Below are 144,179 nucleotides of genomic sequence, written 5' to 3' on the forward strand. Positions count from 1 at the left end.
AGTTATTAATACAGAAGGTAGGTTTTTCTATGTGATTTTTCTCTTTATATAATCAACATTTTTAAACATATGGACACATTAATATTTCTTTCAAAACCAGTAATGTTTCATAAACACTATCTGTGTAGGATAGAGACAAAACAATCTTTTAGAAAACTCTTTGGAAGATTTGGAATTTCTATTTGTTCATTAGCTTTGTTTAATAGGAACCCTGATGGCACAATAGTTTCTGTATGTGCTGTCACACACACACATATACACCACAGCTGTGGTGTTAGGAGCCCTTATTAAGGCTTCAAAGCCAGAATTAGTATTCCCCTGCAATTCCCTTTGCCAATATTAGCACCCCTCCCCATGAGTTCAACAGGCTTCTCAAGAAAAGCCAGCACCAGTACACAGCACAAAGGCAAGGGAAGTCCACGAGGACTGAAAAGCAAGTTCCAGAATTCAAAAGTTCAAGGTGTTCTGACCTAGGCTTCCTGATATAATAAAAAGCACATAATTAGTCCCCAAACCCCCTTTTTTTATTTTAATGGCTGTGAATTCCTTTCATTCACAGCATGTGCTGAATCACCAAGTTTATAAATAGTCCAATAGAAGTCTGCCACAGTCCTTCGGATAAGGCTGGTAAACACCCACCTTTATCTTTTTTGACATGCTGCCAAAGACCTAATTGGCAATTATCTTGGCAAGGCCACACAGAAACACAAAATCAAAAACAGTGCTTCAAAGTACAAACCACACCATCCACAACGTTGCTTCCTGCAAAGGCCCACGTGCCCTTGCTCTTCCTTTATGTCTTATGGGAGGGGCCAATCATCTCCAAGCCTTACTCCCGAGTCGTCCTTTTGTTTTAGCTGTTCTTGCCTTCTGGCAGCTCTGCGGATGCGTGCACTAGGAACAGGCTCCCCCTGTTCCTCTGCCTCTCTGATGTCTGACTCTAGAGGCTCCGGAGTCTGCACATATCTCCCAGATGGCCGTGGCCCCATCTCTGCCTTTGATGCAGAGCCCTCGTCCAAGCCTTCCCCAGACTCCAGGACTGGCCCATGTTCCTCCCCATCCTCCTCATTGTCCGACTCTGCTGCCAGCTCCGCAGGCTGCTGGCGGACCACAACACAAGGTACAGAATCTAGTTTGAGTGCCAAGGCAAGAATCATGAAGGCTGAAGAAACAAGGAAACAGACACATTATTTCCAGTGTTGTTTCACTCCACTCGCTGAGCTAAATAGCTGTTTCCCAATACAGTCCATCAAGAGGAGTGAGGCTGCCGCCTTGCAGGTAGCCTGGCTGACTTTCATTGTGCCTGCCTCCTCTCAGTCCTATGTGATCTCAGATTGGGAGGAAGAGGCAGTTATTATCCATCTCTGATAATCAGCTGCAGCTGATGCCCTCTCCATCTGAAGCCTCTGGGCTTCCCAGCTACAGCTGTGCCTCTTCTGTCCCTAGCTCAGCTGGCCGCTCATTCAGTCACTCCACTGTGCTCCTCTCCTCCTGACTCATAGCCGCTGGCAATCTCTGAGTATTCCTCCACATACCCCTGAGTCTGGCTCTTTATGGTTCGAACTATTGTCTGGGGAAGTCATCACAGGTTAGTATGCAGTATTGCAGGAAAACTCTGCCCACAGCCTGGAGTTTGATCCTGATGGGTCTCAAGGTTGACTCAGGCTTCCTTCTTTCCAAGATTGGTAAAATGACAATGCTGATTGTTGGGGGTAATATGCTGCATCGTAAACTACCTAGAGAAAAGACGAAGATAATGACCAAAAATATGTTAAAAAAACAAAAAGAAGAACTGAGGGAGATTTCAAAGATGCAGGTCACAAATAAGGTAAAATACTTGGTGATTCAACTAACAGCAAGATGTAGTTCTCTTAAAGAAAAAGTAAACTACCTAGAGAGTGCTATAAAGCACTATGAGATGGTATATAAGTCTAAGTGCTATTGCCAATAGCACAGTATATACTAAGAAACAGATAAGAATAGAGAAATCAATGAATCTTGATTTCATAAAAAAAATGGCTTAGTGACACAATAGCATACCTTCCCATGTAGGAAAGTAGTAAGAAATGCTATGTAGGAGGCAACATGCTGACCACTAGACTGTGGAAGAAATTTTGGTATCTACTTTTTAGAAGTAATCGGAGGCAATGAGAAAATAGGTTTGGAAACCATAGGCAGTTTTTCAAGATATAATCTCACCTCTGAAACCACTGTAGCAGCAAATCAGTGCTAGATTTTCAAAAGGCTGTACTTTTGTGAGCATTTCTTGTATCAAAATTTAATATCTCCTGGTCAATGGCCTATAACAATGGACAGTGCAATTTCCTCAGTTATGAAGATGTCATAAAGTCTGATTGTCCTGTCAGAAATCATGATGCTAGATGTATCAGAAGGGGCTTCAAACAACACATATATCATTTCTGTGTGTGCCCATCCTATCAGTGTTTAAATTACTAAAAGCCAAAGGGTTATATCTTCCTTATTTTTGTGATAATTTTAGATGTTCCTCAAATGAGGAACATGACTTATAGGTCTTATGAAAATCATCTCACATTACTCCCCAAATCAAAGCAACAATTATTAGGGGTAGGTCATTGCCCTGAATTTGGTTTATGAATAAGAGAATCACTTGAATTTTGTTTTCTTCAAATTTAATAGATTTTTCTCTTTTTTAAACACTTGTACTCGGGAAAATCTAAAATACATTTTTTAAAATACAATTTATCACCAATTTATTGGTGATATTTTACTAGATATTTACTAGATATTTTACTTATTTTACTAGATGCAAGCATATAGCTTATAGAAGAGTTACTTGATTGGATATGTCAATCCATCAACAAAATGTTGCATTATTGCAATAATGCAACATTTTTGTTGATGGATTGACATATCCAATCAAGTAACTCTTCTATAAGCTATATGCTTGCATCTAGTAAAATAAGTCAACTTGATATAGTATAAGTACAGTAAACAGAAAAAAGTACACAAAGATAAACAAAGTACACAACTAATAAAATACAGAACACCTACATATTCTATATATATTTCCTCCTCTGAATCTCCTCTACCAGATCAGGGAATTTTTGTGAAGTTTCCCCCACAAATAACGTTGAGATGTAATTAGGAGTAATTTAATTGTATATAGGAAAGGGGGGTGACAATTTTCTGTAGAAGACAAGGTATTTTAGAAATATCTCACATTTTTGGTGCTGGGCAAACTGGTAGTTAAATTATGCGAATCCCACCTCTGATATGTATGTGTATGTATGTATGTATGTATGTATGTATGTATCAGGGGTAAAATCCAGCAGATTCTAACAGGTTCTGGAGAACCGGTAGTGGAAATTTTGAGTAGTTCGGAAAACCGGCAGTGGAAAGTTTGAGTAGTTTGGAGAACTGGCAAATACCACCTCTGGCTGGCCCCAGAGTGGGGTGGGAATGGAGATTTTGCAGTATCCTTCCCCTGGAGTGGGGTGGGAATGGAGATTTTGCAGTATACTTCCCCTGCCATGCCCACCAAGCCACACCAAGCTCACCAAGCCACGCCCACAGAACCGGTAGTAAAAAAATTTGAATTTCACCACTGGTATGTATGTATATGTATATATATTTCTATATTGTAATTATATGTTACCTTTTGTCATAAAATCTTTATTGTTTAAAAGCATAATTAAAGTAAGAGATTGTAGTATTGTATAGTATGGAGAGTAGTTTTAAGTGCAAGAAATCTAAAGATCAGTTTTTGGCACTGTTAAGTAAAACAATTGAGATATAAGGTTGGTAAGAGTACTGGGAATTACCTTTGTAGAATCCAAACACATTTTATGCAGCTAGACTTCTCTAGGTTCCCCGGGGAAGGAGGATGAGTATTCAATTAATCTTCAGTGTGTATGTGACCTAATTGAAGGAAGACCACCTTCAATGACCTCATGTCACTTGTTCCATTCTCTGAGTGACAAACAAGCGGTAGTAGTGCTTTGATTCCAGAAAGAGGCCTAAGAACGAAAGAAGGCCTATTCATCATTGAAGATTATATAACTGTGAATTCTCATGCATGAATGGCTTAGCAGAAAACAGACACAGGTTTTTCATTAGCATTTGCTTTGTTTCTCACATTCCTGAAATAAAGCCCAACAGATGTGACTGTATTTGTAGAACAGGCAGCACACACATTAGAGGGAAAAGTCAAGGCTATTTAATTGAAACATATGGGATAACAGCAGTGACACTTGGCAGGTATCTGGCACAGTTTGATGGTTTTCTTTTGGCTTTCAGGATCCTTATCAGAGTAATTTTCCAATATGAACAGCATAGCAAGCCAACACAATCGGGCCAATTGATCCAGTCTCCTTGATTTGAAACCTGATGTTCTTGAATATTTTAAATTCTTCCAAATTCTTCTTGATATCAGAAGATCATGCAAACAGTAACTATCATTCCACTGCGCAAATGATAAATATGGTGGTCCAGACAATAGAAATAGACGGGGAGGGCCTTCTCTGTGGGAGCCCCAGCCCTGTGGAATGAACTGCCCCCGGAAATACGTAAGATCTCCGACCTCCGGGTGTTTCGCTGCGCACTGAAGACCCTGTTGTTCCGCCAGGCTGGCCTATCAACATAATTTTAAATTGGGGTATTTTAAATTTCTGGGATTTTAAATTGAACCAAATCTATTTAATCATTTTAATTTTTAACTGCTGTTTTGTCTTGTGTTTTTAAATAGGCTGTACACCGCCCTGAGTCCTTCGGGAGAAGGGCGGTATAGAAATAAAATTATTATTATTATTATTATTATTATTATTATTATTATTATTATTATTATTATTATTATTATTATTATTATTAATAATAATAATAATAATAATAATAATAATAATAATAATAATACCTTAAAGAATAGACTACTAAGATTTCCAATAAAATGAGGACATCCAAAATTATATGGGGAATGTAAATAATTTATTTGCAAACATCAACTATCCTATTCAAGTATTAAAGTAGAATAAAGCTTCCACCCTTTTATCTGCCTTAACCCACTATCTTATGCAAACCAAGGTAAAAGCCCTTGAAAAGATTAGAACTAGTAAGCCAAGCTGTAAAACCATTTGAGTAGACTGATGCTACAAAGAAAACTCTGGATAATCAGTTTGGTGGTAACAGAAAAAGAAAAGGGAAACAAACAATAAAAGCAAACTTTTCTTTCAACAAAATCTAAAGCTGTTTTAAAATTAATATTTAAATGTATAATAGAATTGCACTTTATTGAGGAATTCCTTCAGGGGAATGATGTAATTTTTTTCTTCATCAGAACTAAATAAACTGATCTAATTCTGCAAGGCCTACAGGAAGGTGCCTTATTTCAGATTGCTTCTTTATCCAACTAGGATGCATCTTTGTATTGGCAGTCCAGGCTCTTCTTTTAGTGTTTTGGCTAAAAACTTAATCTGGATGTTTTTGCATGCAAAACAGCTGCTTTGGTATCGCATAATGATTCTATTGAACCCAACTCATTTTCTATCCAAAACAAACAAACATTAGGAAAATAAAATTCTAAACTAAATATATATTTGGTCTCATCCAATGTGTTCTTAGGATACTTTTCATCTTCTGGTTTGATCTAATGATTTAAATGAGCTTGGAGTCTAGTAAACGACAAGTGAAATTAATACTAAACTTTTCCTTCCTTAGAGAAACTTCTTTTATGGAAATGTTGACACAGAGATGTTTGCATATTTATATATTGTGAGAAAAAGCAATCGTATTAAGAACCAAAGCAAATGAAGATAGTTGAAATAAAGTATTTGTTTTGCATATACAAATGAATTGATCGTTGACTTCCTCAACCGCCCCAAATAAAGGCAGATTACAGGTTACATACTTTTTGTTTGCTACATAGAAAAGATTAAGAAAACATTGTAAATCATACTATGACCTTTATTGCTGGAATGCCTCTGATAATACCATTTGGGGTGACCTTACCAGGGCACCTCTGCATTCTATTAAACAGGATACTATTTTGTTTGTAGATACCATCATTATCAACAATGCCATTTATTGTGCTCATGTACTCCCTTCTTTCACATCATTAGGAAAGACAACAATCTGCTTTTCATTATCTATGTCCTTGCTAAGGTCACATTTCTAGCTGCCTGCCTTTGCTTACAAATGCACATGTTTACCCATTCCTTTCTTCATGTCCCCATTACTAAATTTCCACACTATCTAAATGCCCCACTCTTAAAAACAGCTGGAAGAAAAAGGTGGTGATTCGGTTGAAATAAAAAATAATTAAGTATAGCAAATATAATCATATTTGTTAAGGAACAGCTTTTCTAACCAAGATGTTCTCAATAGCTTAGGATCTCACATGTTTGGCTTGATTCAGTTCCACTGCTTTAGGAAGGTTATTCTGTCTTCATCTTATCATATTAATATAATCAACCTCAACTTCAGTTGCTGGTACATTAAGATTGATCACATACTATTTTTAACCCACCTCTAGCAATATCATATAAAATTGATTTTGTTACAAGAAAAAAGAATATTCCATAATATAAAGGTGAAGATATATTTAATCCTCCAGTAAGATCCAACCCAGAAAGCCTGTCACCATCAAACATAACTCTACTTTGTAGCCAATCTTTCCAAAGTTACATCACTTTTCCAGGTTTTGATATAAATTGATCTTCAAACTGGGATTTGAGGGTGAGGATTTACCCTATTTTTCAGAGTATAAGATGCTCCGGACTATAATACGCACCTACCTTTTTGGGTGAGGAAAACAAGAAAAGGAAATCTGCCTCTGCCTCCTAGCAATTTTGCCTCCTTGCAGCAAACAGCAAATAGCCTGCTTTACTTTCATTTTCGTTTTCAGCATAGCTTGATTAGCACAAGAAAAAAAAAATCTGCTCGCAGCAATTTACCACCTTGCAGCAAGCAGCAGAGGCCCGCGCAGTGATAGGTAATGGCAATCCCTGCAGCCTGGAAGAGCTGAGAGTCAGGAGGCCAATTCAACGGACAATCAACCTGTGCTAATTAGGCTGTGCTGAAGCTGAAATGGGATGCTTCTTCTTGCTGCTTGCTGCAAGGAGGTAAATTGCTGGAGGCAGAGGCCGAAGGGTGGGGGCCAGTGGGTGGGCAGGGTTACATTCGGTGTATACGACGCACCCAAACTTTCACCCCCTTTTAGGGGGGAAAAAGATATGTCTTATACTCCGAAAAATACGGTATCTGTATTTTATTTCTAAATATAGAAAAATCTTAGGGATTAGAAGTTGGCCCTACCCAGCTCTGTCTGCTCTTATTAAAGCATTTTGCAAAACAAAACAAAAATATTTGTTTTGGTTTTGTTTAAGTTCAGCCTTTCCTAACCTGGCGACTTTGAGATGTTTGAACTTGAACTCCCACAGTTCTTAGCAATGATCATCTTGGGTAAGGAATCCTGGATGTGGAAGTCCACACATCACACATTTATTCAGGTTGGAAAAATTGATCAAGTGTACTATGGCATTAAATCTTTATTTTTTTTTTAAAGAGAAGTTATGTTTACAGAATTGTTAGGCAGGCTGCTTAGTGGGGCATGGTATTCTCTTGGCTTTAATATTTGAAGCTGTACATGTTTAAATCCTAGTTCTCCAAGGCATTGCCTGCTTTATCACAAGTTTGTTTAATTCTTGCAAAATGGAAAGATTACTTTGGCATATTCCCGTTAGAAAAGGGTTCTGTTCTAACTCCTGGGCCTTGGAGTACTCATCATGTGATTATTCCTGTTAAATCCCATGTCTGCACTAATTGTTCAGATAAACATTAACAGGAGAAAAATGTTTTGGCACACAGTATATAATATCAGTGAATATTCTAGCTTTCACAGAAGCCGATACTCATACTATCACATATGTAAAGATTTCTTTCTGGCTTTCATTGCCAACTGAGAAAGAAGCTTAATGTGGTGAGATCTTAATGAGGTTGCGATATGGAATGTAATCCCATGTGACTGAACCTTTTTTCTCAGTTTATAGAAAAATTGAATTTTTTATACATGGCTGTAATATTATTTTAAATATATATATTTTAAAAAATATTGTAATAATTCTGGATTTTTATAGTTAATATTTTATGTCTGGCGAGTAAATAATGATTCACTCATAATGAATATTGTTGCTCGATCTGACATGCAGTACCTTAGAGCAGGAGTGTCAAATTCACAATTACACGTAGTCACGTGACATTTCCCCTCTTCGCTAAACTGGGCGTGGCCAGCACGTGATGCATCCAGCCTTTGGGCTGCAAGTTTGACATCCCTGCTTCAGAGTCTTCTTAGTAGAAATAAGCAGAACAAGGCAAGCCATTTTGATTTCCTTAGATTGTTACCTTAAGGGCAGAATTACCGTATTAAGATTTAAAAAGACACCTGCAAGGTATTCCAAGGCCAGGTTTTAGAGGTAGGTGGACAACTTTTTGTCCAATTTTAAACCATGTGTGCAAGAGGTACGTTCTGATCTCTAATACAAGCTTTCTCTCCATTGACTGCAGTGAGTTGCTCATGAGATAGAGAAGAGATTGCCAGAATGTTTGGTGGTGAGCAGTTCAAAATATATTCAACAGATATCCTCCTTCTTGTTGGCTTTGGCTTGACCCATTGCTGGCTTTAGCTCTGCATACTATTTGCCTCCCAAAGAATTATCCTAAGGGATAACTCAGGTAAACAATTGTCCTTTCCTGGTATATGGACTAGAGCAAAAGCTCTATAAAATGGGTTGACTTATTTTGATTCATGAATAGTCTATTCTTTATGGTATCAGGCAAAAGAAGTTAAAGGATTAGGATTTTGCCACATACAATAATTCAAAGTTATATTTACATTGATATGATCTTTCAGAGCAAATACCAAAACAACTACTTATTTAACTTTTAGCACTATTAACCTAGATTAAACCACTTATAGCAAATAGCTTGATTCACCTTCCCACAATTGTATCTCTCTTAAAATCTTGTCATGCCTGGTCCCTTATTCCAGGTAAATTAAAAAGTCTTTTCCTCTGTTCCATTTTTAACTGACTTCAAGAATATTTATTGCTTAGGGGTGACCATTAATTTTGCACTGTGGAGCTGGGTGTTCCATTACTTTTGTACCATTTAGTTTTGCTGTAGTCTGCAGGCCCAAGATTAATAAACATATATTCTGTTCGGTCTTCAGTCTGATTCTTCTTTCTAAAGCAATGACCTTGATGTATTAGTCAAAGCTCCAGTTTAAATCCCTTTCTCAAAATGGAGATCAGAGCATCCCTCTATGTATTTGTGGTATATAATTTCTCCCTTGAGCAATGTAGGCCATGCATGTGGAAGGAGAGTACAACATTCACTACTGTCCAATATAGAGAACCAATTGGAAACAGGAGACCCAAGGCAAATATTAACCATGGCACCAATTTCTGCTTGAACTCCACAAGGATAAGGCAGTACAAATGTCAAGAATGGGGACAAATCAGTATACAGGGAAGAAGTCCAGAAGGTATCCACATTGTTAGATCGACATAACACACATGGTGTTCAAAAAACAACCTACATTATAAGTTATAGAGGGCTTTTTGGATGAGCTGCTTTTGGATTCTCCTTCAGAGGCTATAGCTGGATCACCTATAAATACAAGAGAGACGGCTTTGGATCTCGATTTGACGTCTTATCAAGTTAAAAACCAGCATGTAATTCAATCAGCTGATATACAAGTCCTAGAAAGACAACCAGGGTGGAGATCTAAACCACAACAAGAAAAGAAGAAGCAGGTTCTACAAAACTAAAAAATTTTTAAACTACAATTCTTTTTTAGCCAACAGATTAATACCAGTTATTTAAGAGACGATTAAATATAATAAGCGGGATTTATAGAAGGCTGATACATGAAAATATAGCTGAGGCAAATTACAGACTTATACTATTTTGAGAAGAATAACAGATCTCTGCAGTGCTGGTGTTTTTGGGATGTGGAAGATGGCCTGTGATTGAGTGGATTGGAACTATTTTGGACTCTCTGAAAAATGGATTACGTATATGTTGAGCTATAAGGCAAGAGAACTATGGAATTGGGGCATGCAGATGATCTGGCTGTTACCCTAACATGGTTGTTGGAATTAATAATCTAGACAAAAGACATTACAGAAGATACCATATGGAATATAAATATAAAATCACTCGGGGGGGGGGTTATATACAGAAATACTTATTAATGATGGGGGCAGATGGTAATTGAAGATACTGAATATACTGTTGGAAGCAGGACTTGATGTTACCCTAACATGCTCGATGGAATTAACAATCTAGTTGAAAGACATTACAGAAGATACTATATGGAATACAAATTTAAAGTCATTCGAGGGTTTTATTTATATATAGAAATATCTTTTAGTGATACGGGCAGAAGAATAAAGATATTAAATATATTATGTATGGTAGACCTGTAGGAAAGTGGGTGAAACAAAATTGATATGGTACAAGGTGATAGGTAACGTTACTGATTGCTTAGTTTAGGAAAAGGGATGTTATGTTTATATATTAATATACTTAAAAGATTTGAATTAAGAGATATATGTATGGGGGTGGAGGAAATGGGTAGATTATGAGTAGAATAAATGCCAAATTAGGATCTATCATATAGTTTTATAGCCGAATGCTGTTTTGAAATATATAGTATACGGGGGACATAATAATAATGTTAGAAAGAAATGTTTAGCACATAGGGGGTGGTGTAAAAGGGTGGTAAAGTATTATACAATGTGATATTAATTTGGATTTCATCTTGCAGAAGCCATGGGGGGAGGGGAGGGGGAGGGGGGGTTAGGGAGGGGGGGGGAAAGGGGGAAAAATTTGTATTTGAAAAACTTTTTCAATTAAAAAAAAAAACCTACATCTAAATACTAGCAAGACAAAGGAGATGGTGCTGGATTTCCAGAAGCACAGAGAGGAACCTGCCCCACTATATATCAAGAGGGGGCCGTGTGGAGAGGTGTCCTCTTTTAAATTCTTGGGAGTGTTCATTAGTCAAGCTCTCACCTGGAAAAACAACACGTCCCTGGTGGTTAGTAAGGCTCAACAGAGACTTCATTTCCTTAGAGTCCTGTGGAAAAATCAGGAGGAACAATAGCTGATGACTTCTTTCTATCGGTCCATGATAGAAAGTGTCCTCACATACTGTATGACAGTATGGTACATTGGTTTAACAGCTGCGGACAGGAAGGCACTACAGAGAGTAATCAATTCAGCACAAGAAACCATTGGTTGCCCTCTAACACCACAGGATAATATCGCCAGGTCTCGCTGTTTCAGCACAGTAAGGAAGATACTTAGGGATGATTCACACCCTGGCCAGTGTCTCTTTTCACTTTTACCATCGGGCAGAGGAATAGCCAGCCAGACAAACAGGTTTAAAAACAGTTTCTACCTATGGGCTGTCAGACTCCTAAACACAATCACAATCACTCCACATACATATGGAAACATATGACTAGTTTTTTCTCCCAATTACTTGTATAAGGATTATTCTCTATACTATTCATGTTGTCTTGTATTTTCTGTTATGGATTGCACCAGTAGAGGCTAAACCAATTTCGTTGTATACATGATATACAATGACAATAAAGGCTACGTTGATGATGCCATTTACTTGACTTTTTATGCAGTAAAAAGATATTGAAGACTTAAGGTTTCCTCAGGTGTTCTTAATAACAACACATGAAGAAGGTAGAGACAGGTACATCTGCTCCAAGTTTACTCTCTTAATCCCATCTCTTGATCCAAAGAGGAAAGATTTATAGTGGCGGTTGCAGCTGTATTAGTTGGAGGTAGATATAATACTATACAGAGTTGGAAACTTGATTGTATAGAATGCTGTAAATCTAAGCTACTGTATAGGTTTTTAAATTATGATAAGTAATAGTCCCCCTTTATTTTGCATTGGGTAGACCTCAGCTTTAGTTTGATAGCACTTGTCATATATTTGAAAGGTAGTAACTTTAGAAGAAGGTCAACACTTGTTCCTGTTCTATAGCATAGTGCACATAAACATCGATTTAGGTTACAAGAAGACATATTCTGGTTGCTAGGGAAAGAAATTTCTAAAGTAAAAGCATTTTCAGAGTGGAATTACTTATTTAGAGAAGTTGTTGTTCTCCCTTTTACTGGATACGCTGAAATAAAATTTAGATTGCATCCCTCTAGGATGCTTTAATTTGGAATCTTGCAGTGGCAGTAACTTGGGCTTGATGTCTAAACTGCAAAGCTATTTAGAGCTTTGTTTTCCTAAGGGAAAAAAATGAAAAGGGATGCTCAGAAGTTGACAATAGGTATTTGAATATACTCCATATTTTCCAATATTTTTTTGCCCCTGAGCCTGGTTTTCTTCTTGCAAATGTTTCCTTACCAAACTAGATAAGGTTAGTAGGATTTTATACTTGCTTTTATGTGTCAGTTGTCCTGCTTGTTTTAAACATGATTGTTGTAAATTGTATTCCTTTCTCTGATAGGCCTACCTGGCTTGGTTGGCTGCACTGTTCCATCTTAGATTGTTTTTCTCCATTATATTGGTCCTTGTCATTTATGTATTAATTGTTGGATGTGTGATAAGGGAAGATGTTTGTGCTTCTTTCTTAGTTCTGTCTTTGCTTTTGTAGACTAGATTTATCTCTGTGTTTGTTAATGAATAATGTCTCAGAATGTTAGACTTCTAGAAATGCTGTAATGTTTTGGGGTTTCATTTGATCTAATGTCAATTGAATCTGTGGTGAAATTTATCTTGCCTTCTGATAGCCAATTGGTGTTCTTAATCTTTTGCCTGTTTATCCTTCATTATGGCTTTTCCAACCGTTGCTTTATAAGTTGTAAATGCCATTAAACATTTATTCTACACAGGCGGAGGTCAGTTAGTACCTGTTGCCTTAAAACTTTTCAAGCCAAAACATTGGCACAAATTCTATATGGAACACAAACAGGAATCTTCGCAAAGAAAGATCTGCTAGAAATCATACAAACAAAATTCCTGTGAGCCATTTTAGCTGCTCCCAAAGGAACATCCAATTCAAATACCCAGTTAAGGATTGAGACAGGTATGCCTCAAATTCAGGTAAGAACTTGGAAGCTGATGATTATCTATTGGCTAAAAATGCATTTCTTTCCAGAGGCACTGACCCCATTAATGTTGACTGATAATTTCCCCTCCCCCTGGAAACAGGCGATAGATCACAAGCGGGGCTCTTATGGGCTCTCCCCAATATTCTTTATATCCCTAGGCTTTGACTAAGCTAAGCAAGTAGTTACTAACAGAATAAAAGACATGGAGTTTCACTTAGAACCAAATAGGATGCCTCTCCACAGTAGGAACAGAATTAAACAGGGTGTGTGGGAACCAGCAAGATTAAGAATATCACCGCCGCTGCACCAACCCCCCTCCTCCCCCCCAACAATATTTGCTCTATAAGACACACAGACATTTCCACCCACTTTTTTGGGGGGGAAAGTGCGTCTTATAGTGCAAAAAATACGATAACTTTGACTAAGCTGATTTCTGATTGTAATAGGTTAGATCAATGAAGGCATACCTTTCATATCAAAAATTCAGAAAATGTCTAACTTGGCTTTGCTGGTTTGTTATCAATCCATAACAAAGACTTGTTTTGGATAGTGAGATGGGCAGCAAATACATTTGATAAATAAATACTTACACATACCATTATCACAAGCTTTTTTAACTGTGTGAGAGCAGAGACTATGTGAGAGCAGAGCCATCTTGTACAATTTCCAGAGGGTCCAGAAGCCATGTGAGGGCACATCATATTCTTGAGCTGCCTCTGAATTCCCTGTGCTTTTTGGAGGCTGTAGAGGCTGAATGTAGTGTGTTCTTATATGGCTTCTGAATTGTTTGGAAGTCATGAGAAGGTCCTACTTTCTTGTGGCCTCTAGAGCTGTGATGGCGAACCTATGGCATGCGTGCCACAGAAGGCATGTGGAGCCATGTCGCTTGGCACACCAGCTCAGCTCTGGCGCGCATGCGCATGCCGGCCAACTGATTTTCGGGCCTTCTGGGCCCACCAGAATTAGGGAAACAGGCTGTTTCCTGCCTCCAGAGAGCCTGTGGGGGTGGGAGGTGGGGAAGGCCCATTTTTCTTTCTAACCTGGCTCCAGATCCTCTCTACGCATCTGGGGAGGGTGAAAACAGCCTTTCCCACTCCCTCGGAGGCCCGAAATGGCCCGTTTCCCAACTTCTGGTTGCACAGGAAGTGACATTTTTTCCTGTCCCACCCTCCAGAGACTCCTAGAGAGGATTTGGAGCCAGGTGAGAAAAAAAAAATGGGCCTACCGGGCCATTGCATGCCAGGAGCGGGTGGGGGGGGTGTCACAGGGACATGTGCGGGGCGGGGTGCATAGAATTATGGGTGTGCACACACACATGTGCGTGAACCTTCCCCGCCCCCTCTCCTGGCATGTGATGGCAAAAAGGTTAGCCATCACTGCTCTAGAGTCTCAGAAAATTGTCTGACAACTTCTTGTGCAGCCTCTGAGGTCCCAGAAGATCATGCAAGAATATTTTTTCAGCCTCTAGGGAGCAGGGTTGTCTTGTGCAATTTCCAAAGGGTACGGGTTCGCACGAGAGTACACTGCATTTTAGTGTGGCCTCTAGGCATGTCACCAAAAATGACACAGCATGTCATAGATTTGCTACCATTGGATTAGAGCATGATTAACTTAATCAGATTTATGCTCTTCATTTGTTTACCTCTTAATTGCTGAAATATTCTTATAATATTCTTATAAGGTAGATAGAAACTTACAATGGGCCAAAATATACTTCCAAAATAAATAAAAATAGTTGTAGTAAGTTGTTCTTATTAATGTGACTGTATAAAGAATAAACAAAGTTGCACAATATGCATTTTCATTCCTTCTAAGGAAGTACCATATGCAGTCATATAGGATTATAAAAGAAAGTTTGATTCTTTGAAGACACAAAGATTGCTCCACTTTATCAGCCAAGATTGAGAAGTACCAAAGAATAATACAGGTGAACAAATACATCTTATCTATTCTTTTTGGTTTTAGTACATACTCACAATCCTATTTCTAAACTCTGGAAATGGTCCTCACCAACATTAAAAGTATTGTAAGGAGAGTAATCTCTAATTTAATTTGAAATAGATGGCAATGAACCTATGGAACTTCTCGGACAAAGATCTCCACTAGCCCAGAATAATTTGATTCTCCAAGGATGGTAACCACTGTCGGTTAGATAAATGTGATGTATTAACTGTCTGCATGATACTGTCTGTTCCAGAGTGGTTAATGTTTCCTCTTTGGAAGACATCCCCTTTTTGCAAGGGTTAGGACAAGTTTATTTCTTTTTAGCTCTTTATGTGACTGCCTGGAATGTAATCATGCTGTGAATGTTTCAGATCTGTTTGATGCTCCCATTGTATCAAATAGCTATACATTATTCTTCTTTATCTTCTGGCAGGCAAGAGCATCTATCTGTATTTGAAAGCATTTCCCCCAAAACAACAGCTGAATCATGTCAGTCCTAGGCAGAAAACTGCCTTTTAGTGACTTGATATTATCACTGTCAAAACAGTCACTCAAAATCATACAAACTTGTACAATTAAGGCATTTTAGTGAAGCCTGAACTCAAGGCTTTTTTTATTCTTTCAAGCCATTTTTTATTCTTTCAAGCGTCCCCTAAAAACGCTTATGATTACTTTCATTGGCATGTTTCTAACTGTGTTCATTAGATGGCAAGATTGTTCCTATCCAAGAAACGACAATGTAATAGGAAATGTAAGACAAACTTTGTAGTATATGTGTATATGTGACTTTGTGTGTGTGTATACACAGAGAAACATACTGTATATAGTTCAGTAGCTTTGCAAATGCATCTTCCCAGATTGAGTGGCAGTGACTGGATTAAGAAACTCATTTCTGCAAGTCACTGAAAATTGAAATCCAAATTTCCCAGTTCGAGCTCCATCCTCTACTGACAAATCCGAGTGACTTTGTATCAAATGGTAACGCAAAATCAAGTTTATAACTAATTTACAAAGCCAAGTGCAATTTTTTCTGAGATAGGATGATATTCACTCACAGTTGTTAAAGAACTACAACAGTATTGAACTATTAACTAGTTAAGCTACAGCAAACAAAGGTCTGCATCTGTAGCATTTCATACTTTTGTCAGAGATTAAAAGTAAACTTTGCAAAACCTGTGTAGGGAGTCTAATAACAAGTGGAAAAAGTATTCTAAATGTGACTTGTACTGAATAACAAAATCTCCAAATACCTGTCTGTTTACTGAATGCCTGCTTTACATTCAAGCAGGTAATATTCAAGTAGATTTGACTGCAGTAATTGGTGCTGAGCATTTTCTTCTAGTTGGCATTTTTCAGCGTGTGCCATGTTTTACCTGTCAGTTATTTAGAATCACACACTCCAAACTATTATTAGTTAAATATGTTTTTTGCCAGTCAGACTTTGAAAATAATATTAAAGAAAGGACTCAAAGCCATATACTAGCTCAGTCATCATAACTGACAGCAGAAAAATGGTTTGGAGATCATGGTAGTTGACATTATAATGGATTTCTAGTCCCCCATCCCATCTCTATTTGTGAAAAAAACTTATACTGTAGACATGTAGACTCAAGGTGAATCAGTGTTAAATGCAGGACTTACATATGTTGTGAAAGAACAAAATTGGGAAAAGAAATCATGTGTCACCAAAGCAGCTTTTTACTCTTTTATAAAATTGTAACAGTTTAATTTATACATTGAAAAGCATAAGAGTCCATTATGCCTAAGAGAGCTATTCAGTTCTATTCAATTTATTTTATTTTGATTCTTTTCCAGATACAGAATGATAAGAATCACGTTACCTGTTAGAATATACGTACATTTAAACATATATCCCTCAGATATAAGGCTTTTCTCTAGAACTATAATGACTTGGAACCACAAAAGCTTTCACTGCCTTAAAATTCAGTAGAATCTTCTGAATCTTTTTGCAATTATGAGATTTTGGAGCTTTTTTGGGGGATATGTGTTTAAATGCATGTATATTCTAACATATAAAGTGGTTATTTTTTTATACATATGATAGTACATCTGATTTCTGCACATAAAATTGTACGGACATTCAAGAATCCTTTATTTAAATCAAGCTAAATATGGAAAGATTGTATTATGCTAGTTTTCTTCTTATTTCAGTTCATTCAGGATAATTTTCTGATTTGCACAACATTTCTTACAAATAAAGAGAAAATCCTGCTTGCTATAACATTAAAAGTGGAGAGAGGCATAGGGCACCAAGACTTACCTTTATACAAGGTGTGCATATTCATGGTAAGGAAAGGAGCAAATGATGATTTATGCATGATGACATCATTTTACAAATGCTGTAGATTATATTCTTATATATTCTGATGTAATTACATAATAGCAATATTTGTACGATGATATCATTTAAATGCCAGTTGGCATCTAATTGGTATCATGATGCATGAAATCTCCTTGCTTGTGTTCACAGATTTCAGAAGAGAAATATTCATAAGATTTTATTGTGGTCTGCTAGCAACCCACGGAGCTAGCAGCGGAGTCGGTCAGAGAGGAGCTGGGGAGGTACATGGGCCAGTCCCGGAGTCTGGGAAAGGCCCAGATGAGGGCTCTGCATCAGCGGCAGAGATGGGGCCAGGGCCATCTGGGAGTGATGTGCGGACTCCGGAGCCTCCAAAGTCAGACAGCAGAGAGGCAGAGGAACAGGAGGAGCCTGTTCCTAGTGCACTCATGTGCAGAGCTGCCAGAAGGCAATAGCAGCTAAAGCAAAAAGGATGACTTGGGAGTAAGGCCAGGAGATGATTGGCCCCTCCCATAAGGCTTAAAAGAGCAGCAAAGACTCTTGGGCTCTTTGTAGGAAAGCAATGTTGCTAAATCTGTTTTCCAGTCGGCATCTCTTGTTTCTGAACTTCATGGGACTTTGCCAAGAAAGGCCTTTGGCAGGGTGCCAAAGAAGATAAAGGTTTGTGATAAGCCCGAAGGAATTTTTCTGAAGGACTTGTTTTTGGAATTAATTTGGACTAAGCTGGGAATGAAGTAATTATCAGCTGTTATAATAAAATAGTTTTGTTTGAGACTAATTGTGTCCTGTAATGACTAAGTGAGCCTAGGTCACAACAGATTTATTAATATTTAATAATATATTAAAATGTGTTCCAGATAGTAATCAAAATATGTGTCATAAACATGAGTACAACACACATCAAATGCTGCCCTTTCAAAGAAACTTAAGAAACAATGGACTAAGTAGTTAGCTGTTGCAAGAAGATTGCACAAACTGATGACAAACAATGACACGACAAAGGAACAACAATGGTGCATTGGAATATCTGCAAGAAGTACCATTCGTCTGCAACAAAGAACTGGTGGGACCACAAAATAGTCAAAATAATAGAAAATGAAGAAGCTAAAATATTCTTGATGACAGGCCAATCAATCTAAGTAATAATACATGTTTATATAATTTCATTTTTTTTCATTTATTAGATTTCTATACCGCCCTACTCCCGAAGGACTCAGGGCGGTGCACAGCCAAACAATAAAAACACATACAATACAAAATTTAAAAAATAGAATAAAATCAAATTAAATAATTTTGGCCCCGACAAATTTAAAACCCCAAACTTTTAAAACCAATTTAAAATTGAATATATAAATACTAAAAGATGTTTAAAATTTTAAAAATCTTTTATAAAAGAGGGGGGAAATTAGGCCAGGCCGGCCTGGTGAAATAGTAAGGTCTTTAAGGCGCGGCGGAAGGTAATAATAATGATAAACCATTAAATAGAGAAAGTAATAGAAAATGAAGCTAAATTGCACTGGAACTTTAGAATTCAAACAGACTGGCATTTGTCACATACCACTCCAGCAGTGGTGAGATTCAAGTAATTTAACAACCGGTTCTCTGCCCTAATGATTTCTTCCAACAACCAGTTTGCCAAGCTGCTCAGAAAGTTAACAACTGGTTCTCCCGAAGTGGTGCGAACTGGCTGAATCCCATTACTGCACTCCAGACTTAACAAGTGTAGCTGACTCTGATTGCTTGGCCAATAGTCTTGAGTCCTGTAGCCCATTTGTTACCGATGTCTAAGAACTCCAACATCAAGCATGAACCTTGTTGACTTGGGTGATGACTGATTTGGTAACCCTATATCTATGTCATGGTAGTGCCTTATTGAGAGTTTATTATTATTATTTATTGCTAGATATAAACATTCATTGGTGAGCTTCATAACGGCAATATCGTATATGCAGCTAAACTACTTATTTCCATTTTCAGCAGATGTGCATAGCCATTTCTATTTCTTTACATAAAAAAGGAGAAAGATTATCTCAATAGAGTCACTTTTTCATGGAATAGAGGAGGAATATAAATATTCAAATGAAAAAATAAATAAATAAATAAATTTCCCATTAGGCTTGTCATGCATATTCAAGCATCTTCAAGATAAATGACTGAATTGGATGTTAGAAGAAAGTAATCTAATGGAAGAGCAAAACAAATTCAAAGAAAGAGGTTAATCTTGAAGAGAAGTACATTTCCATTTTGGGTGGGGCAATTTTAATGTTGCCTTTATTGATTTAAAGGCAACTTCACGTCCAATCCCTGCAAAAAGGCTCAAGGGAAAATAGCATGCTTTCCTCTGATAATTGACATATCCTCGATTTGATTATAGAAGTAATTAATAATTCATGAAAATAATTCAGTGGAGGTACGTTGCAGCACTCAGAATGTCCTTCTTTCTCTACAATTCTTATTGAATGGGTTGGGGGCAAGGATGCATTTGGCACTTATGCTTTTCAGTTTCTATATCACTTTCTTGTGCTAGCTTTGTTAGAATTGCCATTTCAATGCCAATTCTTATGCTTTCCAAAAGACCAGTCTCGTTTCTTTAGTACAGGGGTCAGCAACCTGCGGCTCTAGAGCCGCATGTGGCACTTTCACCCCTCTGCTGCGGCTCCCTGACACTCAAAATATGTGTCACAAACGCCAATGTGCAACACCCACTGGCACGATTTACTGAGCTTTTCAATCCCCAGTAGGCCAACCATGGATAAATTCAAGAAAAGAAAAGTTTCAGAAGAAAACAGAACATTTAATTCAACTGCATATGCTAGTTTTGTGGCTGCTCAAGAAATAGTCAGGCACGGGAAGGGTTTTGTGGCTCCTGGTGTTTTCTTTTCTGTGGGAAACGGGTCCAAATGGTTCTTTGAGTGTTTAAGGTTGCAGACCCCTGCTTTAGTATGAGAATGATACAGTTATTTTCTGTGTATCTTAAATGGACTTGAGATAGTATCTATGGGAACACGTTCTCTACCGTTGAGAGAGAAAGTCTAGTCAGTAGTCATGACAAAACAAAAGATGATGCGTTCTCCAGAAGTCATTTGATTTACTGCCACTTCTAGAAAAGTAATGGTATCTACATTGATTAGTTCAAAGTATTCAAATATGAGGATGTGTTTCTGCAAGATTTGGCTAATTGGAATAAGCATTTAAGAGTTATCTGCACCCAGGCTCACGGCAACACAATACAATACTTGTTATGCAAATCAAAATGGAAATAATCACATTTGAGCTGCAACAAATCTTTATGAAGCAAAGGTAATGAGCTTTCTTGTTTATTATGCCCAGATTGGTAATTAATTACCATAATTTGAGTCATCTCAAAACTATACACCCTACATTTTTAAGGACTTTAAGGATTTAGAATATTCCTGTGATTTCCCCAATTCCTTGCTAAGATTAGAATCAGTTTTATTTACATGTGGCCTTGCTGCTTAGAATTTTGGCTTAAATGATTTTTTTTGCAAGCTCTTTAACCTCCTTGATCGTCTTCAGTTGACTTCAAGACAACTTCATCTGAGCTAAAACTGTGAGGTTTTTTTATTTACCTCTACAGAAAGATTTAAGTGTCCTATTTTTACTAGAAGCCCTTTTCAGCTACAGTACTTCTCCCTTGCTAATATGTCCAGTTTATAAGAAAGCCATTGTTTTCACTGAATTTCATGTTTTGTCATATTCACTGCTGGAAGGGACATTTAAAATTATTTACTGGCAAGAGTTATTTTTCAGATACCTCTTCACTATCCCTTTTATGCCACCTCGCAAATAGCCATAAACACTTTATTATTTAACTTTCATGGAATTTCAGAAGAGAAAATGATTGATACCATATTTCTCTGAAAATAAGCCCTCCCCTGAAAATAAATCCTTCCCCTGAAAATAAGCCCCTGAAAATAAGACCTCCTCAAAAATATTTAAATACATGCGCAACTGGTCCCCGCCATTTCCTCTGGTTAGGGAGACAGAGCTGGAAATCAGGTAAGACAGCAAGAGGAGCCCCATCTTGCTCCATGCACCCCAAAATAATAATTATTTCAGGGTTCAAAAAAATATAAGACAGGGTCTTATTTTCGGGGAAGCACGGTACTAATTTCTAGATTTCAGCACTACAGATATTTGATTTAATCTGAAATGTAGTAACACTACTAAAGAAGTGTGTTACTTCAGAGATCTGACCTATGTTTTCAGTCTGTGTTTAATTTTCTAACACCTCTGTTGGCTAAATCTCTGAAAACACAATTGAACTTTCTAAGGTTTTTTTCATGGATAAATGAAGAAAACAGTGATCCTGAAACAGAAAGTGATCACATAGAATAGACATATACAAAGAAAAGTTAAATTAAAAATTAAAAAATTAGAGTCCTAGCCACCTGCAATCCATATATTTTTCCTATCGAGAAAAGATTTGCTGAAATTTGCTAAATAGGGTAATGAATACATGTTAATAAAATATTGGACAAATTGGTGAAAGATAGTCACCAATGGTGAGTTATTCCTGGAACATTACTTATTGCTTTAGTGTGCATCCAATCTTATATTTAGTTTAATCTAAAAAAAGGCACACAGCTCTGCTTTCATCATCCTAGCGATGTCAAACTGTACCCAGAAGAATAATGCTACTTATTTTCTGGTTTCTAAAAGAAGAATGTGAAAGATGCTTCAGATGGTAGTTTCTTCTTATTCATCACCAACCACAACAAGAATATTTTACACAAATAAGCAGTCGGTGTGTGTATTTTAGATAACTACATCTTTTAAATATTGAAGGTAAACATATTTCCCAAATCAAATTATATTTGCTTAATCTTTCTTTGGAATAGATGTTAAAGAAATCACCGAAGCAAGATAAGCTGTTCGTCAAAAGGTCACATATCTTTGGAATAGTCTCACTGCTATGCTTCTGGGCAAAGTACAACCTCATTTATCTGAATGACCTGAAACATGTCAGAAGGATAAATGGGGATACTATTTCTATGAGTTTCATTTAGTCAGTCTGAATGTCTATAACAAAGAGATTTGAATAATCCAGCTGTGATAAGGGGAGACTACATAACGTATGACTTCTCACACTTCAAAGGTTTCTAATTTTTGGACTTCCAGTTTCGTTACTTTAGACTTTTCTGCATGGTGAGATTAAAAAGAAGAAAAAAAACCCCATTATGGTCCTTCAAATACTTGAAGGAAAAACTCTTTGGAGCTAAGAGTTTCACTAAAGATATGGGGAATTAATAGCACACACAGAAATATTCAACTTGGATTCATACAGCCTGCTAAACCATGTACACTGCAACATTGCAACACTGCAACACAAACTGCTCTGTACTTGTAAGAGACATCATGATCTGAATTAAAAAAAATGTGTGGGGTTTGCATTGTGATTATCATTATACATGTTTCATAATTTTGGCACCATTGTCCCTTATGTATTGAAAGATAGATGGAACAAATCATGTTCTCGTTGATGAATATTAAATATATCATGATGCTCATAGCACTTATTACAACTTAATGTATTCACCCTAGTTTAAGGCTGGTTTAATCATAGTTTTTACTCCATTCTACTTTTGAACTTCTTCTGCATACCTTACTTTTAGGTAACATCTTGATCTGATTAAATATTCTATGGAACTTAATAGTGTCCAAAAGTTTTGGGTGATAACTAAATTAATTATCTAACTTTTGCTTCTTAAAAATACCGTGTTTCCCCGAAAAGAAGACCCTGTCTTATATTTTTTTGCACCGCAAAATCAGAGCTTGGCCTTATTTTCAAGGAGGTCTTATTATTTTGGGGCGTGTGGAGCAAGATGGGGCTCCTCTTGCCATCTTGCCTGATTTCCAGCTCTGTCTCCCTAACTCTAACCCATGGAAATGGCAGGGAAAGGCTGCGCATGTGCTTAAATATTTTCGGGGAGGACTTATTTTTGGGGAGGGCTTATTTTTAGGGATACAGGATATGATATTTAGAATTGGCCAAATTCAAAATATACAAATATTAGATATAAAGAAAAAATGGATTTCAAATCAGTTTTGACCCTTGGTGTCTATTTCACCAATTTTTGGAATTGGTTTGCCATTCTCTCCTTCCTAGTACTGAGAGTGAGATCCCTTGGCTGAGTTTTGTGCCTAAGACAGAATTAAAATTCAGGTCTTCCAGTTTTTAATCCAGTGCCTTTAACCACTACATTAAACTGGATCTTCAGAAATATTGTAATATATTACAATTAACAAGTTGTATGGTAAAATAGATTTTTTTCTTTTTTTTAATTAAACATATCACTTATTGCTGAGAAAGCTAAAAATAATTTATCCATCCTGTTATAAAGATCTGGGCTATAAAAAGCAAGGCATTGCAGTAAGGAAAATATATCCCAAAGTAATTTGAATTCAGACAATTCACCTCTTCATCACAAAACAGATTTCTAACTAGCCATAATGATTTATCACTCCATACAAGCAAAAGCCTTTTAGGTCGGCTGCAAACTGCTGCAGCTAGGAAATATGCTGGCATAAAATTGGAGATAAATACATGTAGCAGTTTACGAGTATTATAAAGGTCATTTTGCTTGTTTTGAATATCACACTTATTACAGAAGAAGACATCCTTAACTGATAAAATACTAAACCATATTTTCTTATTCTGTATGCAAACTCCTCATTGTATATGCATAGTCCTTAAGTTATAGTGGCAGTTGCATTGAAATTTCTATCATCAAGGATGTGGTTGTAAAACAGAATTTCATGTGATTCTATCACTTAGTGATATCAATCATGGTTGCTGTTGTAACCTCAAGACCATGTGGGCTGTTAAGTGGGAAGAGGCAAGAGCCCAAGCAAGGCATGCAAATGATGCATAGGTGCAATGGGGGTGGGTAGAGCTGCCTATGATAGATCCTAAGGAGCACATATGGGCTAGCAGGGGCTGTGGGTGGAGGCCACAGAGGGGTACTACAGAGTGCGAGGGGGCTGGTATAGATCTCAGGTGAGCAGGAAGTTTCTATGGGTGGGTGGATGTAAGCAAATAGGTAAAGGGATACTATTGAATACAAGATTCTTTGGTAGATCCTTGGGAGAAAAAATGGAGGAAGCAACTTATAGAAACAACTTGAGACCTTCCCTAATTTGTTCCCCATTGCTTGTGTTAAACTGGCAGGATATGTCACAAATGGTAATCCTGTGACCATGAAATGCTGCAACAGTTATAAGTGAAAACCAGTTGCCAATCATGATCATGTGCAGGGGTTCAGAAGGATAGTTGAAATGTTGAAGACTTATTATAACCACCACACTTTCAGCACTGTCATAATTTCAAAAATTCACGGAATAACTGGTCATAACTCAAGGATGTGTAGGTGAGCAAATAAATATTGATTGCTGAATGAGACAGACAATTAATACTTTATATTTCAAAAACATTTGTTTTTGTTCTAAATAATTTATGTTTATTATGGAAACAAGTCAGAGTATTAAAAATACTAATTTGCATAACCAACAATAGAATGTGTAGCATATGGTCAACAGAACAATCCATATTGCATTTATTGTATTTATAACATTTTAGCATTTATATATTTTCGAGCAATCATAGATGAGACTTTTTGCAGTTATATTTTCATTCTATAAAGATATGCAAATTAGTTTCATACTATGAATACCATATAAATGTGCAATGTTTAAAAATTAATCCATATAAAAGCTATATATAATCCAGATAATGAATATATTCTTATATTCTAACAAATGCCTTCTATATTCTTAAGGAATGCTCACATAATTTAAAATAATATATAGATAAAAAAATATTAGAATCCATTTTACAAGAGTATATTGTTGTTGTATAAATGGAAATATATGCAGCACATGTCTGCCGGTTGTCAACTATCAGCATTGATTAGTTCTGTCAAACTTGAGCTTTGATTTATAATGATAAGGGGATCATTCAAACAACCAAATAATAAACAACTTTTATTAATATTCATATATTAGAACACTCTTTGGGTATTTAGAGAATATTAACCTTAATATACTATCAAAGTTGTGAGATTTAAACACCCCCAAAAATTTATACTCACTAATTCGATAGATAACTCTGATGTACAAACAAAGAGAATTTATTGGAATGCGTTTGCAAAGGCAGGCCTCCATGTCTCTTCCCAATTTGGACTGAGATCGTGAAGCATGCTTTTCAAAGTTTCAAACAATACTTTTATACCTTTCCCCCCAGTATACATCATACCTTCTTTCCCCCAGTTGCTGCCTGTTTACATCCTGCGTACCTGTCCAGCATGATTCCTTTTGGTTATGGCTTCTTTTATTTACTGATTTCCAGTTTCCTGTGTTTTGCAGTGATGTCTTTTGCTAATTTACTACAGGATGAATCTTATTTCTCTCAGCCTTTGTGGGTGAGCTTTCTTGAACATTTTGGTCAAGTTGGCACATAATAATTAACCTTTTTCCATTTGTGGTTTTTCCTTTACCTTGTTACTGAGGCTTTGCAATAGAGACTTTACAATTTCTTTTATGCAATTAATACATTCTATAAAAGAGTAACTTTTTATCTTTTTTTACAAAGTTATTGCCTTTTGAGGTAAGCAATCAAATGTTTGAGGTAAGCAATCAAAAGTATGCAGAGTTGAAAAACAAGTAATAAGTACTAAGCTAAACAAATTAGAGATCTGATAGACTAGCTTAAATTATGATAAAACTGATTTCCAGTTTATGTATAGAGTGAAATAATTTCTTCCATTTTTCCAATTGTAATACCTTGAACTTTGATAATTTCAGATACATATTTTTTATTGGATTATTCAGTTTGTCTAATATTTCCTGAATCAGTTGGGTTTTCAGACATAGTGTGGAATAACACTAGGAAGAAGAGGAGTTGGCTTTTCAGCCAACAACAGGATATTATCAATACCTACATTCTTAATCCATGTACCTCCAATGTGTCTACGATTCCTTACACATTTATCCATAAATACACCATTAAAAATACCACATCTTCTTGCATTACTCCTTCTTCAGTGTTGAACCATTTTCTATATATCTTCTTTATTCTTACATAAGATTTATATTTAAATGTTTCACAGCAATCATTCTCTAATACGCTTTTGCCCCATTCCTAATTTTCTCATTTTGACAAGCATTCTCCTTCATACTTCCCAGAAGTAGCTTCCATATCCTCCTGGAACACTCTGTAACACAATTATTTTCAGTCTGTTCTAATCAACTTCTTCTTTCCTTATATTAATTCTGCATTCATTGTGTTGGGAGACTAATGCGTTCTGCATAATCAGGCTTGTACTTTCTCTTTCTGTGTTCATTCTAGTGTCACTCTTTTTCTTCTTCGTGATACTGCCCTTTAGAATATTCCAGTAACATTTTATCAATTACAACGTCTTTCAGTCTTAAATCAAAGTCTACCAGATTAATTTTGCATTTGAATTTCTATTCATTTCTTTACTACAAATGGATTTATGCTTCAATCGAGTCTTCAAGACCTTCTCCCCCATCTTTTCTAAACAGATATTTATTACACAACCCCAACAAACAATGCTTCAAAAAGAAGCAATACAGTTTGATACAATGAGATTATCTATCAAACCAAGGGAATTTAGTATACTTAAAGTTGGAAATAGCTACAAATGCCAATTAAGTTGATGACTTAATTATTTCAATATCAGAAACCACTGAGCATGATGAGCATTGAAAATCATTGTATTTGTACCAAACCATTTACGATGATATGTCTGCAAGCAAAGGCAAGAAATTTGTCCTCATGGGCGCTTTGCCACACATCTATGTGTCATTCTGTTGTTTATTGTTATTATTATTTCAAGCATCACTGAAATTCACTGAGACAGAGCAACAGTAATCCTTTGAAGTCTTCTCAATAAAAGTTGGGAACCTTTGTTATGGTCACAGCAGCAGCCATGAAAAAAACAGTATAAAGCTTGTATACAGAGATGAGCCATTTCACATTTTGTTATTGCTTTTCTAAATTTTGTTGCTTCAAAATTACAATATAGCATTCATATACTCCATTATTGTTAAATGTTTTATTTCAAGAAACCCAATTACATTTTATTGGAGTAAATCATTGAAGAGATAGATAATGATTATATGATACCTTCAGTATCAGAAAGTCTTTTTCTAAATATTAACTACTTTGTGTCAAAAGGAATATATATTGTTTATGTGCCCTTTTGTAGAGCTGTCTGTCTGTTGGAAATCAAAGTTGGACTGAATAAGGCATTAGTTTGATCCTTAGAAAGCATCTACTCTTACTCATTGATCAGTGGAATAACCTTGATTTCTTTAGGACCGTCTTTCAAGCAAAACCACTACTGGTTGGATTCATATATCAACAGAAACCTCTTAGTACTTGGAATGAATTGGTCTCAAAGCTATTAACAAAGTACTGAATGACTGATTAACCTAGCACTTGATCAATACAGAACAATATAGTTAAATCACTTGAGCTAGGGCTGAGCAAATCTTTCGAGAAGACTTCACTCCACTGGATTTTGAGCACAAATCACTTTCTGTCACTAATGTAGCTTCTATGAATGCATAGAAACTGTTCTTCGTAATAGAGATGTAATGTCCTAGTCTCAACATCATAGAATGGTGGAGCAAAAGGCCTTTTACCACACCATGGCAGAGCAATGCACTTCTGCGAGAGGAAGTGCCTCATTGTGGTGTATTGCTCAAGATATGCTAGAAATTACATCTATGATGTAATGCTTCAACTTTCTGACACTGAAAAGAATATCTTCTCTTTCTTAAACTGTCAATATGCCATTTGAGTTCAAGTTGCCATTCCCAGAAATGGACTTTGATGGATACAAAAAAGTATATGCAGTGCAATGCTTAGGGGACACCCAGGATAAATCTATTATAGGTACCTCTACCTATGAACATACATTTAACAACTGAGGGTGTTGAAAAAAAGAGATTTACAACCCAGTCCTTACTCTTATAACTGTCCCTTTGATAATGTGATCAGAGCTTGGTTGCTTGGTTACTAGTATGTATTTACGATAGTCGCAGCAACCTGGGATCATGTAATTACCAACTGAGACTTTTCTAGGGGTCTTCCAACAAGCAAACTCAATAAAGGAAGCTGGATTTGCTTAAGGATCATGACAAAAATGGTTGTAAAATCAAGCACAACTCACTTACTGACCACATCACTTAGCAATGGAAGCTCTGGTCCCAACAGTGGTCGTAAGTAAAGCACTACCTGTATTACGTTTCTTACCTAAAATACAGGTCACTTGTGGAAATTGATGACAGTAAAAGGAAGCTGTTTTAGACAGGCCATGAGGAGAATGAAAATAACAATTACTTCCACAAAAGTCTCTCCTCTTCCAAAAATGAAAAACAATCAGTTTCTTTTCAAATTCACCTCCTTCAATCTTTATAATTATCTGTTCATTTAAAAGAGGTGGGGACGCAAATGAGTATAGGACTAAACCTGAGCATGGTTAGATCTAGCATAGCTCATTACCAAGGATTGCTTTATGGGTGGGCTTTTGTTTTATCATTATAAAATGAGCATAATATCATAAATCTAGAAAACAGATACTTTGCTTTGTTGAATAGTATCCTCCTTCTAGCCAATGTAGCAGTAGCTCATTAATATAACACTGGACTTTTCATTCTCCAATTGTGGAATAAATATAACTAAACTTTCAATAAAAATTATACAAAAGTAATAAAATGCCAAAATTGGTAATGAAATACCTTTGTTGTTCTTTTGTTATTTCTTCCTATAATCTCAGCGTGGGATATAATTTTTTACAACTTTGAAAATGTATTTCAAAAAGTACATTTCATCTAACGTGGTATTGATTTCTTTTTTAAAAAAAGTATTAATGTTACTGCTACCTTGTACTGCATTTAGAAAACCTGAAAAGAAAGCAGCTGTCCAATTTGTTATCTAGAAATACTCAACCCCTATATGTATGTCTAAAACTGAAAACTGACCTTTGGTATTTATTGCAATTATTTGCACTCCATCATAGTACAATATGTTTTTTAGGAGCAATTTACAATAAAAGCCAATAACCCAGATTGCAAACTTAGAACAGGGCACATTGTAGTAATAGGCATGGAGAAAATCTATCTGCGTTAGTAAGACTCAACTATGATTTGATGTCACACAATCATTCTATACAGCAATGACCCTGGGAAGAGTTAATCTATCCTATGTGATGGTTTTACTTGCTTTCCTCTCTTTTTCTTCAATGATTGGTTAGTAAAAACTTTATGAACAGAGAAGGAAGAATCTACCAATTCTTGTAGCCTGTCTTAGACCGTAAATCTTCAGGGATTTGTAGATAACCTAGTCTAATGCATTCTTTTCAGTACTCCAGTATCTTCAATCTGAAGTGTTGCCTATTCTCTAGTCTCATATCCAGTATTTTTTTTTAAACGAAAATTGATGATGTCAAAGATGAGCATGATATATTTATTTCAAATGTTGCTGTCAGCCCTGTCCCTACAATGATATTCATATCAGATGAAAACAAAAAACAAGCAAAACTCAGAGACTCTTAGAAAATAAAAAAAAGGCAAAAGTCACCTGAAAGTCATTTGCTTGTTAGGGAAATAAATTGAAAGCCAAGGACCTAAATTGGATAGTTCATTTTTTCTCTCTTTTTAAAGATGCCATTAATGTCTCTATGTATATATTTCATCCTTCCAAAGATTTACTAAGCAATAATGTTGCTTCATCAATTTTGCAATAAATATAATCATCTTGCTCTCCTTTGACCTGTGAGAATATTGATATGACTAGCGAAAAGGGCATCAAATGAAAGCAATTTAGATTATTATCTAAGTAAGGTAGTCTAATCACTTTCCCTCCTCCATTAATACTGATTACTTCATTGTCTATTAACAAAATAATATGTATCTCTTATTCCTGTAATTTTATTCCTCTCACAAAAAAAGCAACAATATAAAGTACCACAATGTATATTTTTGGATAATTAAAAAGGATCACCACTATTACCAAGTAGGCAGAGGAATGTGCTGGCTTTAAGACTTCAGGAGAATGGGGATGGCGTTTTTCTTAGGTTTTTCCATTCTGTTGGTTCTTAAGATTTTCGGGCTTGTGTGAAGATTAGGAGTTAAAGAGGAAAAATGTGTATCTTAAACTTTACAGATTTATTTCATTAGATTTTGGAGTATAGTCATCAGTCCAGATAAACTACTTGTGGACTCTGGACCTACTTCTTCAAGGGAAGTGTGACCATAAAGAGACAAACTTAGAACTAACCAGAATCCAGTCATGTCAATTATCAATAAGCAGATATCCCACCCTCCAGCTTGTTTTGCCTTATCCTTTTCCACACAAATTTTGGGGCAAAGACTTCCTGTCAACCCTGGCCACATCCTGATATGGCAATAAAAAACTGTGTTTCATCAACCTATTGATAGTACTTCACTTGAAATTGACAGATGACTTCCCTGATATGAAGTATGTATCCTTTTGGCATTTTCTTTGTATAATTATAAGAGCTGTAAATATGAAGATCTGTAAAGTTTATAAATCATAACCTACTGTAGGATTATGTTTCTATTTGGCTTAATCTTTAGGTGAAATTCTCACATCATATTTGAGCATAATAAATTGCATAATAATCCAGAAACAGGATGATATGAACATTGTTTCAATACTTCTTTTTTAATTTGAAGGAGAGAGAGAGGGGGAGGGAGGAAGGAAGGAAGGAAGGAAGGAAGGAAGGAAGGAAGAAAGAAAGAAAGAAAGAAAGAAAGAAAGAAAGAAAGAAAGAAAGAATTATCTAGAAAGCTGGGTGAAAATTTGAGAAGTTTTAGTCCAACACAACATATTGCAATTCTGCTAACGTTATGAAAAAGGCTAATAGTCTAATTTAATTTCTTCTTGGCCTGCTATTTTTTTAAAATGTAGGAATATATTTCTTAAAGGAATATTTGTTTAAAATATGAAGTTTAAATGAGTCTTATTTTTATTGGGACATGGTATTTTTTTCTCAGACATAGGTTTTTCATAGGTGTTTCATTCCCATCACTTTTTGAAAGAAGAAACCTAAGCTTTCGTAAAAAGGCTTATTTTACATTCTTTGATGTTTTTTCACTGTGTTCAGCTTTTGACATAGCCCCCTTGTGTAAGATACTATAAAAAGGAGACAATCCACCAAATATTCCTCACAAAAAATTCCCTCTCTAGGATATTAAGAATATATATTAATGCTGAATCTTATAATTCCAGTTTATTAAAAATAATTATGAATTTCACAATATAATGGCAGCAATATTGCATTCAGCCACCAAACAAGAAGTTGTGAATGGAAGTGACATACTGTTAGTGGCATTGTGAATCTATGGCAGCAACTATTAAACTGAAAATCAGAAGCAAAGTGACTGACAATAGAATCTATTAGACTAGAAGCAGGACCCCTAGGGGAAGGGATGGGATCACTTTTTTCTAAGAATATTTACAGTTCAGGAAGACAAAGGGTATAAGAAGAGAAAGCTTTATTGTAGAATGCCGACAGGGAATCTTGAGGTGCAAAGAAGCCTTTTAAATGACTAATTTCTATGTTTCTTTGAACTCTTTCATTATAGAATTTTTCAGTTCTTAATGCTACTGCCTAATATGAAAGCTAAGAGAAGGCTTTATACAAATCCTGCTTCCAAAGCCACTATTTGATTTTAAAGAAGTGGTTTTAAAGGTATGCATCATTGCATACAAAAAGTAAGATGGTATTATTTTAAGATGAAAAAATCCTGAGATTCTCTTTATAGAGAGTTTTAAAACATTCCAAATCATCGCACAGAATATCAATTTATCCCTGCCTACACAGAGACACAGTGACTCAGTGGCTTAAAAGTCGCAGGAGAAGGTCTGTAATCCAGCAGTTTGAGTCCTAACATTGCATGATGGAGTGTTTTCCTGTCCCTTGCTTCAGCTCCTGCCAATTTAGCAGTTGGAAAGTATGTGAATGCAAGTAGATAAATAGGTACCACTTTCATAGGAAAGTAACATCACTCCATGTTTCAACACACATTCTGCACTGCAGCGTGATGTCATGCTGGCCACATAACTATAGAAACTTCGCCAGACAGTGTTGGCACAATGGCCTAGAAATGGACACACACACACAAATTCATAATTAAAATCTTTTGAAAGCTTCAAATCTCATAATATTTTGTAGTCTTGTGCATGATTTAAAAAAATGAGATCATAGCAATTTTGAAAGATTTATTAGTCTTTCAATATTGCATCCATATTATCATCTAGTGTATTCATCATGGTGCAAGATTATATGATTGTATGTCCTTATATTTTCAGTTATTAGGTTTTTTTCCTCCATCACCAAACCTCCAAATGTGGGAGAATCTGAAAGTATACTATTATTTTATAAAATGTTTGATATTTTTAATATGCGATATTATTGCATTTTTGAAAACATGATGGCTATTACTGATACATGAGAATTTAGTTGCTATAGAAGGTTAGCAATACACATTGGTTGCTTGGTTAAAGACTAGTCAGAAGTCTAGCTATAAAAAAGCAGGAGCCTAGTCAATCCCTGCTCAGTTATCCATAGTCTGTGTATCAGATCACTTGCCTCTGAAAATACCAGCCAAAGTTGCCAGAGAAACATCAGGAAATATGTGGTCTAGACCATTAAAACCTGAAGCTCAACTCTACCCAACAAGTATCAACCATTAAAGCTTTCACCAGTATTACTAGACCAATTCTTGAATACAGCTCATCTGTTGTGGCCCGCCAGCGGCCTGCGCGGATTGTTGCTGATCCTGACGACGAGGAGGCTGGTGTGGTGTCGCGCCAGCAGCATGTGCAGCCCACGCTCGAGTCGGACAGCAAGGAGGCTGAAGAAGATGTGGTGCCAGAGGCAGGGATTCAGCCAGGACCTTCAGAACCTCCAGATGCTCCTTTAAGTGAAGAGAATAAGGTGGAGGAGCCTCTTAATGCATGAGCACGCAGAGCTGCCAAAAGGCAGGAGTGGTTCCTCAGGAGGAGGTCTCCTCGAGAGTAAGGCTTGGGGCTAATTGGCCACTCCCTTAGCCTATTTAAGTTTGCACACAGCTTGTAAAAAACTGCAGGAAACAATGCACGTTCGTTCGCTGATCATTGAGTTTGGATTTTCTTTGCAAACTTTGCTTCTGGGCTTTCTGCCAACTCTTGTAAGACTCTATCTTATCTGTGGAATTTTGGGCAGGTTGTTAAGAACGTTTTATTAACAGCCTGCATTTGCAAAAGACTGCATTTTGAAGTAAACTGAGCTTTGTTCGGAGTTTGTATGTGCTGCGTTCTTTGGGCTCTGTAGCTGGGGCAGAACATCATCTGTCTGGAACCTGCACTGCATATCGGACATTAATACAATTGAGTATGTCCAGAAATATTTCACAAGAAGAGTCCTCCACTCCTCTGCTCGTAACAAAATACCCTATACCACCAGACTTGAAATTCTGGGTTTAGAAAATTTAGAACTACGCCGCCTTCAGTATGACCTAAGCATAGCTCATAAAATCATCTGCTACAATGTCCTACCTGTCAATGACTATTTCAGCTTCAATCACAACAATACACGAGCACACAATAGCTACAAACTTAAAGTGAACCACTCCAAACTTGATTGCAGAAAATATGATTTCAGTAACAGAGTTGTTAATGCCTGGAATGCACTACCAGACTCTGTGGTGTCATCTCAAAACTCCCAAAACTTTAACCTAAAACTGCTACTGTTGACCTCACCCATTCCTAAGAGGTCTGTAAGGGGTGTGCATAAGAGCACCAGCGTGTCTATCGTCCCTGTCCTAATGTTCCCTTTAATTGTATTCATTTTATGTATTCAATTCATGCTTATACTTATATATATTATCTAATATGTACTCGACAAAATAAAATAAATAAAATAAAAAATAAATAAGTATAAGTTACTGCATACATTTGTACAAATAATCCAATAACCAAAATGAGTTCTTCTGAATAAATAGATATAAAGAAACTTATGTGTGCTAACAGATCTACTTTTGAGAATGCTGTTCAAAAATACGAGTGTTAATTCATGGGTAGCTAGACAAAGGAAACTACCAAGAGATGTTGTGATTTACTTTGTCACCAGAAGGATTAGAAATGAGATTTTACAAGCTGCCTATAAAAATAAGTTGCAAGTGGCAGGACAAGAAGTTGCAATATTTAAAGAAATACCACCCAAAATGCTGAAATCCAAGAAAGAGTATTCTTTTCTGGCAGATGAGCTGACGAATCGACAGATACAATACAGATGGGAAGTCCCAGTTGGATTATCAGTGGACTATGCAGGAGAGCGATATCGTCTCAATACAATATGCAAAGCAAGAGATTTTTATAGTAACATACTAAAGGCTGGACAACCACCAGTGCCAGGAGTTAAAAAAGTAAGAAGGCGACAGAGGGAAGGAAAGAGGACCTGCAGAAGCAATTGGAAGGCGGAGCTATGAGTATGCAGGAGGAGGTACTGCAACTTTCAAGTGCTGTCCAAGCATGGGATATAGTTGAAAAACAAGAAGAAGGCAAAGATCAAAGACAAACCAGAGCAGCTACTAAACGTAAAGTTGAAGAGTTAAAAAAGTTACAAGAGCAGGCTTTATCACAAGAAGTGAATACTGGTGCAGAAGCTGTGGGAGGAGCGAGACCCGAAAGAAAATTCCAAGAGGGTTATCAAGCGGTTCTCGCCAAGCTTCGAGAGTCTGAGGATGGCTTCTAGGTTTTTAACCAGGAATGTTAATGGTTTAAACTCACCACAAAAAAGGAAGAAAATATTTCACCACTTGAGACAATTTAAAAATGAAATAATATGCCTGCAGGAAACACATATAAGGACAACTGATCAAAAATATTTAATAAATACAAAATTGGGAACACATTTTGTTGCATCAGCCCCGGAAAAAAAAGAATGGAATAGTGATCTACTTGAAAAGAGATTTGATGGCTAAATTAGTTGAGGCAGATCAACAAGGAAGATTCCTGGCAATTGAGATAATGATAGAAGGAAAGAAAACACTCTTATTGGGGATATATGCTCCTAACCAACAACAAGAGAAATTTTATAAGTTGATACATACAAAATTACTACATTGGGATTATAATTCATGTATATTGATGGGAGATTGGAATGGAGTGATAGACCCTAGTATTGATAAGAAAAGAATAGTACAATCTACCAAATTGCGATCCAGACTGCCTAAGACTTTTTTTGATATGATGGAGGATATGGAATTAAGAGACATTTGGCGTGAATGGAACTATAGAGAACAAGATTTTACATTTTTTTCAGATAGACATCAATCCTTTTCAAGAATTGATTTTATATTAACTACAAATGATTTTTTTTCCAGGGTAAAGAAGATAAAGATTTGTCCCAGAATTTTAACTGATCATAGTCCAGTTTGGATGGAACTGGAGTGTGGGGAAAGATCTAGGAGATCTTGGCGGTTAAATGAAAACCTTTTCAGATATGAGAAAAATGTAATAGAATGTAAAAAACTAATGAAGGATTTTTTTGTTTTTAATATGAACAAGGGAACATCTATGGATATGGTACGGGATGCTAGTAAAGCATATATGAGAAGAGTTTTGATAAATATTAATAATGCATATAGGCGTAGACAAGTGGAAAAAAGGAGGGAATTAGAAGAAGAGATCAAGAAAAAAGAAAGGGTGTTAATTGATAACCCAGGGGATAAGAAAATCAAAGAAGAGATCAGTCTATTACGTGGGCAATTTAATATGATGCTCTCAGACCAAGTGGCAACCAATCTACAATATGCTAAACATAATACTTTTTGTAATGCAAATAAACCAGGTAGATGGTTGGCATACATGCTGAGGAAAAAACAAAAATCTCGTACCATAGAGAAAATAGAGTATAAAGGTAAAGAGGTCTATCACCAAAATATAATTAAAAAGGCATTTTTAGAATTTTATGCAAGACTGTATACTGCAGACAAAATACAAGGTGCAGAGATAGAGACATATCTGGATAGACAGAATATTCCTATAGTTACAGAGGAACAAAGAGAATGGTTAAACCAATTAATAACAGAGGAGGCGATCCTCTCAGCAATTAAACAGTTAAAAACTGGTAAGGCTCCTGGCACGGATGGATTAACAGCTGTGTATTATAAATATTTACAATTGGAGATGGTTGTACCTCTTAAAGAATTATTTAATAGAATTCAGCTGGGTGAAGGGGTACCACCTTCATGGAAAACAGCTTTTATTTCGTTAATTCCAAAAGAAGATCAAGATTTGACACATCCCAAAAATTATAGACCCATATCTTTATTGAATACAGATTATAAAATATTTGCTAAGATATTGGCAAATAGGTTAATGCTAGTAATGCAAAAAATGATTCATGCTGACCAAACTGATTTCATGCAAGGTAGAGAAATGAAAAATAATGTAAGACAAATTGTTGACATATTGGAATATTTGGAAAGGAATAACCAAATTTATTTATTTATTTATTTATTTTATTGAATTTCTATACCGCCCTACTCCCGAAGGACTCAGGGCGGTGCACAGCCATGAGATAAAACACATAAATATACAAAATTTAAGATCAAGTAAAATGAATTAAATAAATTTGGCTGAAATTAATACTGATTAAAAACCCATAATTTTAAAATACATTTAAAAATTTAAAATTTACAGTTTAAAGGGAGAAGAATTAGGCGAGGCCGGCTTGATGAAATAAAAGCGTCTTCAACTCGCGGCGGAAGGTGCGCAGATCCGGAATCCTCCGTATCTCTGGGGGGAGCTCATTCCAGATCGTCGGGGCCCCCACAGAGAAGGCTCTCCCCCTGGGGGCCGACAGCCGACATTGTTTGGCCGACGGCACCTGGAGGAGCCCCTCTCTGTGGGAGCGTACTGGTCGGTGGGAGGCTGTTGATGGTAGTAGGCGGTCCCGTAAGTAACCAGGTCCTAAGCCATGGAGCGCTTTAAAGGTGGTAACCAACACCTTGAAGCGCACCCGGAAGACCACCGGGAGCCAGTGCAGCTCGCGCAGGAGAGGTGTTACATGGGAGCTCCATGTTGCTCCCATAACCACCCGCGCGGCCGCACTCTGCGCCAGTTGGAGCCTCCGGGTGCACCTCAAGGGGAGCCCCATGTAGAGAGCGTTACAATAGTCCAGACGAGAGGTGACGAGGGCATGAGTGACTGTGCGTAACGAGTCCCGATCTAGAAAGGGACGCAACTGGCGAATCAGGCGGACCTGATGAAAAATCCTCCGGTCACGGCCGTCAGGTGTTCTTCTAAAGACAGCCGTGAATCCAGGAGGACGCCCAAGTTGCGAGCCCTTTCCGTGGGGGCCAGTGATTCGCCCCCAATAGCCAGCGATGGCGTCAGCTGACTATATCGGGACGTCGGAAACCACAGCCACTCGGTCCCTGCGGTGCTTATATTTTTGGATGCGGAAAAAGCTTTTGATCGATTAGATTGGCAATTTTTATTGAGAGTGGTTAATAGGATGCAATTTGGGAATTGCTTTATGCAGTCCATAAAAGCAATATATCAGGAACAGACAGCTCAGATAATTATTAATGGCAGTTTGACAGAAACTTTTAAAATTGAAAAAGGTACGAGGCAGGGATGTCCCTTATCGCCATTATTATTTATATTAACTTTGGAATTGTTGTTAAACAAAATACGTAATATAGATGAGATAAAGGGAATCAAAGTTAGAGACTATGAATATAAGATACGGGCATTTGCAGATGATTTGGTTATGACCTTAACTTATCCAGTGGAATGAGCAAAGGTTTTGATGGATATAATAAAACAGTATGGTCAAGTATCTGGGTTTAAGATAAACATTGGAAAAACAAAGATGATAGTTAAAAATATGACAGCAAATCAAAAAGAGGAGTTACAAAGGGTAACGGGATGTGAAATAGTTAAAAAAGTTAAGTACTTAGGAGTTTATATTGCATCTTCTAATGGTAAATTGTATAAGTATAATTATGAACTGATATGGCATAAAATACAAGCTGAAATGGATAAATGGAAAAAATTACAACTGTCCTTGTTGGGTAGAATAGCAGTTATAAAAATGAATGTTTTACCTAGGTTTTTATTCCTCTTTCAAATGATACCAATACTAAAAAAGGATGCCAACCTGGAAGAATGGCAGAAAGGTATTAATAAGTTCGTATGGCAAGGTAAGAAACCAAGGATAAAACTGAAAATAATGCAGGACATACGAGAAAGAGGAGGATTGAAAATGCCAAATTTAAAATTGTACTATGAAGCAGCTGTTCTATCAGCAATTAGTGATTGGATTAATTTAACAAATGGAAGGATATTGAATATTGAAGGGTATGACCTGGTCTATGGTTGGCATGCTTATTTAGTGTATGAAAAAAGGGTGGATAGAGCATTTAAGAGTCATATATTGAGAAATGCTTTATTGCGTGTCTGGAAGAAATATCAATATAAGTTAAATGAAAAGATACCTATATGGACAGCACCCAGGCACGCAATAGAGAATACGAGTATAGAAAGTAGACAGGATGTAATTACATATAAAGATATTCTCATTATGGAGGGAGGTATATTAAAATTAAAACCTGTGAATGTGTTGAAAGAGGAGAAAATAACTCAAACATGGTTTCAATATGTACAATTACAAGCCAGATGGAGAAAAGACCAGAAAACTGGTGTTATACAAAGTGATGAAAATTTAATTAAACAAATTAGAGACCAAAGCCCAATGCACATAAAAAGATTGTATAATATATTGATAGAGATGGACTCGGAAACAGAGTTAGTTAAGGACTGTATGATAAAATGGGTGCAGAATTTTGAACAGCCAATAATGATGGAAACGTGGGAAAAAATATGGGTGACAAATGTGAAATTTACCAAAGCGCAAAATTTAAGGGAGAACTTTTATAAAATGTTTTATAGATGGCATCTAGACCCAAAAAAGTTATCTCGTATGTATCCGAATGTACAACCAAAATGTTGGAGATGTAATTGTGAGGATGCCACTTATTTTCACATTTGGTGGACATGTAAAAAGGTTAAAGCGTTTTGGATTAAAATCTGGTGGATTTTACAAAATATTCTTAAAAAGAGGTTGAAATTTACACCACAGCTGTTTCTGCTGGGTATAGTTACGGATTGTACAGTTATAGAGACTAAATTGATTTTGAACTTAATAACTGCAGCAAGACTGTTGGTGGCACAATATTGGAAGAAGCAAGATTTACCTACTATCCAAGAGTGGACAATGAAAGTTACAAACCTAGCGGAAATGGCAAAAATCTCGGCGTACTTGAAGGATCATTCAAATGAAAGATATTTAAGAGACTGGAGAAGATGGATAGATTATATTCAAAATAAATACTGGAATAAGAAATTGCAGATAGGTTATGAATGATTATATAGATATTTGGTGTGTCTTTAAGTAATAAAGCTAGGCGGGTAATTAGGGAATTGAAGGAACAAGAGATGTGGAATGTCATAATTGTTTAGACTAGGATTGATTATGATTGTTGAAGGTTATACCCTGTAATTTGTTCTAGGAAGAGGAGGGGGGAGGGGGGAGGTTGAGATAGGGAAGGGGGGGGGAAATATGTAAACTTTTTGTAAAACTTTTCAATAATAAAAAAACAAAAAACAAAAATACGAGTGGGAAAAGTACTATCAAGTGTATTGATGACAAAGAATAATGTGCACAAAACTCAATATTCTGTATGCGCACAGACACAAGGAACAACCATTTGTGTAACAGATGAATGAGATGAATAGTAGATTTTATTTTCTCAATGGCTTGCTGAATAAGGTTTGGCTGTTTAAAAGAGAATATTATCAAATGTGAAAGTATAGAAGAGTCTATTTTTTCATCTATTTTTAAATAAAATAAACACCTGATTTGAAAAATATGGATGCCTGCTGAGATGTTTGTATTTAAAAACCCTTTACAAAATAGAAAATGAGCACCATCAGTTGCCCATTGAATCAAAATTATATTTTGTTCACTGATGATGGAATTTTCACCTTAAAGAAAGATATGAGAACATGATCCTCTTTTTAGTTATTGAAATCAGTGCAAAAAGAACATTGATAGCTAACCCAATGCTTATAAGCTACACAGTTCCAATTCCAGTTTGGCAGCTGGTGGACCAACTCTCCTCAAAAATGAACATTAGGAAAGAAACTTCCTGTGTTACTTTTTTCAAGAGGCAACTGGACTTTCTGGTTTTTCTTTGAAGATGTTTTGCTTCTCATCCAAGAGCTCTGGCTGGATGGTGGAGAATGGAAGGATTGATATTCCTTGCAGACAGCTGGTCATTTGCACCTTTTAGTGAGTCATTGAGGCCTGCATCTGAAACTTGAAGTGCAAATGTTTCCTGTAGTCTGCAATTTTTCTGGAAATCCATTCATACTCCCGCACCATTCGAAGGGTATTCATCTTCATCTAAGACATTTAGCTATGCATTTTGGGATAAACGCCCTTCAAATCTATAGTGTTGCATTCATCATCAGCACAACCATTTTTGAAAAGACAAAGAAAGACCAAAAAATGAACTATGAATATCAGGTGTTCATAACCGATTAGCTCATTCACATTAACACATTTAGCTTATTTATGGTACTTCTTTTGGGGAGTTAATGTTATGTTTCTCAATCTTAGCAACTTTAAGAAATGTGGACTTCAACTCTTAGAATTCCCCAGTCTTTGAGAACTGAATTTCACATATTTTACACTTGCTAAGGTTAAGACATTATAACATGTTCTGATTATTTGCCATTAATTGATTTCTAAATCTTCAAGTCTTCAAATTCAGAAGGCATATATTAGATTTCAGCCCAATTGCTGTAAGTTGATTCAGAATGATAAAGGGTGAACTCTGAAAATAATTCACAATCCCATTTTTATATAGGGAATGGAAGAGATTTCAGAAGAAACTTGATAACTAGAGCAAATATCTGTTTTTTTAATATACTTAGAAATTCTTTTCCATGTTAGGACGTTTTAGTACAGTTGAGTTTCTTGGCCTGTCAGCTGAAAACAACTACTATTTTTGGAAAAATATTATTTTATTTATTACCAAGAATAAGAGCTTTTCTGAGGGATGGAGCTCAGTAAAGTATTGTTTAATATTTTCAAAAAGTATTAAAGAGGCTGTTATTTTTTTATTTATGGCATGGAATAAATGTGATAGATTTATATTCTGAAATGTTTTTGAAGTTTAGAGGGCTAAAGTATGTGGTTAAAATACAATTATCAAGAATATTTATGGATTTTATAACTTCACGGGATTCACACACACAATATAAAATGATATTTGTGCTGGGTGAGTAACCTCAGATGAACATTTTGGGACCTCTCGGGTGGCATAAAAGACATTTTTCATTGTTTTTCTACAACTGTATGGCAGTCTGTTCTAAAACAGAGGACAATATAGAAAACCAAGTTGCTGCATTCTCTGTTTAAATGAATAGGTGAATTGGTTCTGGAGAAAAGAGCAATGTATAAATTCACATATAAATTCTCAACTTCAAAGGTAGGAAATAGCAATAACAATAGCAATAGAATTTAGGCTTATATACTATTTCATAGTCCTTTACAGCCCTCTATAAGCAGTTTACAGAGTCAGCATATTGCCCCCAGTGATCCTCATTTGGGGCCCTCATTTTACCGACCTTGGAAGGATGGAAGATTGAGTCAACCTTGAGCCATTCAGAATCAAACTCCTGGAATGAGCAGTGAGTATTGAGTTTGCCTGCAGTACTGCATTCTAACCCCTGCACCACCACGGCTTATAGTGAAAGGTAGTGAAGGAACCATATTGCTTTCACTGCCTTACATTAATCAGGTATCTGTTGTGAAATAATATACTTCAAGATTTATATATCCAAATCAGGAAATCCAGGGCCAAGGATTAGACAGGGGAATTAAAAACAAATATTGGAAGAAGACAATGGCAAAATATTTCTGATTTCTTGCTAGGAAGACTACAGATGTCTCCATCAAAAACCGAGCTGATCATTTTATTATCTATATGTCTATTTATAGGGGTGTATTTATTTTAAAAATGCCTTCCTATGCTTTTTAAAACTGATTTTACATGAGAAGTATTTCAGCGAGAGTGCTTCTTTTTCTATTCAGAGTACATTGGTTATTAAAATGTTCGAAAGATACAACACAATGTTTGCTTTTGGAAAGTGCAGTTTCTATGGGCTAATGGAGCTGGTCCTGCACTGGGAAAAAACATACATGGCAAGCCAAACAGATAATAGACACTGGGGTATGCCAATGTGCCACTGTTTTCGCGGGTGTTTGTATGTAGGTCTTTGGTTATTCGGGTCTTCTCCCACGTAAAATTGGAAGTGTCTTGGCGACGTTTTGACAAAGTCTCATTCGTCATCTTCAGGCTGGTGTTCTCGGCTTCGTGCTTCCAGGAGCAATATATATATATATATATATATATATATATATATATATATATATATATATATATATATATATATACATACATATATATATATATATATATATATATATATATATATATATATACACATACATATACATATACATATACATATACATATACATATACATATACATATACATATATATATATATATATATATATATATATATATATATATATATATATATTATTTTCAAAGCAGAAAGGATGAAGGCCTTGAAAAAATTACAGTGGGATTATACAGGCTTCATTTTCATTTCATACAGGCGACATCATTTTCAGGGACACAATGGCTCAGCAGTTAAAGACGCTAGGGTTATCTGCTGGAAAATCAACAGCCCAGGTTCAAGACCTGAGTGCCATGTGACAGGGTGAACTTCCATTATTCCTGCCCATCTAGAAATTTGAAAGCATACAAATGAGAGTGGATACCTTCGGTGAGAAGGTAACAGCATATACATATGCCTCGGTGTATAGTCATGCTGGCCACATGACCACGGAAGTGTCTTCGGACAACTGGCTCTCAAAGTTAAGAAACAGAGTTGGACACGACTGGACAAGGGAAACCTTTACCTTTATACATCACACTCAGTAGCATGGGAAAGCAAGAGACTAATTTGACTACATTCAATTTAAGTTAATAATTTCATTTTATTCATATTAAGTAATAATTGGGAACCTGCAACTTTCAAGACAAGCCAAAACACTGAGCTTCTCCTTGACTATGGAGCTTCTAGAAGCATAGTACAGCAGCATTTAGAAACATGGGCGAAGGGGGAAATGTTCAAGAATTAAGGAACTGCATCTTAGCCTCCCAAATCTCTAAAAGGGATCAGGAAATAAAGCCATTACATCATTCTAATGTGTTGCATGAACCCTGTTCACAGTTTAGGATGAATTTTTTAACCAAATATTTAACCTCAAATTGTGTCTTCAACAAACTATGTTTTTATCCAGACTAAAATAAGGGGCATATATGCTATTGCTTGTGCAACCCATTCAGATAGATTACTATGAGAATGCATATGACCATATATAGACTTGGGACAATACTTACCGTACAATGAAAGCTGCAATAGTAGCTGGCTAGGGAATTCTGGAAATTGAACTCCACCCATCTTAAAGGTGTTGAGGTTGACACACTGAACAAGAAGAATGTAAGAAAAATTCTTTGAATTATTACAAAGTAATGATTTAGACTAGCATATTATCATCATAGAATCTAAATGCATGCTTGTAAAATACCATCTATTCAATTATGAATAAAATAATCCCTTCCTTACATTCATTTCATCTACCATTTTATTTCTCACATAGTCCAGACTGATGCTTCTAAAAACTGCATGAAGATCCTAGGAATAACAATTTTTCCTCCAGACGTTTGCACCAAATAGCATCATGGATTAAATAGCTAAAATAGCAATAGCAATAGCAGACTTATATGCCACTTCATAGAATAGAATAGAATAGAATAGAATAGAATAGAATAGAATAGAATAGAATAGAATAGAATAGAATAGAATTCTTTATTGGCCAAGTGTGATTAAACACACAAGGAATTTGTCTTGGTGCATATGCTCTCAGTGTACATAAAAGAAAAGATACATTCGTCAAGAATCATAAGGTACAACACTTAATGATAGTCATAGGGTACAAATAAGCAATCAAATCATATTAGGAAACAGTCAATATAAATTGTAAGGTTACCAGCAACAAGGTTACAGTAATACAGTCATAAGTGGGAGGAGATGGGTGATAGTGCTTTACAGCACTCTAAGTGATTTACAGAGTCAGCATATAGCCTCCAACAATCTGGGTCTTCATTTTACCAACCTCGAAAGGATGGAAGGCTGAGTCAACCATACAGATAGTCTATTTAGTCCAACATCTTGCTCATTTAAAACAGCCCAGACAGAAGGATGTTTAGCTATCTCCTAAATATATCCAATACAGAGAAACTGATCAGCTCTCTGGTAGTTGATTCCACTGTTGAAATGTTCTATTAGAAAGTATTTTCTAATGTTCAGTCAGAGTGTCTTCCTCTAGATCAAATCCATTGTTCTGTTATCTTGCCCTTATAAAGAAGTCTTGACCTTCTTCTGTGTCACATGAGGTATTTGAAAAATGTTCTTATCGCCCCATCAACCATCTGTTCTCAAAGCTAAATATACCCAATTCCTTCAATCACTGTACATAGGACTTAGTTTAGTCCCTGATCATCCTCACTGTCCTTTTCTAAACCTATTCTAATTGTCCTGAATCCTTCTTAGTATGATAAGAACTGGAAATTGAAGAAGGGATCTCATCTTCTTCAGGATAAAGAACAATTATTTTCTACAATAAAAAAATTATAATTTTTTTGAGGCATCCTAAAGATTAAACATTAATGAATTCACAAATAAATGAGGGATGAAAGTTCAAATTATAATATCCAAGATTTTGTTTTTTAGCAAATTTTTAATCTGCATTAAAAAGAGTCTTGTGTAATTCTGTCTTTCTTCTTTGAGCCCTACAGTGAGGAGATTGAAATCTCTCTCTCTCTTCCACTCTCTCTTTCTTCCTATATATAGCGTCTCTGTCTATATATTAATTTAAATATGAATATAAATTAAAAGGATCTATGAAAGTTAGATGTCATGTCTTGCCCACATAATATAAAGGCCAATACAATCAGGTGCAATAGATTTAATTGCTAAACTATCCTTAAGCATGCCACAGCTTCTTGTAATATATACTTCCAAATTTATAATCTTTGTAACATCAATGAATGGCTTTTGATTATATATCTCAATAAATAACAACACTCTCAAAGATGCTGATTATAGAGATGCAGCATCAAACTATTAGAATAACCATCAGCATATTTGTATTTACATTGTTCAAAGGCTAAATAACCTGAATTACAAAGTATACATATACATTATTATAGACAAGGAATTGTTTACAACTGATATGAGATACTGATACGGTACAAAGGAATTTCTGTGCTTTTGTGGAAGACACAAAGGAATCCAGATTCCTTTGTATCTGTACCCTATCAACACCCCATATCAATTGTAAACAATTCCTTATCCATAATAATGTATATCAGGGGTGAAATCCAGCAGGTTCTAACAGGTTCTGCAGAACCGGTAGCGGAAATTTTGAGTAATTTGGAGAAGCGGCAAATACCATCTCTGGCTGGCCCCAGAGTGGGGTGGCAATGGAGATTTTGCAGTATCCTTCCCCTGGAGTGGGGTGGGAATGGAGATTTTGCAGTATCCTTCCCCTGCAACACCCACCAAGTCACACCCACCAAACGACACCATGCCCACCAAGCCACGCCCACAGAACTGGTAGTAAAATAATTTGAATTTCACCACTGATGTATATGTATACCAATAGTGGGTTCCACTTACCTTCGCTACCAGTTTGGAACTGGGAGCGTGCACATGCGCATAACCTTCTGCGCATGCACAGAGCATTCATGATGACATCCGGATGGGTGGGCAGAGCCTCCAGCCACCACCACTACCGGTGTGCCCAAACTGAGGTAAACTGGTAGAAACCCATCACTGATGTGTACTTATCTTCAATTTTTTAATCTTATAAAAGAACTCTGTTGCTTAATCTTTGTCTGTTATTTGATCTTGATAGCAAGAAACCAGTGATGCACTGTAAATTGCTAGATTCAGTAAAATTATGGTTAGTATTTTTAGGTGAGTTTTTCTACCACAGTACAAAGGCAAATTTCTCTTGTCCTATATTTGTGCATTTGAATAATTTTACATTTGATTTTGTTGCTCTCAGCCCATGTCCCACAGATATTAGGAGCCAGGTAAATTGCTCCTTTTAGTGGTTATGTTATGATACTTGGTACTATTTTATATTTTGGATTTTATATTTATTTATTTATTATATATATATTTAATATTATATGGTTTAGGTTTGTTGGTTTGGTTTTGGTTTACTGTTCGTTTGTTGCACTGTACACTACCCAGAGTCACATTATTTGAGCTGGATAGTCTTATAAATCTAGTTAATATTATTATTATTATTATTATTATTATTATTATTATCATCATCATCATCATCATCATCATCATCATCATCATCATCATCATTTATTAGATTTGTATACCGCCCTACTCCTGAAGGACTCAGGGCGGTCAACAGGCACAAAATAAAACACATAAATACAAAAGTTAAAAAACATAATTAAAACCAAATTAAATAATTTCACCCAAGACAATTAAAGTTCCCAATAATTTAAAAAACAAATTGGAGCCTCTGGGTGCTCCTTAAGGGGAGCCCATGTAGAGAGCATTACAATAGTCCAGGCGGGAGGTGACGAGGGCATGAGTGACTGTGTGTAGGGAGTCCTGATCCAGAAAGGGACGCAACTGGCGAATCAGGCGAACCTGATAAAAGATCCTCCTGGTCACAGCCGTCAAGTGCTCTTCTAAAGACAGCCGTGAGTCCAGGAGGATGCCCAAGTTGCGAGCCCTCTCCGTGGGGGCCAGCGATTCGCCCCCAATAGTCAGCGATGGCGTCAACTGACTATATTGGGACGTCGGAAACCACAGCCACTCGGTCTTGGATGGTTTGAGCCTGAGCCTGTTCCTCCCCATCCAGATCCACACGGCCTCCAGACACCGGGACATCACTTCAAGGGCATCGTTGGGGTGGTCCGGGGTGGAGATGTACAGCTGGGTGTCATCAGCATACTGGTGGTACTTCACCCTGAAACCACGGATGATCTCGCCCAGCGGCTTTACATAAATGTTGAACAAAAGGGGCAAGAGGACCGACCCTTGTGGCACCCCACATATGAGGGGCCTCGGGGTTGACCTCTGCCCCCCTGCCAACACAGACTGCAACCGGCCGGAGAGAAAGGAGGAGAACCACCATAGTACAGTGCCCCCCACCCCTAACTCTTCCAACCGGTGCAGCATGATACCATGGTCAATGGTATCAAAAGCCGCTGAGAGGTCTAACAGGACCATGACAGAGGAGCACCCCCTGTCCTGAGCCCTCCAGAGATCATCTACCAACGCGACCAATGCCGTTTCCATGCTGTACCCGGGCCTGAAGCCCGACTGGAATGGATCCAGATATGTCGTTTCATCCAGGTGCTGCTGAAGCTGTTGCGCAACCACACTCTCGACAACCTTCACCACAAAACGAAGGTTGGAGACCGGACAATAATTAACCAACATTGCTGGGTCCAGGGAAGGCTTCTTGAGGAGAGGCCTCACCACCGCCTCTTTCAAGGCGGCGGGGAAGTCACCCTCACCCAGCAAAGCATTTATAATCCCCTGGAGCCAGCCTCGCGTCACCTCCCGGGAAGCCAGTACTAACCAGGAGGGACACGGGTCCAATAAACAAGTGGTCGCGTTCAGTCTGCCCAGAATCCTGTCCACGTCCTCAGCGGTCACAGGATTACCTCCATTTATTATGGATCCTGTGACCTCAGGGGTCACAGGATCCATAATAAATGAATGGATATGTTATAAGTAAATTTTTATGGCAAGATGATTTTGAATTTTATTTCAAACTTCTACAATATTAGCTGTCCCACCCAATTTTGTTTTACTTGCAAATATGAAAAGCATAAAATTGATCTGTTTGTCATTAGTGAACATATTGAAGAATAATGGATCTAGGAGCAAACTCTATTACATGAATATCTTGAACATCTCTTGGCCAGATAGTTGGGAAACCACTGATTAATATATTTGGAGTATGGTTTTGGAGCCAGCTGTATATGTACTTCATTGTACTCAAGACAATGATTGCTTTATGTTCAGATAGATTTGTATAAATACGTTTTTAAGCAATATAAGCTACTGGCAATTACCACATCTTAAAGTAATGAAAGTATGTGCAGGCACTATAAATTTCTTTTCATCTTTCTTGAATCTGTCATTTTTCAATCTCGTGGGATTGTCTTGTGTCTTTTGTAGTTCCTCTGCGGTATTTGATAGTAAGCACTAGAAATGATTGATGGCTTTTCTCATGATTGTAGCTTTTATTTCCATTGCTAATGTGTTGGGAGTAGAGAAATCCTTCAACTTGAATACTGTAAAGATACATTGAGAAATGGGTTGAAAGCTTGTTACTGAAGCAGGCAGGCAAATAAACTTTTTAAATTAGATTTTCTAGTTTTCAATATAAGTAAGAATTTTTCATTACAATTTTTTAAACTATCGGTTTTAAGCATTTTTTTATTCAATTGTGTTATGCTGTTTAACATTCATTTGTAGTCACCACCATTAACATTTGCAGTGATAAAGACAGATTGTGCCTTATGATGTGTAATTATAGATCATGTTAGTGGCAATAGATTCTTTCAAGAAGTTTTTTTGGGAAAAGGGAAAATTCAATTGAGTGTTCCTAAAAATACATTAAAAGAATGATACATTCTTTCAACTGTAAAATACGTTTTAAAATTGTCAATAGAGATCACATTTGCTTTGTTTTTAAAGATGTAATGGGCAAATGGTATGATATATTTTCACGGGCAAAGGGAAAATAAATCAGCTGCCCACCTTAGGTCTGTAGGTTTTAGTCACTGATTAAATACTAGTGGTTATGGTTATTTTTTTAAACATCAAAATGTATTGTTTATATCAGGGGTCTGCAACCTTAAATACTCAAAGAGCCATTTGGACCTGTTTCCCACAGAAAAGAAAACACTGGGAGTCACAAAACCTGGGTGGGCGATGTCACTCACTTCCACCAGTCACATGACCCCCTCCCTAGCCACATCTGCCCAGCTGATCATTAGGGCAGAGAATCAGTTGTTAAAAAACACCGGGGACCACAAAATCCTTTTGACATCTCTCTCTCTCCCTTCTCTCCCTCTCTCCCCCTCTGTATCTCTGTATGTCTCTCTCTCTCTCCCCCTCTCTCTGTATCTCTCTGTCTCTGCCCTGGCCGCTTCTCCATCCCCCGCCATCCCCCTTACCTTCTCAGGCCAGGTGAGGAGTGACTGGGAGGGGAGGGCGGGGCCAGCCAATGGTGGGATCACTTGACAGGGAGCCACAGCAGAGGTCTCAAAGACCTGCATGTAGCTCTGGAGCTGCAGGTTGCTGACCCCTGGTTTATATAGATGCAAATGTATCTTGAGCAAAGCACTTAAAAATAGGAGTATGTTTCATTGAGTGAAAATATTACTTGCCTCATTATAGATATTAACATCATTCTACATCTCTTACCAAACACAGATGTCACCATAGCTTAAATTATCATTTAAAATGTCTAGTGCAATAAATCTGTAGCTGCATATTTCTTACACGTGGTCCAGACCCTTTTCTTCAAAGATGTTCTTCGGGTTCAGGGATTTGATTTGCCAAGCAACAGTAGCCAGTTGCTTGGAAATTTGTTATTATTTTCTTCTTCACTGCGAAAATGTGGCAAGAAAAGCACGAGAGAGACATATTGCCCTATTGGAGGGAACAATCCCTCCAATGGGATCAATGGAAAAATGGAATGCAGTAAGGATAATAATAAGAACACATAACCATGCACAAATGTTATACAGTTTATGAAATATGAAGTAGCTATAGAAGTGATGTAATCTTTCTTACGATGTCAATTGAATAACTTACTGCTGATGTGGCATCTGTTATAGCCCAGGACTTAAGAAATTCCTGGTTTCGTGTTTCCTTAGGCTGACATTCCATTGGTTCAGTTAAAGGAGCTTCTTCAGAGTGAGAGTCTGAGTCCTGAGCCATGACAGTATCCAAGCAAATACCGTTCAATAAATTTATTTTAATTTATTCTTGTTCTATCATGCATTTGACAAAAATTATTTTTGCAAGATTCTTGCACTTATAATGCAAGAATCTGAAATTTTTAGTAGATTCCTTGTAAAGAAACATTTTTACATAATAGCTATGTTCATTATTAAAAAAAACCTTGCAAAACTAGAGATAAATATAATTTACTCATAAATTATACAAGAATTTGGTGATACATAATACTTAATGATTTTCTGTACATATAGTTATTATATATATAAATTTATATTCACTGATAAAGAAATAAAGGGAGACTAGTATAGATCTATTTCAAGCTATTTAGCTCTCATCTGCCATACCCTTACTTGGATTCAAACTTATTTGAATCCAATACATGTATTATTTGAATTCCTTATGTTATTTTCTTTGCAACCATTTTCTTGGAGGATAGAAGAAAAAATATGGGTGTCTGTCTGAAATGATAAATTAATCCTTGTTTTTCATGAACAAAATTCGAAGCCACACCATTGATGAATTTCAAACACAATATTGGCATCAGGGCCAAAAAAAGATCCAAAATAGTGAATAATATTCTGAGTTCTCCAGACTCTAGAAAATTTCAGCGCTTCTTCACCTCCATCCTTGTTTACATGTTTGCTGATTTTGTTTAAACTGGTATTGCCCAAGTGTATTTTTTTCTACCATTTTAAATCGAGACCATTTTCTTATATATTTACTTAATCTCTAGCCAATAAATAGCTCAAAACCCCAGACAATTCCTAATGAAATGAATGGGAAAAATGCAACGAAGAAGCTAAAATAAGAATGTTCCCTTTGATGAGGTAAAGCTTCAGCTGCTCCCGTCCTTAGCTCTTGCCATTGTTGGCCTGAAGTCCAAAAAAGAGATAGAGCATCACATACAGCTTAGCACAGCTGAGCCTCAAAAACGTCTGTTCCCACAGGAAAATAATAATAGGGTGATATTCAAACCAGTACATGCTGAGTGTTTGGAAAGGATTTAGTTAACAAAAAGCCAGTCACATCTTGCTAGCCCACCTTGACTGGTGGACAAATAGGTAATTTTGCAAACATTTAGTAAGGCAATAATTTAGAAGAGGAAAAATGAATTTCAAACTATGTAACTGGAAGGAAAGGAGATTAATGAAATATAGACTAGGTAAATTATGAAGTGGGTTGCTAGGCTATGAATTATGTCAATAATTTATATATACAACTTTTTATAACAAATTCATCATTTTTTTATTTAAGAACCACCCATTTTTCTCACAGATGGATTCTGGGGGGTGTACAATAAAATATTAACAGCATAGGAAACAATATGTAAAATTTAAAAGAGCCATGGAATGTTAAAAAATGATTAAAAGTCTGGGGATGACTTTCAGGCACCACTGCATACTCTTTTACGCACTCCAGGCAAGGGCAGTGGTGGGATTCAGCCAGTTCACACCAGTTCGGGAGAATCGTTAGCTAACTTTCTGAGTAGTTCAATGAACCGGCTGTTGGAAGAAACATCCTTTCGTTTTTCCCACCTTACAGAGTTAATCCTATCAGGAAGGAAGGAAGGAGACATTCTGCTGTGCCTTATCTTTATTGCCCTGCTTAAGTGTTTTCAGAAACTGCCTCTGCAGTTAAGCCTGTTACATTGTAACAGCTAATGGTTCTTGGCAGTAGGTAATGTAGCCTGAGCTGCTTCTCTAGAGGTTTTTTTTTTTCCTTTGCTGGTATTTTTATTAGGGGCTTGACTTTCTTAAAGGGGAAGGGTTATTTTAAGCTGTTTACACTGCTTTACTGGTTCCTGGCACTGTCCTTTTGGGGTGTACTTCCAAGAGGCAGGATGCAAGCTTGGCACTGATATTTTTACTGCCTTCCTGAGGGCATATGATCTTAAATCTGGATGATTTCCTTAGGATCTCTTGTGAGGTGAGTGAGACCAGCCAGTATCTTTAAGTGGTGCAAATGCATCTAAGGATTGCTTCCCCTGGGTGGGAAAGGGTGCTTTGTCGATTCGCTGAGCACAGTAGTCTCTTGTCTATGAGGATTCTTCAGTCATCCAGGTCAAAAAAGAGGCAACTGGACTTTCTTGGTTTCCAGAAAGTCCAGTTGTTTCTTGGAAAAGCACCTTTGGGACAGGAGTTTCTTGCATTGCTTCAGAGTGGCCAAGGCATATGATTGCTCACTGATAGTAAGATTAAAAAAAAATGGAGGTAGGGGTGTGGATCTTCCCTCCAATTCCTTTTAGTTTTCTCTCATGATAATAAGGCTTAGTAACATGGCACCAGGCTAGAAGTTTATTTAGATATCTGTACATGTACTAATTTTATTGTGATCCTGACAAGCTTGGGAGGGCAAAGACCTGAACCTGGATCCCCTATATACTTTGTTAATTTGTCTCTTTAGCTCGGCATTTTGTAGCCCAAGTGTGCCCACCCACTTTCTGGAGAGCTTAAATGAAGTCTCTGCTAAAGGGTTTCACTTTATGAGCAAGAGTTGGCTGCTGATAGTTATTGATACATTTTAACTATTTTAATTCTTCTATTTTAATTAATAGCTCTGGCACCCTGCCTGATTTGTAACTCTGGATTGCAGGTATTTCTGCTGCTGCTGATATTTAGACAGAATGGTTTAGGTTTCCATGATGGCTGTGACTGTCATGGATCTTCAATCTATATTCCCACATTTCTAATCTAATGATTGGTATTTAGGGTATTTTTGCAAACAAAGAAGCCTTCTGTAGTTTTGTACAAATAATCCTTGACTTACAACAGTTCACTTAGTGACCATTGAAAGTTACAATAGCACTTTAAAAAGTGAGTTATGACCATTTTTCACAGTTACAAGCATTGCAGTATCCCCACAGTCATGAGAGGCTGAGCGAGGCGAAGTGCCCCTTGACATGAGTGACATCAAGTTGGCCACACCTACCCAGTCACATGACCATGCAGCCGTTCATTAGGGCAGAGAACAAGTTGTTAAATTTTTTGAATCCCACCACTGAGCAAGGGTGCACAGCCATGTTTTTATGTCTTTATGGAAGACCAAGAGAATGGCATACGCTCCATATTTCAGACCTTGGTCAATTGTCTGAATGCAATAGTTAAGCTCCAAGTTGGACTTTTCTTCCTTAGTCATCTACTACTGGTTGAAGAAAGCTGGCTGCCTTGGGGTCCTTTTATTGCTGATTGAGCATCATGTCAGTTTATGATACATATATTGAGTGATGTTCTATGCTGACAGAACCAAGGTTAATTGGCCTATTGTTCTATGGAGGTGGATGTCACATGGTTGGAATGATTAATGACAACAGATGCTCTGGTCAGTAAGTAACGAACTTACATATATGAGCTGGCCTTATGATGTGATGCTGCTTTGAGTGGATTTTTTTGGATTCTGTCTAACTGAATTAACTTATAAAGAGTGTGTAACTTTCCTTGCCATGCAGTGAGAGGTGTTTGGCAATAAAGTCCTATGAAATTAGAGATTGTCACTTACCTAATAAATTTGCATGCAGAAAAGCCAAATGGTTTCCTTTCAGATATTTATGGACTTTGACAAGGAAAACAGGATGCTAATGCTGAAGTCAGCAATAGCTGGGCCTTGCATTGGTAACTCCAATGAAAGGTGGCACTTTTTTTTTATTGGACATTGAGGATGTGAGTATTACTACACTCTTAGAGAAAATAAGCTTTTCCACTGTATTTTCTTTTCTTTGCAAATCCAAAATAACAGACCACAAAACAGTTGAGGATTCCATTTGGTTAACAGGCTAGTGTCATGGAAAATGTTGCAGGAGAATTGAGGGGACAAATGGCTCCCTGAATGAAACATTGAAAAAGACATTACATTGGCACATGTGTGAGAAAAGGAGGGGTGTTAAATGAACAGCTTGCTTCATGCATCTTTTCAGAATCTTAAAAAGGCCTTTGTGAGCATTGAAGTTAGCATTTACTAAATAGGAAGTAAGAGGAATTTCTATAATAGAAACAATAGAAAGGTAATAGGAAGATAAAATTGTTAAATAAAATTTGAGTGCAGAAAAATAGAGCAGAAATTGATACAATATTCTAAAACTGAAAGTGAGAAATTCAAAGATGTCCTTATAGATTGGTTAGCAGTGAGGTAAATTGAGATTTTGCTATGTTCAAGTGCTATGTTGTATAGAATGACCCCTTGATATATTTAAATGCAATTCTGCACAAATAACAGTAGTCATGATGAAAGACACATGTGTCACATGTGGGTCAATAATTTTCCAAAACAGTCTAAATACTTTCTTGAGTTCAAAAATATTGATCACAACATCTATTAATAGAATATAGTTTGCTCAGAAGCATTAAAATCATAAACAGGGAGTTTTGCCACATCTAATATAGAGTCATACAAGGTAAAGCTCTCTAAAAGGAAGGCAAAATATGGTGTAAGGAATTTAGTGGGGCCATAAAGTTTAGGAACAAGAACAGAACATGTTTCTATAGAGGATAAATTATGTTTTGGAAAGTGCTACTGATGTTCTTCCACACAAGCGTCTTTCAAATAGTCACCAAAAGTTGGACTTACCTAAGTGACAATGAAATAATTTTCTTTCCTCTCATAGCTTGGCAAATCCACTCATCAGAACGCTTTCCATTTTCCTCCTGTAAACTATTGATAAACAGAAAATTAAAATTAATTCCAGCAGCTTAGTCCCATGTTACTTAAACACTAACTACCTTTATTGTAGGATACAATACATAGGTTTCTCCTCTCTTACTTCCACCTCCCCATCTGTATTACAATCATAAAAAAGAATTTTTTACACAGGGAACAACACTATTAACACACTGGCAACACTCTGGGAAGTGTAAGTCATTTGAGAGATTTGTGTAAGGCTGCCACATAGCCATAAATGCCATATTTTGGCATTTAAGAAATAGAATGGTAGCTATATATATGCACATGCCTTTATAATCTGAGATGACACACTGAAACTATCTTCCTCGACTTTTAAAATTCATTATTCAGATGACTCCAGATGTTAAGTTAAATCCCTAGCATCTTTGTAAATACAAATCATTTCAGTGTTCCTGAGCAGAATTTTATTTTTTATTTTTATGAAGGTCATCTTGGTTTTTTCCCCAAACAACTTGGGTTTCTGTATTATTAGGTTGTCTGTCCCATGTGTTCAACTCTGTAGAATGGAAAGCAATATTCTCTGCACATATTTATAGTTACCCTTGGGGTTCATCTGCATCTGAAGAAAAAGAAAACCTTCTGTCTTCACTCTTGTCACCATGTCCCCTTTGCCAAAGTTGATCCTTTATAATGTCAATTAAATAGTCATAAGGACATTTAAAACTTCAGGATTAACAATATTGGCCAATGGTATCTCGCACAAAATGTTCAGCAGACATTATTTCCCAAATAAAGGCAGATGTGTTTGTTTTAATAAACTTTTGTTCAGAAAAATGTCCATTAAGGAAACAAAACTTTTTCCAAAGTTCACCAAAGTCATGTCTAGTTCAAGAAGATGAATCTGATAACCTCAAGCCCTAGAGCAAACACTGATTTATTTAGAAGATATACATTCCACTTTTAATAAAAATAATAAAGATGGGCGATATGGCTTCCTAACTTGCAGGATAGGTGCTTCATGTCTCTTCCTAAGACTTAATGTGTAGCTCTCAGTTTTTGGATCAGATATTATCAATTTTTTTACCGTATTTTCTGGCGTATAAGACGACTTTTTAACACATGAAAATCTTCTCAAAAATCGGGGGTGGTCTTATACACCGGGTGTCGTTCTCCTGTAACCAGGCAGACTAGTCCGAAAGGCTCTGATGAGCCAAGCTCTGACCATCCCAGCTGAGTTGCCTGCTAATCGGCAGCAAAAATCCACCCCCCTCCAGCTTGCTTACCTTAGCTGCTAGTCGCAACGCTTGCCTTGCTTCGCTTGCCCACAATCCATTGCATCAGCAAGCAACTGAATCTCTCTGCCTGCAATCAAGCAGGCAGGGAGTTGTGGACTTCAACTCTCAGCATTCCTCAGCCAGCAAAGCAAAGCTGGCTGAGGAATTCTGGGAGTTGAAGTCTACAAGTCTTAAAGTTGCCAAGGTTGAAGACCCCTGTTCTATTGGGTAAGATTTTTTCCCCTTTGGGAGCTTTAAAAAAAAATAGTTAATTGGGGTTTTTTTTTAGTTGTTCTTTTTTTAGACCCAGCCATTTAAAGTTTCGGAAGTTTTAAATTTAGCTGCTTTCATATAAAAATAAAAATAAATTAAAATAAAATAATATTTGTGCAGCTTTCTGAGATTTAGTGTGTTTCTGTAATGTTTCACTCTAAATACACAAACACACAAAATCTCACAAAGCTGTATGTGGAATTGAAATCAAATCTGATGTTTTTAAATTTTTATTTGGTGTGCGTTGGAAGAGGGGTAGTCTTATATGGCAATTATAGCCCAAACCCTATATTTTAACAGGAAAAGTCGGGTATCGTCTTATACGCCCAGTCGTCTTATACGCCAGAAAATCCGGTACATTAAAATTAAAATAAGTGATTTTAAGCACAGATAAGGTGGTAAGCAATAAAAAAATAAAGAGTGTTTATCAGTAAAGCTTTCCTTTGTGATAAATGAAGCTCTTTAAAAAGAAAAAAAGTATGTGGGCTTTTTGGGGAAAAAAAGGGGGATTTTCAAGATATTCAAGCTGAATAATGGGGTTCCACAAATCTGCAGCTACAGAGCCTAGCATGGATCATGTCCTATTGTAGATTGTGGAACTTCAGGATTTTAGCTGGACTTCTCATTTGTAACCTTGCCTCCCTTGTTGATATCTTTGTAATATTATAATATAGGTTATAAAGTGATAAAATGAATTAAAGCCTTAAAACAACAATGGCGTCTCGTATTCATTTTATATGAAACAAGATCAATGATGGTCAAATGTTTTACAAAAAAGGTACAGTCTTTTTTTGCATGAGCACAATGGGATAAGAGAAAAGGCTCCAGAAATTTGGTAGCGTAGCAATATTGACTTCACTGACTAGAGTTAGCATGTAGATTTAAGTATATTCAATTAAAAAAGATTGCTGAGAACCTATTTTTCAGGTCTCAATCTGCCAACTTTTTGAATCAATACTTCCATTCAGAATAATCACAAGGTGATTGCAGTCTGCCAAATGGAGAAGACAGCAAGGTCTACAAAACATATCTTTAAAAGGAAAATATGCTTACTTTCTTACCACAACACTTGAAGGGTTAAAAAAAGAGCCATCATGAGGGTTTCATACAACCACAACAATCTGAAATATCCATATTTTCAAAGCCAGACCACACTGACATCCATTTATGGCAGCCTAATTGTCATGAGCATAACCAAGGCTAGGTAAAGACTACACAAAATGGATCTCACTTATTTAAGGGGAAAGTACATTTAGTAACAACAAAGGCATTTGCATTTTACAGAAAGAAAGCCCAATAACAAATCCTGTTTGTAAATCTTGAGTTTTCCCACTACTTCTTACACTGCTGAACTTAAGGGGCTGCTGATGGTGGAGGAACTATTTAGGAGAAAACGACGGAGTAGAACTTTTCAGCTGAAATGCTAAAAATACTAAATACTAAAAATAACTGTCTGAAGCAAACACATCAACTGTAAGATACATTGAAATAAATAGGATGTAAATTAGATCTAATGTCTTTTTTACTGGCTTCAGCACTTCTTTGATTCTCAGAAATGTTGGGTTCATGCTCTGTTCACTATAATTCAAGTACAGTAACATGTTCATTAGAAGGACTTCTCCATTTAATAAGATTTATTGTCAAATAGGCAGTATGATATCACTGTCTATTTGCTTTCCAACCATTCTCCATCAGGAAAAAGAAAAACTACTGTGAAACCAACACGTTTACCTTTTGCTCCAACTGCAATGACAGTAAATGCCATTCCAATGAAGAGCCACCAGGTAAAAAGACAGATACAATAAAGACTAGCTAGATTGATGTGGAGTATATTGAATACTACTGGATTTTCTTCCTCCCTGTATGTTAGCAATGGGTGGAGAGGAGGGGGAGAAAAGCAAATATGCTTCTTTTCTTTGCTTCTCATTGACAATGCTGATGACAGCTGTGTTTATCAGTCTGTAGGCAGTATGTGCATAGCATTCTTGAGTATCGCAAAGCTTTCTCAAATCATTTCAATCATCATCAGTACAATCTTACAGGATAAGCCATTATCACTAACATCACCAGACTGGACATGGGCTTTAATTTAATGTTTATATTAATCTGAATAAGATTAATTTGAAACTTATAAACAGACCCAACATTTTCTGCCACTGATTTCACCTGCGTGAAGAAAGATATTTGGGCTAGGCTTTAGCAAGTTGCATTTTGTGTAAGAAAATAATAAAAGATTTTTTTTTAAAGGATGCGTTAGAAGAACATTGATTACTTTTTTTAAAAAAAATTGATTTATATGCTGCCCTTTTCCGGACACTCAGGGCAGCTTACAATGCGTTAAGCAATAGCCTTCATACTTTTGTATATTTTATACAAAGTCAGCTTATTGCCCCCACAAACTGGGTCCTCAATTTACCTACCTTAGAAAGGATGGAAGGCTGAGTCAACCTTGAGCCTGGCAAGATTCGAACTAGCAGTAATTGCCGGCAGCTGAATGATAATAACAGGCTATTAGTCTGCTACGCCACCAGGCTCTGTGGAAAAGAACAATTTTATTGCGATTAGTTATCCAAATATATTTGATGGCTATCTGCCAAATTTAAATCTGCTCAATTCTAAAATCTTTCATTTTAGAATTGAGCATTTGCATAAAAAAACAACCAAATATCAAGCTAGAGGATTAGAATCTGTGACCTTCAAATATAAATTTATAACGTTGACATTTACAGATGAATTTCTTAGGTTAATTAAATGACACACTGTGTACGATATTAACCTCAGCTGAACATGTATTTTTTCAGTCTTTCTTAAAAAATATGTCCTAGAAAATCCTTGTTTGATCCCTGTGTATCCTGCTTACTTTGCAATATTTTCAGTTCCTTAGATTCCAGAGGTTATGAATGGATAATAAAAGTATAAGTGGGCTCTTAAGAAGGCAATAGAAAACTATAATAAGAAAACTATAAGAAAACTGCATTGGTCTAGTCATCAATTTGGATTGCGATTGCATTTAGTTTAGTCTGATTTTGACACTTATATTATATAGAGAAGAATTTTGGTAACCATTTTACCATGGTTTCATCTAATGTTATGCCAAAATCTGCATTGCAATTTCTCAACATCTACTTCCTTCTCAATGATGTTTTTGCATTTCTACTTCAGTTTCAGGATACATGAGAATTTCTTTTTGACTTTTCTTTTGATGTTTACTTTGCTATTGAATGGGATGAAGGGAGAAACAAATGATAACAGATGTCCTCTTTCATAAACTTAAATGAAAACTAATAGAAAGAAAATTGCAAGAGAAATTTTCTGCATGTCACCAGTTTCAAACAGTTTCCAAATGATCGGCAGTGGAATAAGTGGATGCTTGGTAAGAGTAGAAAAAAAACCCCAGGGTTTTCCCCACAGGCACATAACAAGTTGCAAAAGATTCAGGTTGAAAGCTTAGAAATGCAAAAAGGGTAGGAGAGATGTGGCATAACTATAGCAACAGAAGATGAAAAACCATTTAAGCAGAACCTGCTATAGTGACTAAAGTTAAGCAAAATGATAGGAACGAAGAATAGTTGAGAAAGAACAAGGCTTTATCAGAAATAAAAGGTTTAATGTTATAATGCCTTTAATGCTAGGTCAAAGGAAGAGGCAATATTTGGCTCAAATGTGGGGAAAAAGTAAAACAAAAAAGTAGAACAGAAGAAAATTCAGGGAGCTAATATATTTGTTAGAATTCTATCCTACCTTTTCTTTAGAACTCAAATTAATTTCATTAGAATATTCTTTTATTTTATCCTCTCAGAAGAATTCTGTGAGGTGGGTTGGGTTGAAAGTTGTCACCACAAATCATCCAGTTAGTTTCCATAGATAATAGTGGAACTGTACCAGGGTCTCAGCAATCTTACCTCAACTCCACACTAAGTTCACCTAATATAGTTTCTATATATGCAGGTAGCCCTCTATTCACAATTGGAACCAGAATTTCCATTGCTAAGCAGTGTAGTCATTTAGTGAATCATGCCCAATTTTACAATCTTTTTTGCCACGGTTGTTAAGTGAATCTGGTTTCCCGCATTGCTTGTTGGAAACCTCCTGAGTAGATTGCAAATGACAACCATTGTAAATACATGACAGTTCTCAAGTGCCCTCATTTTGCTTACCTGATCATAGGGACACTGAAATGGTGGTCATGCAGACCAGTTGTAAGTAACATTTTTTCAGCACTGTATTAACTTTGAAAGGTTGTTTAGTAGTCATAAATCAAGGACTACCTGTATAGGTAGTCCTTGATTTATATAGATAAAAACCAAGGTTACATGCTGATATGGAGTAAGTTTAACTGATCAAAGCAGGGAGAGATGTTGTTAACTAGTTTCTCCCATTTTTATGTTGATACATAGAATCATAAGGTATCTGCAATACAAATCAATCAGGATTCCTCATTACTTCAAATATAGTCTTATATACTGTAAGCTCCTTTACTAACACAATGTTGATTTTTCAGCAGGAGAAAACAGATGAAGGAAAGACTCAGCTGGGGCTTTTAAACGAACCCTGCATTTATGTAATATGTGCAAACCAGCCAATACTCACTGGCAAAGATCCAGAATATTTTATACATTACTTTTATATATTGGGGATTTAGTTGTCACAGAAAAATCTATTTCAGTTACTTCAGGTTTTTCATGTATGGTCTTGTGAAAAACTTAATGGGATTTTTCTTTCATTGACTATTGTGATTCACTATGGTAAACCATGGTTTCTTTTTACTAAGAAGTACTAATAGCATAAACCATGATTTATAAACTATAAGGACTCAGTTACACATTCAGCAAAGCCAAAGTTGAACCAAAATCCATAATAATACAAACTGTTAATATAGCCACTGTAGATATTTTTCTGGCTCAGACTTTTTGAAATTATTGTCACTATAAAAATTAAAAGATTTAAGCAAGAATCAGGATAAAATCAGATTTTCTCCAAAATAAAATTTCATAGAGGGCACTGTACTATTAACAGTATCATTTAAAGTAGCCACTAGAATTTAATATAGTGAAAAGAATCCAGCTTTACCATCTTACAATATTATTCATTGAAAAGACCCACAGGATCTTGCAAAAATAATCCAATTACAATAAGTTCATTATGTACTGCTTATTTTAATAGTTTCGTTGCCAGAAAGAGGCTCTTGAGACATAAATTCTGTTAGTCTGGGAAGATAATAATACAGGATTTATAAATGAATAATAACAGAAGAGAAAAAAATGTTAATTTGAAAGGTTGGGCTCTTTCAGCTAGTTTTAGCTCAAATATTTGGATAGAAGCCAATTCCTTAAAGTTGGGCAGAAAAGCCCCAAACAATATGTTTGTGATTGTGAACTGTGATTCAGCAGTGTCTAAAAGACCATCTATGTGCTTTGAAAGAATTAGTACTAGGAAAATCTTCCAAACCTTTTGCCAGAAAGTTATATTTGATTATAGTTTAGTACTTAGAATTTATACATTCATTGGCTGTGCTGGTAATTGTAATAAAACATATATGAAGAGCACTTCATATGGAAGGCTGTTCTGAGAAAGAGAATACCAATCTTTAGACGATTCTTATTTCAGTACCATTTTTAAAAATTTTCAATCCATATGAATCTAATATCAAATTTCAAGTTTTCTAGACATGTTTACCCTATCAAGAGCAAAAATTGTTCCTTGGCCTTTCATGCAATACACCAAATCATATTCTAATTGGGAAAAGTCTATTGATCTCTAGCTTCTCAGACATTCTTATTAAAGCATGTTTTAGCTGGAAGATAATAGTGGAAGTTCTCAGTAGGTGAAAGTGGAACATATTTACTTGTCATCTTCTAAACTACTTAATCATGAAATCACAGTTACAGTTTACACATCATGCTAATTATGGTTTATTAAATAAATCACAATTGGTTTGGATCACACAATACCTTAAGCAGAAACCAAACCTTATTATCACTTAATGAATGTGAACTAAATTCCAAAGGCAATCATTGTCCCACTCTTCCCCCTACAGGATTGAGCTGCTAAATAACAACACAGATGTGACTGTGATTCCTCAGTGATTTCATATTGCAGAATATTTTGACTGTGTGGTTTTCTTTGGTTTTTCACTCAGTTGGATGAAAGAGTTTGCTTTCAGAATCTTTTTCAAAAGATAAAAGGATTGCAGTGAAATTCTCATGATCAACCATGTTGTTGTTCTTGTTGTTTTTATCTAGTAACAAATAGCCAAAGATATATAAAATGCCCTGTATATAATTTTTATTTATTTACTTATTACTCCAATTTATATAGCTGTCCAAGTCATATGACTTTGGGGGGGGGTTTACAAGCAATTAATCATAATCTTTCTAACAATGAAATCTCAAAGTAAGAGATTACATAGGAGCCCTTCTTTGGGCTCTTTCAGATTGAGAATATATGCTGTGAGAATTTATTTATTTATTTAGCGTATGGTTGGTCACACACAGTATTAAAACACTTCATTTTTACAGGTTAAAAACAATTAAAACAATAAAAAAACAGTAAGAAAACCTAAAAGGAAAACAGAAATAATATTTCAAAGTTTAATGTCGAGTTTGGAGATCCAGTCAGTAGCTGCCGTTGTTATGCAGAGGAAGTCCCTAGAATCTCGTGGATACCTTCTGTTAGGGCATTCCCTCACTATATGCTGGATAGTCTGTCGAGGGTCCCCGCAATCACATTGTGCTGAAGGTGTCTTTCCCCATTTATACAGGGAGTCAGCACACATCCCATGAGTTGTTCTAATTCTATTATATGTCACTCATATGTGTCGGGGTAGGCTAAATCCTGGAGGTATACTACTAGGACTGATATGCTCGGAGACATCTTGGGGGGAACAGCTATTCCACGCCTCCATCCACTTTTGTGTGGTGTTCTGATGATCGGCCATCAACTTACGCGCTGTCAAGATTGGTGGATTTCTTGATTTTAATCGGTATCTTAAGAGATCAGGAATGTATCCATGTATGGGCAGAGAGGAATTTAATAGGATCTTACTATACTCCCGAATGAGAGCTTCTTGTCGTCGTAAGTGCGGGGGGAGTATGTGACTAAGAACTGGTAACCAGTAACTAGGTGTAGGTTTTATGTTTATGTAGGTTTTATGCTGTGAGAAAACCACCAGGGAATATAAAGATGTACAGTTGCAACTTAAATACAGTATGCTTTAAAAGGATCAGGATCAATTCACAAGAATTTTTTTTTTTAATTTGATTTATATGCCGCCCTTCTCTGGAGACTCAGGGCAGCTTACAATGTGCTAAGCAATAGCCTTCATTCTTTTGTATATTTATACAAAGTCAGCTTATTGCCCCCACAACTGGGTCCTCAATTTACCTACCTTAGAAAGGATGGAAGGCTGAGTCAACCTTGAGCCTTGGCGAGATTCGAACCTGCAGTAATTGCAGGCAGCTGGTCTTAATAACAGGGTGCTTTAGACCACTGTACTAGCAAGGCTCTAAGAACCTTGGTAGTAGGTAGTAGGTTCTAAGAACCTTGGTAGTAGGTAGTAGGTTCTCAAATTCCCAAGAACTCTGAGAAGAAGGTAAAAAACAGAAACTTCTTTCACAGAGGAAGAAAGAAGAGCTGCCCAAAAACTATATTCTTGTATTCCTCTGTTACTGGTTTTATTGTAGATAGGGTTACTTCTGTTTTATTTAAGTTTTGCTTTTATCAGCTAAGAGGACATGGATAATTTGGCAGCATATGAATGATAAAAGTGATAAAAAATAAATATTACTAAAGACTGGCTGAATTAATGTGGATAATCAACATTTTTTATAATCAAGTTTCAGGTATTTGCTTCAAAGAAGCCATTTAGCAAACGTTTCATCTCATCTGGTTGTTGTTTATTGTTGTTTTAAACCCTAACTGGGAGGCCCATGGAACAAATTCTGGTAAAGCTATTTAAAATTTTATACCACATATGGTATAAGTCATCATTCTTAACTCCTTTTGTTAAAACCTTCATTTAAAAAGCATTTCAGTAGCATCTTTATGAAATTTGCAGTGAAACAGGTGAGACAAATTGATATCTTTTAGCAACTTCCTTTTGTTGTTTGACTATGGGAATATTAATAGATAATGATAATATGCATTGCTGTTAAACATGTACTTCTAGAACACCACAGTAAGCTGTTGCTACTGATTCGATGCATTTTGAACTGAAGCAAATTATTTGCTTTTACTTGTTCTCAGAAGTCTGTCAGTCTGGATAACAGCCGTCAAGGCACAAATATAAAACTTTATGTGAACTATAAGATTGGGATATAAACATTCTACTTTTAGTTGTGAAAGAACTTATCAGAGATATATCTGACATTGGAGTTATGCTCTGCTTAAGATTTTCTTCATGCCATGAATATTTCAATGCTGATATATTAATGAAGTGCTAAAATCAGCCTGTTCTTCTAGGAGCAGCATGAGTATATTCCTATATTAAAAGCCAGCTCTTTCAGAGAACCCTATATAGAAGAAAATTTGCAGCTGTCCTAGATCAATTCTGAATCGCTGTCAATAATCTCTCCCAATGACATCTTTTAGTTGTTAAACAAAGGACACCAACTGTTGGGTTTGAACTCCCCTCCTTCACAAGCACAACTAGAATTGCCCACTCAGGAAGAACTCAAACATCATGGGAGCCAACATACCATCTTTGGTCCTGGGTAGGATTGCACTATCCCAGATGGATCCGTGCATAATCTGGTGGGTCTTCTGGATTTACAATTCATGCTTGAGGAGCAGATGGCCGTTGTGGCTAGAACCTTTATTCAACTTCACATTGTGTGCCAGTTATTTCCTTTCCTACATCAAGAAGCCCTTCTCTCACTTTCTCCTCGTTATTTCCTGCATGGACTATTGCAATGTGATCTACATGGGATTACCCTTGAAGAGTATCTGGAACTGCAACTGTTGAAGAATGTGGTAGTGCAAACACTCCCAGGTGCAACTAGGGTTGCACATGTAACACCTCTGCTATATGAGCTGCCTTGGATGCCACTCTGCTTCTAGGTCCAGTTCAAGGTATTGATTATCATCTTTAAAGTCCTTCATGGCATGGGCCCAGGTTATCTGTGAAACCTTCTTATCCCAATCACATCAACCTATCCCACCTGGTCAAGCAGGGAGGGCATGTTGCGATCCGATTGGCTAAATAATTTTGAATGGTGGTATCCAGGAAGCAAACCTTCTCTGCCATTGTACCTGGCCCCTGGAATACCTTATCCCCTGAGATAAGGTGGTGTCCACTCTTCTGGCTTTCTAAAAGAGCATTAAGATCTGGTTCTGCCAGTTGGCATGAGGCTTTAACAGGGATATGTAACTCTGGTGATTAGAGATATGAGGTTACTCCCTCTGTAACGTTTTACAAAGTTCAATGTTTAACTTTGTTTTTAACTCTTTTTTAAATCTGTTTTTATTTATGCTTTTATATTATAGCATTTTTATTGTAAACTGTCCAGAGCTACTTAAATGAGATATGTGGTACATAAATTTGATCAATAAATAAAATAGTTTCCAGCCCTCCTATGTGATCCAGATTGATCAATTAGTATCAAAAGCTACTAAGACAGGGGTGTCAAACTCAATTTCATTGAGGGCCACATCAGGGTTGTGGTTGACCTTGGGGGTGGGTGGGTAGGTGTGGTCGATAGGGTGGGTGTGGCCAACCAGGTAGGCATGGCCAGCTTGACACCACTCCCCAAACTGCTGGCATGTTTCCTCTTTGCATTGGGTAGACTGGGCCGAAGCCATGCTTGCCCGATGTTTCCTCTTCACATTGGGTAGACAGGGCCAAAGCTACGCTCATCCAATGTTTCCTCTTTGCATTGGGTAGACCAGGATGAAGCAACTTGGGCCGGGCCCTTACATTTTCCAGGATGGCCCCACGGGCCAGATCCCACCACATCGTGGGCTGGATTCCACCTGTGGGCCTTGAGTTTGACACCCCTGTACTAAGAGGTCCAGGAAAACAAGAAGGGTCATGCTGCATACATTCAGGTTCCATCTCAAGCACTCTGTTGAAAATAGTCTAATTAATTTGCTTCTTCCAGTGCCCGGAAGGATCTGTTGCACATAGATCTGGCATTCAGCTTGAGCTTCAGTTCAGTCACTGGCCCTTGATTTGTAATTAGAAAATTGGAAGCAGAATTGAATGCACACTTCCAGTGCCTGGTCCTTATTATGTCCTTGTAATAACTCAGCTCCCATCTTCCACCATGCATCCTTAAAAATAGTTTCATACTAACTATATACTCTTTAATGTTCCATGTCTTCCTACTGTTGTGACCCCAGCCCCGGAGGCTGATTTATCTTCGCATGCTGATTTGGAGGATGATATGGAGGAGGAGGAAGCTGTCACGAACTATGTGCTGGAGGGGCTGTCTTCACTGGTGAGTCAGTAAGAACTGACAGTTGCTGACGTGCCTATGGACCCCAGCCAAATTGAGGAGGAAACAGAGGCCAGTAACGACGAGGGAGAGCCCCTATTGGATGCAAGAGAGAGACGTAGGAGACATCGTAGAGAACAGCTATTGCCACGTCCCAAGAGGTGTAGTCAGGAGATGTAGGGCCACACCCTACAAAGTATAAAAGGGGTGTGACTGAGCTGGAAAGGCATGGTGAACAATTTGTTGGCGTTTTGGATACAGTGGAGTTACAACTGTTAGTTTGGACTTTTTGACAAGAGTCTGCATTCCTGCATTAGCCTGCTGGCCATCTGCCAAGACCTTTGGAACATTGCCCGGTAACTATTGGACTGATATACGCTTTAGAAGAGAACTATTTATTAAAGGGCCAGCTTCAGTCTCTCTAGCCTGCGTTTGTTATTGCCGGGCTATTTGAGCCTCTGCAAGGCCACTCGTGGGAGGGGACAGAACACCTATACAATTTACCACAAAATCCCACACCTTCTCTTCCACACTGTTTATTGAGCTGTAACAGAGCCTTCAATTCATGTCTTACCAGGTTAGTTTCCAGTCCCCTCCCCACCTTTCAACAGTGAACATTATTCTTCCATTCTCTATTTATCACCTAGGAAACAAAATTCCATTGAAATCCCCGCATCACTGACCTCACCTGGTGGCAGCTGCAGATGTGTCCATCCTTAGATTCAGCCACCGTTAGTCCAAGACCACCATTACGTTTCCTGTAGCAGCCTAGTTACTGCAACTATTACCTTTCACACAAACATACAATGTGAAACTGGTGTAATTTTATTACCCTATGTATGTGCAGCCTGTTTCTTGAAGAATCTAAATGAAGGTGATGTTTTTATAAACAGAAATATATCCCACTAGTTTCATTGAGGTTGGCTTTATTTTTGCTAGCTCTTTGTGAGAGCCTATAAGTTTAGAGAAGACTAAAAGGCAGATAAATATTTTCTGACATAGACCATGTAAGATCTGACAAAACAGGATAGTTGAGTCATATTTTAAGCATTTTCACTGGTATATTCTATACATTCCATCACCAGTACTAAATTTCATTATTTAGGTTATTGAGGTGACAGCTTCTGTGATACTTAAAATGAAAAAGACAGGCACAGAAATGTTGTGTCAAGCAGAGAGTTGTACCGTATTATAAATCCTTCTGCTAGCAGACAAGAAGATGAATATCAAGGGCAGTGTGAGCTGTTCAAGAAGAGTCTTGCCTACAGATGTGTCATAACATAACATCACTCTTGAATGTTCCGGATTAATTCATGAGCCATTCAAGTCAGTGATGCTACCATTCAAGACACAGCAATTTAAGTAACAATCTTTAAAACTGAACTGGAAAAAAAACCCCTAGAAATATTGTATTGTATTGCTACATTTTATAGTATACCTATACATTTATATTTTGTTCAATATTCTGAAAAACAGAAAGCAAAAATCTCATTCTCATTCTCCTTAAGACACATAAACGATAGCAATATTTCTGCTTTTAAGATTGAGAAATTCTTACAGCATTAATTCAAAACTTTGAAAACTATCATCAATAGTAATTAAAATACGGATATACTTTGTGGAATTGTATAAGACCTAGCAGGAAAAAAAAAGAAAGACACTATTTATTCCAAGTATGAATTGATTAGAAGCCAACAATTCCTTACAGCTTATTATTTGTTTTATGTGACAAGTCTTTGTGTTGTCTCCTATAGATACTGAATAAAGAAGCTTTTTGAATTGTGGCAGTTCAGTGGAAAGCACTGTCATAGGGTGACAAAAGAAGCATGTCTTTATGTTAGAGTCATTTCAAACTATCTGTCTGTAATACATGTGAATACTTAATTATCTTGAACATATAATCAACTTGAATACATAATTATGAGATGTGCAAGAGACAGAATACACCTTGCAGAATTATGCTGCTACAGTGCCAGAACAGGAAGATTCTGCGCCCATCTTCACGTACCCTCATTTCAACACAAAAATACCCCAAAAATGCAGCATATACTTTATCCTCAGCACATGGCAAGGCCAACTCACTTCAATTTTTTCTAATTTGATGTAGAAATAGTATTTTCCATTCTTTCCCAAGAAAAAGCTTGCCCAATTTTAGGATTACAATTTTTGACTGGTTCGGGCAGATCCACTCTCCTCTAGCTCTTGATGTTTTCATCCCATGACCATTTTCACCTGGATAGCAGGAATAAACAGGCACAGAAATTTGTCTATATAATAACATATGGGAAGAAAAGAGAACTAGCTATTCCTACATGAAATAATAGCTGAGAAATAGGGATGATGCATATTTACTCCCAAGTAAGACTTTTTCATTTGTAATTACAAAACCTATTTAGAATTGCATTCTCAGAAAAAGCAGCAATAGGATGGCTAGAGTTTCTTCTTCCTATCTAACTTATATATTACTTCTCCCTGCCCCTCCCCTATCCTCCTCCCAAAAAATATCATGCAGGAAAATGTATTTCGGAGAAGAGATTAAAGAAATAATCCAAAGGCTGACTATCTCTTAATCTTTTCCCCCATACATCCCAATACATTTTGTTAAAAATACTGATGTTAGGAAGTAATCTCTCTGAGCTACAAAATCACATCTGACTTGTTTGAAATGCAACAGTTTGAAAATTCTGTCCTGCTCTTTGAAGATAGCATTATCCGTTGATAAAATCTAACAGGGAGAAAAGGGAAGGTGGCTTTCCCCATGCCTCCCTTTAGCTTGCAAGCATCTGTGAAGCAGTGGTGGGTTTCAACATTTTTTATTACCGGTTCGGTAGGCTTGGCATGGCATGGCTTGGTGGACGTGGCTTGGTGGACATGGCAGGGGAAGGATACTGTAAAATCTCCATTTCCTATCCACTCCAGGGGAAGGTTATTGCAAAATCCCCATTTTCTCCCAATCAGCTGGGACTCGGGAGGAAGAGAATAAATGGGGGCAGGGCCAGGCAGAGGTAGTATTTACTAGTTATCTGAACTACTCAAAATTTCCGCTACCGGTTTTCCAGAACTGGTCAGAACTGCTGGATGCCACCTCTGCTGTGAAGGGACACCATGAGCAAGTCATAGCTATTGTTCCTTTTGAGATCCCTTGTGTGGTGTATCAATGCTGGCCAAAGTGTAAAGATTTTCCTACTTCAGATACAGCTTAATTACATGCAACCTAGAGTATTTTGGTAGGGGAGATAGATAAGAAAGTATGATCAAAGGATCATATTTTTCACTGCCACATCCACTTTGTGGCATGCCAGCTGTCAGCATGGGTGCATGCGATGGGTGAGCTACTTATCAGGGTTTTTTGTACATTTGTTTGCTTAAAAACTATTTTCCCTGCTAGAAATAGAGCCAACCCAATATAAGGAACAGTTGAGTAATACATCTGTTAACTTCTACTTGTAAGGTTTTAGCAGGAAATCTTAAAAACCATTGCATTTCCATGCAAATTCAAAAAAGAGATAAATTGGAATTATTTGCTCAATAACCAAGCACACAATTTGTATGCCTGAGGACCAAAAGCCTGGGAAAAACTCTCTTCTGTATTCTGTCAGTTACTAGAAGCAATGTAAATGGTCTGCTTTGGTTAAAGGCACTTCTTTATCTTCCAGGCTTCCTAATGTCATATATTATATATAATGGAAATGGTACCTTTCAAAAAGAAAAAGAAAAAAAAGAGGAAAAAAATAATGCAATCTTCCATTATCATTTGATTCCTCTTTTTGGTATCTTCCTGAAGCAATATGTCATATTCCACCTGTCAGTCAAGACTTGTTAGTTATAAATAGCTCTCAGAGAAAATAATTTTATGGTTGATATGAGCAGGTGCTAAAATTACATGCATCTGGAAAATCTGTGCAAGTTAAATTTCCCCAAATCCCTGGAGGAGGGAGAGAGGGAGAGGGAGAGAGAAGGGGAGAGAGAAGGGGATAGAGAGAGGGGGGAGGAAGGGAGAAAGAGAGAGAGAGGGAGAGAGAGAGAGAGAGAGAGAGAGAGAGAGAGAGAGAGAGAGAGAGAGGAGGAAGGGAGAGAGAGAAGCAATGAACTGGATGTATCAAGGATATAGTAATGCAGACTTTCAATAATTTGGAGCAGATGCTAAAGAGGACCGACATTCCCATTTACACTGATAACTGATGCTAAACTTATAATACCAACAATTACAAAAATATTTCTGATGGTAAGAAGATTCAGGTGTTTGCCAAAGAACTATTTCTTCAGTCTTATTAATAATGACATTTGGTTAGGAATATAACAAATAAAAGAGAACATCAGAGTAGTTTGCTTTGCCTGTTGAAGCTTAAGTAACTATGGTTGTCTGTGATCAGTTTCCATTGTGAATTCTGGAGGTCAGTAAGTGAGTGAATTTCTAAAAAGCTAGTATTAGAGTAAAGTTAAAGAGGGCACAATAGAAAATTACATAGTGTCTTGGAGAGAAATGACCTTATTTAACTCCAGGACACATTTTAAAAGAACAAACAGGGTTCAGGTTCAGTGCTGAAGTTTTATCATTATTCTTTATTTCTTAGAATTTTTAAACTACAGCAGTACAAGTAGTAGCACAATTCTGATAGTCATTCCATGTGGATATTATGGATAATGCCATGAAAACCACTGAGAATCCAGGAGGATCAATAAGGTTGCAAATCTCCTTTCTTGTTCCCTGCACAAGTCATCCCATTGGCTAGCAAAGGCAGATTCTTGTTCCACAGGTAGGAAATCAGACTGAAATGTATTTAGAAAATCAGTTTCATCCAGGAGATCAGTCACCACCCTCTGTCCTGAAAGACTGGATATAAAAAATCGCAAACTCCATAGTTGGAAACACCCTTTCCCAAAAATGTATCTTACCTACTCTTAATTAGGTAGGAAATTACAGAAACTCAATGCAGAACAGAGAGAAAGCCACAACACGCTAATGACTACTCCAGATGTTTTAGCCATGACATGCTGCATTTTCGGAAAGACATTGACAAACTAGAGTGTCCATGGGAAAGCAATTAAGGTGATAAGGGATGTGGATGAAATCAAATACACACATTCACACCACAGTGTTGGAGGCATTGTGCTTTATGATGCTTATGCTGGAAAAGAGAAATCTGTGGGGTAGCCTGATAACTATCTTCCAAGCACCTGAATAGGTTTCATATCAGATTTGTTTTGTTCTCTTCTAGAAAACAAGACAAGAATCAGTAGGTTTAAATTACCACAAACTAGATTTCAAAATCAGGATGAATGTGCTAATGGTAAGAATCAGGGGTGGGTTCTAAATTTTTTTACTACCGGTTCTGTGGGCATGGCTTATTTTGTGGGTGTGGCTTGGAGGTCATGTGACTAGGTGGGCGTGGCTAGCTGGTCAGAGTCATTTCTGGAAGGTCCTCGCACTTACGACCAGTCCTCACGACCTGACTCATTTGTTTGCTTTTAACACTGATCAGCTGTAGGACGGCCCTTTGAAGCCCCGCAGCAAGAGTTTAAACAGTTTTTTTTCCCTCTAGTCATCAGCTGGGACTCAGGAGGCAGCAATAGATTGGGGGTGGGACCAAATAAAAGGTAAGAATAATGTGGGTGTGGGGGGAGAACCGGTTTGGTGATGTCATATTGTCACCGCTACCGGCTCGGCCGAACCGGACCGAACCGGGAGGAACCCACCACTGGTAAGAATGGTTTGAAAGTGGAGTAGACTGCCTCAGAAAGTATTGGACTCTTTTCTAAAAGTATTTAAATAGCATGTGGCTGACTATCTATCAGAGATGGTATAATAGTGCTGGGCAGAAGATTGGATGACATAGTCTCCATGGATTCTTTTAACCTTTACATTCTATCATGTGTGATTATAGAAGATTGAGTATTAAGCTATTTCATAGTTACTTCTGAAAAAACACTGCTGCTACAGATTGCCAGATGTGCAGTTTAGACAAGCACATTATCAATGGTGGCATCATTGAGATATTATAAATTTATTCCCTTTATGAAGCCAACAATAACTCCCATACTTTCAGATGAACAAACAAAAGGTTTTATCTCAGATCATATTTTATTGCTTATTCTTGTGATAAATGGATGTGGCAGAAGTGTATTTATTTATTATCTATTATCTAAAAGATTTATATAGCCACCCATCTTATATATCATACTCCCGGGTGGTTTAAACAATAGCTAAAGTAAAAAAAAAAAAAGTGTGAAACCAATAAAAAAGTTCCCAGCCACCCAGTGTAAAGCAACACATTTCTCACATTCAACAACCACCTTTCCTGGGGGAGCGGTGAGCCACACTCTAGCCCATGTTTGTGGAAAAGCAAAGACTTCAGGGCTTCTTAGAAAGCCAAGAGAGAATTAAATGGGACCACTAAAATTTATTTATTTATTTATTTATTGGTTCGATTTATATGCCGCCCTTTTTCCGGAGACTCAGGGAGGCTTACAATGCGTTAAGCAATAGCCTTCATACTTTTGTATATACCTGCTTAGTAGGGCTTTCGCCCCCCACCCCCAAAGCAGTGCTCTTTTTTATACAAAGTCAGTTTACTGCCCCTTCTTCTTTTTTTTTACATAAGGAAAATTCAGTTGCTAGTGACTGTCTGTGGTCTGATCAAAGATTAAAAACAATATAGAATTCAATTCGATTGTTTTGATTTGTCCCAACGTAATGTGAAATACTTGTTATTAACTAAGATACTTAATTGGAACTGAGGAGTAACTGATGCATACTGAATTACTTATTCTAGCTAGGATCAATTTTGATGTAGCCTCTCTATTCACATATGGTTTTTAAACCCTGGGAGTCAGAATATTACCTTAGGTATCTCACCTTAAGGTATCCCATCTTGAGGCCTAGTCAGAATTAGATGAATAATCAGCATTTTGGCTTAAATCTGTAAATGGATCAGTAGCTAATAATATTTAGCCAACAAATACAGAAATAAAAAAGGACAATAGCTATTTTGTTTATTTCTAAACTAACTGAAGTGCTTCAGCGACCCTCTAAAAGGATGCAAATGACAAGCTGTCTGCAAGGAATATAAATCCTTCCATTCACCATTATTCTCTCAGAGCTGAAGAAGCTTCTTGGATGACACGCAAAACGTCTTCAGATAGAAAAGAAGAAAACAACAACAACAGAAAGTCCAATTCAGCGGGTTTCAGCAGGTTCTGACCAGTTCTGGAGAACTGGTAGTAAAAATTCTGGCTGGCCCCACCCCCATCTATTCTCTGCCTCTCAAGTCCCAGCTGATTGGGAGGAAATGGGGATTTTGCAGTAACCTTCCCCTGGATTGGGGAAGGAATGGAGATTTTACAGTATCCTTCCCCTGGATTGGGAAGGGAATGGAGATTTTACAGTATCCTTTCCTTGGAGTGGGGTGGGAATGGAGATTTTACACTATCCTTCCCCTGCCCAGAACCGGTAGTAAAAATTTTTGAAACCCACCACTGGTCCAGTTGCCTCCTGAAAAAGCAGGTTTGGGACAACCATGATCTGGATGATTGAGAATCTCTACAGCCTTTTAACTGAAGAAGACTTACAGTTTTAAGACAAAGCATGCATTTTACTCAGATAAGATGTATTTGTTTTTTAGGACCCTGATATTTTAGCAGTCTTAGTAGCAGTGTACAAATTATTATTAGCAGTCATGCAAAAATAATTATTGAAGAAGAGGATATTAAAAAAAATGGTACTAATGTGTTTATTTTAAGAAATCAATATACATGGAGGATTTCGTAAAAAACATTATTTGACTACCAATGCTTTGAAACATTTCTGGATAGTGAATTGCTTCCCTTGTGCAAAACAAAGATCGTTTCTATGCTCTGAGTAACAGCTGTCGAATTCTAATGAAAGTTTTCTTTTACCCTTGATTACAACTAATTAACAAATGTAACCTTTTCGAAGCACACATGCGACATATTGTAGATGTGGCTGCTGATCATTCTGATAATTTGAGTCAGATTGTTTAAGCACAACCAGATCATTTCCAAAGTTGAATGTAAACCAGAAATTCAGTAAAGCTTTTACATTGTTGCAAAATAAAGCACAGCATGGTGCCCTAAGTAATTTTCCTAATTAGTTCAAAAGCATGTAAGAGATATTTTATTTCTAAGATTCCATTAAAACAGCAAAAATTGTAATTAGACAAAAATTATTAGTGATTCTTCAATTAATATATTAATGAATATTAATATCCAATTAATATCCTATTCATAGAACACTGGACATAGCCCTAAGGAGTGTGTAATGATATAATCAAATGTTGTATTCAGCCATGTTTCCAAATTAAGAATGTTCTAGGCTATATAGGTCTACTATAGCTATATAATGGAGTCAGATTATATCTGTTGGCAGAACTGCTTCAATCACAATTTATAGATTTATTGAGAAGATTTTATCTAGTTATTTTCAGCCCCAACATAATTGCTAATAGGAAAACCAAACTGTCTTTTTTCTATAATTTGGAACACTCTCCACTCTACCTTTCCCAGATACCTACAGTCATTAAAAAGAGAGAGCACCCTCACTGAGTTCTATGGTTTTATGTATCGGGGCATAATAATAATCATCTGGTCCTTAGCTGTTCTTAAATGTAGATAACTCAATAACTAACCTTCAGGTATTCTCTTTATCCACCTCTGCCAGAATCTTGTATCCTATTATAGACAGTCTCACTTTTAAAAAACAATGCAATAAGCAGGGTTGAAGACAAATTTTATAAAAGAAGTCTGTAAGTTGGATATTAGCTAGGTATCATGGTGAAGTTTATTAACTGGTAGACAAAGTGGGATTTATAGAACATACCATGAGCCGTGGTGACACAGTGGTTAGAATGCAGTACTGCAGGCTGCTTCTGCTGACTGCTGATTGCCAGCAGTTCGGCAGTTCGAATCTCACCAGGCTCAAGGTTGACTCAGCCTTCCATCCTTCCAAGATCAATAAAAGGAGGACCCAGATTGTTGGGGGCAATATGCTGACTCTATAAATTGCTTAGAGAGTGCTGTAAAGCAGTATATAAGTCTAAGTGCTATTGCTATTGCTACTTAGGAAAGGAAAGAAATTTAGTACAAGTACAATATAAAACATTACCTTGTCAAGGTATTACTATTATTAATATGGTATCAGGCTGCCACATGGGATGTTTGCTGTAGACAATCTTTTCCTCATATGGCATTTTTACTCCAGAAGAGGATCATGGTACTATAAGTTTTAATATACATTTTGCATTGCACTATAAAAATATAGCATTTGTAAAGATATTAAATTTATATGTTAACTATCTCCATTTAGATGGATGGTGACCTATCCATGAAATTAAATAGTCCACAGCATTATAGAATTATATAATGCTAAAATATTCATGGTAAAAGTCAGCTATAAAATATCCATAACATTTAAGATCTTTCCAATCAAGCAATCATAACTATAAGCCATTAGCTATAATAATCATGTAATAAAAACCACAGTTCACCATTAACTGATACCAACAACATTACATTCAGCCACCAAAGGCCCTCTAGAATAATTAGGCCATTAACCTTTTCTGGAAGGAAGTCATATTTTTGGGATTCTTGTACAACATTGTTGATAATCAGTAGAATAAGTATCCTGATGCTGTGCATATTATAGCGGGGAACTTTAATCAGGCTGATTTAAAAGCAGTGCTCCCTAAATTCTATCAGCATGTTAAGTGTGCTACTAGAGGAGCAAACATATTGGACAAAGTATATACCAACATTAAACATGGCTATAAGGTTATTCAGTTCCCACATTTGGGACAATCAGACCCAAATCATATCACTACTTTTAGCACCAGCATACATCCCTTTTAGGAGACAGGCTCTGCCTATAATAAGATAGTGAAATCTTGGCCAGAAGATGCTTCCCAACAACTTCAGGATTGTTTTGAGAACACAAATTGGGACATCTTTTACCTAGAGGAATACACTGCAACTGTTCTGTGCTGTATCAAACACTGCACAGATACTATCACTGTGGATAAACGTATTAGGATCTATCCCAATCAGAAGCCTTGGATGACCAAGGAAGTCCAGCACCTCTTGTGTGACAGGATCAAGGCCTTTAAGTCTGGTGATGGGGCAAGATACAGCGTTGCCAGAGTTAGTCTGAAGAAAGGTATTTGGAAGGCCAAGACTGATTATAAGAAGAAAATTGAGGATAATTTTTATAGTAATAACATGAGGCAGGTGTGGTGAGGGATTCAGCAAATTACCAACCATCAATTGACCAATGTCATCCCTGCTGAGGAGGATACTTTGTTGGCAGAGGAGCTGAATCATTTCTTTGCTCACTTTGAAGTTGAGACATCAGAGACAGTTAAAATACAGCCACCAGTCTATTGTACCCCGCACCTTATTGTAGAGGAACAGGGGGTGAGGAGCATTCTGAGGGCAGTGGACCCTAGAAAGGCTGCCGGTCCTGACGATATCTCTGACTGAGTGCTTAAAGACTGTGCTGATCAGTTGGCTGGAGTCTTTACCAGAAACTTCAATCAGTCTTTATCCTAGTCCACTATTCCATCTTGTTTAAAGACTTCCACCATTGTTCCACTGCCAAACAAGTTCCCTATCAATAACCTCAATGATTACAGACCAGTGACACTCACTCCTATCATCATGAATTGCTTTGAGAAATTGGACTGCAGCAGTGGTGGGTTGCTACGAGTTCTGTCCGGACGTCATAATTGACTATCTGCGCATGTGCAAAAGCGCATGCATGTGCGCACATGAGATGAGCGCAAATGCGTGCTCCCATTGTGAACCGGTAGTAAAGGTAAGTAGAACCCACCCCTGGTCTGCCGACACATCATTTCTGGTCTTCCGCATACATTTGATAAACACCAGTTTGCATACAGAAGAAATAGATCTACAGAGTATTCCATACCAATAACTCTTCACAGTGCTCTGACTCATTTGGAACAGCCGGGGGGGGGGGTGGGGTTGTGAGGATGCTTTTTGTCGATTTTAGCTCTACATTTAACACAATACTCCCACATAGACTAGTGTCTAAATTTATGGATCTTGGACTTTCTTATTCAATCTGCCTTTAGATTATGGATTTCCTGCTCTCAGAGGGTTGCTCCTCTGTCCTGGTCCTATTAGACCTCTCAGCGGCTTTTGATACCATCGACCATGGTATCATGCTGCACCGGTTGGAAGGGTTGGGGTGGGGGGCACTGTTTTTACAGTGGTTCTCCTCCTTTCTCTCCGACCGGTCGCAGTCTGTGTTGACAGGGGGGCAGAGGTCAACCCCGAGGCCCCTTGTATGTGGGGTGCCGCAAGGATCGGTCCTCTCGCCCCTTCTGTTCAACATTTATGTGAAGCCGCTGGGTGAGATCATCCGTGGTTTTGGGGTGAAGTACCATCAGTACGCTGATGACACCCAGCTGTACATCTCCACCCCAGACCACCCCAATGATGCCCTCGAGGTGATGTCCTGGTGCCTGGAGGCCGTACGGATCTGGATGGGGAGGAACAGACTCAGGCTCAACCCATCCAAGACCGAGTGGCTGTGGTTTCCGACGTCCCGATATAGTCAGTTGGCGCCCTCTCTGACTATTGGGGGAGAGTCATTGGCCCCCACAGATGGGGTTCGCAACTTGGGCGTCCTCCTGGACTCGTGGCTGTCTTTAAAAGAGCATATGGCGGCCGTGGCCAGGAGGACTTTTTATCAGGTTCACCTGATTCGCCAGTTGCGTCCCTTTCTGGATTGGGACTCGTTACGCACGGTCACTCACGCCCTTGTCACCTCATGCCTGGATTATTGCAATGCTCTCTACATGGGCTCCCCTTGAGGAGCACCCGGAGGCTCCAATTGGTCCAGAATGCGGCCACGCAGGTGGTGACGGGAGCGATGTGGCGCTCCCATGTGACCCCCCTCCTGCGCAAGCTGCACTGGCTCCCAGTGGTTTTTCAGGTGCGCTTCAAGGTTTTGGTTACCACCTTTAGAGCGCTCCATGGCTCAGGACCAGGGTACTTACGAGACCGCCTTCTGCCACCAGTAGCCTCTCACCGACCAGTTCGCTCCCATAGAGAGGGGCTCCTCAGGATGCCGTCAGCCAAACAATGTCGACTGGCGGCCTCCAGGGGGAGAGCCTTCTCTGTGGGGGCACCTGCCATCTGGAACGAGCTCCCCCCGGAGATATGGAGGATCCAAGACTTACGCATTTGAGCAGAGAAGGTAGAATTGCACTAATTAGGATAGTACTGAAATAACATTCATCACAAGTACTTCTCAATAAATGCAATGAAAACCAAATAAATAATCGTGGTTCAACTATCATTGCCATCATATCTTTCTTTGATAATGCTGTTCCATGTGCTGCTTCATCTGTTTATACTTGGTTGAGTAATTAAGAGTACAGAGTCTCTCTTCACTTGGGTCAATGCTATTAAGGGAAAGATGCTGAAATCCATTAACCTTATTTAAAATTTAATTGCCTCCTAGCCATTATTTGAACACATTTCTTCCCAGAAGCAATTAATTATAGATTCATCCCTTCATTTTTAAGTATTTACATTACTACTTTCTTTTTTTTAAAAAGCTATAATAAGAAGATGGCAGGTATATGAAAAAGGAAATTTCCTAGCCCGTTGCAATGAGTTAAATGTTTTAAATAATTCTGGTTCACTATGGATAGAAATAAAAAATACATCTACTTCTTTCATCTTGTAGTTAAAAGGCAAATCTTTCTGAAATTTTCAGAAAGAGGTCAGAATTCATATCCTTTCTGTATTGTGGAAACATGTCTTTATACAGGAACTGCTGGGACTGCTGGACAGGTTGTAGTAGAAAGCACTCTGCTCTTAATTTTTCCCTTTCTAATTAATAAGAATGTTACTTTCTCCTTCTTTTAGCTTATCCCCAATCTTTTAAATTTCAACCATATTTGTAAACTCTTCTTCCTTATGCAGTTCTAATTGTTCTAAATATATCTGAACTTGAATTCCCAGCTTTGTTAGAAGGTCAGAAGGTTCCTTTGTGGTGACTGGTTTGTTGGGACCTCCAGGAAACTTTAGTTAGATGCCTGTGCTTAAGGTACAATAACCTTGGAATTTGATATGTTGTCCCATGAAATTTCAGCACAGAGAAATGCTCTGCGTCCTGACATTATCCAAGCTATCCTGAAGGTGAAAATAAAAATAATTCTTTCTGTGAAAGTCTTATTTTCTTTCTGCTGAAAAGAATTTAGAAAACTAGAAAAGAAAGAAATTAAAAAGTATCTGACTACCTGTTTCAGCTGCCAGGTTCAAAACAACTGTCAATAAAGTTGAAAGAGGGAAAAAAGAAAATTACTCTAGACTGTCCCAAAGGTGCTTTTTCAGGAGGCAACTGGACTTTCTTGTTTTTTCTTTTGAAGACATTTCGCTTCTCATTCAAGAAGCTCCTTTAGCTCTGACAGCATAGTGGGGAATGGAAGGATTCATATTCCTTGCAGACAGCTGGTCATTTGCATCCTTTTAGGGGTCACTGAAGCACTTGGAGGTTTATCTGTGTCCACAGGGTAGTGATTCTGGTTCCTGTAGTCTGCAATTTTTCCTCTGGAAATCCATTACTACTCCCACATCATTCCAAGGATATTCATCCTAAATTGTATAGCTAAAAGTCTGTAGAGATTCTCAGTCATCCAGGTCATGGCCGTCCCAAAGGTGCTTTTTTAGTATCCTGTCAGAACTGATGAAGCTTCTTGGATGAGAAGTGAAACATCTTCAAAAGAAAAAACAAGAAAGTCCAGTTGCCTCCTGAAAAAACACTATGGGTGGGATGAACACCCTTGGAATGGTGTGGGAGTAGGAATGGATTTCCAGAGAAAAAAATTGTACATTACAGGAACTGGGACCACTACCCAAGTGACGCTGAGGACATAGATAAACCTCCAAGTGCTTCAACAACCCTATAAAAGGATGCAGATTACCAACTGTCTGCAAGGAATATAAATCCTTCCATTCCCTAATATCCTGTCAGATCTGAAGAAGCTTCTTGGATGAGAAGCAAAACGTCTTCAAAAGAAAAAACAAGAAAGTCCAGTTGCCTCTTAAAAAAGCAAATTTGGGATAACCATGACTTGGATGACTGAGAATCTCTACAGACTTTTACTCTGCCTTCTAGTGGCCACTTAACTCTACTTCTATCTATATGGTTAAATGTAAGGGGTAAAAGGTTGGAAGACTCTTAAATAGTAGCTGCAGTTCTCTCCGTAACAAAAAAAAAGTCCATTTAGCCATTTCTGTAAACTCAGCCATCTTCACAATCCATTCATCCATTATCGGTGTTTCAGTAGTCGTCTATCTTTGTACATACCTCACTACCTTGTTACCATATTTAAAACCAAATGTCCATGAGCCTTTTCTACTTGAGCATCCTTAAATCTAAATAAGAAAAGTCAGTTTCATCCTAATGTTAATTTTAAAAATTCTCTGCATCACCATTTGTATTTTTCTCCAATACCTTCTTACTTTTTCACAAATCCATCATGCATGACAAAATGTCCCTTCATGTATTTCATATTCTCAGCAGTGATTAGGAGTACCTTCATACATCTTAAATATTCTTCATATCCTACAGCCTTTTAGAAAGAAACTTTAGAAACATTATTCCCACTGAATTTAAGAATGAAGTGATGAATGTATGTCTAGTGACATCATGAGTCTAAGCCAATGCAAGATTTCTTCCTAACACATATTATTCCTGTCAGAAGAAGTTTTTGCAAGGTTAATTCATCAACATCGTTCCTTGTAAACTGTTTCAAACATACATATTTTTCTCTGGGTGTGTACTGTATGTGTGTATTTGTATGTAATTTCCATTCATGCATGCACTTTAGGTTAAAAATGCACTTAAAATCACTAATATACATCTCAGGTCCTGGAGTTAATGATGGAAAAACGAGTAGCAATTTATCATCCAAGGCTTTTATGTACATTCATAAGTCATTTACAACTGAAATCCTATTATAGGAAACAGTTAATGCACACATTCACAATATATAATGCATTTTAATAAACATACTATTAAGATAAAATATAAGATTATAGTTGGATCTCATCCATTTTTGCACTCTTCTGGATTGTGGCAAGTGGTAGCATGGCCAATGATTTTTGTGTTGTTTCAATCAAACTAGTGCTGTTTGATGTTAGTGTGGGTAGAGATTAAGGATCTGTTATTACATGCATAATATAATTATAACACTCCTGCCTTAGCTTCTCCTTTGAGAGCCTCAGTGGCTTAGTGGTTAGAGTGCAGTACTGAAGGCTACCTCTGCTGCCTGCTGGCTGCCTGCAAATTTGGTAGTTCAAATCCCACCAGGGTCAAGGTTGACTCAGCCTCCATTCTTCAGAGGTGAGTAAAATGAAGATCCAAATTGTTGAGGGCAATATGTAAACTCTGCAAAACGCTTAGAGAGGGCTGTAGAGCACTATAAAGCGGTATATAAGTCTAAGTGCTACTGCTATTGCTATTAAAATCTGTTATTAAATGCATCTGGAAGCTGAGTCATGGCAACTGGATTTCTGTTCTTTTTTATTTGAAATGTTTCACTGCTTATCCAATAAGCTACTTGGATAAGCAGCGAAATGTTTTAAATCAAAAAGAAAACAAGTCCAGTTGCTATGACTCAGCTTCCAGACAACTCTACCTGGATTAATGAGAATCTTCATTGACATATTCTGATAATATCTTTATACCATGATATCATTAACTATATTTAGTTTTCCTAGAAATCTAGAACCCCTGCATTAAGCAGTGATTTCTCTCAATATTCTTGCTTTTTTCACTTATTCAATTAAGATTTTCTTTCACTTGAAATGTGTTACCAAACTGAGAAAAATTAATTAATATAGAGTCTAATCATATTAGTTACATCTACATTTCATTAAATGTGTATAAATCAATTTTAATTTTTTGTCCTGCCCATATCTCTTTCTCAAAGGACAAGTGAAGCTTTCAAAAACATTTATGGAATATGATCTACATTAAAAATAATATTATGAAGGTTATCTGTCATTTCCTTGCTGATTATGTTTGTTTTTCAGTATGAAAGTTTATATAGACTGTTTTTCTGAAGTCTGATGTCATTGGGAATACCATCTCATTACCAAAGCAACAAGCCAATTTCTGTTGCATCTTTTTAAATCTTCTACTGCTTTCTATGAAAGACTATACAGAAAAACCTCTCTGGATATTTTTAAAACTCCCAGAGCTAACATACTAAGTGAAAATAAAGTTGACATATTTAGCTAATCTTGCAGAAGAAACTGAGCTGTTATATATTAAGAACTTTAAGCAGACACTAAATACAGTTCCTTGCATTTTTCAAAGACTTTAGTTAGATTATCTTCAATGTTGTATCAACTTATTTTAAACATGTACATTTTTATGGCCCTAAACTCTCTGTAAAATGTTTTTTGAATAGCTCTAATTTGTTACATATTTTCTGAGTATAAAGGCTATGCTCTCTTTATTTCTCAAACATGTGTAATATTAATTTGTGCAATAAGGACCAAAGCAATTGTAAAATTCAAGCTACAGTTACATCATCTGATGTCACCAACTGGAATTTGACTCAGCCCTTCAGAGATCAGACATAAACTGTTGGAATGATACTGGAAGTAAATACTGAATCGAATTTTGGGCATGGTGGACCCAGAAGCTAAGCTGACTATAGCAGTTCCTCTGGTTGTCCTAGATATTAAACTCTTTCATGTAGCACTTTTAGAAGAATTTGGCAGCTTCTGAGGCACGGTGCTCATTTGACCACTTTTCCCATTTTCATTTCTTTCTGCATCCTGCACACCAGTGGTGGGTTGTCCCCGGTTCGCACCGGTTCTATAGAACTGGTAGTAAAACCGGCGGGAGGCCCCGCCCACTGACCCTGACATCATGAATATGCTTCTGCATTTGCGCAGAAGAGGGTACACGTGAGCAAAGCGAGCGCACGCACACGGGCCCATTGTGAACCGGTAGAAAAGGTAAGTAGAACCCACACCTGCTGCACACACACTCTCTTTGCCTCTACCTCTACCTCTACCTCTGCCTCTCTATCTCTCTGTTTGTCTCTGTTTTCTATGTCTGTCCCCATCCTCCACCTCTATCAAACACAAAACTACAACTTTGGCAGGATACATGGATTAAAAAGCAACAATTACAATGAAAATGATGAATAAAAAATGAACACATAATACATGCAAGAGCAACACAATCAATCTCTTCGTCTTTACAAAATAACACTCTGAAGGGGAAAGTATTTTGGAAGGCATATGCTGCGACAGAGAAGTGCAGGGTGTTATCAGATGGCATTGTTTCATAAAGGGAACTCAAAGCATGTGTACATTATTGAATCTTGTGAGATGTGCAGAGATTAATCTTTGCATGGTATTTTAATTGTTACGTTTTGCTGCCTTAAATAAAAATATTGATCCAACTGATTATTTCAAATACTTCAGATGAGGCCTTGTTCCCCATTTTAACAATGGTCTGTACTTAAGTAAACATGAGAGATGCTTTATTTTATATAATGTTAAAAACATCTCTTAATTTATGTAATAGGGGAATTGAAACTAGAAAAGTAGGAATTGGTTAGCTAATTAACGATGAAGTCCTTATTTCAGCTATAAAAGTTCCTATTTCAGACATCAGTGGCTATATAGAAATAAATCACATTTACACATTGGACTTTTATTTAAAATACTTCCCTTCATTCCTGAAATTCCCCCTATACTTTTCATTCTTTAAACTATCTTCAGAACAGAAGTTTGATAATATTTTCATAAATAATGGTCACATTTGAGTATTCATCAGTGATAAAGACTTCTGGAGAGGCAGTGAATTGAAATTAGGTTTATTGTATTATTATATTTCTTTATTGATATTGTACTATAATTCAAAGGCAGGAAATTAGAGGCCTTTAGGTTGAAAATGTATCTTTTAGCACTTAGTTTATTACACTTTCCTGTCCAGATTATGCAAGTTGTGGTAATTATCTGCTGTTGCTTCTTAGGTAAGTGCTTATTGCTAGTAAGCAACCATTAGCTTTATCCTGTAGACTGAAGTATTTCTAGAATACAATACAAGTTAGGTTTCAAAAACTGTTAATGGCTTTTAGTTGCCATTGAAATGTTGTTCAAACAAGATATATCATAAAACATACAAATAAAATCTGTCTGCATTTTCCTAGGTGAATGTGAGTTATAATCTAAAAGTTTCACTGTTTACTTTGCAAACAGAGTATTTTCATAATATAAAGATAATAGGATATGTACAGTATGTTGACAACAGAAGACATAATACAGAAAAAAAGAAAAGAAAAAAGAAAGCTACTTTCAAAATAGTGAGTTGCTCAAACTGAATTGCACAACAGGTAAATAATTTACCTCTGATTAATTAAGCAATTTTTGATGATCTCAACCATTCTCTCCAAATGTGCAGCAGATCAATTATAATTTATTTCTAAATTGACATGTACCTAAAGATATGCAAAAGAGAAGCAATTACACTGTCAATATTCTAGGCAACTGTAATTAGCTGTTCGCATTAGTGAGACTCCATTTTCTAGTATGCTAAGGGTCTGTAATTAGTGTAATTTAGATAATATTTCAATTACATAGATTGAGTCTATTATCTCTTCTAATATGAAACAAAGTAGATTTGGTAATTGCTCTTTTAAAAAGCCAGCCATCTCTATTCAATTTCCTTTTGTGTCCCTCTGCTCTCATATATTTTAAGAGTTTTTCATACTATGTAAGACAGTGACTTGCAAAAATGTGTGTTATGGCTTTCACATACATTCAGCAAGACTTAAAGCATTTTCACCCCATTTATTTAATTGGTCAAGATATGAACACCCAAAATGAGTGGGCTGATGAGTGCAAAAAGAAGCAAAATGGCATTTTAGCAAGGTGGCAAAAATCTCTCTCACTTCAACTAACTAAAAATGATATACATTATTATTTTTCCATCCAGAAATGCTGAAGTGTACAAAATCTACCATTCACTAATGTCAGCTCATTGCAGGTGAATTGCATTCTGCATTTATTCTTCAGTCCAATTAAATAGTGCTAACATTTCCTATCACAGACTCAACTAATTTTAGTATGAACCTAATCTATATTATACCAATTTGAAATGCTAGATTTATTCAAAATAGGGGAGCAAATTCTGAACCTAATTAGGAATGAAGGATCAGGAAAAAAAATCAGTGTCAAGGTTCTCCAGTAAAACTTCATAAACATAATGAAAAAATAAACATAGTTGCATATTTTTAAAATTATGTGTTCCTATCAATTGCATTTTGCACTAACATTTCAGAATTAAATATACTTGTAAGGCAAACAATTGTCTTTATTCTAATATTTCTTATTAAAAACCAAATAGCCTAGAATAATTGGGGAAAATAAGTTCAGAATTTCATAGCTTGAACATAGTATTCAGGTTTACTAAGCTGTTCTTGTTCATATTAGTATGAGCCAGAGGTGGGTTTCAGCAGGTTCTGACCAATTCTGGAGAACCGGTAGTGGAAATTTTGAGTAGTTCGGAGAACCGGTAGTAAAAATTTTGACTGGCCCCGCCCCCATCTATTTTCTGCCTCCCAAATTCCAGCTGATTGGGAGGAAATGAGAATTTTGCAGTATCCTTCCCCTGGAGTGGGGAGGGAATGGACATTTTAAAGTAACCTTCCCCTGCCATGCCTACCAAGCCATGCCCACCAAACCAAGCCACGCCCACCAAGCCATACCCACAGAACCGATAGTAAAAATTTTTGAAACCCACCACTGGTATGAGCTCTGCTAGTTATATTGAACACCCAAAGTTACGTTATGTTCCCACTTAAGAAGGAGATAGAGAATTTCTCCGTTTTTACATATTACATGTTATATTTTTAGTTACCATTAGAAGGCAAAGTGTTACCAGTTTTACCCTTACTGGAAATTGTCAGATGTGATTTTAGTAGATGTTCTTTAGCTATGAATTACATGAATTTCTGGAATAAGGGTAGGTGGACTCTCGTAGGATTTATAGTACGATATCTTCAAATTAAGAGCTCCAGGCAACCATTTTCTGTTCCAAGTTATTCTATTTCCAGATGTTCTTTCCTATTATCTCTCTCCACACATCAGTTTTTTATTTCCGCTTTTTTCCTTTCAACATTCAATCAGTTTGTCACGGCAATTATACAATTAAAAAAGATAGTTATGATTCTAAGTTATAACATTAGATACGTTGTTCTAGTTATTGGGATGTGTTCACACAATATTTTAAATAACATAACTCTAATTGTAAATGCAAATATGAAAAAAGGCTGAATTGGCTAAGAAGAAAGAAAAAAATTGAGCCAGGGTGATTGCATGAAACACTGATGATATCTGAAAAAGAGAGAAATGAATAGTCTAAACAACAACCGGAATTGACAAATGACTTCACCTAACAGCATCAGAGATATATAAAATAATAAGAGGAAATGGTCAAGTCTTGTAAAAGCAGTCATGGACTTGACCTCTTCTCTTAGATAAGCCTTTCCTTCAGAAGTCTCTGCAATTGTGAGATTTTCTTTTTGTTTGTTTCTTAATCTTTAAAATATTCTTTAAAAGAAAGGTTGCACATCTTGATGAAATAGCTGGGTCAAGAGATTGTGTCTTAATAAAAAAAATGCACCTGCTCCTCCTTCAATGCAGCCAGAAAGTACGCTGCCTCAAGGAGATATTCACATCCTGGATTGAGCATCTTGTCATCCACTGAGCCATTTACCAATCAAGAAAATTTCCCCAGGAGGACTGGCTAACAGAACAATCTGTCCATTTCTTTGGGATTTACTGGCTCAAATTAATTCCCATAACTAAGCATAGCAATGTCACTATCACCACGACTGCTTTTGCCTAGTTAGTGGCTGTTAGTACTTTATCGATATTGAACAAATTGAACAAATATTGAACAAATTCCTTTCCATGGCCTAACCACAGATGATCTAGGGAACAAGTAATTCTGAATAAACCTGGGTGGCTACCTATGAATAGGATAATTGTGGAGCAGTAAGGTGATCCTGATATACCCTTAATTACGAGATCCTAGCCATGTTCAAATAATTGTTTTAATCGTGTTTTTACTTAACAGCTTTCTTGTCTTGTGTGATTGAACACAATATTGCAAATATTCATCTATGGTTTTGTCCCTGATCTAGAAAAGAAAAATGCACAAAACATTATCTGCTTAGTTTAATTTGTAAAACAAGTTTCCTAATCTTGTGCCTTTCACATATTTAGTAGCTATATTCAAAATGTTATTTGAGATTATGAGAATTGTAACCCTGACATGACATGGTTGGCAAGTTGCTGCAGACCTAAGCAATACAGATAGTTCTTACATTATGACATCAATTGGGATTGGAATAGCTAAGTGATACAGTCATAAAATGTAAAATGCAGTCCTGTGAACTCCAGTTGCTATCATAATCCTAAAACATATAGATCCATGATGGCGAACCTATGGCAAGCGTACCCATAGTGGCACACGAAGCCATGTCACCCGGCACCTGCAGCCTTGCCTGTTTGTCTTCTGGGTTTCTGCGCTGGCCAGCTGATTGTTGGGTGTGTATGAACATTAGAACCTGGAAGTTCAACTTTTCCAGAGCGCGATCCATTTGTGCGTGTGGCAGTGCTGAAAACTGGTCTGCACATGCATGCCGGCCAGCTGATTGTCAGGTGCGCATGTGTACTAGAACCTGGAAGTTCAGCTTTTCTGGAGTGCGGCCCCAACGAGCATACATGCATGTGCATAATGTTTCCCTGTGACCTTTTTGACACTCGGTGCTGAAAAGGTTCACCATCGCTGATTTGGATTGTTAAATTGGAATCAGTGGGAGTTCCAGGTAAGGAGCACAGAGTGCTGTGGGGGGCGGGGAAGAGTGTGCATGAAGATGCAAGATGAGTGCAAGCACAGGAAGGCCCAAGAAGGAGGGTGCCAGGTACATGTGAGTATAGGGAAGCCATAAGGAGAATGCTGGTAGGTAATTTTGTGAGAGCACAGGAAGGCCCAGGGAAGGAGAATGTTGTGTGTGTGCTAGCAAGCAAGGGGGAAGGAGAAAGTCATGATGTGAGAAAAGTGGAGAAAGAGGGCATGGTGCATGAGAGAAAGGCTGGAGGTGGGGCAGATTTACTGAGTGATTTCCAACCTTCTCTGCTGGCTTCTCTGTTGACTTTGATTGTGAGAAACCAGCAGGAAAGGTTGCAAATTATGATCACGTGACCTTCAGTTGATGCAACAAGTCATAAATGTGACTTGGTTGCCAGCCCTGCAATGGCCAGAATTTGAGGACTGGTCATAGTTCCTTCCTGCAGTGCCATCATAACTTTGAATGGTTGCTGAATGAATGGTCGTAACTTGAAAATTAACTGCATTGGACTAAGGGATTTTGATACTCCATACGTATAAGCATCTGATATTCCTCCAATTTTCTCTTGCCTCTTACTGATATGCTGAAATACAGACTGTGCACTTTTGTGGGCAGTTTTAAAAATGTGTCTCTCTATCTCCACTTGGGCTGTTTGGAAAGTTTGGCTCTACCCTGATCAAAATGAGGCATGTCACCAATCCACATACCACCTATATACCATAAATAATTATTATGTTTAAAATGTTTGGAAAAAAAGAGGCTTTCCTGCTGAAAGCAATTTTTCTACTTTATCTAAACACCTGTGCAGTCACTAAGAGGTTATTGAATCATGTGAGAAATTATTGCTGGGATATTCCTCTCATAGCCTTAGTTAAGCAATATCAGGTGCACAATCAAAACAAATAAAAAACTCTTGCCAATGTTATACAACACTATAGTACACTTATTGTACATCCCACTGGCTCCATTGGATGACATGCATGGTTATATTAATTGGCTAGTTTCATATTAATTTTGGATTCTTCTGGTTCCAAAATTATTTTGGATTTTTCTCTCTTAATGGGTTGTTTAGTAATTTAATATATCGGCTGTACTCTAGTGCTTGCACATGTATTTCTGGCCAAAACATGAATTACTCTTCAAAAGCTCATATTTTTGGTTCAGTGGTTTCATAGTTGTGCACTTAAAAGAAGGAGGAGGTTTCAGATGAAATATTTATTTAAGTAATTCCTTGACTGCTTTTCTGTCTCAAGGGATTCACTGTAAACTACAGAGTAACACTGGTATTATATATAATATTACTTATTAATAAAGAAGCACTTTGCTACTACTAAGTGTGATAGGTTCCCAAGAAGTACTTTTGCTAATTTTCATTTTAAAATTGCTACCCTGAGTTAATCAGAAATAATGGTGCTTACTGAGAGTTACGACCAAGCAAGAGAAATGATATTTAAAAGAATAATTAGCAAGTTTATTTTCTTCATATTGAGGGCAAGGAATGGCCATGGGAAGAGTACTTGCTCTCAGCTACTCAGGTTCTGATGAGACCGTTATGCCTGCAATTTCCTTTTGTTGTGAAATTATCCTTTGTACTAGTTTTTTTCATTTTGATATTGAAATGAAGTATATGACCTAAATCAATAGGGAGGAACATCAAAGATCCCTTATCATTCAGTTCATGATCCCAGTCCAGATTAAGTACTTTCTAGTACAAAAAAGGGGTAATTTCCTTTTAATTGTTTCAAAATCAATATTCCCGAGAAGAAAGAATTCTCCTGAGAATTCCCTTTTCCAATCAAGGTTTCAACATAAAGCCCAGTTTCTGTAAATCCCATTCAATGTAATTTTTAAATTTAATCAGCTATTTATTTTAAATTCCGTTTATTTGAATTTATTGGCCTTCTGGGACCAGAGCATGTTTTTAAGGCTTTCCAGCACCCCAGGATAGAAGCTCTATCTTTATGTCTTGGGATATACTGTTTTAAAAGATGGAGACCACAAGAAAGAAATCATGCTTCCTAGGTCCCACAAGGTATCAGGAGTAATTATAGGGGACCTTGTGTGCACCACTCTGCTGGAACCTAGACTTGAGACAAGCAGTCTCTCAGATATCCAGGCCAGGGGTGAAATGCTCTTAAGTCAGCTACTGGTTTGCTTCGTGCGTGCATGCGCAGTGCGTGCCAAGTGTGCGCTTCATGCATGCACATCGCAGGTGCTACCGCACAGCTCTGAAAAAGGAGGATTTAGAAGCATTTTCTGAGTCTTCAAAGTTAAGTAGAACAGCGGGGGGGTGGGGGTGGGCAAATGGCTGTGCCGTGCAATTTAGATTCGCTAGAAAGCATGGCACAGCTGATCGTCAGCAATACTAGTTCGCCCGAACCAGTAGCATTTATTACTACTGGTTCGGGCGAACCGGTCCGAACTGGTAGCATTTCACCCCGATCCTATGCCATACAAAGCTTTATAAATGATAACTAACACCTTGAATTGCACTCAGAAGCCAACTGGAAACCAATATAACTTGCACAGCAGTTATGACTCATGTGCACACGTACCTGTTACTGCTGCATTTTCAACCAGCTGTAGTTTCTGGGTGGTCTTCAAGGGCAGCTCCAGATAGAAGATATTGCAATCACGTAAGTGTGAGGTGACCAGGGCGTGAATGGCTGTCTGAACGGACACCCAATTAAGAAAAGGGTATAACTAACACACGAGATGTAGATTGTGACATCCCTGCTGCAGGGGGTCCAAATAGGCAAAAACAGACTTATTAGCACTGGGCTGGAGATATAAAGCTGGGTATCATAAGCATATTGATGATATTGTAGCCCAGATTGGTGGATTACCCTGTGCTTTTATATATTGAATTTATATGTATATTGAGGCGTCCCATATATGATGTCTCCCCCCCACCCCTGTAGCAACAGTGAGAATGAAAAATATGAATCATTGAAGCACAATGCTTCCCACTCCTAATTTCACTCCTAATTTCACAACTAGTTCAGATAGATATGGTGGTTGAAAGTATTGAAAGCCATTGAGATATCAAGGAGAACTAGGATGGATGACCCATCCACATCCTAGTTCCACCAAAGATCATCAGCAGGTGTAACCAACACATTTTAAGCCATTGAATGATCTAAACCCCCTATAAATTATTTTTATTTAATTTTAATGGAAAAGCTGAACCAACTCATATCATGGTTTAGCAATTGGATCTCTCCTTGTTATCACATAAATTAGTAACATAAGTTTTCCCCCTTTCATTGGCATCTCCCATTGTATTAATGAAAATCTTGACTTTTCCTAATTATGACAGTGCGGCTACACACTGGGTAGTTAGTTATAAAGTCATGACTGATTATTGAGCTGATCAAATTGATATAAATGACTTTTTGAAAACTAAAACAAATATAATGCTAGTGTGCATTTAACAGCCTATTAAGTCCACTTGGGGTATATTAATGCATTTGGACTATTGCCTCTTGCCTGATTCACATCTTTAAATGGGTATAATATGATGGCAATGCAGATTTCATAAAGATATATTGCTGATTATATTTCCATTAAAAGACTATAGCTCAGGCTGATGTCTAATTTTCTCCTAGGCTAATCTACAAATGAGTACTTTGCTTCTGATGAGTTTATTGTTAAGAGATTACTTTGCCTGTCCTCCACCTCATTTGTGTAGCTGCAAACCTGAGATGAAAGTTTGCCCACAATCAATTCTTAGTTTATATTTTCAATTATGGGTTCATTAAAAAAGTGTGATACAGAGCAGCACGAGATTCATTTCAGCTACAGTAATTGACACAGAAAATAGATTTGCATGCATAGATTGTACTTCTACTTCTGAAGCAGAAGAGGCGATTATATGTATCTATAGGGAAATTCTTGCATCCAGCAAAGGCTTAAATGCTGATGTGGAATACTACTTACCAAGCTGGGATGGGGGTGGGGATCAAAATTGCCCACCAAATCTAAGGATGGCAGACTCAAAATTCTGGATGTCCTTTTAATAACTATCACAATGTGATTCCGGAAGTGGTTCGTTGTAGACTAGAGTTAGTTCAATTGTTAATGGTTTTGTCCTGATTCCATTCAAAACTGACTTTATTCATGGTCATCACAATATCTAATGATAGTAATTCTCATAGCTGTGTACTATGTACTATTTTAAAAGATATGTTTTTGTTGCCGTTGAGATTCACCCTACATTTAGTTTCAATGCAAGATCTCAGTTCTGACATAGTGATGGGTGAAAAGAAACTTACCTCTAGCTACATATACCAAATCTGTACCAAAAATCTCTCCCTACCTTCATATATCAAATCTGTAATGATCTTTGAATGCATATATTTCATTCAAGTTTAGTTTTGTGGTAGAAAAATATATGTAACAAACAACATGGAACATGCACAGCCTTCCTTGCAGTCTTTGTATGTGACCAGGATCAGATCCACCTCCTGTCTTTGCTTAATCCTAAAAAGACTCTTGAACATCCCATCTCTTTAGCAGTGGGCATTCTCAGTTCTATTGTCTCTCCTGAAAGGGAGTTTGCCGAACAATAGAAATTACCCCAGCACAATGATAAGAATCTGCCTAACTTCCCCCTAAGTTTCCAGGCAAACAGATCCCTAGGATTTCTCCGCTTGCAGCCTTCTATAAAAATATGTTTTCCATTGTTCAGTGTTTCCCTTTTTATTAAAGTTGGGACACCAGGGTAGTTGAATAAAGAGATGGCTTTATTCAGTGTTGTGCTTCAGAATTTTTCACAACAGTTCAGAACTCATATGCTTCACTTCTCTTCACTAAGGAGCCATTGCATCTCTTATACTTCACGAAATTAGTTCAGAAGTGAGCCCCATATCCTACTAAAGAATAATGCTTGTGTTAAAACCAAATGGAAAGTGCCAAAAGGATATTGTGAAGGCAAACATGCTCTTCTGGCAGGAGTGTTAATGTTTACACTCTGGTTATAGTATTAACCACATGAACTTCTTCAGCTGACAAAAAAACAAATTTCTATTCATAGAAGTAGCATAGGAAGCTAGATTACACCAATTGAGGCTTTCAGAAAGTGTCATAATTGCTTCCTGAATTTTTCTACATAGAGAAATATGCAGAGGTGGCCTTCAAAAATTTTAGCAAGGGGTTCTCTGCCAGTTGCTGGGTGGGCGTGGCCATGGTGGATGTGGCCTAGTTGATCTCATGTACCTTTGGTGGGGTGTGTGTGTGTTGTTTTTGCCCTCCTCAGGCTCCGAGGCTTCCTCGAGCCTCCGGGAGAGTGAAAACGGCCTCCCTGGGCTCCACTTCCTGAATTTCGGGTAGGCCTCTTTTTCGCCCTCCCTCAGCCTCTGCGTGCACCCTGCACTTACCTGCATCCAAAATGGGCCATGTGGGGACTCCTGGAAGGGTGGGGCGGGACCAGCCAGGAATGGGATTTGGGATTTCTCCAAATTGCACAGAATCTTAGCTAGAAGTTCTCCCGAACCCCTGCGAACCCCCAGCAGCTCACTCCTGGAAATATGCCTCTTACTGCATACCCAGAGAAACTGTCTTTGTGAGTAGAGGAAAGGCACCTTAATTTGTGTGGCTTTACAATTTGAAGACAACTTAGAAAGAGACAGAAACGTTACTTTGAAGCCTTCCTAAGTGACATGGAAAGTTCTATGTATGTATCTTCTATGCATGACTTAGTGCGGCCACATGTTTACTGGACCCGTGTCCCTCCTGGTTGGTACTGGCCTCTCGGGAGGTTACACGAGGCTGGCTCCAGGGTGTTATCAACGCTTCATTGAGTGAGGGTTACTTCCCCGCGGCCTTGAAAGAGGCGGTGGTGAGGCCTCTCCTCAAGAAGCCGTCCCTGGATCCGGCAATATTGGCCAACTATCGTCCTGTCTCCAACCTTCGCTTTCTGGCAAAGGTTGTTGAGAGTGTGGTCGCGCGACAGTTTCCGCAATTCCTGGAGGAAACATCCTATCTGGATCCGTTCCAGTCTGGTTTCAGGCCTGGGCACAGCACAGAAACGGCATTGGTCGCGTTGGTTGATGATCTCTGGAGGGCTCGGGACAGGGGTTGCTCCTCTGTTCTGGTCCTGTTAGACCTCTCAGCGGCTTTTGATACCATCGACCATGGTATCATGCTGCACCGGTTGGAAGAGTTGGGGATGGGGGGCACCGTGTTACGGTGGTTCTCCTCCTTTCTCTCCGACCGGTCGCAGTTCGTGTTGACAGGGGGGCAGAGGTCGACCTCGAGGCCTCTTATATGTGGAGTGCCTCAGGGGTCGGTCCTCTCGCCCCTCCTGTTCAACATTTATGTGAAGCCGCTGGGCGAGATCATCCGTGGCTTTGGGGTGAGATACCCTCAGTACGCTGATGATACACAGCTGTACATCTCCACCCCAGGCCACCCCAATGATGCCCTTGAAGTGATGTCCCAGTGCCTGGAGGCTGTACGGATCTGGATGGGGAGGAACAGGCTCAGGCTCAACCCTTCCAAGACTGAGTGGCTGTGGTTCCCGGCATCCCGATATAGTCAGTTGACTCCATCACTGACTATTGGGAGCGAGTCTTTGGCCCCCACAGAGAGGGCTCGCAATCTGGGAGTCCTCCTGGATACACAGCTGTCCTTGGAGGAACATCTGACGGCTGTAACCAGGGGGACCTTTTATCAGGTTCGCCTGATCCACCAGTTGCGGCCCTTTCTTGATCGGGATTCCCTGTGCACAGTCACTCATGCCCTCGTGACCTCTCGCCTTGATTACTGTAACGCTCTCTACATGGGGCTCCCCTTGAAGAGCACCCGGAGGCTCCAACTGGTCCAGAACGCAGCAGCGCGGGTAGTGACGGGAGCAGCATGGCGCTCCCATGTAACACCGCTCCTGCGCGAGCTGCACTGGCTCCCAGTGGTCTTCCGGGTGCGCTTCAAGGTGTTGGTTATCACCTTTAAAGCGCTCCATGGCATAGGGCCTAGCTATCTCCGAGACCGCCTGCTGCCACCGACGACCTCCCATCGACCCGTGCGCTCCCACAGAGAGGGCCTCCTCGGGGTGCCATCAGCCAAACAATGCAGGCTGGTGACCCCCAGGGGGAGGGCCTTCTCTGTGGGGGCTCCCACCCTCTGGAATCAGTTGCCCCCTGAGATAAGGAGAATCCATGACCTCAGTGCCTTCCGCCGTGCCCTTAAAACCTTCCTTTTCCAACAAGCCGGGCTGGCCTAATTCTTTTTACATGTTTTTTTTTAATCGTTTGGTTTATTGTTTTAATTAATGGGGCCAAATTTATATATATTTTTTAACTGTATTTTAATATTTGTATTTGATGTTTTTATTTGGCTGTTCACCGCCCTGAGTCCTCAGGGAGAAGGGCGGTATACAAATTCAAAAATAAATAAATAAATAAATGAGAATCTCACTCTATCCTTGGAAAAATTCTGTAATGATGTGATTCTACTGATTATGCCTTCTCCAGTTTAATTGATTCATCAAGTCAGTTTCAACTCTTAGCAACTACATTAATAGATTCTCTCCTTGATGATCTGTCCCTTATGTGATCCTTCAGGTCTTCCAAATATAATTGTGTCAATCCATCTGCTGTTGGTCATCTTTCTTTTTTATTTCCACCCTTCCTGGCATTAGAACCTTGTCTAGAGAACTGGATCTCCATATAATGTGTCTAAAGTAAGATAATCAGACTCTGTCCATTTGTGTCTTGAAGGTTTTTTTGCAATGATCTAATTAATCATTGATCTTTTTTAGTTTTTCAATTATCTGTTTGGTTTTTTGTCTGTTTTTTTTTCTTTTCCAGTTAGGTGAAAATTATTTGTAGGAAGGTATTAAATTAAAATGTATCCCTTATACCTAAATAATGTATATATAATTTGAGATGCCAGTATAAAAGTATCCTTTTAATAATTATATATCCATAATATCTCTCAAGACTTGCTTTAGTCTACCTAAAAGTTGCTAAAATCTCCCAGCATTTTTCCCAAATAGTTCACTCTGGATACTACCTCCTTTCTTTTTAACTCCCTCCTTCTCCAAATAATACTGTGAATACTATTAACTAAGATGCATTATTTACTTAGATTTGGTTTATCATTTTTTTGTCCTGAATCGGTTAAGATCCTGTACTCAAAATGTTAATATAAGCAAGCAAATACATTCAACTAAATACTCCTGATTGAAAGCTATCATATTATTTCACTTTTGATCATTTATTTCAGACCACTTAAAGTTAAGAGCTATTTAAAACTTGGAAAAGATTTAATTGCTTTCCTATTTACAAATTTATATGGAAACAGACAGGCGTGTTTGGAAAAGGCTTGTGCATTAGTATGATTTAAAAACACTCAGCTTTTTAAATAATTAACAACAATGGTTTTATGGACTCCTTTGTGCTTTAGCTTTCCAGGAAATGCAGCATATGGAAAAGACTACAACATTTGAAGCAGCCAATTAGACTTCTATAAGTCATTTAGGCACTGAGGCATTTAGCAAGTGGTTATATAAAAGGAGTAAGATAATAGAGGAAAAAAACCTTCTCATTACGGTATACTTTCTTTTCAGCTGGTTCCTTATTTCATTCGTAGGCCTAGTTTCCAATATGCTTGTATGTATAGGCACCTTTACTAGGCTAAGCAAAGGCATCCTTCATGCACTGAAAATGTTCTTCAGACACCAACTCAGTAGCAAAATCTCCTTTAGCTTGGGGATCCCTGTCTTGTAGTCTTCATTGACAATCTTCAAAAAAAAATGTTGGTACCAAAGCTCATAGGGAACATTCAGTTTGTGGTAAAAATGTCATGAGATGCAGCTTTTAAAAGTTTGTTTCTTCAACAATTAGAGGTGATTGTGCAAAATAGCATTATAGAGGCAGCTGAATTTTGTTTAAAATCACCTATTTTTACATAATGATCTAGCTTGTTTCATAATGAAACTATCTTTTCTTTCTTCCTGTTAGAATATCAGATTGTATAACAGAAACAATGACATTTTGTTATCGTTGTTGCATCAGCCTTGATGTTGTATTTTGAAGGAATCATCTGTAGTAGTTTGAAAAATGAAGTAGTTTGAGAACCTTTGGAATTATCCATCAGCTTAGAACTGTTTATTTGGCCTTACAGCAGGGGAATCAATGTGGTTGGCCGCAATGTGGTTAGATTCAGCCCTCTGGGCTGTCCTGGAAAATGTAAGGGGCCATTCTGCATCACTTCAGCCTGATCTGTCCTATGCGAAGAGGAAACATCAGGCCAGTGTGGCTGCGGCCCGATCTACCCAATGCAAAGAGGAAACATGCCAGCAGTTTGGGGAGTGGCATCAAGTTGGCCACGCCACCCAGTCGGCCACGCCTGGCCAGGCCCCCCGAGGTCAACCACAGCTCTGATGCGGCCCTCAATGTAATTGAGTTTGACCCCCTGCCTTACAGTATTCAAAGGAGCTGACTTATCTAATTTTACAGGGTTTTGTTCTGACATACCTTTGGTTGATGCAGCTAGTCATCATCTTGATTATTTTATTTTTATATTAGTTCATCTAAATTTTCAGTAGCTTCATAAATGGAGAGAACCATTTGATATTTCAAAATTAAATGTAAAATTATCTAGTAGTTTTTTCTTCATAACTTACCATTATTTTCTCTTGGTAGCTCAGGCAACCAATCAATTACTTCTTACTCTAAGCAGCCAGCTACTTCTCACTCTGTCTTATTTCTCTTTTATTTCCCATTGATTGTGAACTTCCTCGAGGCTTTCTACTGCTAATATCAAACAAAGATCAACCGATCCTACCTTTCCAGATACATTATCTTCATACTTTTTCACTCCAATTCCTAAGCAATGCTATTGTATTCAATATAAATAAGTAGTGGTGTAATGATTCTGTATAATAAATTACTACAGTGTGGTGAGTAGAATAACAACAAATCTTAGCAGGACAATAACAGAAACAATATAGGCATTAGCAATGACAAGAAAAAGGTAGAGATTTACTATGTAAGTAAGGATAGCTATTGGTGGCAGTGGGCAGGTGGAGCAATGACAGCACGTTTAATATACTGCCTTATGGAGTCAATGTGATATAGCTACTAGTCCTTGAAAGGAATGTGTGGGTATAACAAATGTGTTGCAGTCTCATCCAATTAGCACATATATTGATGAGTTGGGATTGGCTGCATACACATAAAATTAAACTCATCATTAGAGTGAACAGTGTAGCTCATTTATAGTTGACATCAAATTAAGAATTTGGATGGGATGGGGATTATATATGTCCATCATTATTCCATCACTCCTAGACCCTTACTAGACTATCTTCAATATGCCATTTTGCTTTCTTGCCTCCTCATCTACTAGTCCCAATCTAAAAAGTTATCTACTAGTGCCTCAATCTAAAAAGTCCTCAGATTAATATAGTGTGAGTAAATCACAATGCAGTACTTTGCTCCCTGGATTTGCTGAGATGATACAATATATGGAAAGTAAAGATAGGAGAAAACATGATCACTAATGGTTGAATAGGTTAGGCCATGATAGGAGCATCCAACAACTAGGAGCAGGCCCTCAATTCATTGCCAACTTAATGTCAAAACATAGTGTTTAACATCTAATCTGATTCATGTTCACACATGGAACTCAATATGTTTTCCTTTACACTAGGTACCTAATATTTATTTTTAAAAGATACCTCATTTGCAATGTTTTCATTAGACAACATAGCGCTTTTATTTATTTTTGGCGTTTCAAAAAGTAAACAATATATATATAATTCTTTATTAAAATATTATTTTTTCCCCTGGTAGAACACCAATTGTTCATATTGGCCAAGGGAAAGCATGAATTTCATGACTTCCTAATTTATACTATCTGGCATTCATTGCTCACATTCCAAAGAATTCAAACTTAAAGTGAAGTTCATTAAACTGTGCTGGTATATCTAACTTCAGATGTAAAATCCAATTTATGGTTTTTTCTTCTATATCAATAGTCAGCACATGTTCTGTATACAATTTCATTTCTTTCTGAAACTGAAATTTTTGTCCAAGACACAGATGATGACAGTATGAAAATTTCTGTCACTAAATACTGCTTAAGATATTTCCTATGTTACTAAACATAATATAAACAAGTCCTATGCTACTAATTAAATCTGTTAAGTATACTTGCTTCTAAAGAAATATTTTTTATAAAACAAAACTAAAACAAACATGTTAGAGTTATACTATTGACTTCAGTGAAACAAGTAATCAGTTAGGTATGGAAAGGTATGCCTTTCTTTTTCAAGGTCCTTATTTAGTGACACTAAAATAAGGCATGCTTTCTTAAAGAAAGGAACCTGTACCTTGTTCTGGTTAGTAGTGTCTAGCTAAGAGGAACTCAAGCAACATGCAGAGTAAACAACAAAAGTAATGGAGGAACAGTCACTGAAGAGTAGTCTTGAAATCAGAAACAGCAGGATGCCGCCAACCACATCATCAGTAGATCATGTCCTTGTACTATGCCTTTCAATTATTTACAATCTTGTGAAAATAATGCTGCTGTTCAGTTTCGGACAGGGGTCTTCTAGATAAATTTGCAGATCTGATTGTGATCAAGATACCTCCAGCACCAACTGATCAGATAACACTATGATGATGTAATTATTATTTTAAAAATTTCTAACACATCCATATTATAAGAGGCAGCCATTCTCATACAAGATATGACAACTCACTCTGCTTCCCAATTCCTTGTATATCATCATGATAGCAAGACTATATATAGATTAGTCATCATGTGTACAAGAACATGGAATGAATTCATAGACCACCAAGACATTATTTTAAAAAAATAAAAATAAAATAAAGGCATGTATGTTGTTGTAAAGTAGAGTAGAATAAAGTACTTATCCGTTGACACAAAAGTATTGATTAGAATGAGTTCTGTACATTCACAAATTGAGTATACTGATCTCTTGTTGAAAATAATCAAAACTGTCCAGGTAATTGGAGATAAATGTTTGTGGTAGAGCAGGGGTGTCACACTTGCGGCCCATGGGCCGGATGCATCACATGCTGGCCCTGCCCGGTTTAGGGGGAATGAAGGGGGGGAAAGTCCCGATACGTCATGTGATGATGCAAGTTTGACACCTCTGTGGTAGAACAATCAATAAGGCACAACTGTGACACAACTGTGTGAAAAAGTCCTTCTTTTGTATATGTACCCTCCCCATAACATCCTTATCCCCCATCTGGAATATATTGAAATTGTATGAAGAAGTGAGTAGCATGGAAAAAGCATAGGAAAAATCACATCAAAGCAATAATTTGGATCCAGACACTCCATAGATGCTTCATAAATTTTATTTATTTATTTATTTATTATTAAATTTATATACCGCCCTACTCCCGAAGGACTCAGGGCAGTGAACAGCCAAGATAAAATACACATAATACAAATGTTAAAAACCATTTAAAATATATTAAATACCATGGCCGGAAAAAAAATTTAAAACACGCCAATTTATAAGACAAATTTAAAATTTAAAACGATTTAAAAAAGAGGTTAGGCCAGGCCAGCCTGCTGGAAAAGGAAAGTTTTAAGGGCATGGCGGAAAGCGCCCAGATCCGGGATCCGCCGTATCTCTGGGGGGAGCCCGTTCCAGATGGCAGGTGCCCCCACAGAGAAGGCTCTCTCCCTGGGGGCCGCCAGTCGACACTGACCGACGGCACCCTGAGGAGCCCCTCTCTGTGGGAGCGTACTGGTCTGTGAGAGGCTACTGGTGGCAGAAGGCGGTCTCGTAGATACCCTGGTCCTAAGCCATGGAGCGCTCTAAAGGTGGTAACCAAAACCTTGAAGCGCACCCAGAAGACCACTGGGAGCCAGTGCAGCTCGCGCAGGAGGGGCATCACATGGGAGTGTCACGTCGCTTCCATAACCACCTGCGTGGCCGCATTCTGGACCAGCTGGAGCCTCTGGGTGCTCCTCAAGGGGAACCCCATGTAGAGAGCATTGCAGTAGTCCAGGCAGGAAGTGATGAGGGCATGAGTGACCGTACTTAATGAGTCCTGATCCAGAAAGGGCCGCAACTGGCGAATCAGGCAGACCTGATAAAAAGTCCTCCCGGCCACAGCTGTCAAATGCTCTTCTAAAGGCAGCTGTGAGTCCAGGAGAACACCCAAGTTGCGAGCCCTCTCAGTGGGGGCCAACGACTCGGGTTCAATAGTCAGTGATGGCACCAACTGACTATACCAGGACATCAGAAACCACAGCCACTCAGTCTTGGATGGGTTGAGCCTGAATCTGTTTCTCCCCATCCAGATCCACACAGCCTCCAGGCACCGGGACATCACTTCAAGGGCATCATTGGGGTGATCCGGGGTGGAGATGTACAACTGAGTGTCATCAGCGTACTGATGGTACTTCACCCCGAAACCATGGATGATCTCACCCAGCGGCTTCACATAAATGTTGAACAGACGGGGCGAGAGGACCGAACCCTGCGGCACCCCACATACAAGAGGCCTTGGGATCGACCTTTGCCCCCCCTGCCAACACAGACTGCGACCGGTCAGAGAGAAAGGAGGAGACCACCGCAACACGGTGCCCCCCACCCCTAACTCTTCCAGCTGGTGCAGCATGATACCATGGTCGATGTTATCAAAAGCCGCTGAGAGGTCTAATAGGACCAGGACAGAGGAGCAACCCCTATCCCGAGCCCTCCAGAGATCATCGACCAATGCGACCAATGCCGTTTCCATACTGTACCCAGGCCTGAAGCCTGACTGGAACGGATCCAGATAAGCCGATTCATCGAGGTACTGAGGGAGCTGTCGCGCTACCACACTCTCAACAACCTTCGCAACAAAGCGAAGGTTGGAAACTGGACGATAATTAGCCAACACTGCCGGGTCCAGGGAAGGCTTCTTGAGGAGAGGTCTCACCACCGCCTCTTTCAAATTGATGACTGTCTTTTTACAATCATCCTTTATGGTTAGTTTGCAAGCAAAATACCTCAATGAATAAGCTGTACAGTCCAACTTCTAATTTTTCATATTTTTCCACCCCCACCTTGTTGCAATCCAACAGAGGCATGAGAACATTTGCACCTTTTTAGAATTTTGTATTAGAAATAAATTACTCTGCAATTAAGTGCATAGATAAAGCCGAAGACATATATTTCTTAGCAAAATTTGATTCTTTTCTTTGTCTAAATGAAGTTTTGCACAACCTTACTAGATAATTACTAGAACATGTGAATGGATAGAGGCCACTACTGCCTATCTTCTGTTTAGCAGCACCTAAGAAGGACTCCTATGTAAATTGTTATGTGAAAAATAAAATTAGTAATACCAAATAGAAAAGCTCTGTTAAGTGGGAAAAGTGTCTGTTTCCTTATAAATATTGCTGTTGTAAATATTTCCTTATAAATATCAGTATTCTTGGGTAAAAGTGTTTCTGAATACCCCCAAATATTTCAGATATAATGACTATATGAGTAACTGTATTCTTCATGATTATTACTGGCTTCATTTCTGCGATAGTGAGTATACTTTTATTCTCTTTTACAGATTTTATAACTCTAGACATCCAATTACATTTTGTTTTATGCTAACATTACTGAGGACAAAGGAATCATTCCATTTTGGGCTTAATCATGCTGTGGGTTTTCCTTCTTACTGAATAAAGATGGGGGGGAAAAGGCTTTTCATGCATGAATTTTCATTTGCCTCCACTGACAGATGAAAGGTTCTATGTACATCTTAATTTTAATTACTGGCTATTCTAACACTTGAATCATATGCATCGTTGTAGAGGCAAATCTTGAAAGAGAACAGAAGTTAAATGACATATATTTAGGGAGAAACTATTTCTAAGAAAAAGTAATAGGATTAGCTTAATTTAAAATAAATAATAAATATGAAATTTGAATATTAAATTAACTTTTAAGATTTGATCTGAATTTGCATTTCACTTTGAAGAAATTATTCTATTTAATTTAGTTCACTAAAAGTGTACACATATATATTCCACTGAATCTTCAGATGAATCCAAAGAGGTGATTTCAAACTAATGCATAAAGGTAATGGAAATTCAACTGAATCATCTTCAGATTGAATTATTTATTTCAACTAAAGTTTAGCACAATACATCAAGGATATATTAAAATGGAGAAGAAGTAATTATTTGAAAAACTGCCTTGGTGGCAATATTGCAATGCTCAACAATACTGGCAAATAGTTCATCACAGAATGTCACAATCCCTTTCATCCTGAAATATTTTTATTAAATTTTGCTAAACCATACATTTCTTCAATATACTGAACTGTCATTGTGTATGTTAATAGATATAAGGCTTCTATATACTGTTTATTGGAAAACTCTTCAATTCCTTTTATGCAAGAATGGCTGTCCAATTGTGGGAGGATGCTTTGATGCTTAAAATAACTTTGTGTTAAAAAGTAAAACTGATTTAAAATTCAATTCTATTTGGAAACCATGTTTAGACTATAGTGTCACAGAAGGAACTATGCCACATTTAGATTTTAGAGTTTAATATACATACATACATACATACATACATACATACATACATACATACATACATATATATATATATATATATATATATATATATATATATATATATATATATATATATTAACTGTACACACACACACACACACACACACACACATATATATAGAAGAAGCGATAGACATCACGATCTCCGGAACGTTTAAAAGTTTAAAAAAATTTTATTTTAAAACTTGTGCTAAGCTTTCGGTGGCCCCTACCGACTTCGTCAGAGTATAAAATCACCATTGAAGAGCTGCTTGCTTTTATGTAATGCTGATCAATTTGGTCATTGCGCGTGTAACAGGCCCACACCCTTGCCTTCCCCCTGTAATTATCTTATTTTCTGCCTTAGTCATGCTGACCGATGACGATACACTTTCCCCTGCCTCCTGCCCCATTGTGTGTTGCCTCTTTCTCTCCCTGGGGGGTAACGCGGGGTTATCAGGCATTGCTTTGAAGGTATTACTCCCGGCTCCCTCTCCCTCATTGTTATGCCTTTCCCTTTTAGGCGCACACGTTGCTTCCTCTAAACCCATTTGTTTTACCCATGATCTTGTGATGGGTCTACGTTGTTCCTCCTTACCCCCCCATCTCCCTCATTCTGCTGTTTCCCTAACCTACTCTCTTGCCCTCTGTCAGGGTTTGTCACCCCTCCATTGGGCCAATCTCTATGCCTAGAGGAGGAGATTTGTCCCCGATCTCCATTCAGTCTTAGTAATCGGTCCTCCTTAAGTCTTTCCTGGTGCCATAAAGCCTGGTATGCCAGTGGTATGTCAATATGTCTATTGAGGGAGTTGTTGTTAGAGAACCAGGCTTCTTTCAAGAGGCGCCCTCCTTTTGTTTCATTGTGGGCAACGACTTCGGTGTCTTGGAAGTTGAACTTGTGACCATGCTCCTCCATATGCATCCAAATCTGGGAGCGCTGTTCCTTACGTCTGACTGCTAGTTTGTGCTCATGCACCCTCATTTTCAGTCGTTTTGATGTTTCTCCTATGTAATGACCTGCGCAATTGCTGCAGTTAATATGATAGATTATTGAGGAAGTCTCCTCCTTCGGCAAAATTTAAATTTAAATTTTTAAACTTTTAAACATTCCGGAGATCGTGATGTCTATCGCTTCTTCTAAAACTATACCTGGAACTCGTTGTTTTCGTAGATTTTCACGGGTACAGGTATGCAAGTCTTGGTGTATTTGGGTCTTTTCCCGTGTAAGATTGAGAGTATCTTGGTAACATTGCGACGAAGTCCCACTTGTCATCTTCAGGCTGGTGTCTTCGGCTTTGTGCTTGTGCGAGGAAAGCTCAATCTTACACGGGAAAAGACCCGAATACACCAAAACTTGCATACCTCTACCTATGAAGATCTACAAAAACATATATATATATGTTAGAGCTTGCTAGCTGTTAGAAAAGAAAAAAGCCCAGAACCAAGTAGATGTGATTCTACTGAGCTGGAGCTACAAAAAACCTTGGTTACGTAGGGAAAACCTGGCTAGAAGAAACACACACACACACACACACACACTCATATATATATATGAGGTTTTCGCAGGTGTTTGTATGTAGGTCTTTGGTTATTCGGATTTTCTCCCACGTAAAATTGAAAGTGTCTTGGCGACGTTTCGACGAAGTCTCATTTGTCATCTTCAGGCTGGTGTTTTCAGCTTCGTGCTTCTAGGAGCAATGTGTGATCACAGCTGTTTCTTCCTTTTAACTGCCAGTGGGGGTGTGAACTGATTGGGTGGGAGCTTGGCTGTATTCTGATTGGGTGGAACTGTGTTCTGCTTGGTTGGGTGTTTGGCTGTGCTCTGATTGGATGGGGGGTTGGCTATGCTATGATTGGCTGGGGGTGTGTTCTGTTTGGGTGGGGGCTTGGTTGTGCTCGGGTTAGTCTGAGTTGCAGGGGGATTTGAGCTGGTGAGCTGCGTTGCTGTTGTTTTACTTTGTGTTCGTGGTCATGCACCTCTTCATGGTGGGTGTCAGTTTGCTTCATGTATGGATTGGAGGGGTTTAAAGTGGCTAATGATGCAGCTGTTATCTGGCTTCTGCTTTGTGATCGTGCCTCATTGGTGTGGGTTTGCTTTTTGCGTGGATGTGTGGTGGTGACATCCTGTGTGGTTTTCGTGAGTGTGGGTCTGGTGTCATTCTTTGTGTTAGGGACTCGTTTGTCAATGAGGGTGGGTTTCCAAATGGCTGGTAGGTGGGAGGTATCATCTCGTTTAATCATGCTTTGTGGGCGTTTTTCTATCTCGATGGCTTCTCTGATTATTCTGTTGTTAAAGTGTTCAGTTTTGGAGATAGTTCTGGTCTTTTTAAAGTCAATATCATGTCCTGTGGCTTTAAGTTGTTGGACCAGGGAAGAAATTGGTTTTTTTTTTTTTTAATTTGATTTATATGCCGCCCTTCTCCAGAGACTCAGGGTGGCTTACAATGTGCTAAGCAATAGCCTTCATCCTTTTTGTATATTTATACAAAGTCAGCTTATTGTCCCCACAACTGGGTCCTCAATTTACCTACCTTAGAAAGGATGGAAGGCTGAGTCAACCTTGAGCCTGGCGAGATTCGAACCTGCAGTAATTGCAGGCAGCTGGTCTTAATAACAGGGTGCTTTAGACCACGGTACTACCAAGGCTCTTTTTTCCTCTTTTCTGACTGAGTTCTTGTGTTCTTCAATGCGTGCAGTTATTCTTCTGTTGGTTTGTCCGATGTATGTGGTGGGGCAGGCGGTGCATGGGATTTCATATACTCCTTGATTTTCTAACTCAATTTTGTCTTTAGGGTTTCTTAGGATGGTGGATATTTTTTGGTTTGTGCAGAATGCACAAGCCTGAAGATGACAAATGCACCAGCCTGAAGATGATGAATGAGATTTCGTTGAAACATCGCCAAGACACTTCCAATTTTACATGGGAGAAAACCCGAATAACCAAAGACCTACATACATATATATCTATATCTATATCTATATATTCTATCTATCTATCTATCTATCTATCTATCTATCTATCTATCTATCTATCTATCTATCTATCTATCTATTACAGTATTCTCATAATGAATTGCTTATTATTTATAAGTTTTTTCTTATCAAATTCAATAATATTAATCAAGTATTTTTAAATTTCAAGAGTCATTTTTTAATTACAAATGGTGTATGAAATGTCTTATAAGCTTTAATTACTTATAGTGAAACTGTTAAAGATTTATTAGAATATACTAGCCATATTATATTTTAGATACGTTGATTATCGGTATGTATTTTACTGTTTCTGAATCCTATTCCAGGTAGTAATAATTTATGAAGGCCTACATGGCCTGGGACCTGAGCATCTGAGCATCTTCTATTCCTAGAAGAATCAGTCCATCTAAGTCATGCTGGGCGAGAACATACTAACAGTCCCCCAGGGATTCAGGAGAAGGGAAAACAAAAATAAATGCTTTCTAGTGGATCCAGAGGTGGGTTTCAACAGGTTCTGAACAGTTCTAGAGAACCAGTAGCGGAAATTTTGAGTAGTTCGGAGAACCGGTAAATACCACCTCTGACTGGCCCCACCCCCATCTATTCTCTACCTCCCGAGTCCCAGCTGATTGGGAGGGAATGGAGATTTTACAGTATCCTTCCCCTGGAGTGAGGTGGGAATGGAGATTTTACAGTATCCTTCCTTGCCACACCCACCAAGCCATGCTCACCAAGCTATGCCATGCCACGCCCCCCAAGACAGAACCGGTAGTAAAAATTTTTGAAACCCACCAGTGACTGGATCCCTTCAGTAGAAATCAGTTGCCTCAGTGTTTAGCCCTTTAAGATAACCTGGGTTAAGAAATTGATTATACAAGTTTGACTGGAACTGTACTTCGTTGATACAGGCTATAGCAACAGAATATTAAAAGCTGGTGTTTTCTCTCCCCTTCCTATTATACCTCAGGGAGTTAGGGAAACGCCAGTTTGAGAGGTTTTTTTTAAAAAATGTCCTCAACTCACAGGCTTAAAACATTTTTAAAGTGTCACTGCATAGTTTCTAAGGTCATCTATCTGACTATTCATATTCATAAATAAAAATTAGTCTTCTCTCTTAAGGCTGGTTGTTTTAAAGCAGGCATTCAGCGATTGGGAAATTGATGTATAAAGAGATGTATATCTGTGCTGCCTACTGCTGTTTTGTTGCAGTTCTTGATTTTGATATGACACATGTTTTATCTTTAATGTTTTCCATCTTCTGGTGGTTGATTTATTCTTAAGGAGTTTTTGTAAAGCTTTTCTAAATTGTTTACATTTGTTTGATTGAAGTACAAAGAACCATCGTATACATATTTTGTTAAAAATACGAAATACATAAAAATGATTGTTTCCTAACCAATGACATTTACTTATCTATTCAATTTAGGGGATATTTAATTCCAGTAGACACTTAATACAAGGATAGCAATTTATGTATGGGAGAGAGAAGGAACAAAATAGAAGGAGGAAAGAACAACATTTTCTCTAGTGGGGTGCAGGGAAACAAGCTAGCATGTTGTCCATGGTATTGTGGCAACATTGCAGCAGGAAGAAGGAATATGGATAGCACTTGCTGTGGATGGGAAAGGCCCCTTGTTCCTGTGGGTAGGAGGAGAAGGAAAAAGAATGAGCGGTTGGAATGGCTTGCAAGCATATACTGTACATTGAGGCTGGGCTGCTGGCCATGAACTCATCCATGGTTTGCCTGTATCTGTGGTTAGGGCGATATATTTTTTTCTGAGCGGACAATCATATATTTCATTGTATTACTTTATTACAGTATGAAAAGAATTTTTATTTTATTTTGATGTGAAAACATGTATTTTGATGCCTAAGAATATATTTTATTTTACATGTTCATTAGTGAAATGTAATCATGGGCTTTTTGCTAATAAATCTCAAGTACTGTGATAACTAGTGATAACATTAGGTTTCGTTATGCTTTCCAGTGATAGCAATAAAAATATTGTTTGCCATTTAACTGCTATTCTCTGTGTATTTTAACAGTTGGAATACACAGAGTTGGAAAGGACCTTGGAGGTCTTCTAGTCCAACCCTCTGTTCAGGCATCTAACCAGTAGTGGGATTCAAGTAATTTAATAACCGGTTCTCTGCCCTAATTATTTTTTCCAACAACCAGTTTGCCAAAATGCTCAGAAAGTTAACAACCGGTTCTCCCGAAGTGGTGCGAACTGGCTGAATCCCACCACTGCAACTAACCATTTCTAACTATACCATTTCATACAAATGGTTGTCCAATCTCTTTTTAAAAACTTGGAGCACCCCAATTTCTGGATACAAGTTGTTCCACTGATTAATTGTTCCAACTGTCGGGAAATTTCTCCTTAGTTCTAGGTTCCATCCGTTGCCTTCAGGTGCTTTGGAAAATATATTGACTCCCTCTTAAAACTTTAATTTTATATATTATTAAGTTTATTTATTTATATTTTATTAATTTTATTTATTATTAAATTTATATGCCTCCCATCTCACTGTCAAGTGGCTCTATCATAACCAGGTAACTATAAAACTGATTATGTGTAAATATCTAAGTATCCTGGAAAAGGCAGCCTTTTTGTTTCTTAATGAGGCCGGGTTTTTCGAATGATTGATAGAATGTAAGAATTGAAAAGTTAATAGTGAGGTCCATTCCAACTCTATAGTTCTATGATACATTCCTCTCAGTGGTGGTATTCTGCCAGTTCTAACCGGTTCGGGCAAACCGGTAGCGGCAGAGGCGGGAGGCTCCACCCACCTACCCGGACATCATCACTCTTGCTCTGCGCATGCACAGAAGGTCACACACGCTCACATTTGCAAACTGATAGTGAAGGTAAGTGAATACCACTACTGATTCCTCTCATTTGCTTTTCTCTCTACCACTTATTTCACATTTTATATATACAAAATATAGTATGTCTTTTCAGAACACAATTTGCCTTTTCTTTATTTCCCCTAAATATCTATCCTCTGAACTCCAGAAAACCCAGAGATATCAGGAATCATTAAGAGTTTATTCACTCTTAACAGAAAGATGTCTTCTAACTATGTTAAGTTAATAGCAACATAGAAATCTTGGTAGAAAACAAGTGTCTAATACCATTTCTTCATTTTACAATCCACTATTGGGATTCCTTCCAATATGAACTCAGTACTCAAAATTCAGTTACAAGCAAGTTAGATGTTTCTATATCTGTGTTTCCCTGCAGGCATATTTTATCCATGAATGACCCAATCACATTTTGGAAACAGATTTAGTTTTCTCCTTCAATACCAGCCACATACAACTTGTCCTAATTATGAGATTGCAATATGGTATTTATGATATTATTATCAAACTATCAGAGAGAGAGAGACAGAGAGAGAGGGAGAGGGTGAGATGCATGCTGTATCCTCACTCATTCCACTTTCTGGATACATCTATATGTATAGTAACTGTCAGCAATATCTATCTAGTGATTGACTGTTGAAGTATCCTTAAAAAATTATTTCTTCCACTGTAGGTACCTTCATCCCTATGTCAGCTAAGGTTATAACTATAGTTTGCTCAGTGCCTTTAATTGGCATACTATCAAAAGGCAGTTCTTTTTTTTTCCCTGTTCTGTTTTAACTGATGGAGTTCCTAACCAGATTTTCAGGTTAGGTTTACAGTTACAAATATAAAGCTGCATTAATTCTACTATGGATGGATCAAGCTGTCAGCTTCACTTTCAAATGTTTTAACATTCTGTCTTATTTATATAAAAAAGTTGCAAATTCACCTCTCACAAAAAGCAGATGAACAGATGGCATTCACTTCTGACAAAACACATTGGAATTTACAATATAAAAAATATTTAATTTTTAATAAAATTTTATGGCTAAATGTTATGCAAACTCACACATTGTGATTTATTTGGAAAATGATTTCAACAAGCCAAGATTCCATGAAATATAAAATTGACAGCTAACAGGTTTACATGCTAAAACTGACAAATTTATTCATATCAAGCAGAATATGCACACTGAAAGAGTGAAGGCATTTACTAAACCTGATAATTTCCTCCCATATATTCTGTGTGGCAATTTGTCAGCTATAGGCAAAATTTAGTTTACATGTTGGTGATTATTCTAGGTAAATCAGCAGTGGAAACATTTAAACAAAAGATAATTTGATTCTCATTAAGTGACTGAAAGATACAAAAAAATATGAAACCAGAGAAACTAATAAAATAAATGATAAAGTCTCCCTTGAGTTGAGCTTGGTTCTTGGTGAGTAGCTTGATATCTTACTATATTTTCATGATGGAGATGACTGGCTATTGTTTTCTACTAAATTTCCCAATCTAGATTACAGGTGGTATAGAAGTTTAATAATTAATAATAATAAAAAATAAATACATTCAAGTAGAGCCTGGGTAATCATCTAAATTGGATGTTTTAATTTGGATTCTTGTACTGAGCAGGCAATTAACTAATATCTTAAGTGACCTTCTCCAACTTTATGTTTAATGAAAATAAAATGCTTTTCTTAAAAAAGAAAAGCATAATAATATGTTAAACTGCCTCTAATTCACCATATTTGTATTGTGTACATTTGAATAATAGAGATGTTACTGAAATATACTGTTCAAAAAAATAAAGGGAACACAAGCAGAGGACATCTGAGATCTGAATGAATGAAATAGCCTTATTAAATACTTTGTTCTTTACATACAGTAGTTTATACACTGCTCAAACAACTAAAGGGAACACAAAACTACTGTATGTAACGAACAAAGTATTTAATAAGGCTATTTCATTCATTCAGATCTCGGATGTCTTCTGCTTGTGTTCCCTTTATTTTTTTGAGCAGTGTAATTTTCAGGACTAGAAAGCAGGGCACTGAATTAAGCCAAATGGTCTTCAGTGTACATATGTAAGTTTGAACAGATAGCTGGCTAGTATGAAATCTATTTTATCATTTTAAGAAGAACTATGCTCTTGATTTTCTAGAGATTAATTTCTTATACCCTGCATCCAATGAGATAAAACTTAATGAGAAAATGAGAAAAATTTTCAATGAGAAAAATTAAATAAAAGTTTCCCATACTTTCATCATTTTTCACACCAGGATGACTTAAAACCATCTTGGAGATTTAAAGATATTAGCAATCCATAGGAAAAATTACTCTGCTGATAAAATAGAGTGGTAAAGATTAATTTGCCTTCAGAAGAGCTATAGGAGACCAGTGATGCCAACAGTGTTCAACTGATTTGTCCACTTATATTTATATTCCTTATTAGTTTACTTATATTTATATTCCTTGCAGATAGCTGGTCATTTGCATCCTTTTAGAGGGTCGCTGAAGAAGTAAAACGTCTTCAAAAGAAAAAACAAGGAAGTCCAGTTGCCTCCTGAAAAAGGACCTGTAGGACAACCATGATCTGGAGGACTGAGAATCTCTACTGACTTTTAACTATACAATTTGGGATGGACACCCTTTGAATGCTGTGAGAGAAGGACTGGATTTCCAGAGGAAAAATTGCAGACTACAGGAACTAGGAGCACTCTCCCGAGGACACAGCTAAACCTCCAAGTGCTTCAATGACCTCTAAAAGGATGCAAATTGTCAGATGTAAATGCCTTATTCCCTAATGTGTAAATAATGTATATATGGGATATCAGGGGTTAACTTATTCTTTGTTTCCTAATGTATTCATAATTCACCACTCCTACTCTTGGCTCCACCCTTTGTATATATAAGGAGCCACCTTCGCCATTTTCCTTGCTTCTGTCTGTGAATATTCAGTGAATATAGAATGCCTACTATAATTAAAGAGAAATATATTTGAATCTCTAACTCTATATATTATTATTGAGTCTGATCCTAAAAATATTGCAACAAACTGGTAGCAGAGGATGGTTAATTGACTCAATAAATACCTTAAAATGTCTAAGAAAGATAGGCCCAACACCAGGGCCTACAGCAAAGAAATAGAAACTGAACAAGAAATAATCAACGAATCCACAAACGCGATTTCGAGAGAATCCGAAGAATATACCACTGAAGAAGAAGAACTAATAAATGAAAATGATGGCCAGGAAGAAATCGAAATAGAAAACAACGAACTCAGGTCAGAGATACTAAAGATTCTAAAAAGCCAGAAGAATGATGAAAGCCTCATCGCGAACCTCCAAGAAATGCTGAAGAACAGCGGAGCAGCGAGAGAGAAAAACATCACTAAAGAGAAACCCAAAGACCAAAAAACTGTGAGTGATGTGACTACAGAGAGAGTCGTTATGAAAAAGAAAAGATGTGATCCCGCGCGAAATTTTGAATGGCAGCCATCTTGGTTTCAACAAGCCTCCAAAGTGAGCGAAGCAGAGCCAATCAAAATGCTCAGTTCAAAATTTCTGGCGCCAAAAACGTTATCAGACAACGAAAGTGAAAAGGAGGATTCAAATTCCTCGGAAGAGCCAGAATCAGAAAATGAGAACGACTTAACGAAATCCCAAGTAAAGTCAGCAATGAAGACGCTTTTTGCCGCATTCGGGCCAAAATTAAAAATTTCCAAAGCGCCAACAAAGAAGCAAGCGAACAAGCCGATGCTTCAAGACCTGCACGCTCCCATCCTGACTTCAAGAACGACGACGCCCGAGCCCAGAGAGCCATGTCGATTCCGCCCTACACCGCAGACCGAAGCAAGTGCCAACGCACCCAAAAGAAAGAAAAGAACAGCCGCCGCCATCAGAACTCCTAAGACCGAGCCAGAGACCGACTCGTCTGAAGAGGAACGAAGCGAGCGAGCTGCAATGGAGAGAACCTTCCACGACGACGTCAAAGAAGAAATGAACAACGCGCATGTGCGAAACTACGTAGACGGTCCGGAAAGACTTGAACTAGCCAGAGAACCGCGCAGACTCGTTGCGAGCATTCCCATGCCGTTTTGCAATTTTCTACACTTACGAGACCACGGACTGCCTCAGGTTGTAAGTAATGGACAAAATAATGTGGGTAACTTACCCAATGACTTCCCAAAACTTAGAGTTGATGGCATTAATTTACAAGAATGGTATCAACAACTTCAGGTTGTCTTTATGAAAGAAAATTTACTATTCTTTATCACTAGTCCCCCAAGAAGACCTTGGACTTTAAAAATAGATTGTTTACACCATAAGGCATTTTTCTTAATAATATCTAGCGTGTCTCCTGCAATGTATCATAGCATCAAACCAAACCTAACTGTCTCAGAAATAATTCAATGCATGTTTAATTTGTTTCACAGCGATAGTGTAGCAACCACCACAAGAATGTCAAAGGACTTCTTTTCTTCCAGAGTAAAACCAGGGGTTTCCATAAGTGAGCATTTAATATCTTTAAACAAAATAAGAGCTGAGCTGCATTTGAGGGGGGAAGTGATTTCAGATCAAACAATGAAAAGTGTTATTATCAACTCACTTGATTCATCATGGGATAGTTTTATGTCACACTTAGACACCATCAATCTAGGATATTTGTCAATAGAAAGTCTATCTAACAAATTGATAGCAGAAGACAATTCAAGGAAAAATCGTTATAGCAATCACACAGAACACAAACCTTTTAGGAAGGTAGCTTTTCAAGAAAAATATAATGAAAACTTTAAATGCCACAATTGTGGATCCAGAGAACACAATAGAAGAGATTGCCCCAAAATCTCAAAAGAAAGACATAGGTCAGAATATAGGAATAAATACAATTATAGACAGTCTTCCACAGACAGACATAAATATAGAAGCCCACCAAATTACAGAGAAAATAGAGGGGGCAGAGAAAATTCAAAAGAGAGAAAATCTGGTTCACTGAATGGACTAAATAAACAAGATAGCACCAAAACGCAACCAAATGAGAACAATAATTGGCTTATTGATTCTGGAGCAACTAATCACACCACTAATAACAAAAATATATTGTCTTCGTTTACAGAAGATAAGTTTGTAATAAAAGTAGCTAACCAAGAAAAAGTTCAAGTACTAGGCAGAGGGAATGTGACCTTGCCTGGTCTAGGAAAAATAGAGGGGGTATTGTTAATACCAGAAATACCTCATAACATACTAAGTGTCATAAAATTAAGCAGAGATTCTGACATCAATATAGTTTTCTCAAAGGGAAAAGCAACTTTAGAGAAGAATAAAACTAATGTAGGCACTGTGATGATTAAAGGAGGCCTACCCTATCTGATAACAAAAGAAAGATGGTTACATAATATTGATTCAAATATGGAAGATTGCATTGAGGCAGATAATGAAAATATTAGTAACAGTGACAATGATGAATGCAAAATATCTCATGATCACGCAGATACACACAATGAGAAAAAACCAAAAATAGGTAAACCAATACATGACGAGTGTGCTCATATCTTACATAGGAAGTTAGGACATGCAAGTTTTCCTGTAGTACAAAAAATGATTGAACACGCAGAAGGTGTCAAAATAAAAAATTGTGAAAATTATTTGGAATGCTCAGTATGTAAATCTACTAAATTAAAAACTAGTCCCAGGCCAAAAAAATCCACCAGATCTACTAACAAAATTTTTGACTTAGTACACATGGACTTAGTTGGTCCATTAACTCCATCAGTCACTTATAGAAAACGTTACTTCCTAACAATAGTAGACGATTATAGTCGCTATGGTTTTGTTTACACATTAAAACACAAGGATGAAACCTTTCAAAAATTTAAGGAATTTTATAAACGCATAGAAACACAACATAATATCAGAATAAAACAAATCATGACAGATAGGGGATGTGAATTCATGTCTAAGGAATTCTCCCAATGGCTAAAGGATAGAGGGATGTTACATTACACATCTAGTCCATTTTCTGCGTTCCAAAACGGGATTGCAGAGAGAAAAAATTCCACACTACAAACCATGATTAGATGCACATTAGAGGATGCTGGTTTAGGCAAACAATTTTGGTCAGAAGCCCTACATTATTCAAATTACACTCAAAATAGAACCTGGTCCAGTATTGTGAATAAGACACCATATGAGGTGATGTATAATAGGAAACCAAAATTAGCACACATGCACATATTTGGGGTCACTGCAGACGTACACATACCCAAACAATTAAGGAGAAAGGGAGAAAACGTATCCAGAAGATTAAGATTTATGGGATATGAAACTGGCACCAAAGGGTACAGATTCATTGATAATAATAATAAATTTATAGTTTCCAGAACAGCTGTGTTCCATGAACAGGCCAACTGGTCTAAATTACATCTTAATGAAATATTTCCGAACAAATGCAAGGATATCAAATCTAGTGAGGAAGGGACGATAAAAAATCAAAGTATTAACAGGGGCAAAAACAAAACCAAAACTTGGACAAATAGTAAACACAAAATAAAGACAGACACATTAACAAAAAAGGAAGCAAGATATTTGCATGACTACCATAGCAAACCAGAAAGAACTATTAGGAACAACAGAAATCAAATACCAAATAAATACAAAGATTACATAATGCATATGGATGGTGAACAAATAACACCTAATACATATGAGGAAGTATTAAAACTACCTCGTGAGGAAAAAGAAAAATGGGAACTAGCTATGAAAAAGGAGATGGAGAGCTTACAAGGATTAAATGTATTCACACCTGCGATTGCACCCAAAGATAAAACAATTATTGGTACCAGGTGGATTTATAAAATTAAGAATCTAGAAGGAGGCAATACCTTATACAAAGCTAGATTGGTTGCACAAGGTTATGCACAAAAATATCCGGAGGACTATACTGACACATACTCCCCCACAGTAAGAACAGAGAGTGTTAAAACAGCTCTAGTAGTAGCATCCACACTCAATCTTGATGTATTCCAATATGACATACAGACTGCGTACCTACACGCAAAACTAGATAAGGAGATATACGTAAGAGCACCTCACAGTCAATACACTAATAAAAATGAAATTTGGCTATTGAACAAGAGCTTATACGGATTAAAGCAATCTGGCAAAAGATAGTACGATTGCTTGGTAAAAGTACTTAAAACCATGGATTTCAAAGCTACCACTGCTGATAACTGTTTCTTTGTCAAAAAGAGTGATGATCACGTTGAGTTTGTATTGATTTACGTAGATGATATTTTATATATAGGAAAACACAGAGAGAGAAGAGAAATCTTTGTAAACAAGTTAAATGAACATTTCTCGTTGAAATCTCTAGGTAAAATAAACAAATACCTTGGTGTTCAAATTAACAAAACTAGAAAGGGTTTCAAACTTACTCAGAAAGATAAGATTATTGAACTTCTAAACAAATGTAATTTAAACAATGCCAAACCCTGCGACACTCCTATGCAAACTGATTTCCTTAGAAATACTATTGAATCTTCCCCTGAATTCAAGGATAATACATTCTATAGATCAGTAATAGGTTCACTTCTTTATATATCTAATTGGACCAGACCAGATATTGCATTACCACTCAATTTATTATCAAGGCACGTTAGTAAACCAACAATGTATCACTGGGAAGCCGTCAAAAGAATTTTAAGATATCTGAAAAGTACATTGGACTTTTGTCTAGTATTAGAACCTAGTGATAACAAAGAACCAAGACTTACATGTTACGCAGATGCGGATTGGGCTGGAGATACTTCATGCAGAAAAAGTACCTCTGGTTATATTTTTCTGTTAAATGACTGTCCAGTTTACTGGTACACTGGTAAACAAGAATTGGTAGCCACTTCAACCACAGAAGCGGAGTATGTCTGTTTATCTAAAGCTGCAAATAACCTTATATGGTTTAATGATTTAATTTCAGATGTTTGGAAAAAACCTGCTTTGCCTTTTGTTATGCATGAAGATAATAAAGCAGCCATTGAAATATCTAGATCCGATGCCATTGGACAAAGATCCAGGCATATAGATATAAAATTTAAGCATGTGAGACAACTGTCCCAAGATGGATTTATCAAAGCAGTACATTGCGATACCTCTGAACAATTGGCTGACATATTGACGAAGCCTTTACCTTCTAAACAGCACAAATACTTAACTTCTAGATTGTATGTATTATATTGTCCTGAATCTGAATGTAATTGGTGTTGTATAGCGAACCGGCATTTAGAGGGGGATTTGTCAGATGTAAATGCCTTATTCCCTAATGTGTAAATAATGTATATATGGGATATCAGGGGTTAACTTATTCTTTGTTTCCTAATGTATTCATAATTCACCACTCCTACTCTTGGCTCCACCCTTTGTATATATAAGGAGCCACCTTCGCCATTTTCCTTGCTTCTGTCTGTGAATATTCAGTGAATATAGAATGCCTACTATAATTAAAGAGAAATATATTTGAATCTCTAACTCTATATATTATTATTGAGTCTGATCCTAAAAATATTGCAACACAAATGACCAGCTGTCTGCAAGGAATATAAATTCTTCCATTCCCCACTATACTGTCAGAGTTGAAGAAGCTTCTTGGATGAGAAGTGAAACGTCTTCAAAAAACCAACAAGAAAGTCAAGTAACAGTTGTCTCTTGAAAAAGCACCTTTGAAAAAGCCGAGCAACAAAGAAAAAGGAAAATGGAGGAGGAAAAGAAACAGCGATTAGAGGAGATGAAAGGTAAATGTGAAGAGTGCCTCTAAAAGGTGTTGCAGGCTTGGGAGCAAGTAGAGTAGTTAAGAGGAAGAAAAGAAAAAATGACTTGAACAAATGCTCAACATGAAGGGAAGAATGAGAAAGTCCGAAAGGAAAAAATGGCAGAAGGCAAAATTAGGAAAAGGGCAGTGGCTTAGAAGCTGGAAGAACTTGAAATCCGGCACAAGTAGGAGGAAGATGCCCGCAAACAGAGAGCACAGCAACTGGAGGAGGAAGAACATAGACATAAGGAATTGATGCAGAAGAGCGGAAGAACAAGAAAGAGCAAGAAAGATTGCAGAACAACACCAGGCTGAGCTGGAAAGAGAAAAAGAACTGTCTGCTGAGAGAGAACTGGAGAAGACGCAAGAGCAGGAAAAGATCCAGGCACAGCGAAGCATGAACAGCAAGGGGGAAAAAAAGGCTGCACATTTGCAGAGGGAGGTTTTACAAGCAGCTAAAGAAAAATGGAGGCCCAGGAAAGAAATGGAGGAAAAAGAGCAGGAGTTGCAGGAGCAACGGAAGCAAGAAGAGGAACTATTGAAAACAACTTCAGAGGCTCAGGCAAAAGTTGCTAATAAGCAACTGAATGTGACCATGAATATTGAGAACCCGCCTATCTGTAATTCATATCCAATGACACCTCAAGGCCCCAAACAACCCAAGATTGATCTAAATAATTATGGAATGCGTTTGAACAGTGATGATTCAACAGATGATGAGAGTCAGCCCCGCAAAACCATCCTGCTTCTGGAAATCAGCTAAATCAAGCAATCCTGCATCAGTGGTGGGTTTCAAATTTTTTACTACCGGTTCTGTGGGCATGGCTTGGTGGGCATGGCATGGCTTGGTGGGCATGGCTTAGTGGGCACGGCAGGGGAAGGATACTGTAAAATCTCCATTCCCACCCCACTCCAGGGGAAGAGTACTGCAAAATCCCCATTTCCTCCCAATCAGCTGGGACTTGGGAGGCAGAGAATAGATAAGGGCAGGGCCAGTCTGAATTTTTACTACTGGTTCTCCAAACTACTCAAAATTTCCACTACCGGTTCTCCAGAACTGGTCAGAACCTGCTGAAACCCACCTCTGTCCTGCATCAATATTATAATCCACCAAACACCAAAGCACTCTTTGGAGTGGTGAAGAGTCCAAGTTGGAAGAAATCTTTGATAAGAGCAAGCCTTGTTATTTCAAGAGCACAAGCTCCCCTTGGGAAGGTGGAATTCCCCACCTTCCCAAGGGGGCAAATCTGTGTCTTCTGCCTTCAAGAGGTTCTGATGCCTGTTCAGTCTAACGTGTGTCTGGTTATGTTTGTCAAAGGAGAAAATGAGTTGCTTTTTAATAGTGTTGTATATTCTTTTTTTATCCATATTAATAAATATTATACTCCTGTTTTTAAAAAAAGCACCTTTGGTACAACCATGACCTGGATGACTGAGAATCTCTAGACTGTTTTTTCCACTTATTTTAGGATTGTATCAAAGGCATCTATTACTATTGAACTTTGCTTTCTTTTGCTATAGTTATACTATTGCTATTTGCAAGTCTCTGTATTTTGTGATTTTTCTCCAGTTCTTTCTCTTTTTTTCTCCTGTTTCCAAGTACTACCACATCCACTGTCCAGACTTTTTGGGCATTATTATGGTTCATTGCACAGTCATCCTGATGTTCAACTGGATTTGGCATATTTATCCACTCATCAAGTGATAATGATAGAATTAGGCTTTGTGAACAAAGGATTGGCCTTGTTTCATGGTTTTGGGCAATTTATTTCAACCCATCCAGTTTCTTTTTCAGATGATAAATCACTAGAAACATTTTTTTTTACTAACTTTTGAGAGGTACTGCAATAGCAAATTCTTTTCTAAATTAGAATGTGAAAAACCTAGCAAATTAGTATAATGCTTAAGATTCTCTGCTACATAGTGAGTCTGCCTGCTGTAAACTAAGTGACAGCTGAAACAGAAAAGGTTTGATTTAGACATGGGATGGGCAGGTGATCTTGATATTTTACTGCCACTTTCTTTTTTTTTTTTTATTGCAAAAGTTTTACAATTACATTTTCACCCCTTTTCCCCCCCCCAACACCCACCCCAAACTTCCCAACCTCCCTAACCCTCCCCTCCCCCCCGGACTTCCACACAATATAGTCATATCAAGTAAAGAAACCCTCCTTAATATAAAACTTGTATAAAACTTGGACCCCTCCCTCCCCCTTATAATTTTTTTTCCCCTTTTCATTACATTAAAATATTTCTAATACATTATTTTCAAATGAAGGCTATTTGGTACTTCCTAGTTTGATATTTGTTCTGGATATATTCTATCCACTTTTTCCATTCCCATTCATAAGTCTCTTGTGAACAGTCTTTTAAGTATGCTGAAATCTTCGCCATCTCTGCAAAACTGGCCATCTTCAAAGTCCATTCCTCAATAGTGGGCAAAGCTTCATTTTTCCAGTATTTACCTATCAACAATCTTGCTGCTGTTATCATATGCAATATCAGTTTTGTTTCACCCAATGTAAAACCCTTAACTATACCCAATAAAAACAGTTGTGGAGAAAATTGAATTTTTTTCTTCAAAACATTCTGCATGACCCACCAAATTTTTATCCAAAAAGCCTTAACTTTCCTACAGGTCCACCAAACATGATAATATGTGGCTTCTAAACAATCACATCTCCAACATTTTGGTTGAACATTAGGGTACATACACGACAACTTTTTGGGATCTAAATGCCATCTATAAAACATTTTATAGAAATTTTCCCTCAAATTCTGAGACTGTGTAAATTTAACATTCTGAACCCAAATTTTTTCCCATGTTTCCAACATCACTGATTCTTCAAAATTTTGTGCCCACTTAATCATACAGTCTTTAACTAGTTCAGTTTCTGAATCCCTTTCTAGCAAAACATTATAAAGCCTTTTGATATGCATTGGACCTTTCTCTTTTATATGTCTAACCAGTTCTTCCTCATGCAACATAATACCAGTTTTTTGGTCCTCTTTCCATCTCGATTGTAGTTGATTATATTGTAGCCAAGTTAAATTAATCCCTTCAGCCAACAATGTCTGTAGTGTCTTCAGCTGCCATCTGCCCGCATCTGTAAAAAGAGCCTCTTTGTATAAAACGCCCCCGAGTGACATTATATTTGTATTCCACAAAATATGACCAAGATCCAGCCATAGCGGTATTTTATAATCCCATTTGGATCGGTGCTTCTTCCAAACTCTCATCAAAGAATCTCTAAGTATATGGCTTTTAAATACTTTATCAACTTTGTCGTCATAAAATAAGTAGGCATGCCATCCAAATTCAAGATCAAAACTTTCTATATTCAATATTCCAGCCTTTTTCTTTCCAAACCAATCACTTGTTAAAGTCAAAGCTGCTGCATCGTAATATAGCTGTAGGTTTGGAAGTTTAAGGCCTCCCCTTTCTGGAACATCTTGGATAATTTTCAATTTCACTCTTGGCTTTTTCTCGTTCCAGACAAACTTATTCACTCCAGTTTGCCACACTTTCAGTTGTTTATCACCTTTAAGCACCGGAATCATTTGGAACAAAAAAAGAAATCTTGGCAAAATGTTCATCTTAACTGCTGCTATTCTTCCAAGTAGAGACAGCTGCAGTTTTTTCCAAGTCTCCATGTCTTTCTGCACCTCTCGCCACAACACCTCATAATTATTTTGAAACAATTTCATGTTTGATTCTGCAACCTGAACTCCTAGATATTTTACCTTAGGTACAATCTCAAAACCTGCCCTCCTTTCAAGCTCGTGTTTATGATCTTGTGTCATGTTTTTAACTATCATTTCCGTCTTTTTTTGATTCAGTCTAAAACCTGAAACTTTATCATAGTCTTGTATAATGTCCTTCATCAGGATGATTGATTCCATTGGTTGTGCTAGGGTAACAACCAGATCGTCTGCAAATGCCTTTATTCTGTAATCCTCTTGCCTTATCATTATACCTTTCAAGATATTAGAGTCCCGTATTGTGTTTAGCAAGACTTCTAGTGTTAAAATAAATAAGAGTGGGGACAACGGACATTCTTGTCTTGTTCCTTTTTCAATTTTAAACTCTGTTGTCAAACTTCCATTAATGATAATCTGTGCCTTTTGCTCTTGATAAATTGCTGAGATCGTCTGTATAAATTGATCCCCAAAGTCCATCTTTTTTAAAGTCTTTAGTAGAAAATTCCAATCCACTCTATCAAAGGCCTTCTCTGCATCCAAAAAAACCAGCACTGCAGGGATCTGTTTATTCTTCTCAAGATATTCCAATAAATCTATTACTTGCCTTACATTATCCTTCATGTATCTGCCCTCGATAAATCCCGCTTGATCATCATGAATCACCTTTTGAATTACTGGCATCAACCTGTTGGCTAATACCTTCGCATAAATTTTATAGTCTGTATTCAGAAGAGAAATTGGTCTATAATTCTCTGGTTTTTTAGGACCGGCTTGCTCTTTTGATATCAGAGATATAAAGGCTGTTGTCCATGATGGGGGTATTTTACCCACTTGTTGAATATTACGAAATAAATCTCTGAGTTGTTCCACCATTTCAGCTTGCAAAGTTTTATAATACACTGCTGTCAAACCATCCGTTCCAGGAGCTTTAGCTGTTTTTAATTGTTTAATTGCTACTATTATCTCCTCCTCTGTTATAGGATAATTCATTCTTTCCTTTTGTTGATCAGTAATTTTTGTAACTCTTTTATCATCTAAGTATTTTTCTATAAGTCCATTCTGCACCTCCTCTTTAGCATATAGTTTAGAATAATAGTCCACAAAAGCTTCTTTAATTAATTTTTGTTGAAAAATTTCTTTCCCTCCAATATCAATACTATCAATAGTCCGTATACTCTGTTTTTTCCTCAGTGTGTAGGCCAACCATCTGCCCGGTTTGTTAGCATTACAAAATGTATTATGCTTCGCATATTGTAAGTTTGTTGCAACTTGTTCCGCCATAAGCATTTGAAATTGGTCTTTCAAGAGTTTTATAGCACCACGTGTTCTTTCATCTGTTGGATTTTTAATAAGTAGCTGTTCTTTATTCTTTATTTCTACTTCCAGTTCAGATCTTTTCTTTTGTCGAATCAGTCTATGTTTAGAGTTCATGTGAATAAGCACCCCTCTCATATATGCTTTGCTTGCATCCCACACAATTTCTATTGGGGTACCAAAATTCTTTCAGGTGTTTCTTAAGTTCTATTGTATTTTTTTCATACCTGAACAAGTTCTCATTTAATCTCCAAGAGCGTCTCTCAGTCTTATCTATCTCAATTTCTATCCATACTGGGCTATGGTCAGTCAAAGTTCTTGGAAAAATCTTTGTTCTTTTTGTCTTAACAAGTAGATCATCTGACAACAAAATGAAATCAATCCTAGAGAAGGATCTATGTCTATCTGAGAAGAAAGTATAATCCAGTTCTTTTGGGTTGTGTATTCTCCAAATATCTTTTAATTCCAAATCTTCTTTCATATCGAAAAAAGTCTGAGGTAACCTAATCCTGGACTTCGCCGAACTCCTTTTATCTAATTTAGAGTCAATTACTCCATTCCAATCTCCCATGATTAAAATAGATCTATAGTCCCATTGCAGTATTTTGATATGTAACATTTTATAAAAGTGATCCTGTTGTTGATTGGGAGCATAAATTCCAATCAAAAGAATTTGGCTATTTGTTGTACGTAATTCAATTGCTACAAACCTACCATCTTCATCTGCTTCTATAATTTTAGCCATAAATTTTTTATTTACATAAATAACCACCCCATTCTTTTCTTGTAACGTTGAAGATATAAAATGTGTTCCTAATTTGGGGTTTATCAAATATTTTTGATCTTGAACTGTAATATGCGTTTCTTGTAAACAAATTATATCATTATTAAATTGTTTCAAATATGCAAATAGTTTCTTCCTTTTCTGTGCTGAATTAAGCCCATTCACATTCCAAGATAAACACTTAAGCGTCATCTTTATCTTTCTGGAGCAAAGAGCAGAATAACCGAATATCTTCCGAAATCTTCGGTCTCGCTCCTCCCATGGCTCCAGTCTCTTGGGTAATAGTCTTAGCTCCCTTCTTATCTTGTCTTTCCTGTTTTTGCTTTTCTTTAAGTTGCTTAGATTTAGCTCGAGTTATACGTTGATCCTTAACTTCAATCATCCGAACCGGGTCCAAGATTGGAGAAGATTCCAGCAAAGGCTCATCCAGAAAGCCTCCTTCAGCGCCTTGCGTTTCTGGTTCCTGCTTAGAGTGTTCTTGCAGTTCTTGTTGCGGTTGCTTCTCATCACTCCCCTTGATCTCCAACACTGTGGACGTACGTGGAGATGGTGTTCTTTCTTTAAGAATAGTAGTGTAAAAATGCTCCGCCTTCTCCACAGTATTCAATCGTTATCTTTCTCCCTTGTATCTCAGAATTATGCCAGTTGGGGCGTCCCACCGAAATGGTATCTGTTGATTTTGTAATTCTTTAACAAGAAAGCCAAAGTCTTTTCTGGTTTTCAACATCTTAGGTGGTAATTCTTTGTACACTCCAATTTGTGAGCCCCCCACTTGCACAGAGGTATAAAAGGATTTTTGCAGATGTCATTTCTTATTGCTCTATCTGTAAAATACATGACCACATCTCTAGGCAATTGTCTTTGTCTGGCCACCGAAGAATTCACTCTGTAAATTTTATCTATTTTGTGCAAAACCAGATCAGGATTAATTTTTAAAATTTCAGCCAAAGCCTCAGAGCAGATCTGTCTCAAATCCTGTCTATCATCTTCTTGAATTCCTCGAAGCCGTATAGCGAATTCCATTGCCCTGAATTGTAACATAACAATTTCGTTTTCAACTCTCTGCACTTTATCATCTACATCATAAATTTTATAATCATTATCTTTCATCTTAACATTGACTTCTGATTTAAATTCTTCAACTTTGGAATCAACTTTGATAATAAATTCTGCCAGGCCAGACGCCACTTCTGATATTTTTTTGGTCACCTTATTTTGATTCTGTTCCACCATATCTTTAATTTCATTAATTTCCTGCGTAATTTCCTGTTGAAACTTTTGAAGTTTGTTATCTATTTCCTGTTGGGATTTTTGAAATTTATCATCCAGAATTTTTGAAATAAATTCTTTTAAATCTCCCACATCAAAATCTTTTTTCTGAGTCTGTATCTGTTGTGCAGGGGGAAGCTGCGTTTCATGCTTATGTGTGGGGGATCCCCCCCTGTTGCCTTCACTTCCTGCTTCTTTGAGGCCATCCTGCCACGTAAGCTAGTTTTTCTGAAAAGGGAAGTTCTTCTTCCTTTCCCACCTCCACAAAGATTTCTGAAAAAGTCCCCCAGATTTAGTCAGATGAAGACTGAAATAGAACAAAATCAGGGGAGGAATTTTTCTCTTGTTTCTCTTATTACGAATGAAGCAACTTTGTAGCAACTTAAAAACTTTGTAACAAGGCAAGATAGGTTTGCTAATCCACACTCGCAGGCTTGTTAACTCTAAAGCTGAGCGCCATGTTTTTTCAGTTCACTTTCACTCATCCACATTTTATCTCAGATTAAAAAACCAACAAAACTCTAATACTTGCGATTCCGAGTTTCTGGGTTCAAGTAATTTTCACTGATTATTGAGGCTGGTTCCTTGCGCTTTGAAGTTTCCTGCAGCCGGCTTGTTCTGCGAGAGCAGACTTGTCCCACGCCGCCCGGAGGTTCAGCAGGTTGAACGGGAGCCGTTCCTGTTCCCTCCCCAGAAACACTTCCTTGGGGGGTTACAGGGGCTCGACCTGTGCCCTGCGATCTCTTCTTCAAAAATCCTAAGGAATTTGAAGTTTTCAAGCCGCTTCTCAGTCGCGAAGCGGCTCTACAGGCGGCGGGGCTGGCGGCGCTTCAAAAGGCACCGCCGTCGCCGAAGATGAGGAAACCGGAAGTCCCTGCCACTTTCTTGTACTGTCAGCACTGATATAATTTCAGATCTGTTTAAATAAGACATCAATTCTGAGCATGTGTTAAACAACTGAAACTGATTTGCACATATTCTTTCTTATCTGCCACACTGATGTTTCACCTAGTCCTTTTGTTAACTTGCTAGCAAAAAGATTCAAAGGATGAGTTACAGATGCTTTTTTACTAAGCATTCAGTGTCCTTAACTCTACGAAGTTGCTCAGTTAAGTATATAACTGCTGCATTTTTTACTTCTATTCATTTTCTCCCAGTTGAGCTTTTCTCAGGATTTTGGGATTGTTTGAGACCCCATCACCTTACAATATGCACATGGAAGAGACAAGTATGATTATGTTACACTAAAGGAAGATTTGTTTATAATTATGGGAAATCGATTATAATTATGAAAACACACTGATAGGCTTCAATTAACTCTAAGATAATTCTCTGTAAGTATATATTGAGACAATTGACTATCCTGATTGTTTATTTAGGGTTAGGGTTAGGGATAAGAGGCTAAGTACAATATGTTGTTGGTTGGATTTTATCAGTCTTCTATGAGCCTTCCAGAAGGATTTTGCATAATCTACTATTCCTAGCTTTTATTCCCTCCAAAAGTAACTAAATCAGCGCATAAACATGGCATGGCATTCCCCAAAAGAGGTGAATTCTTGGTTTTTTAAAATTAAACATTTACAGTAATATGGAATGTTCACACACAATAAATCTATGGCAAATTTTGAACTGCATTGGATCACAAATATTGTTTTCTAAATCCTATTATAGAACAATTTCATCCAGCAGTCCCAACACTGATTTTATGTCCACTGTTGACATTTGAACTCCTGCCAATTCTTCAGTTGTATCACTAAGGAAAATGTCAAAGCTATGGAAACCTTAGGTATGTTCATTTTGCTGACAATGGACTCTATTTGTAAGATTGGCAGTGTGCCCTTAAAGCATATCACTTTTCCATTATGTGCAAAGTATTTTAATCTTGATCTCTAATCACCCATAATAATAATATTTACTGCAGCACTGAATCTCAGGACCCATTATTAAGCCATTCATTCTATTATCAAATGTCTCTTTTATTCTAGGAGCACCAGAAGTTATTATGCCTTAAGATTTTCTAAAATAAAAAGTCCTCATTCTATATTTCAGTTCTTGACTTACCAGCAAAACCAATTTTGGATTTCACTCCACAATCAATATTTTTATTTTGCTCTAATGGGTTTGCTTCCAAATAACTTGCTGTGATCTGTGTAATGTACCATGATGTAATCATTCATAGTTTGACTTCCCTTCAATTCATAGTAACATTCCTGCAGCAAAGATGTGGGTTAGGCATTAAATATCAAACTATTATTTGTATGTTATGTATGCTATGAAACTGGTGGAGAAATTTGTTTCGTTCTCATGTACAGGCAGATTTACCCAATTCATAGTCCCTAAGCTCTATGTGTAGGGACGCGGTGGCTCAGTGGCTAAGATACTGAACTTGTCGATCAAAAGGTCGGCAGTTCAGCAGTTCGAATCCCTAGTGCCGCATAATTGTCCCAGCTTTTGCCAACCTAGCAGTTCGAAAGCACGTAAAAAATGCAAGTAGAAAAATAGGGACCATCTTTGGTGGGAAGGTAACAGCGTTCCTTTGGCGTTTAGTCGTCCTGGCCACATGACCATGGAGACGTCTTTGGACAGTGCTGCTCTTCAGCTTTGAAATGGAGATGAGCACCGTCCCATAGAGTCAGGAACAACTAGCACATATGTGCGAGGGGAACCTTTACCTTTTAAGCTATATGTGATGTATATGTTATATATCCTACATGCTAAAATTCACATTTTCAAAATTTTGGATTCAACCACAATTCAAAAAAAAAAAAAAGTATGCATGACTTACATAAATATTGGAAACATATACAAAAAAAGATTTCAGGAAAAATGGATTGCAAAAGGCATGTGCATTATGCAATAAAATTGACATGAAGGAAAATGAGTATGAAAATATGTGCAGTTATTCAGGCTCATACTTTTCCACAAACTGATATAAAATGGAATTTAAAATGAACAAAATGCTGGAATAAGAAGAGATTAAATAAAATAGAAAAAAATGAAGCTGATATATTTGACTAACCCTGGTACATAATACTATGCTAGATTTTGGAATTATCTACCTCTGAAATTGAAATAGAATGCAGGTCAATATATATCAGGATCAGAAATAGGAATATAGATAGATAGAATCTATCATCATCCATCCATCCATCCATTATCTATCCATCTATGCATTTATTAATCTATCCATCTATTCATCTATCTTCCAAGCCCAGCAAGCAATTTGTCTGTCAAGCCCTAAAAGGTTAAATCAACGAACACGATTAAGAAGTACAAATACTGAAATAGGATTTGCCACTGTGGGGCCCTTTTATTCTAAACCTAAACTAAGAAATAATCTCAAATAATTGCTGAAAAGGTCATTCACTGCAAACAACGTTTATTGCAATCATCACCATCATCATCAGAAAAAATGTATTTCTGTGTTCATTGCTTCAACTATCATAGTGTTGTAATTAATGAGCCAAACAGTTATAAGTATTTGGGAGGACCATAAATTATTTTGATTTATGTATCTTTCCCATGCTTGACAAATATGTGTTCTTTTATATTTTTAATCCCACCAAGTCATATTGAAAAGTTACAGGTATATGGTTAGTAAAAATGATACAAATTTCTTCTTGCTGCATATCATTTATCAAAAGCTGCTCTGTGAAGAATACGAAAACCGGATGTAGGTTAATTGCATCTGAAGCAGCTCTGCCTTGTGGAATATCCTTCCTTTTGAGGTCTGGCAAAGCCCCCACTCTCTTCTGGAACCTAACTCTTCTGGAGTTAGGCTGGAACCTGAAGATGGTGCTGTTGGTTACCTCAGAATCGAATTGTTATGATACCAGCTTTCTGATTTTATTGCTTCCTTAGTGTTTTGGTTTTCTATTCCTGCTGTGAGCAGTCCAGAGTTGTTTCTCATAAGATGGGTGGTCATGGAAGACAAATGAATGAAGATTAAAAATGCTAAGATAAACTGGCATTTTGCTTTGTATCAACTTGTTATTGATGGATTAACTGATTTACTGATTCTACAGTGCATACATAAATTCAGATCAGACAGGGAGTCTAGCTTATACTTAAGAAGGTTCTATGGACTTTTAGTGGCTACAGGTACCAGGTTGCTTACTCTTACACTAATGAAATAATATTAAGACCACAGTGTTAGATTTAAAAATGTACTATACACATAGATATTTTGTGCAGCAGATTCTCTATTCATCAGCTTCCAAGGCACCTGTAACATGAGCTATTAGTGTAGTGGTTAAGGCATCAAAGCAAAAACCAAGAGATATCTTAGCCCGAAAGCCAGTTATGTTGACCCATTTTTTTCAGATTTAGAAAGAATGCGAGGGCAAACCCCTTCCAAAGTATGCTTCCAAGAAAACTGCAGAGGGAAATTGCCAGGAGTCAACTAACTTGAATGCATAAATAAAATTTTGTTAGCAAAGCACCGTACAGATCTATCTCAGAGATATATAAATGAATCAATCTCTGAAAAAAGACAAAAGGACTCAATAACACATTAAGAAAAACTCTAGCCTTCTAAATGTAATTTGATGGTTTCATTACATAGATATTAAAATTGGCTCAATAATAGTTCTCATTTTAAGAAAGATTTTTAATTAAGTATCCAATGAATAGTGAAACATGACCACTTTCCACTTACCCAGTGTCTTCTTCCTGTTGTAGCAGAAAAAAATATTGTGTTATTTGTGTTTTCATATGACTTCAAAGTACAATTGACTAGTATTCATTGGGATTCAAGGGCTAACGCAATTCTTAGGAGTAAGCTATAAGGCTATGCAGAATCTTCGATAAGAACTAAAATTATATTTGCCACCTTCCTCTGCCAGAAGGAATTTCATTATAGGAAAGGCATGATTGATGTTATTCAAATAGAGATAGTTCAACAGGCATAATTATCAACCTATCTCTCTGTGATGAAAAAATAAAGATAAATTTTCCTGAAGAAAATTTAGAAAAAAACACAGAACATAAATTAAGACCATAAATAGTAAATAAGGATACTGAAAGTTTTGATTCAAAATGTTGACTGTTTTGCTAATTATATTTTTAGCTGCTTGTCTAAAAAGCCATCTGGGAGAATGTTTGCTTTTACATATGGATATTTACTAAAGACTATGAATTGCCTTTGACTGAATACTGACTCTTACTTGGTAAAATTATAAAAACATGGTGTTTTTCTTTCAAAAAGTAAACTGATTTTAAAGCTCCATAAACCTATTACAATATTGATTTCAGCTTTGGGAGAATGCAGAGCTTTCTATATTATTTTCTGACATCCAAAGGAACAGCAGGAGTGGAAATTGGAATGGATGGATGGATGGATGGATGGATGGATGGATGGATCGTATGAATTTAAGAATGATGGCGATTCTATTTTTGTTCTTTTCCTCCCCTTAGATTGGAAGATTTTCCATGCAATTCCTTAAACTTCCATTTAAGTTTAGTATCTGTAGAAGTGTATGTTAAATTGAGCAAAGATTGTGGAGTTTGTGGGAGGTTGGTAGAAATAAATTATAATTGCAGCCAAAATAATCATAGAATTTCTTCTTTTTGAATAAATAAAAGATTTATTTCAATCCTTAGAGCTGATGCTATTCAGCGAATAGTAGAGGCTAAAGCAATGTAACCCATATTAGCCATTTTGGAATGCTAATAATTTTTAAATTATTCTCAAATGATAAAGAAGAAGAAAAATATTGCTAATCGAGACAGCCTAACAGAAACAGAAATAAGTTGTATTCAGTCCTGGTTTTTTTTATCTCATTATTTGTTCCCATCACTTTCTTTCTTCCCTTTTCTTTCTATTTGTCACAGCCCAACTAGATGTCATACACCTCATAGCCCCTCATGGCCTCATGGCTGTTTTCCTTCTCAGTTATTTTTGTAAATCACTTTAGTTTTCTAAGTCTAAGCAGTCCTTTCCCCAAATGACTCACCTTTGGGACAAGCATTAACAAGATATGTTATTTCTTGTTGTTATTTCAGAAAGCTGACATAATCAGCTTCCTTGATAATATGTAATCTCTCACACAAATCTGATTTATCTTGCAGCTTTAAGAGTGTTTAAAGAGAATATTGTTTGGTCTGCATTTTTAAGCACTGTTGTTATTGTTCACTTATTCAGTCACTTCTGACTCTTCATGACCTGATAGATATCATCTTGTCATATTTCTCAGACTCATATGTGAAACAACATTGCAACTTTAGCATCATCTATCATTCATGTGCAATTCTCTGTCCTTTATTATAACAGACAGTTACTATCCTGTGGATTTGCTTCCCAGCAGGAATTCAAGGAAAGAAGGGGTTGAATCTTGCTACCATCTCAGTTTACCGAGCAGACACAACTGTTTGTTTCCATTACAAAATGAATTGTTTTTTTCCGTGCTGTGCAAGCCTTTCGCTCATTACTTTACAAGATGAAAAAAAGAAAAGAATACATATTCATTTGTAGGCACAGTTAATGTGTCATTGGAAATAAAACCTCTTGCAAAAGTAATATGCAATTTCCCATCTTCATGTTAAAAAATTGTAGCAGATGACTTGGAAGCTGCAGTGTGAAAGACGAATGTGGAAATGTCAGTGTCTTGAAAGATGGACGGGATGCTCAAATAAATAGGAATTGTCAGCATACTCGATAATGAATAATAGTAACTTTTTAGCCCATATTGCAAGCAACATGAAGAAAAGGAAAATAGAAACATACAGAACAGTAGATAGGACAAAGATAAGGTCTTCCAGGTGTTTGCTACATTCTTCCCTAGTAGTTCGTAGGAATTAAGAAGTCAAAATTGCTCTTGGCAGAAAGTTTGAGAAAGAGTTTCAGAGGAAAAGCAATTAATAATTGGGAGAGAAGCAATAATTCTGGATAGTGTAGTTTGGCCCCTGGCCAGGATAAAGAATAGAATTATTAGGAAATTAAGAGAAATATTGCAGTATAAGTGAAAATGACAGAGCTCATCCCATGCATCTCCAATCTAAGAACTTACTGCTGATCACCATAGATGGTATTAAGTTCTAAAATAATTGGAGGGTACAGTTTGCCTATTTCAGAATATTTCTAAGCAGTCTAGAGCCAAAAGTAGAAGAGAATGGCATTTATAGCCTTTCTCAATCGTCAGTGTACATATGCACATATTTGTTTACTACATTAAAGAAGATGGAAGATAAGTGTTTCTTGATATAACATTAATGAAGTAGAATATTTATAGTCCATATTTCAAAGCCCAGATAGAAAACCACTGCACATTTTTAGTCGGTCATAATTGATTTAGTGAAAATTATTTCCAGCTCTTTGAAGAAGGCTTTAATACCGGCAAAAGTGGAAGAAAAGAGGAAACCAGCATCAAAGTGGATAAACTCAATTATAGTGAAAATAGGTGCACTGTTGGAATGCTTGAAGGATCAGATCAGGGACAGATTGTCATGGAAAAATCTAAGTATGTGGTCACTAAAAATCAGCCCTGATTGATTGCACATCAATCAATCAATCAATCAATCAATCAATCAAATAAAAATAAAGGTTTCACCCAAAACAGATAAGACATGGCTCACAAAATGCCAATAATATTCAAATAATTCATTATTATTGTTTTCCCAAAATAGCTGCTCCAGGTTTTATTAGCTTTCTTAAAAATATGGAGTATTACAAGTTTATAAAAAGGCGATCTCAGCTGCTTCTCATCTACAAAGATAAGTGTGACTGTTTCCCCAGAACAAGGAGCAAAGAAAATATTTAAAGGAGGGAAAAGAGTTAACTCGGCTCATTTAGATGCAGCTCTGCCTCTCAGCTGCTTCATTCCTGTCCCACAGTAGCATGTTATCTTAACAGGATATTCATGACAGGGGGGGAAAATACAATAGTATGTCAATCTTATTCTGGCTGCAACATGCAAGTTATGTGATTAACATAATTCTGGGGCTACCCAAGAAACAAAGGAGAGTATAACAATAACTATTAGTAGATACCACAGATATTAGCAGACACCGTTGTTTACCAAATATGACACGGTAACATATAAAAAAAAAGTATGATAAAATGGATAAAATATTTGAAAGCAGTCATTCTGATGGTTACCAAATGGATTATTTCCTCCTACATCTACTCCAATCAATATTATCAATAGGTAGCAGAAAGAGAAACAATAGAATTCAGCATGGAGCTATCATTTTCAATGACAATTTTTTACTGTCTATCTTGTCTTTTAATCTATTAACGAAGAAAGGAATTTATATTGCTAATGTATTTACAAATAAACTTGAAAAATATGAAGCAATCAGAAAATAAGGAGGGACTTTCAGTAGGACAACAGAATTTGAAACGCTTGTACACAACCAAGTTCATTTACTAGAATGTAGGTATAAACTTGAAAACTATGATAAAATGGATGCAAAATTTGAGAGCAGTCATTCTGACAGACCAAAGAAAAGACAGTAACAGTAACGGAGTTGGAAGGGACCTTGGAAGTCATCTAGTCTAACTCCCTGCTCACGCAGGAGACCTATACTAGGGATTTGAACCGCCGAACTGCCAACTTTTCTGATCAACAAGCTCAGCATCTTAGCCACTGAGCCACCTAGTCAGGTTAACTTTTAAAAAAAATCAATACAATTTATTCCAAACTAGTTTAAGAGAAAATTGCTATATACTATAGGTAGAATACCATATAACTCTATTTACAATTGCCAAGATAGATCAAGCATTTAACAGAAATGTTGGAAACACCATAACTAGAAAGGATATGAGCTGCAGTGCTACAGTGGTTAGAGTGCAGTAATGCATGCTACTACTGCTGACTGCCAGCTGTCTGGAATTTGGCAATTCAAATCTCACCAGCCTCAATGTTGAGTCATCTTTCCATCCTTCCGAGGTGGGTAAAATGAGGACCCAAATTGTTGAGGGCAATATGCTGACTCTGTAAACCGCTTAGAGAAGGCTGTAAAGAACTGTAAAGCAGTATATAAGTCTAAGTGTTATTGCTATTGCTATCATTTTAACATAACATTAAATAAATAAATAAATTCATCTGAACATTGGTTTTTAGGGCTAAAAACCCAACAATTACTAATGTTTGATACAAAGTTCAAATATCTAAACTGTGGTCCATGGTTGGATATAGAAATAGAAGAGAAGGATATAAAATGTACTTTTTGTCTTTCATTATGTTTTCTTAATTGAAATCTAGCAGTGTTTTCTTCTATTCCCTTGCTTTTTCATTTTCTTTTTATTTCAGTCCCCCCCTATTTTATTTGTACTTCAATATTTTAGCAATAAATATGGATACAGCAGTAAAAAAAAATGAAGGCATTTCTTTCAACTATATTCAGTAGCTCTAAAGCCAAGATATATTTTCCACAGCAAATAGTTGCTTCTGTGAAATCACTGCATGCCAGAAGCAAAGAAGAAAACCCCAATGAATCATTAATGACCTTTGAAATGTATGCTATGAAACATCCTCTAGGAGAGAACATTTTACCAATGACATTATGATTAAGGACAGGTGCAAAGAATGAAACCAATCTGCAAATTTTGTAATTTCAAGCAGTCAGTTAAAAGAAATGTATGGTGGCTGAGAAGAAAAAAATAAAATAACACAAACTTCTGTAATCTCAATGGCTCATAACAGAATACATACTAATTCTGATTGACAATTTATATTTGTGGAAAATCAGTATCAATTCATTTTTCTTAACAAGAATAGGTTCTTCATACGTACTGATCATTGCCAATTTTCTTTCAATTTGGCTAATACATTAATCCAAAATCATAGCAGCACAGCTCCAGGAGTATTATACAAAGAATTATATGAGGCTAGGGAGGAGAGTATCCAAGAGGAATGAAACCTTTCTTTTATAAAATAGTGAATTTCATTTCAAGTCAAGCATTGGGCTGTAGTTCTGAACCAACTTCAGGAGACTTTACTAATGTAAGTGAGACCATATCTAACATTTACTCCAGTTTCTATGGTACTCTGGACATCTGTATAAGAGATAAAAAGGTCAAGATGGCAGTTGCATTTACAGATGTTAAAAGGCGAGAGAGGTTCAGATGTTAACAATGATGAAATAGATATTTTGATACACATGAAAATAGAATATCAAATAGAACCGATGAAGAAAATGTGTTTTAAGACTGAGAAGAAAGTAAAATGTCTGGGTATGACAAGTATGAATTGTATGTTATTTTAAAATAACTATCTTAAGACATGGAATGAAAACACATGTTAAAATGGGAGAAGCTACAATTGTCATTGCTGGGAAGAATTTCTATAATAAAAATGAATATCCTACCTAGAATGTGCTACCTTTTGTTTCAGACCATACCTGTTCTGACATCTGATGCATCATTGATCCTTCAAGATATATCTACATTTGTATGGCAAGGAGAAAAAAAATGCAACTTAAATATAAGATGTTACAGAATGAAAAACAAAAAGGAAGATTTCACCTAATTTAAAATTGTAATTTTGCAACTTGCTCTTTAGTTTGGATGAAAGAGTGGATGTTGTAAGACATGACCTGAGATTTGGAGGACACTGGTGTATGTGGCATGAAAAGTCAAAGTTAATGTAGATTTTAAAAATCATTATGTTAGACATGTCATATACTTATTTCTTTTAGGTTAGTTTGCATTAATTTTTACTATGTTTATTAAAAACTTCAGTAATATTGTTTAAAAAAGCAAAGAAAAAAACCTCCGGCAAAAGTTCCATTTATCTAATAAACTATATGGGCCTTTTTGCTGTTAAAAGAACTAAAAATTCCAAAAATTGTATAAATTATAGAAAAAATCTTTCCTAGAGAAAAGACCAATGCTTAGTCCGGCTTCATTCCTATGTGTTTCTAATTTGCTCTAGATGTTCTGGAAATGAAACACCCATTGTCTCTCAGAAGTATCTGTAGTAAAATTATTTTAGACTCCCCATATTTTAATATTGCTGGTATGAGTTGGGTCAATGTTAATTTAAACAAACAGCTTTCAAATATCCTGGATAGACTGGAGATACTCACAGGAAAAAAATGCAGTGAAGAAAATAACTATGGCATACTTATTCCCTTTTTTTTCTTTCATAGATTTGATAGGATGCTTCTTGTTGTGCATTCATTATTCCAGCCTACTAAATCCTGTTAATATCTAGTTTCCCTGGGGATTTTTTAAAAATCCTGTTCAGATCCATAAATCTATTGTTTCCAGTGCTGAAGCAAGAATATTGTATTTGGCAGATTAATGGAAGGATGAGTTACGGTAACAGCTTTGAAGCATTTCCTTAATTTTCAGCTACAGCAATATTAGTTCAGCTATGGCTTTTCTAAGCTGTTCTACACTAAAGTCATCAAGGACTCTTATGGTGATCATGTTATCCATTTAGTCATGTCCAACTCTTGGAGATTCTGTGAGCCAGATCTCTCTTTATCTTCTGATCCTTCACTACTTCTTTGAATTGATCTATGCTCTGGCTGCTGTCATCTTTGATGGTGGAAGGACTCTTACATCAGATTCTGAATCAGCATCATGGGATTTGTTTGTTTATTTGTTTGTGATAGTTCCTATTTCTTCCCTACGATAATGATAGTTATCATTATCAAATGTATTGGAATCCTGAAATCCAATGTGCATTTACATGGAAGTGTATTCCACAGAATCTTAATGAGATTGCTTGCTTTAAACCTTATATGTTGCTTGTCTTCCATACAATAGACTCAAAAAAATTACCAATTAAATTTTTTAAAAAATGTAAATATTAAAACAACTATTTATTTAGAGAAGCACATCAACAACAGGCAAGTAATATGCATGCTTTTAGAAATAAGACATTTCTTTAAAAAAAAAAAAACTAATTTCCAGAAGACACTTAGTAATAACACAGACCTTTCCTAGAAAGGACTTTGAAATCTTAGACTTTGACAACAAGACAGCTGTCTCCAACCCCATCTAAAAAGATTAAGAACTTTTGGAACATCAAAATGTGCTGTGTACCATCTATTACTCCTAGTCAGCCTAATGATAAGCCGTCATACTGACATGAAACTTTTATTTGACTCGGATCTTTATATTACTTATTTATTAATATAACTAATGTAAGTAATAAGTAATGTTTGTCTCCTGCTTAGCTTCAGAGACTTTAATTTATGGCTAGCATCTAACTAAAACTAAGAACATCCATAATCATAATATAAGATAACAACAGTAATATAATATTTAAAAATAATAAAAACACATATGGTTCATATGGTTCATACTTTCCAAATTTTTCTTAAAAATAAGCAGATCTGCTGAAACTCCAAGTTATGAAATAATCAAAGGGCTTTAAAATAAACCAACCACTCTTTATGGGCATGGCATATTGGCGGAGATTGATTGATTGATTATTACGTTGATGATCCAAAGAATGTGGGATTCTGTCCATTTGCCTTTGTTTTAACCAAATCTGTTTTTGCACAGTGTAGTAGATTCTATAAAGGCAGGCAGAACATAACACCAACATAACAATACATTTACTGGACTTATAAGAATGTTAATTAATAAAAAAGGTAGCTTGTCAAATTCCTCTCCTTGGAGCTAAATTTTCAGTCTAGAGATTCAGTCTAGACATTGCACCCTCAGGCGCAAATCCCAGTACAGTTTTTGACAGTGAAAATGCACTCCCTGAAGTGGTTACTACCGTTTTATGAAAGGAAAGCATTTCAGGACTTATATTCATGTAAGTAACTGCCATGAGAAGCTGCTGTCAAATCGTCTTGTGGTTGTCTCATGATGAAAAGAAACTGCCAACGAAACCAGCACAGGATAAGATGTAAACAATATGTATATGCCATTGCTTACCTACGTAATGTGCTCGTTGCTTTTGATATTCTTTTCAAACCCTATTTAATTTTACAGAATGTTAATCTTGCTACCTGTTCTACATTTAAAGAAAAAAAATCCTTGATTAGGAATAAAATATAGAATTTCTTTTTAAGTTAACCTGGAATGCAGTTTGTTCTTTAGTTCCACTATAGGATACATAGGCCAAATATTGGGGGGTGGGGGGAGGACCCTTTAACTTTAAAAGCCATTTCTATAATTTTTTATAGGTTTTATTGTTGCAAAGCTTTGTTCTTTTCCTTTAAAACAGCTACTTTTAAAAGATTCTGAAAACAATGAGCTTAAGCTATAATGACTATAAATATATTTAAATAAATCCGATTCATTAGTGTATATTCCAATAAGTTGCTGCTCATATTCTGACATGTCATATATAATTTAATTAAAGTGCGTTTCTCACAGTGCGGCTCTTATTTTCGAACTATTCATGTGGTGACATTGTATCTTTAGTAATCCCCCCCCTCTCTCCCTTTCCCGCCCTCCCTCCCTGTCTCTCTCTCTCTCTGAGGCGAGTGTTGTGGGCTGCATTGCCTAAATTTGATTGTAATACCAGATTTTTGGGGGGTTTATGGTTTTATTACTTTCTATTTTTACTGTTTGTATATAATATTTAGCTTTTGGTGGTGAGCAACACAAAGTTTAGTTTCAGGTAGGTAATCATATCAATATTTTAAATAAATAAAATCTCCAGGTTATGGAACAGTTTATTGTTTAGAGTTCATGGAGGCTTTAACCTGTCATCATTTTGTAAGGTCTTAAGATAATGTCTTAATGTCTTTGGGATCCTACTGAGATTTGATCTATTTTTATTTGATCTAACTTTTTATTGTTTTAATTTAACTTAGGCAGTTTTAATTTGTTCAGGTTAAGATTTGCTTATTGGTTCATATATTCTTTCTGTAAACTACCCAGAGTGCTACCTAATATGTACAAATGAATAAACACACAAAAATAAAATGTTGAAGGTATGCTTTCTTGGTGGTTAAAAATGTTAACCAGCATGCATGAAAATAAGTGTAATTCTAAACATTTGCAATGCTTGTGCTTACACCCCAATCCTAAAATGAGGCTTTGCTTGGCCAAATGAGTTCATGTTGTGAGATAGATAAACCTCATTTCCTAACAGGCCAGTGGTTGCATTTTCATCGCAGAAAGCTTGCTCATTTTGTTTTTATGCTGCAAATTGCTAATTTATTGGCGTGCTTTGATATGTTGATATAATTTTTCCATAATTAAATAACTACACAAAAAATATGCCAGCACACACAACAGAGAGTAATATATAATTTTCTTTTGGCTGACACTATTTAGCCTGCTGCTCTAGCTAAACAATAATAAAAGAAAATAAGGGCATAGCCAATGACATATATTAGGAAAAGATCCAAGACAATTAACTCTGCTCCTGTTGTAATTTTTGATAAAATAGCATATAACAAAAAATGACGACAGGTGAAAAGAAATCTGCATAAATAACAAGTTTACCAAAACCAGAAAAGTTTGCAATTTTATGATTGCAAAAAGCAATGTTACAGAAAACTTTACATACCTGTAAAAGCTAAGAAATTAATTAAGAGATAGTATTACTTTCCTGAGCAATTAGGAAACAGTTTAAATGGATTGCATGTCTAAACTTATGGAAGTTATATAGCCTAGAACAGTGATGGATAATCTCTATGCATCTGGGGAGGGCGAAAACAGCCTTTCCCACCTCCTCGGAGGCCCTCTGGAGGTCTGAAACGGCCCATTTCCCAACTCCCGGTTGGACAGGAAGTGACTTTTTTGCTGTATCCAGCCTCCAGAGCCTCTCTAGGAGTCTATGGCACCTGTGGCACGCGTGCCATAGGTTCGCCATCATGGACCTAGAATATAGTACTCAAAAATAATAATAAAAAACTAATAGCAATATTTGTAGATTGCACAAAGTTATAACCTCAAGAATGTAGGGCTCCCAAATCACACTGTTTAGGAACCGAAGTTTTAAATTTCAATACTGAAAGTTCTGGCCCTCTTTTTTAGGTACACTGAAACATTAAAACTAAGATGAAATCTTAGTGATGAAATGAGGGTCAATTTCCTACCTACTCTTCTAACCAATGCTTGAACTTTTTGCTTTATTGTATCTGAAACCTACACTTCTCCAGAATGGCTTCTCACTATCCCTACCATATATTTGGGCTCAACGGTGTTGTGTGTCAATATCTGTAAAGAGGTGCCCCCAATGTCATGAGTCAAACTCCTTCCTTTTGTGCACATCAGCAACATACATATTTTGATTGTCAACCACCGACATGCATATGGACTGAAGAACTTTGGATGTTTACTAGAAAACAATGACAGCAAGACCTTCGCTCATAATGGTCTTCCGAATTATTTTCTACTTAGTTAAGGTAGCTTTACTTTTGACCCAGCTTTTTCAGCCTGTATTTATTGGTGCAAATGGCTGTGCGAATGATACCCCATGAGATGACTGTTGCACTGACAATAGAGTCAACTACTACATTCCCTCCCAATCTCAGTGTAATGCATAAAGTGACAGGTTCAAAGACTCAGAACCACTGATTAGGTTGCAGCATAGAAGATTTATTCAAGTCTATACACAAGAATCTGGTCAACTAGAGTTCAACACTAAATTGACATCGCATAAAGGTCAATGCAACTCAGAAGGAGTTGCGCTTGGAACACTTGTGGGAATGCAATGACTCTAAGTTGACTCATTTAATTCTGCTGCCTAGCTTTGCCTGCTCAATGGAAGGCATGTATGGGCAAAGTTGTGGATTTCATAATAATAATAATTCTTTTTTCTGTTTCAAGAAGGAGATACTTTGGAGTATACAGTTTGTTTTAATTTATGTTGAATATCTTTTAACATAGGACCTCATTTAAAACTATGATTCATCCTACTGATCATACTTCCAAACAAATTGAACAGTCTGCTCCTCAACATTTTAAAGTCACTTTTCTATGCATCTAGCAACCAGTTCTTAGGCATAGGCTTTAAATAATTGTACATAACACATGTACTCTACAAAAAAACAAAGTTTCCAGAATGAGTCTTATTTTTTGTATTATTTAAAATTGTATAATATCCTAACATAGATCAGACTATAAAACTATAGTGTGTGTGAATAATTACAGCATGTTATGGCAGAAGGGAAATAATAATATTTCTAAAATGTCAAGAATAATTTAGGTTCTGACCTTAATCTAACCTGAGCCTTTTATTATTACTGTTGCTCTTCTTCATTCATTAATATTTGATTAGCTTTTACCAATTTTAAAAGAATATCTAATATTAACTAAAAGTATGTGAGAAATTGCAGATCAAAGGTACATGTAGAAATTGGTAGCAAAATAACTGCTAGGAAAGCAAACTTTTGTGATGATGTCTAAAGAACTAACTTACAACAACAGTTGATAAAAGATATGACAGCCCAAGGATACCAGGATACAAAATTCAGATACAGCATTTTGCTTCTGCGTATGAAGAGAAAGCTGAAGTTAGCAGGTCTCCTTCTTCCTGTCTCCCCCCCCCCATTACATCTTTTTCAGATTGCTGTAACAATCTGAAATCAGAGACATCCAAGAAGCGTGTGTGAATGACCTGGCTGTCACTGAAGACTATTTAGTGACTGCCTTTGCATGTTTTCACTTAAACCCCAAGAAGAATTTTACAGAGGTGCTCATCAGATTGGGCTTTTCCCATATTGTCACCACTATCTTCCCTTTGAGAAACTGCTGGAGAATTTAGAATAAATCACCATCTCTTTTCAATTCCATCAAATTTTCTGCTGTCAAATTATGTACCAGTAAAATCCATTCTTGGGTCAAGGGGCCTTACTCACAGTCACTCATGCCTGATGGACTGATGCAAAATGCAGTGATGTGAACAGTTATATGTGTTTAGACCTTTCCTGCATGAGCTACATTGGTTATCAATTTGTTTCTGGGTCCAATTCAAGGTGCTGACCTTTAAAGCCCTACATGGCATGGCACCTGGTTAGTTGAGGATCACCTTTCAGCAATTTCATCTACCTATCCCAGCAGATCAGTGGTGGGTTTCAATTGTTTTTTACTACCGGTTCTGTGGGTATGGCTTGGTGGGTGTGGCATGGCTTGATGGGTGTGGCTTGGTGGGCATGGCAGGGAAAGGATACTGTAAAATCTCCATTCCCTCACCACTCCACGGGAAGATTACTGCAAAATCCCCATTTCCTCCTGATCAACTGGGACTCGGGAGGCAGAGAATAGATGGAAGCGGGGCCAGTCAGAGGTGGTATTTACCGGTTCTCCGAACTACTCAAAATTTCCGCTACCAGTTCTCCAGAACCTACTGAAACCCACCTTTGCACCAGATCTCACATTTGACAGATCCTACCTAGCAGGCCTTTTCTGCCATGGAGCCCATATTATAGAATCTTCTTACTTCAGAGATAAGATTGGCTTCCTCACTCCTGAGCTTTCAAAGTTCCTCAACACCTGGTTATGCCAGCAGGCCTGGGGAACCCAGGGGACTAGTGAACTTGTGAGGCTGCTCCCTTATTAATATCTTTCCATCTATTAGTCTCTTTCCCCGTTTTACTTCTGCTTTTAATAATTTCTAATTTGTTCTAATAATTATTATATAATGGTCTTATTTACTGTTTTGTTGGATTATTGTGTGCCACCCAGAGTCACTTTCCATGAGACGGACAGCCATAAAAATTTGATTTATAAATAAATACAGCTAAATAAATTTTCAAAGAGGTGACTTGTTTTTAGGGGGGGAGGGACTTGGATTCCTTACTCTCCCCCAACGTACTGTGACAGAGATTATACAGTATCTTTTAATCATAAGCTCCTTTGGACACTATTTAAA

General features: G+C 37.1%; 1 long non-coding RNA gene and 1 pseudogene across 1 annotated transcript; one reads left to right on the plus strand and one right to left on the minus strand.

Annotated features, from left to right (window-relative positions):
• Positions 1-755: 755 nt before the first annotated feature.
• Positions 756-59,377, minus strand: LOC117664389 (uncharacterized). The gene is made up of 5 exons (XR_004591028.3): positions 59,264-59,377; positions 55,243-55,326; positions 44,001-44,085; positions 3,804-3,998; positions 756-1,736 (listed from the first exon to the last, which is right to left on the minus strand). It is a non-coding gene; the product is annotated as an uncharacterized LOC117664389 (long non-coding RNA).
• A 29,862-nt stretch (positions 59,378-89,239) lies between these two features.
• On the plus strand, positions 89,240-120,648 carry LOC117664051 (uncharacterized; annotated as a pseudogene).
• Positions 120,649-144,179: the final 23,531 nt, after the last annotated feature.

Source organism: Pantherophis guttatus, chromosome 5 (assembly GCF_059756535.1).
Source record: "Pantherophis guttatus breed Tessera chromosome 5, ASM5975653v1, whole genome shotgun sequence".
Taxonomy (NCBI): domain Eukaryota; kingdom Metazoa; phylum Chordata; class Lepidosauria; order Squamata; family Colubridae; genus Pantherophis; species Pantherophis guttatus.